A 140,241-nucleotide genomic window follows, 5' to 3' on the forward strand; every position below is an offset into this window, starting at 1 on the left:
TTAGGATTATAAGTGTGTGCCTACCATGCCTGGCCCTCCTACAATGAAAAAAATTTTTATGAAAATTTTAAGACAGAAAATGTAATAGTAAATTAGACAAGAGACTCAAACACATGATCAAAAAGAAATATCCAAATAATCAATAGGTACCTAAAAAGATGTTTAAATCCATTATTTATCAGGAAAATGTAAATTTAACATACATTAGAGGTGTACACCTGTAACTCCAGCACTCAGGAGGCTGAGGCAAGAAGACTGATGTGAATTTAAGGCCAAACTGGGCCTCAGAATGAGATCAGGACCAGCTTGAACTATATAGCAAGACCACGTCTCAAAAACCAAAATCAAGAGCCGTGATGGTTCACATCTGTAATCTCAGTATATGGGAGGCTGAGGCAGGAATTTGAGATGTATGTCTTGAGCCAGAAATTACCCAGATTTGGAGCAGAATGGAACAGAAAGGCATCCAGACTCATGGAGACACAAGAGGCAGAATCCCCAAAGCCCACAGAGAAGGGAGGGGCACCCATCCTCAGCAGTGGAAAACCCCTGCTCCTACCTACCACCCTCAATCTTTGATGGCCAGGATGTCTTTAAATGTAGGAGGGTCCCAGCAGCTTGTTTCTAAGAGTCTGCTACTAGTTTCTTCCAAAAACTTCACCCCCGTACAGAAGAGCCCTGGACCACCCTATAAGAAGCCTGGGCTATTTTGAGGCAGGGAGGCCATGTGGGAGAAGATGGAAGTGCTAGGCATGTGGGTGGAGAATCCATCTGGGATGCCCAGCTTGACTGCATTTCAGATGACTGTAGCCCCAGCTCCCATCAACTGCAACCACCTGTGACCTCAAGAAGAGCCAGTCAGTTGGGACCACACAGCCCACAGGGTAGTGACAGATAATACTACTTTGTGCCAGGTGTGGTGGTACATGCTTGTATTCCCAGCACTGGGGAGGCTGAGGCAGGAGGATCACGAGTTCAAGGCCAGCCTGGGCTACAAAGTGAGTTCAAGGCCAGCCTGAACTGCATAGTGAGACCCTATCTCAAAAAGGAGAAAAAAAAAACTACTTTGTGCTTGTAAGTCACTAAGCTTTTGGTTATTACACAGCAACAGATAATCAAAACATCCAGGAAAGGCTGCGATGGCTTTTAAAGCTTGTGACATTCCCATCTCCATGTCCCCTTAACAAAAGCAACAGAAGCCAGTCACATTTTTCAGTCCCTTTAATTATGTGCCCTGAGGAGTGGGTAGATGGCCTGCAGGGGGTAGGGAGGTGGCTTTCCTTGAGGCCCACCTGGTCAGTCATCGTCTGGCAGCTGGATCTTGCTGGGGTCAAAGCAGTTGGATTCCATGAGGGGGAGGCCGTTGGCCTCTCGGTATTTCACAAGCCTCTCAGCTTCTCGGCAGGCCCAGTCGTGCATCCTGGAGGTAGCAGCGGCAGGGGCAGATGTCCCAAAGTTTCACTGGACACCTATCCCACTCCCCAGTGGTATAGAGACAGGATATCCAGTAGAGACCCCTCCAACCTCTACCCTGCCTCTGCCCCCATCCTTCCCGCTCTCACACACCCCCTGCACCTACCTGTAGTCTGGCAGGTAAGCCACAAAGGTGGTCCCAAAGACGATGACAACGGAGAAGCCAAAGAAGAAGACAGCACGCATGTTCCAGACATCTATGGTAGGGTCCTTGTCAAAACCATGAGAGTCTGGGTTCTGTGGAAAAGGAGACATCAATGAAGGCTCCCTGCTTCTCCATAAAGCCAGATGCTATCCATAAATAACCTGATTTCCACTCAACTCAGTCTCTCCTTCTGCATTAAATTTGTCTTCTTCTATTCTTTAATTTTTTTTTCTTTTTGAGATAAGGTTTCACTATGCAGTTCAGGCTGGACTTGAACTCACATTGTAGGCCAGGCTGGCCTCCAACTTGCTGGGATCCTCCTGCCTCAGCTTTTCAAATGCTGAGATTACAGGCATGAGCCACCACGTCTAGCTTGTTCTATTTTTAAAACATGTTACATTGCTTGCTGAAGTTCGTTGAATAGTAGCTGGTGGAACCAGTATTTGAGCCTCCAGTTACCAGGTACCTATGTTGTATTAATAGCAGAGACTTGGGAGTCAGACGGCCGGGGTTGGTATCCAAACACTAACAGTTACTTGCCTGTGTGACCTTGGGCAAGTAGCTTAACTGCTCAGTACCTCAGTGTCCTCATAAAATGGGAAAATTAATAACGTATTTAAAGAAATAAGATACACCTTCCCACCACAGAGCCTTTGCACTTGCAGTTCCTGCTGCCTAGAAAGCCTTTCCTCCCAGCTCTAATCATGACTGGCTCCATCTCTATCTCGTCATTCAAGATTTTGGCTTCATCAATTCCATTAGGAGGTACATCCTAAGTCACTTTTTCTCTTAAGTTGAACCACAGGAAACTGCTGTTTTTTATGTTTTTTTTTTCCTAACAATTTTATTGGTACACTTTAGATATACATAAAACTGATATTTTAATTGGTCAAAAGTGGTTACATATTGACAATTTCCTATGGTTGAACCTAATAAAAAAGAGGTTACATATTGACAATTTGCTATGGTTGAACTTAATAAAATACTACCAAGTCAACTTTTCATCCACTTATTCTATTGCATCTTATATAGCTAAGCCTCTGAAAGAGAGGCTAAGTATCAGGTTTTTTTTCTTTTTCTTCTTCCTTTTGCAGACCAAACCCAGGGGCACTCTACTACTGGGCTACATCCTCAGCACTTTTGAGACAGGGTCTTGCTAAGTTGCCCAGGCTCGCCTGGAACTTGCAGTCCTTCTGGCTCAGCCTTCCAGGTAGCCGGAACTACAGTTGCGTGCCACTGCACCAGGTACAACGAGGCCCTTTCAAATACACAAACTTCTCAGTGAGGCAGAAAGTGGCAGTAATCCCTTCTAATGCGAGTAGAGTACTTTAAAAGTGTCAGCTGTTGCTATGAGTGTTTGATGCAGTTAATTACAAGAGGCAGGTGTATCTTATTTCTTTAGATCCGTTATTACTTTTCCCATTTTATGAGGACACTGAGGTACTAAGCAGTTAAGCTACTTGCCCAAGGTCACACAGGCAAGTAACTGTTAGTGTTTGGATACCAACCCCGGTCGTCTGACTCCCAAGTCTCTGCTATTAATACAACATAGGTACGCGGTAACCGGAGGCTCAAATACTGGTTCCACCAGCTACTATTCAATGAGCTTGGGCAAGCAATGTAACATATCTGTAGAATAGGAATAGTAACATCTCTACCTTAAAATTGGTTGTTTCACAGATTAGACGAGTTAATGTACACAAAGTGTTTAGAACAAAGGCGCGCAAGTGGCATTGCTACAATAATCAGGGTTTTTGTAGTACCTCGACTACATTGTTTCTAATGCGTTTGATGTCTGTAAAACAAAACCAATCCCAGCTCTCGTCCTGAACGAAGATACCAGGCCACAAAGTTGGAAACCAAAATAGGCAGCATTTCCAAGTCTTGGATTTAGTCAGTTGTCTTAAAACGTCCTCTAGATGCCGCTTCGGACAATCCCCAGCTGACCCCTCCTATGTCCCGGTTCCCCTTCCCTCTCACCTTCTCATACAAGTTTTCTTCCTTGGGTTCTGGGTCCTCCTGCCATTCTGAGGCTGGTTCTGGCGCCCGCTTTCCGGCTATAGTGGATGGAGTGACCACAGCCCTGGAAGCGCTGGATTGCCAGTTAACGCGAGCAGTCAGGAGCCCACGCGTCGCCGCTGCTGCCAAAAGGCGACGAGCGCAGAAGCCTAACAGCCCGGGCGCCATGACAGACAGTGCTGCAGAACCCGCGGGGCGGGAACGGAAATGCGACTATGCGCAGCTGCAGTTGATGCTTGTGCGCTTGTCGCTCCGCCCTCCCCGCACTAAATAGGTCCTGGATCTGAGTTTGTTTTTTATTGAATTGGGACACAAGGAGCCCTCTCTCCTTTCCATATCATGGCCTTATGGGGCCAATCATTCTCTCAATCGGGCTAAGGAATTTCGTCTTGATAGGTGTGCTCATTTCCTTGATAGGAAGAAAGAGATGACATCTGGGTGGCCCTTTGGGGAAAGAGGTGGAGCTTCCGCTTGTCTTTCAACTTCTAAGGAAGCCAAGCTTCTAAAAAGCGGGCCTTGGGGGATCAGCCAATAGCTACGCTTTTTCTGGACCTGTGGGGCGTTCACGCCGAGAGTGGGGAGGTGGCATGCGTTTGCCAATCAGAGGAGGCCAGGGCTGGCCGATGACAGGCGGCGACCAATAGACAAGGCCGGCCAGAGCGCGCTCCCTTAGTAGGTGGATGGTGGTCGGAGCGCCGGCTCCCTTCTCCTCGTCGCCATTTTGTGCTGGTGATTGCGGCCGGCGTTGAGTAGGCTGCAGTGACTTTCCCTGGGAGGGCATCGCTCTTGGCTCCTCTCCCCTCTCCCGCTCCTCCCTTCCGCCTGCAGCCGTGGACTTGATTGTGATGTGCTTGGGCCCCTGCTGAGCTGGGAGAGTTGGAAGAGGTGGCAGCGGGCCGAGGTGATGCCTGGGAGCCCTCTCTTGACAGCCCGGGCCGAGAAGGTGAGCGTCGACGCTGGTCGTGGGGGCGGAGGTAAGGGACCCGGGGCGGGGGCAGGGGCGGAGGCGAGCAGGCGCGATTGCGGACTGTGGGTCTGGGATCGCGGCCGGCTGAGGGAAGGGTGCACGCGCGGGCGGAAGCGGGGGTGGGGGGCTCCCCCCCAGTCTGAAAGCCCTAGCGTGCGCGCGATTTGGACACGGGCTGGGCGCACGCGGGTTGGGGGAAGGGAGAGACGAATGGGAGTGGGTCGCTGAGGAGTCCTGCGGTTTACTCCATCGAACTTTATCCGTGGGAAGCCGCGTGTCTGTGACTTTCGTTTGTGTCCACTGGAGAGCGGGGTGCTTGCTGTTCCGTGTTACTCTGGCACTTTCTGTCCGTGGGGAAAGGTTCTGTAGCTCCAGTCCTTGTTCATGGGGGCGGGGAGAGGGAGGGACGAGACAAAGTGACTCCAATCTTTATCCTTGGGGTGTGTATCTGTGACTCCAGTCCTTCTCCATCAGGGGGCTGTCTTGTTACAGGCCCTAAACCCACTTGGTGAATGCGGAGCCGCGTACGGGGAATTTGTATGTGACTTTTGCCCGTTTTAGGGGACTGTTGGTATCTGCAACACTTTGAAAGGGGGCTCGCTGTGTGATGATGGACCTTATTTGAGGGTTCTGTGTGTGGTTTTGGCTCCTAGTCGTGTGGGGCTTCTTGTCGTAACCTGGCTTCTTGTGGCTACCAGTGTTAGCCTGTCGCCCTTTTGCCACAGTTCTGTGGGGGTTTTGTGTCTCACTCTCAGCCACTAGGGCTCCTGCATGATTCTAACTTCTCCATATGGGAAGTAATTAGCTCTCGCTGTCTGTGACTTGAGGAGGAAGACAAAATTGGTGTTTATATGTGTATGGAAGAAAGGCGTGGTGACGACCTGACGTTGGGCAGGTGCTGCAACTGTCTGGCTTTACCTGATTTCTGTTCAGAGGGCGGGGCCAAAGATTCTGGGATAAGTTCTGCCCCCTGCCTGGGTCACATGCTTCTTGGGACTCCCTTCGTTCTTACAGGCAATCCTAAGAGGTGAATTCACCGCGCCTCCATCTCATCAAAAGGACACAGTGTTTCAGAACAGCCTGGGAAAGGGCTCCCTTTGCCTCTGGAAAACTCAGCCTCAGATCCCTGAGGTTGGAGCCACCTTGGGACCAGGCAGCACATCAGGGTGGGCCACTTGCAGTATGAGGGCCAGGAGCCCAAAGAGGTGGCAGCTGTCCTGTTGCCAAGTTAGCCACTTTACACACACCCAAACAGCTTTTCCCCGGATTCTGTCTGTCTTGTCAGGGGCAGCCAACATCCTGTTAGGAAAATGAAGTGGACAGGTGGAAGGAGCCCTTTGAGGGCCAGGGACTTGAAGTCATTCAGCTCTGTGGGCAGCCCTGCAGCAGCCCAGAGCTTGGACTTGTGTGTCAGTCTCAGGTGGCAAAATCCCGATCCCATAGTGGGTGGTGCTTGCCTCTGCCAAGATGAACCCCCTCACCTCCAATGAAGGCTTTGCTGTTTCCTAGGGCAGTGGGCACTTGCCTCCTGTTTGTGGGAAAAGGAAGATGCAAGCTACATAGGGGCTACCTGCCTGCTCCAACACACAGGAACACTAGGAGGTGGGAAGCAGTGTCCCTGGACAAGGGACAACAAAGAGCCATGACAAGGGGTGGCTCACAAGGAGGCCCTCTCTGCCCCAACTGCCCTGACCTCTTTCTTCCTTCCACTCTCCCCAGAGTCCCTGCAGGAGGCATCACCCAGGCTGGCAGATCATGGTGGCAGCAGCGGGGGTGGCTGGGAAGTGAAACGGAGCCAGCGGCTGAGGAGGGGCCCCAGCAGCCCCCGAAGGGCCTATCAGGACATGGAGTATGAACGTCGGTAAGTTGTGGCTTCCACCCCTCCCAGGTGCCTATGCTTATCTTGCATGAGAGCTGGCCCAAGAAGGTGCTAGAAGAGGATGCTTGGGCAAGGGAAAGAGTACAGCAGATGAGTCGTTTCTTTGTAGCAAATATGTATCCATCACCTGTTGTGAGCTAGGACTTGTGCTAGCCTCTGGGAGTACAGTGATGAATGAGACAGATTGTTGGTGCTCAGTGTCTCATGGGGGAAAGTAGGCAGGTAACACGTGATGACAATTAGCTTGAAGAGTACACGTGGTTTGATGTGAGAGTGGGGAGGCTGAAGCTCAGCCTTCCAACTTGAGTGACCTGGATAGGCATATAGGACCATTAACCAAGGTGAAGGTAACCACTGTAGGAGGAGAAGGAGCAGGAGAAGCAGAGAGATAGCAAGGATGTAGCTTGGAGTTTGAGAGATGGATAGGAGTTGCATGATCAGGTAGGAATTTGCCCAGTAGAAGTGCTATATTGGGCAAGCCAGATCAGAGAGTGGGAGATACTGGGGACTGAGTTGGCTACAGGTGGCATATTTGTCTTGGAAGAGATAGTTACAGGGTTTTCATTTTTTTTGCTTTTTTTTTTTTTTTTTTTTTTTTACCGGTACCAGGGATTGAACTCACGACTGCCTGCTTGCAAGGCAGGCGCTTATGCCACTGAGCTAAATCCTCAGCCCCAGGGTTTTCATTTTTGTTTTGAGATAAGTTCTTTCTATGTTGCCAAGGCTAGTCTCAAACTCCTGGGCTCAGGCAGTCCTCCTGCCTCAGCCTCCCAAGTGCTGGAATTATGGGTGTGTGCCCACTCAGCGTTACCCTTTTTAACATGTAGAATAATATTTTTCCTGGGAGGTGAACCCAAATTTGAGATAGGATACTTATATAGAGTTAGTCTCTCGACCTTCATTTAAAATGTTTTTTGAAAGACATTTGATTTTTGTATGTCTTCACCCAAAGTGCTCTGACCATGTCCCAGTTTGAGAAGGTGACATACTGGCCTCAGGTTTATTACTAAGTAAGGCTACTGGCTTGCTTTTGACTTTTAAAGAACTTGAAGTACAGATGTTTGAGTTAATTACACTTTAGTTCAAGGGAGGTTTTTATCATAGGTCAGTCACTACAAACCTTCCTTCTGCTGTTTCTCATTTTTCTCAATTTCCACTTCTGTGGGCAGCCGCTCTGTGGTACTTGATGTGTACCCTAAACTAGGTAACATTTCAAGTGTGCTTTCAATTTATACAAACAGCATAGTGCTACAGTCTTGTTTTGGATCCTGAACTTCATGGTTTTAATTCTGCCTGTAATGCCATGTGTATATTAGTGCTTTGCCTCTAATTGCTCCCAAGGCCCCGTGGGTATTCTTACTGTAGTTTACTTAATGATTTCCCCAAGGATGGATACCTGTTCTTAATTTGATATGCTAAAGTCGCTACTTTTTTGGCTTATAATTTGTGCTTTTAGAATCTTTTGTTTTGCTAGCCTACATCACATAGATTATTTTATTTTATTGGGTTTTTTGATACAGAGTCTTGCTGTGTAGCCCAGACTGGTCTCAGATTTGCAGTGATCCTCCTGCCTCAGCCTCAGAGTGCTGGGATTACAGGCATATGCCATCACACCTAGCTACATAGATTAGTTTACCCTATCATTTTACCTTTCTCATTCAGGTCTTTAATTCATTTATATAAGGTAGGTTCTGAGTTTTCTTCATGTAGTGGGCAATCTGCCCAGTGCCACCTCCTGAATAGTATGTTGTCTCTATTGATTTGTAGAACCTCATCTGATTTTAGTTGAGTGATCTAATTTGTTCCATTACTCTATTTGCTTATTCTTTTCTTGTATGCCAGAACCTTACTGTTATTATAGTAGTTTTACAGAATGTCTTACTGTTCTAGTTACAGTTGTTTTATGGAATATTTGCTCCTTTTTAAGTTGATTTAACCATTTGTGAAATGTATCCATTATGAACTGCAAACTTAGTAATTAAAGTAAAAATTTTAAAAAGAGTTTATCAAGGAACTAGGGTTGTAGCTCAATGGAAGGAAACCAATTTTGTTTCAAATAGAAAAGCTTGTCTGCTTAGCAACATGAGGCCATAGATTCCATCCCCAGCACCTCAAAAAAAGCTTAAATCAAATCTCTCAAAAATGCTTATCAAGAATTTTGACCAAGGTGGTACTGGATTTCCATATTTAGAGAAAATGCTATCTTTATAAGTAGTCATCCAAGACCTATATGGAATGCTTTAAAATTTGTGGAAAGGGCATAAAATACGAATAAATGAAAATAGATTTTGCCTATTTATTAAATGAACATCTAGGTAGATACTCATTATTTATAAAATACTTTCCATCCTGGTATTTTCTGGGATAGAGAAAAGCTGTTGGCATCTGTATATTATCCCATTTGTACTCTCCTGCTGTTTCTATAAGTTCATTGTTTGCCTGTAATCTCCGCACTCAGGAATCTGAGACAGGAAGATCATTGTGAGTTTGAGACCAGCCTAGGCTACAAAGTGAGCTTAAGGCCGGTCTGAACTACGTAGTGAGACCCTGTCTCAAAAAGACAAAAAAAAAAAAAAAGATTGATTGTTGATTCTGATGGTCTTTTTGAATACTGTAGTTCTAGATATAGTCAAGTGCTTCATTACTTCACTGTAGCAATATCTAGGGCACTTCCTACCTGGTTAAATAAGTATCATTGAGAGAGGCTGGGTGTGTAGCTCAGCTGCAGAGAGCATGCCTAGCATAAGTGAATACATAAATAAAAATAGTATCAATGAGAGCAAGGTCTGATTGTACAAGCCTGTAGTCCCAGCACCACTGAGGAAAAGGGATCTCAAATTTGAAGCCAACCTGGTTAGTTTACTGACATAGCAATACCTTGTCTCAAAATTTAAAAATAAATTAAGAGACTGTGAATGTAGCTCTGTGTTGGCCCTGGGTTCAGTCCATAGTACCACACACACACACACACACACTCACACAAAGTAGCATTAGTGATTTGGGGTATACAAATTAAGATTTGCTTTGACTGGTTTAAACAGAAAATCCAATGACTAACGGCTTAAACAAGATGGTTTAATTTTTCTTTCCCATAAAGGCAATTTGCAGGTTGGCAGCAAGTCTGAGACTGATAGGCAACCCCTTCTATGTAGCCATCCTCAGCATGTAGTACTCAGGAAATATGAAGAGGGAAGGAGAATGAAAGGGCATGCTTTCTTCAAAGAATGCTTCCTGGAATCCTGAAATTTGTATGTAATAAATAGAAATGTGGGGGCTGGGGATTTAGCTCAGTGGCATAAGCAACTGCCTTGCAAGCAGGCAGTCGTGAGTTCGATCACCGATACCGATAAAAACGAAAAAGATAAAAAAAAAAAAAAAAGAAATGTACTTCCTATTTGCTAGAAGTTAGCCACATGGTCTTTATTTTGGATAGCCATGTACTCAACTAAATACTGGGAATTCTATAATTAATACTGCTAAGGTCCAGGGCTGGGAGTATTGCTCAATCTTGGAGCATATGCTCAGTACATGCAAAGTCCTGGGTTTGATCTCCAGCAACTCCTCCACCCCAATTGAGGGATGCCAGGTACAGAAGGCATTTAAATTTTGTCCCTGATCTTACATGAAATCTGCTTAAAGTTTCTCCGTTAAATATGCATTACATTTACAGTAAACATGTACACTAAATTGATATAGTATAGCCTTTAGTAAATCAAAAAAGATCTCTAATCTTAGTTTGCTAATGTTGATCATAGTGTTGGGCTATAGCTCAGTGGTAGGTTCCTTGCCTGCTGAACAGTTTAATAATCATGTGCTTTTTTTCTGTTATCATCCATTAATTTTACAAATTGCATTAAATCACATCCTTGGCATTCTTGAGCTATGCCCTGTCAATTGTGGTTTGTATGTGTTTATAACTTATTATTTCAAAAAATTGTCAAATTTACAGAAAGTTGAAATATGAACTCCCATCTGTCTTCTACCTAGAATCACTAACTGTAAATATTGTGCCACATTTATTACTCTGTACACATGTGCGCACGTGTGCACACATTCACACAAAAATTAGGATTTTTTTTCCTGAATCATTTGAGTTAGTGGTAAATGTGACCTTTTAAGCCTGGCAACATGCATGTCCTTAGAGCAAGGACTTCCTCTCTATAATGAGTATACTTATCAGGGTCAGGAAATTTAACAGTGAAATAATGCTTTTATATACAAAGTCCATATTCTTGTATCATGAGTTATCTCAACAGTGTCCATTATAAGCTGGTTTTCCCCAATTCAGGACATAGTCGAAGATCACAAATTACATTGAGCTACTTCGTATTTTCATTTTCCTTTAACCTGTAGCAATGATTCAGTCAGCTTTCTCTTTTATGACCTTGACATTTTAAGGTCAGGTGTTTCATAGAATGTTTCTCAATTTGGCTTTTCTAGTGGTTGATTATTCAGGAATTTTTGATGGAAAAACTTATTTAAGTGATTTATTGATACTTTAAAACTGCTATACCCCAAAATTACCTTCTTTGTGTCAAATATTCTTTTATTTCAAAAATAGTAATATATATGCTAATTTATTTCATTGGTACAACTAATTTTTCTTCACTGATAAGAAGTTTTGTGCTATTATGTGTTTCTTTGTGAGAATCTTTTTTGTTGATTCTTACTCTGAGTAACTCCTTTGAAGATAGTGATAGTATATTAACTATTGTTATTCTCTTATTATTTTGTCATAAATTTTGTTTTATCACAAAATAAAAATTAAGGCTCCTAGATTCAATTATCTATTGTATTAGTTAGGATATTTACATCTGTGTTACCTAAAGTCAGTCTGTAATTTTCTGTATTTATCTGGCATTGAGATCAAAGTATCTTATGACATAAACTGGGCAGCTTTTACCCTCTGTTTTTTGTTTTAATGAGACAGGGTCTCACTATATAGTCTAGGATGGTCTTGAACTCACTGTGTAGCCCAGGCTAGCCTTAAACTCAGTGATGCCCCTGCCTCAGCCTCTTAAGTGCTGAGATTGCAGTGTGACCACCATCTCTTTATTGGAGAAATTTGTATAATTATTTTTACCTTGACAAATTGGTTGAGTTCCCTTTTTTGTTTTGTTTTGTTTTTTTTGAGATAGGGTCTTGCTGTATAAACCAGGCTGATCTTGAACTGTGTAGCCCAGGCTGACCTTAAACTCAGCCAACCTCTTGCCTCAGCCCCCTGAGTGCTAGAATGACAGGCATGTCTCGCTGTACCCTGTTCTAGAGCTCACTTTTTTTTTTTTTTTGAGATAGGGTTTCATTGTGCAGTTCAGGTTGGCCTTAACACTCACTTTGCAGCCCAAGCTGGCCTCAAACTACCACTGATCCTCCTGCTTCAGCCTCAGCTCTCTCAAGTGTTGGGATTACAGGCATGAGTCACCATACACAGCTAGAGCTCCCCTTAAAAAACATCTGGGTTTTGTTTTTGTTTTTGTTCCTTTGTTCTGTTTTGGGGGTTGTTGTTTCTTTTTAAAAAATGGTGCCAGCCGGAAATTTAGCTTAGTGACATAAGTGCCTACCTGGCAAGTGCAACATTGTGAGTTTAGTCTCTGCTACCAAAAAATAAATAAAAGTTAAAATGGTGCTCATACTCAGAACTCAAGGCTTCCTGCAGGCTGAGCAAGTACTGCATTGCTGAGTTGCACTATATCCTTAGGCCTGGACCTCATTTCTTTTCTGGACCTCAGTTTTTGATGAGTATTTCATCTTTTCCACCAATTTTGACATTTTATGTTTTTCTGTTATAAAAGAAGTCTGCCTTTGGAGGGTGTTTTTCATGTTTATTCAGAGTGCTCTGTGGACAATTAAAAATATTCCTCACTATTCAAATGTTTCCCTCCTTAGTTTAGATAGCAAGAGCTCTGAGTGTACAGATTGTGTTTGGATCTTGGTATCCATTCAGGATTTCATCTAAGAACACAGGGGGCTGAGGATATAGCTCAGTACTTGCATAGAATACTTGCATAGCATGTATGAGGCCCTGGATTTGACTCAGTTATTGAATTCTGATGACTGGAGTTCAAATAGCAAAGTATACCCACAGTAGCCAAACAAAAAGTATCACACCTAAAACCTTTAAAATACTGTCACCGACAGCGGCTTCTTGTCCTTTGCTGTTGTAAAAAAAAGCTGTGGTAAAGAATGTTTCTGTACACGTGAATATCAGCTTTAAAAACAGCTATCATGTTTAATTCCCAGAAGTAGAATTGTGGGTCAGAGTGTCTATAGATTTTTAGTTTTGTCAGCTATTGCCAAATTTGCCTCCCTAAGGATTGTTCCATTTTTATCACTACCAGCAGTATGGGAGCATATTTCGCATACAGCCTTGCTGACAGAGTGTGTTGTCAAACATTTGGACTTTTGCAAATCTGTTAGGTTAAAAATGTTCTGTCACAAATGTTCCTTAAAGAAAAATTCTAAATAATATATGCATATATCTTCCCCTCCAAGAGGCAGAGTTAATTCCTGTCTGAGTGTGGGCTCTTATTAGTGACTTGATTCCAACTTATAGAGTATGGAAAGGGAAAAATAGAAATTTTAACAAAGTAGAAACCTGGCAGACACCACCTTAACTAGATGCCCAAGACAGGATCACCAGAGAGAAGTCATGCTTCTGTGTGTGCCTTGCTGTGATATGGTCAGATAGATCTTACTTCTGTTGTATGCTGTTTGAAAATGAAACTGAGAGGCAGGAGGATCCAATGTTTGAACCTTGTCTGGGCAACTTAACAAGACTGTCTAAAATAAAAAAAGGCTGGGATGCAATTCAGTGCAAATGCCTTGAGTTCCATCCCCAGTACTATTAAAAAAAAAAGCAAAAAGCCATAATAGTCTCAGCTCTAATCCGAACACATCATATAAAACTAAGTTGAGGGGGGCTAGGTATTTAGCTCAGAGGAATAAAATGCCTGCCTGGCAAGCTAAAGGTTGTGAGTTTGATTCCCAGTACCAAAAAAAAAAAAAAAAAAAAAAAAAAAACCTAAGTTGAGGGACAGTCTCTAAAAGATCTGAACAGTGCTTTCTAAAACTGTAATGGTCATTACAACAATACAAAAACAAGAACTGACAACTTCATAGGCTAGAGGAAACTAAGTAGACATGATGATCAAACAATATGAGAAAGTTGATCGAATCCCAGTAAAGTCTATATTTTAATTTCTTAATTTTGACAAATGTGCTATAGTTCTCTGAATATTACAGGAAGCTGGGTGAAGGACATATAAGGACTCTGTTATAATCTTTGAACTTTTTGGTAAATCAGAAAGTATTTCAAAATAAGATTCACTTCATCAAGATTAGAAATGTTTTAGTTATTTTGAGATGGAGTCTCACTCTGTGGTTTAGGCTGGCCTCAGACTTATATCAAGCCTCCTGCCTCAGCCTCCTAAATGCTGGTATTAGAGGCATGTGCCACCATACCCAGCTAAAATTAGAAACTTTTTCTTTTGGAGACATTTATGAAAAATTATAAATTTTTTACTCTTTCTAAAAATAGTGTTCTTTACACTATCAAGAGAATAAAAATCTCACAATATAAAAACATTTGCAAATCATATATACAGTAAATAGATTACTATCCAGGACACACAAAGAACTCTTTTTTTTTGTCTTTTTTCTTTTTATTGGTACTGGGGATTGAACTCACGACTGCCTGCTTGCAAAGCAGGCACTTATGCCATTGGAGCTCTTTTTTATGTTACATGTTTGTAGTATATAATGATCACATTGTAGGGAGTTAGTACATGTAGATTATGCACCTTTTTTTGATGTTTTGAGACAAGTTCTCACTGTAGTTCAGGCTGGCATTTCTCACTGTGTAGCCCAAGCTGGCCTCAAACATTCTTCCTGCCTCAGCCTCCTGCATGCTGGGATTGCAGGTGTGCACCACCATGCCCAGCTAGATTATGCATTTTTACATCTTCTCCCTTCCCTCCCCTCTAAAGAATTCTAAAACAACCCAATTTAGCTCAGTAATGGCATAGCCAGCACTCAGCATGCTTTAGGACCTGTGCTCATTCCTTAGCACCAAAAAAAGAGGGAAAGGTCCTGAATAAACATTTTCCCAAAGCGGAAAGGGGAAAAAATATATATGGTGCCAATAAGCACTGGAAAGGCTACAAAATAGCAAGTGTTAGCTAGTACTTGGAGACATTGGGACCCTTGTGAATTGCTGGTAAGGATGTGAAATGATGTAGCTGCTATGAAAAACATTTTGGCAGTTCCTCAAAACTCTAAACAGAATTACCACATAATCCATTCCAAAGATCTAAAAGCAGGAACTCAGGTACTTATATGCCAGCATTCAGAGCAACATTATCCATAATAGCTAAAGCAACCAAGAGATAGAAACAACCCATGTCCCTGCACAGATGATTAGCTAAACAAAACGTGATATGCACCTGCAGTAGAATATTACTAAAGTATAACAAAGAAGGAGATTCTGATACATGCTATATTATGGATAAATCTTGAAAACATGCTCAGTAAAATAAGCTAGTAACAGGGACAAATGTTACATGAGTCTGTTTGTACAAGGTACCTAAAACAGGCAAGTTCATAGAGACAGAAAGAATAGAGATATTGGAATGAGGTGGATAGGGGACTTACTGTTTATAGTAGAGAGTTTCTGCTTGGGATGATAAAAAGTTGTGGAAATAGATTGTGGTGATGGTTGGGCAACACATGAGTGTACTTAGTGCCACTGAATTATATACTTTTAAGAAGGTACCTGTAGAGCTGGGGATATAGCTCAATGGCATAAGCACCTGCCTGACAAGCACAAGCTCATGAGTTCAATTCCTGGTTTAAAAAAAAGGTACCTGTAATCCCAACACTCTGGGTAGCAGAGGTAGGCTGATCACAAGTTCAATTTTAGCCTAGACAGCTGTATGGATTTAGCAAGACCCTGCCTCAAAATAAAAAAAAAATAATAAATGACTGAGAATGTAGCTTAGTGCAGTAACCCTAGGTTCAATCCCAGTACTGCCCCTAAAAAAATTTAAATGCTAATTTTATGTGTATTTTACAACAATAAAAGGATTTGGAGCCATGATGATGGTGCACTACTATAATCCTAGTACTTGGGAGACTGAGGCAGAAGGATCATGAGTTTGAGGTTAGCCTGGGAAACATTGCAAGTTTAAAGCCAGCCTAGAGTAAGTACATAGTGAGACCCTACCTCAAACATAAAAATAAAAAGATTTAGGAAAATGTATACAAAAATAAAAATTGTATGATGCTTTTAGTATTTTTGAGACAAGGTCTTGCTGTGTAGTTCAGGCTGCCCCTGAACTCACTATGTAGCCCAGGCTAGCCTGGAACTCATGGCAATCCTCCTGCCTCTGCCTCCCCAGTGCTGGGATTACAGGCATGTATCATCACACCTGGCTTTATGTTTTGTTTTTTGTTTTTAAATGGTCTGTCCAGCCAGGTATGGTGGTACACATCTGCAATCCCAGCAGTTGGAAGGCTGAGATAGGGTTGCCACAAGTTCAGGGCCAGCCTGAGCTATTTAGTAAGATCCTGTCTCAAAAAATACATAAAACCAGGTATGGTGGTGCACACCTGTAATCCTAGCTTTTGGGAGGCTGAGGCAGGAGGATCATTGTAAGTTTGAGACCAGCCTGGACTACAAAATGAGTTCAAAGCCAGCATAGAACCACATAGTGCGATCCTGTATCAAAAAAAAAAAAAAAAAAAAAGAAAGAAAGAAAAGGAAAGAAAGAAACAAAAAGAAAGAAAGAAAAAATAAATGGGCCAGGGATTTAGCTCAGCGGTGTAAGCACCCGCCTGGCAAGTGTGAGGTCATGACTGAGTTCGATTCCCAGTACCAAAAATTAATAAATATACAAACAAAAATAAATAAGTAAAATGGCCTGTCCAGTGTAGTTTTAATTTTTATCTTTCATTATGCATGAAACAAGATTTCTTTTCAAACATAAACCATTGTATTGCCTTTTTGTAACTTCTGTTACTTTTATGATTTTCTTTCTCTCTTTTTTTTTTCTATTTGGGACATGGTTTCACTATGCAATTCAGGCTATCCTTGAACTCACTATGTATGCAGCCCAGGCTGGCCTTGAACTCACAATGATATTTCTCCCTCAGCCTCCCAAGTGCTGGAATCAGGCATGTACCACCATGCCAGGCTATGGTTTAATTTCTTCCATATAAGTTCTTGATCTAAAAATAAATTCCTTGATTTATTTAAAATATACCTTGGTATATATAGAAAATATAGTCTGAAGAACTTGCACATGTTTAGGGATTTAACTTTTTTATGTAATTATAGTCAATTTCTTTTATCTGACAACAGCAAAGTATTTATTTCTACATATTGATTTTGTACCCAGCATCGTTACTGATACTATGTTGCAACACAGGATGGAACCTAGCCCCTTATGTATACTAGGCACATGTTCTACCACTGTGCTTTACCCATAGCTCCTGCTTTATTATTCCTAATCATTTGTCAGTTGATTGTGTTAGGCTTTACAGGTTTACCCTTATATCAACTACATGTAGTGGTAGTTTTACCTTTTCCTTTCCAGCTTTTAAGCCCCTTTTTTGCTTTCCTTGTTTAACTGCTTTAGCTAGTACCTTTAGTTGAATGTTATCGATAATGGTCATTCTGTGATGTTCCTGACCAGACTTGGAATCCTATCACATGTTACCTTAGAAAATGCTCATGTCGGGGCTGGGGATTTAGCTCAGCGGCATAAGTGCCTGCCTTGCAAGCAGGCAGTCGTGAGTTCGATCCCTGGTACCGATAAAAACGAAAAAGACAAAAAAAAGAAAAAGAAAGTGCTCATGTCTGGGATTTGGGATGCAAAGAGTGATGTGGTGGGGCAGGGCTGGGCAGAGAAGAGCAAACCAGTCATTGTGCACAGGAAGGAAGTCAGAGAGGTGAGGAGAAGTGGAGGGAGGTACATTGGCTTTGGGAGACATCCGGCCTGCAGCCCATGCCAGGAGGTAAAGTTTTCAGAATCCTTGTCTAGGGCATGGGAGTGGGGACAAGGACGGAGCTGGGGTCACCCTTGCTTCTCACAGTCTTCTGATCCCCATCCTTGTTCCCCTAGAGGTGGTCGTGGTGACAGGACTGGCCGCTATGGAGCCACTGACCGCTCACAGGATGATGGTGGGGAGACTCGAAGCCGGGACCATGACTACCGGGACATGGACTACCGCTCCTACCCCCGCGAGTACGGCAGCCAGGAGGGCAAACATGACTATGACGACTCATCCGAGGAGCAGAGTGCGGAGGTGAGGGGCCAGCCAGACCTGGGGCCAGCACTCTGTTCCTGTGCCCTTGGACTGTGCTCAGTGGCTTTGCCATGCCTGCAGGGTCTATCCCACTCCCCTCTTTCAGGGCTCCACTCCCAAGTTGGTACTCCCTGGCTTCCACATGCTTGCCTCTGTACTTCTGAGGGCCCCTGGCCACCACCTCTTTCCCTTCCTCTCTGTTGTTCGGTTTGGACTTGTGGTTCACTGCAAGCCCTTACTGCTTGCTCCCAGCCAATTAGGACACTTGGAGTTTCTTCCTTGGGACCCGGCGTCTAGGGTTGGGAGAGCAATAGAGGGGCAGGATATCTCCAAGCCAAGCAGCTCTGTGAGGTCAGCCACTGGCACTCCTGGCCTTGACAGAGCCCCTAAAGAGAAGGTTCCTTAGGAAACCATTTCCATATGGGGTAGGTAACCCCATCCTAAGGGGTAAGGCATGACCCTTAGCATCAGGGAGTCCCCTTCTGAGGGGAAGAAACAGCCGTACCTCAAGGTATCCCTGGTTTGAGCAAGAAGACAGCTCACCTGTCCAGTAGAGTAGGAAGGGTACTCTTGTAAGCCCAGCCATGGGGTTGAGGACATGGTATGAGCCACCTTCTGCCCCTGGAAGGTCCAGCACAGAAACCCCCATGGTGTGCTGCAAGCTTTGGTCAGGGAACAGGGGCTGCAGGCAACCAGGCATCCCAGTGGCCATTGTCGAGCTGTGCCTCAATTTCTGCCAGCTATGGGAGTGGAGTGCCTGGGTACCTGGCTCTGGCAATCTGCAGATGGGAAGTATGAGACTATTCCTGGCATAGGTTATGAGGGCATTGACCAAGAATCCAGCAATCACACCCTATTTGCTATTGTTTTTTGTTTTCTTCTTCTTCTTCTTGTTTATGATGGTGGGGACAGAACTCAGGGAGGGACTCATGCACACCACTGAGCTATTATGCCTTAGCCCCCACATCCTATTTTGAAAGAGAGTGGTAGTGACAAAGGCCTGAGGGAGTGTTCATGGCCCTTGTACCTTTGCCATTTTCTATTGGCTACTTCAGGTCTGAAGCTGTTTTATGCCCCCAGCTCAGGTGCTGGGCCCGCACCCAGGTTGGGAACTATAGGGATAAGTGGCCCAGAAAACAATTATGTATGTTCTAGCTGGGCTGGTGAGCGGGGAAGAGGAGGGAGAGATGAAGGGCAGAATCTGGTGTGCCGACTCCAGGCCAGCTTATCCTGGGGAGGTTTAAGCTGCTTGTTACCTGCCTTTGAGAGTTCCTCCTCACAACTAACACTGATGTCCCCTGAAGGTAACTCTCTCGGCAAAAGTATCCTGTGGAGCATTTGCAGCCCTGCAAGGGTTGCAGCCCAAGGCCTGCCCACCCTGCCTGCCTGAACCTTTAGCCGGAGCCCGAGCACCCCTGGCTTTCAGAGCCTGCCTGCCTCAGAGAGCCAGCGGCCAGCCCTTAGGCCCGTCCAGACTGACTGCCCGTCTGGTGTCTCTCGTCTCATTCTGTCGGCCAGGATTCCTACGAGGCCTCCCCGGGCTCCGAGACTCAGCGTAGGCGGCGGCGGCGGCACAGGCACAGTCCCACTGGCCCGCCAGGCTTCCCCCGAGACGGCGACTATCGGGACCAGGACTATCGGACCGAGCAAGGGGAGGAGGAGGAGGAGGAGGAGGATGAGGAGGAGGAGGAGAAGGCCAGTAACATCGTCATGCTGAGGATGCTGCCACAGGCAGCCACTGAGGATGACGTACGTGCCCCCCATGGCCCTGGGCAGGCGGCAGAGCAGGAGGCCAGGCGGGATCTCCTCCAGTGCCCTCAAGTTCTCCCTTCCCCTTCCTCCCCTTAACCTCAGTACCTTCCCTCCCTTCTGCCCCCACCTGGCTCCTGTCTCTCAGCACTGTCCATCCTCTGTGGACAGGCCCCTGTCAGCTCCTGCTCTGGACGGGAGGAGTATCAGATAGGCCAGCTCGGCCCGGGGCCAGTGGCTGTGGGTTTCTGGTGCTGGTGGGTGTGGGAGGGTGAAGAGCATTCCTCCTGCACATTCTGTTGGTTTCCATCCTTTCTGTGTGTGTGGAGCAAGGACCAGACCCTTACCAGGCCCATTGCTGTGTATTACTGGTGGCAGAGATGACGCCGGGGCCCTGCAGCCTGTGGGGGTGGAGATGGGGATTTTCTGAAATACCATTCTCATTCTCACCTACCTCTTTTGTTAGCAGCATCAGCTTTCATCACTAGCTTAGGCACAGTGCCTTGGCTGGCTGCTGGCAGCCTCTACCGTTTGCCTTTGTGACATTCTGTCCCTTTCATCTTTCTCCTGCCTCTTGTTTCCTTCTCATTCATACTTCTCATGATGAACCACATGAAAATCCCAAGAAGGCCGTTTTCTAACTAGTTTCCCTGCTGCTTATCCTCTCAGTTCCCTCCACCCCTTGCGTGTTCTCTAAGCAGTGCTCCTCTGAAGTCGATTAGTCTCCCATTTTATGGCATTAGAAATCTTACCTGGGTGTGTAAAGATTTCCGAAGTCCAGCCCACCTGCAGCATTAAGGGCCAGGCAGTCCTGACTGCTGATATTCCCTAAGGACTTATGGCAAGGCAGACCATGCTCCCAGTCTGATCAAATCCTCACACCTGTCCTAGCAGGCAGGTACTCCTCATAGTCCATCCTACCAAGCACCAGCAGCAAGGTGACTCACCCCATGTCCCACAGTCAGTGCAGGGTAGAGTTGGGGTTCCAACCTGGATCACTAGAGCTTAGATGCTCGATGTTTGCTGAGCCCTCCCTGAGTGTGTAGAACTGGCCGCTGTCCTCTGCATCTTTCTCACTTCATGTGTGCATGCGTGTCTCTGTGTGTATGGTTGATTTTCTGTTTTCTACCTTGATGAGAAAATTGAGGCTTAGAGGCTCAGAGGCAGGAGGCTCCCTGAGAGTGCCTGGCGTAGGCTGTGGTCCTCCACTAGGGGTGCCACCTGCTCCTAAATTGCCCCTGCAGCTTTCCTCTGGCTCCTTCACCCGGGAAGTTCTCCAAACCAGGAACATACACCTTTTTGCCTCCTTCCTAAGTTCTCACTACTCTCATGGTCTAGGCACGTGGCTGGGATCTGCTTGGGCTTTCTGTCCTTGCCACTTTGCTATCTGTGTCCTGAGTGTCTTTTGATGCAAGCTGGGGGCAGAGCAATCCCTTCACAAGGGGCGAGAGTCACATCTCAGCTTTCCTCATTTTGTCGCTGCCACTGAGCCCCTTGTTGGATCACTCTGCCTACCATTCAAGCGGCTGGCTCACTTGCTCTTCTGTTGTCTCTGTGCCCCTGGGGGTCATCTTGCTGCCATTCTTTCTCCTGCACTATGCCCTTGTCTTCATTTGACTCACTTTCTGCATATCCAAGGCTGGAAGCCAGGGCTGGGTTCTAGTGTGGGTCTGGGGTTCTTGTCACTTGTCATTAAAAGAGGTGGAGAGGAGACTGTGTACGTATTGCCAGTGTGCCCTTTGGGGTTCAGAGGCCTCCACCCAGCCTCACATAGCCAACCACCCCTTATGCTGAGCCTGTCCTGTTCTGTATCTCCCTGTGCAGATCCGTGGCCAGCTGCAGTCCCACGGCGTCCAGGCTCGGGAGGTCCGGCTGATGCGGAACAAATCCTCAGGTGAGCTTTCGTTCCCAGTGCCCGTCCCTTCTGCTAGCCAGCCTCAGTCTTGGAGTCTCCCTCCTGCCTCTGCCTCTCCCTCCCTCTCCCTCCCACCTTCCTGCCACAGCTGGGAATGGACAGCTTGGGGGGTGCCCTCTCTTCTCAGCCCCCGTTCCCTGATCTCAGCTCTAGCCAGCAGCCTCTACAGGGGTTTGTTGGGGAGGGGTGCAGCTCTGGGCTGAGCTGAGTGCTCCCAGGGGCAGGGTCAGGGCCAGGCTCCGTGGAACCTCCTCTTTGGCACTCTAAATATCAAATAGTGGCCCTGCCCAGGATACTCCTTTCCTTCTCCTTTCTTCTCCTTCTACTGCCCCTTGCTCTCTACACATTTTCCTGGCAACAGCCTCTCACCAGAAAAGAGGTCTGACATGGACCCACCCTTGTGTCCCAAGAGAGGAGGCAGGGGATGGCTCTCATCTAGGGAGCAGCCAGGACTTTCTGGCCTCACCCATTCCCTCCTTCCCTCTTTCAGGCTGCTCAGAGCTGGCCTGAGCTTAGTGGGGTGGGGTGGGGGTTGTTTCTGCAGGACCTCTGCCCAGGCTCCCCAAGGCAGGCACGGTGGGGCCTCGCTTTGCCTGGGCTTCTCTTGCCATCTCTCAGTCTCTCTCCTCCCCACACCTCCTCCTTCCCCTCCTTTCTTCTTCTCCTTCCCCTCCTCCTGTCCCCCTCCTACCCTTTCCCTTCTCCCTCTCTTCTCTCCCTCCCCCACAATCTCTCTCCATCTGTCCTTCTCACTCTGATTTTACCATTCCATCCTCCCATACACCCAAAGGCTGATTCTTTTGAAGATCAAGCATGCCCTCAAACCCTGCTACATCCAGGATCTCCCTGAGTGCTCACCTCTGAAGGAGATGTTTTCCTGAGGTCTCAAGCCCCCCTCTGCCAGCCATGGCCAGGCCTCAGGTCTCTTGGTGGCATGCAGGTCTTGCTCTGCTTTACCCCAGCCTGTCCACACACTGACCGATTCTGGGGCTATTCCCCAAGGAGGCATCCCAGTGCAGACTCACAACAGCCATGGACACTTCTTCAAGCACCACACTGATCCTTACTTCCAAGATCCTCCTGGCTGATCCTGGCCACCATTCTCCTTCTGTCTAGGAGGATCTCAGCTGTTGGTGGGTCCTAAGGTGGCTCCCTAGTGAGGTCCCCTTTGCCTAGCACTGTGGTAAGGCTGAGATGAGATTGTGTCCCTAACTGCCCAGTTTCCCATGAAAGCCCTCCCAGCTTCACAGGGCAGCCTGGCCTAGCTTCTCTGTTGCTCCTTCAATTAAACACCTGTTCCTGGACCCCTCCCGGGCACCCTTAGCCTTATGCTGAGCCTGCCTGTGGGTGATTTGCTCTGGCCTATGTGGAGCAAGCGGCCTGCCCTCTTTCATCCTTTGGAGATAGATCTCTCCTATCCTTTCCCTCCCCACTGCTTCTCCATCTCTGTCACCCCAGGCAGGTCTGTCTGAACCCCATCTCTCCCTTACTTTGCCCATTTTGGGCGTGTGTCTTTCTCCTACCCCAATCTCCTATTCTGTTTTGCTCTCTCCCCCTTCCCTCTTGGCTATTACCTTGTCTTCTATATCCCTACTCTTTCTCTGATTGCTTCTTTCTCTTCCTTTCTCCTCTTCCCTCTTCCCTCTCTACCCCTGGTCCTCTCCCCTCGGGTCCCACCCCCGGGAACGCCGTTGTCCAAAGCTGTTGACTAACCCACTGCGTCTGTATCTGAATGCTGTCTCCAGGTCAGAGCCGGGGCTTCGCCTTCGTCGAGTTTAGTCACTTGCAGGACGCTACACGATGGATGGAAGCCAATCAGGTTGCTTTGCCGCACTTGAACCCCCCCCCAAACAAATACTACTTTGTAATCGAGCGCTCCCCATCGCCTGATTCTTATGGACACAGTTCCCTGCCCTGTGGCCCTGTGTCCTATCCCCCAGCCCCTCTCTCTGACCCTGACCCTCACTATCTCCTCTTCCCATCTCTGGCTACCCCACTGGGCTTCCCATCCAGAGCCCGCACTCACCTCCAGCCCCTTCCCACCACCAGGCACTGGCGCTGCCCCGCCTCCTCTCCTGGCTGAGCTCTCTGAAAAGGAGCTGCCAGAGTGGGCTCGTTCCCCTAACTTCCCCATGCCCCCATGCGTGTGTGGGGTGGATCCCAGGGGACCACCCTGCTCTGAAGTCAGCCCAAGTTGGGATTTCATCACATTCTCCGGACTATGGTGGGAAGTCCTGCCACTGGGGAACATAGCTGTTGACACACTAGGGAAAACTGTTTTGTCAGCCTGCATGTGAATTTGGCCCTTTAAGTTCCATGCAAAGGGACAGCTCTACTGTGTTGGTCGAAAGTTCGAGTCAAGTGTGATAGTTTTATTGGCACCCTGGAGTCACTTTGCCCAGCCTCTCCTTCCCACCCTACCCACAGGAAGCACCACCCTACCTTCTTAGCAGGGGGCCCTGCAGTCAGCCACAAGGGAGCCTGCTCCCCTAGTGTGGCATGGCATCCCCACCCAGCAGCATTGGGACTGTCCGAGACCCAAGGGCCTGGGCCCTTCAGCTCCAGCTTAGGTCCCTGATGTAGAGCACTGGAGAAAGCTTCCAGGGAGGAAGGGGCAGCTGTGGTGAAGTAGAGGGTCCTGGCAGAAATCACCCTGGGGCCGGCTGTGCAGGTGGATAAGCTAGTTTGGTGGGCCCAGGACCCAGCCAGCCTTGGAAGGTGGCTTCATGGCGGGAAATACCGTCTGTTAAATATGGTTCTTTCTTTTTCCCCTTCTCCAGCACTAGTGTGCGTGCTCTCTCTCTTTCTTTCTCTCCCCTTCCCCTTCCCATCCCCAAGTGTAGCTGGTGTAGTGCTGGCCCTGGCAGTGTCAGGGCCGAGTGGGGGTTTTCGCCACTGTCCGGCAGGCATCGGTCAGCCGAGCACTGTGTGCCTGGTAGTGTGTGTTCACATGTGCGTGTGTGTGCCCGGAAAAGCAGCGAGCAGCTGCGCCCAAGAGCTGTGGCGCTTTCCCTTCTCCCTTCCTTCTTCCCTCCGTCCGTTTTCCGACCTCCCTCCGTTCCCTGTCCCTCATCCATCCAGCTGAAGGGCTCGCTCACTCTCTTCTCCTTTGCTGAAACGGTGCGTGGGGCACTGCTGCCTGAGCCTCACTGGGCTCTGCTTTTTCCCACAGCACTCCCTCAACATTCTGGGCCAGAAGGTGTCCATGCACTACAGCGACCCCAAGCCCAAGATCAATGAGGACTGGCTGTGTAACAAGGTACCAGGGTGGTGGGCAGTAGGTGCCATGGAGAGAAAGAGCCCTGGTGGGGCCTGGGAGGAGGTGTGGATGCCTAGGACTGGCTCTCCAGCTCTCACCAGCCAGGCTTTTAAATGACTAATCAATGACAGGTGTAGGCCTAGTGCTTGCAGTGTTTAGAGTGTAGGCTTCGGAGTGAAGCTGGCTGTGGGCAGACTGTCACAGATCTGCCATGATGGCGGCCAAGGAGCTTATCCTCTCTCTGCCTCAGTTTCCCCCAGCTCAAAGCTTCAAGGAAATAAGGAAGCTGTTGGGAGGATGACACTGTCAATGGGAGGGTAGCACAAGCCCACAGCTCAGTGTAACCATTTGCAGTTATTGTTGAAGAAAAACACAGAGTGCTCTGAGGTGATTCAGCCTTGAAGGCCACCTCACACAATCACATCAAACCTGAGCCTGGAGGGCATAGCATGTAGGTTTTGTGATCACCTCTATTTCCCAATAGGAAAATGAACCTTAGAGAGGTGGGACCATGAAACTTGCTCCTGATCACAGGAACCACAGGTGCCCCAGTGGCCTTGGGTATGCTTTGGGAACTAGCTCTGTAATTTCACAGCCTCCACCCCCCCCATGCCATATGTCAGTCTGAAATCTCATGGAAACACTGAGAGCTAGTGGAAGCCTCAGTCCTTTCCCAGAGAAGTATTTGCTTAGAGGAGTGGCATCTGTCATCAAAACACAAGAAAAATCTCATCAGAGGGCTAGTATTCAGCCTCTCTGCAGAGGTAGGGACAAAATGAGAGTGGCTCTCCATCCCCCTGATATTTTCGGATGTTGTACAAATCCAGGGTTTTTCCCCCTCTTTCCTTTGTGCCACACACTCCTGGTTTACCAGGTTGTGTCTCTTCCATCTCAGAAGTGCCAGCTTCTCTCCTTTGCCATTCCTGCCGCTCATATCCACCCTCATGCCTCCCAGTGTTGCTGCAGAGCCCTCTTTGGCTTGCTAGCCTCTTGCCTTTCACCTACAGCAGAAACCTGGCTCTGAGCATGCCACTCTGCTTAAGACCCTTATGATTCTGAGTTTAAGCATGAGATCCTGTCATCTAGCATTGTCTTTCCTTTCCAGCTTCAGCTTTTGCCTCTCCGCTTGCCCCCCACACCAGCTACAGAAAATCCATTGTTCTCTTTGCTAGGAATCCCTTCCCAGCAAAACCAAACTTCTGGACTTCCCAAATCTAACACCCTGCTTCTTCTGTGCAGCCCTCCTTGACTGTGCCCAGCCCTGTGAGCTGCGTTCCTCTCAACCTGCTTCTCTCCCTTGAGCCTCTGTGTGTATGTGGTCTGCAGAGGCCACATGGTTTGGGGCCTGGCCCAGAAGCAGTGCTTAGCACTGGCCTCTGGAAAAGGACAGAAAATGGTAGAGGATAAGATAAGGGAAGTCTCGGAAGGTTGGAATTTGTGAGAAAACTTTCTCCAAAGTACCATGATTCTAACCCATTCCTAGACATAAAGAAAGTGGGGTTGTAGCAAGAGGTCATGGCTTCTAGGGAGGAAACATTGAAGATTTCTGATTGGAGAAGCAGATCTTGGGACAGACAGCCCACTAAAGGGACCGAGGGGGACAGGCCTTCTGGGAGTCAATAGGCCAAGGAGGCAGCATTTGTAAGCAGTGAGAGCAGTGTCTATTCCTGAGCTAAGGTGGGTGGGCCAGTTTGAGACTGTAAAAGAAGGTTCACAGGACCAAAAATGACAACCAGTGTTCCAAAAAGCCCCTGCCAGCTACAGAAAATCCTATCCTGAGATCTTCCTTCCTGGGGCATTGTGGGGCTTGCTGGGGGCTCTCTGGATCCAGGCTTGGAGGGTGCTGTGGAAAGCCCTGAGCCCTCTGACTACCTGGCCTATGCCTCACAGTGTGGCGTCCAGAACTTCAAACGCCGAGAGAAGTGCTTCAAATGTGGTGTGCCCAAGTCAGGTGAGATCCACCTACCTTCCTCCACTCCCGAGGATGTGGGGTGTGGGAGAAAGGTGGTGGGCTCAGGGCTTGGAGGGGTTGATAAGCCGTGGAGCCTTCCCCTTTGTTACCAGTCTCTCTCCCCAATCCTTGACAGAGGCCGAGCAGAAGCTGCCCCTCGGCGCGAGGCTGGATCCGCAGGCTCTGCCGATGGGTGGGAGAGAACTCAGCCAAGGCCTGCTCCCTCTGCCACAGCCCTACCAGGCCCAGGGAGTGCTGGCTTCTCAAGCCCTGTCACAGGGCTCCGAGCCGAGCTCAGAGAACGCCAATGACAGTGAGTCAGTCATTCCTTCCCCTTTCCTCGGCTGAGGTGCCTGGGCTGAGCCTGCCAAGGCTAGAGAGAAATGGTAGTGGGCAAGACTTGGTCCCTGTGGGTTTCCACCTTGTGAGAACAGGCATGTGATTTGGGGATCAGCCCCTCACTCAGCTCTGGTGCTGTACTGGGGAGGTTCTCAGCAGAGGTGTGACAGAGCTGGCACATGGGCTGATAAGCAGTTTACTCAGGAGGAAGCAGCAGGTGCACAGATGAGGAGACCAGAAGCCAGGAAACAATGGGAAACTGCAATAGGGGCTGGAGCAGATGGTGAGGGTGCTTCCTAATGCTAGCCCCCTTCCTGCAGCCATCATTTTGCGCAATCTGAACCCACACAGCACTATGGACTCCATCCTGGGGGCTCTGGCACCCTATGCGGTGCTGTCCTCCTCCAACGTGCGTGTCATCAAGGACAAGCAGACCCAACTGAACCGAGGCTTTGCCTTCATCCAGCTCTCCACCATCGTGGTGAGGGCGGCACAGGGGGGGGCCGGGCAGCCAGGGTCCCGGCCCCCAGGGTGGGGAGGAGGGACCCTTCCCCTCGCCTGTACCGCGGCCCCAAGCCTGGAAATGGGGCAATGGAGCCGGGGGCCTCCCCGGGCCTGACCCTTCTGTCCCTGCCACTCCTCCACCAACAGGAGGCAGCCCAGCTGCTGCAGATCCTGCAGGCCCTTCACCCACCGCTCACCATCGACGGCAAGACCATCAACGTTGAGTTTGCGAAGGGTTCTAAGAGGTCAGGGCACCCCCTGTGTTCCCTCCCAGCTTGCCCCCCAGCTTGAGGCCTCCCATTTCATTCCTAGTCTCTACATCCTCCTCAGGGACATGGCCTCCAATGAAGGCAGTCGCATCAACGCTGCCTCTGTGGCCAGCACTGCCATTGCTGCGGCCCAGTGGGCCATCTCACAGGTACTTAGCCCCTCTACCCCGACACCTGGCTTTCTCAACTGTGCTGTATCCCTCTGCAAACAGCAGGGCTCGCTTGCTACCCAGGGACACAAAGCCTTACAAGCAGCTGGCATGAACCCTTTATTCTTCCCAGCTCTACCCCCTGGTCTGTTCCCACTCTGTTTTCTGCAGTTCCTTCCCAGTCATCTCCTGGGCTCTCATTGACAGTGCTCTCGGGGCTGGTGCTCTATTCTGTTGGGTGGAATTCTTTTTGTGTTAAATTGCTATGATGTGTTATCTGTTCCTCCTGTGTGTGTGTATACACACACACACACACACACACACACACACACACACACCATACATTTTTGAATTAAAAGGAATTTATATGAAGCAGAAAATAACTGGGAAGAGAGACTAAAGAAGTGGAAAGAAGCTGGGCATAGTGACCCACACCTGTAATCTCAGCATTCTGGGAGGCTAAGGCAGGAGGATTGCAAGTTTTTTCAGCCAAGTCTGCAGAACTTAGCAAGACTTTGTCTCAAAATAAAAAATTTTAAAAAGCCTGGGGGTATAGCTCAGTACAAATGGTCTGGGTTCAATCCTCAGTACCACCAAAAACAAAAGGAGAAAAAGAAATTAAATGGGAGGGTATGACAGTGCATGCCAGCCTGAGCCATTTGACAAAACCCTGTCTCAAAGTATAAAAAGAGCTGGGAACATAGCTCAGGGGTAGAGTGCCCCTAGGTTTTGTCCCCAGTACTACAAAAAAAACAGGATGGGTTATCCTCCTTGATCTGATGCCCAACACATGTATATCACATGTATGTGTGCATGCGCGCGCGCGCGCACACACACACACACACACACACACACACACACAGACCCACACACCACAGCATCAGCCCTGGGACTATATGAGCATAGTCTTGATTTTGCCACTGGCCCTTACTGCCAAGTCGCTCTCACATTAACTTATCTTAAGGCTGCATGCTTATCTGTCAGGCAGAACACTAGCCCTACATGTAGGACAGATGATTCTAGCAGGTTCTTCCTACCTCCTGACCCTTCCTCTTCTAATGAGCCCCTCCCAACTGCCTCACAGGCCTCCCAGGGTGGGGAGGGTGCCTGGGCCACCCCCGAGGAGCCACCGGTCGACTACAGCTACTACCAACAGGATGAGGGTTATGGTAGCAGCCAGGGCACAGACTCCCTCTATGCCCATGGCTACCTCAAGGGCACCAAGGGCCCTGGCATCACTGGAACCAAAGGGGACCCAGCCGGAACAGGTGAGCCCCAGCATCTCTCCCTGAGCTTGTGGTGGGGTCTGCAGGCATAGGGTCCCATGCCCAACCATTCATGGGCATCCTCTCTCTGTCCCGCCAGGTCCTGAGGCCTCCCTGGATCCTGGGGCAGACTCTGTGTCACTGCAGGCTTTCTCTCGTGCCCAGCCTGGTGCTGCCCCCAGCCTCTACCAACAGTCGGCAGCTGAGGCAAGCAGCAGCCAGGGCACTGCTGCCAACAGCCAGGTAAGTGGACTCCAGGGGAATTTGGGAAGGTGGAGTCATCCTGGGTGGGAAGAGTCAGCATTGACAGACACTGATTCCTGATCCTGTTTGAACCATGACCAGCCATATACCATCATGTCACCTGCTGTGCTCAAATCTGAGCTCCAGAGCCCCACTCATCCCAGTTCTGCCCTACCACCGGCCACCAGCCCCACTGCCCAGGAGTCCTACAGCCAATACCGTAAGTAGCCACAGCCTGTAGATAGGGGGCAGGAATTTCTTAAGAAAGTAGGGTGAGTGTGGCCCTCTCACCTCCCTTTCCCCCACTCCAGCTGTTCCTGACGTCTCCACCTACCAGTATGATGAGACATCTGGCTACTACTATGACCCCCAGACTGGCCTGTACTATGATCCTAACTCCCAGGTAATGGGGCAACACAAGGAGAGTTGGGATGGGGCTAGGCAGCAGCTGGCCCAGTGGTTCCCCTCCTCAAAGTCTTCCCTCATGTCCCCCTTTGCTCCCTCCCCCAGTATTACTACAATGCTCAGAGCCAGCAGTACCTGTACTGGGATGGGGAGCGGCGGACCTACGTTCCTGCCCTGGAGCAGTCAGCCGATGGGCATAAAGAGACAGGGGCACCATCAAAGGAGGGCAAAGAGAAGAAGGAGAAGCACAAGACCAAGACAGCCCAACAGGTGAATCCTGGGTCACTACCTGGCTGTTTGGTATCTGTATTCTGTCATCATTTGTCCTTACTCTGTAGGGAGCAGGGCTTGGGCAGTAATTGCTATAGACAGTCCTCTTGAGACAGAGCAGTCTCCTAAGTACACAGCAAGGCTGCTCACCTATGTGAAGTGGCTTTTGTCATGAGAGTGAGCCCTGTTAGCTTTCTTCTGTCCCCTGTGGAGATTCTCACAGAAACCCTGTATATCCCAGAGAACTTCTCACAGGCCCATGAGGAGGCATGCATGGGTTCTGCGGTAGTGGACAGTTAGAAACAGCCTCACCGTCTGTGGAAAAAGAGTCTGTCAGGTTTTAGCTCTTGAAAGAAAGCCCTCGGGGCTGGGGATTTAGCTCAGCGGCATAAGCGCCTGCCTTGCAAGCAGGTAGTCGTGAGTTCAATCCCCGGTACCGATAAAAAGGAAAAAGACAAAAAAAAGAAAGAAAGCCCTCAGCCAGGTGTGCTGTACACCTGTAGTCCCAATACTTTGGAGGCTGAGGCAGAAAGATTGCCAGGAGTTCAAGGCCATGTACTATATATAGCAAGACCCTGCCTCAGTAAATAAATAAATCAACAAACAAACAAAATGATAGGCAATCTTCTGAGTTTTAGAAAAAAATGGGAACACATAGTAAACGTGCCTGTCAGAAGTAGAGCACACAGCTAGTAAAGAATCTGGTGAAGAGCTCTAGTGACTGAAAACAAAGAAATAGCAACTTGCATCGCTGCCTCTCACCTTGTTCTGTCTCCTACCCCAGATGTCTTCCTTCTAGGCAGCCCACCCCTCTGCCTAGAATGTTTCTTTTTTTTTCCGGTACCAGGGATCAAACTCACGACCGCACGCTTGCAATGCAGGCGCTTATGCTGCTGAGCTAAATCCCCAGCCCCGCCTAGAATGTTTCTGCCCTCTTTTTTTCTCACAAACCATTGGAACTGGGGGCACGGAGGGGAGGTACAGGGAGCTTTTGGAGAAGAGGTCAGCAGAAGCCAGGGGCTGAGCACCTTGCAGGCCCTGGTCATGAGTTTGGCTTTGCTGTTGGTATGTGGGACACCAGGGAAGGATTTGGAAGAAGTTGAGCTTGGGATTGGTTTGTGGTTTGTCCAAGGCCAGGTGCAGCCTGCTGTGGCAGTTTGGACCAGACAGGTAACTTTGAGGCTGCAGGGCAGGAAGCAAAGTGGGCTGCTACCAGGACCAGGGGTCAGTGGATAAAGTTGGTGGCCCTGGCATTTTGGGGTTTTCTGGCAGTCTCACCTCAGTGTCTTACCCAGATTGCCAAGGACATGGAACGCTGGGCCCGTAGTCTCAACAAACAAAAAGAAAACTTCAAAAACAGCTTCCAGCCCATCAGCTCTCTGCGAGATGATGAAAGGCGGGAATCGGCCACCGCAGATGCCGGCTATGCCATCCTCGAGAAGAAGGTACGTTGGGGCCGTTCATGTGCACCCTCCCCTACAGTCTCTTCATTCCTCCCAGCCCTCTGTGGAACACTGAGTTTCTGTGTCCCCCAACCTAGGGAGCACTAGCCGAGAGACAACACACCAGCATGGATCTCCCGAAACTGGCCAGTGATGACCGCCCAGTGAGTGCCAAGGGGCGTTTGGGGACAAGAGGGGTGGAGAGCTCTGATCAGGAGCCTGACCTCCTGCCCTCACCCTCTGCAGAGTCCACCTCGGGGGCTGGTGGCAGCCTACAGTGGAGAGAGTGACAGTGAGGAGGAGCAGGAGCGTGGGGGCCCTGAACGGGAGGAGAAGCTGACAGATTGGCAGAAGCTGGCCTGTCTGCTGTGCCGGCGCCAGTTCCCCAGCAAGGAAGCACTCATCCGGCACCAGCAACTCTCAGGGCTCCACAAGGTGACTATGGGTTAGGGTTGTCAGGGCATCCAGCATCCAGCCCACTGCAGCTCAGCTGCTTACTTCATGCCCTGTCCCCCTGCAGCAAAACCTTGAGATTCACCGGCGAGCCCACTTGTCAGAAAACGAGCTAGAAGCACTAGAGAAAAATGACATGGAGGTGAGTGTGACCCATTTCTGAGTTCCACCCATTCAGTCCCTACCTTGCGGGCAGGGAGACTTCAAGGTTTTTAGCCAAGTACACCCTGACAGCCATCAGTCATCCTGTTCCTGATCCAGTCTTCCCAGGTACCCCATTCGGCTGCTTACACCCAGTGTCAGACCTGGGTCCAGTTGGCCACATTGAGCTCCCTGTAGGAAGCCACCCCACCCACGGTTCCTAAAAACAAGAGCCAGCTCCCCAGCATTCTTCTGTATACACATACCCTTTCAGCAAATGAAGTACCGCGATCGTGCAGCTGAACGCAGGGAAAAGTATGGCATCCCTGAGCCACCGGAGCCCAAGAGGAGGAAATATGGGGGAATATCCACAGCCTCCGTGTGAGTGCAAGGGCTGAGGGTGGGGCGGGTGCCAGGAGCATGGCCGTACTCCTCTGCTCACACTCCACATCGCCCCCTGCAGCGACTTTGAGCAACCCACTCGGGATGGGCTGGGCAGTGACAACATCGGCAGTCGCATGCTCCAAGCCATGGGCTGGAAAGAAGGCAGCGGCCTGGGCCGCAAGAAGCAGGGGATTGTCACACCCATTGAGGTGAGTCTGTATGAGTCTTTCCCATCCCCAGCACACCCCTCTACACCCCACAGCAACCTGATGGAGCCTGCCTTCCTCACACAGGCCCAAACTCGGGTGCGGGGCTCTGGCTTGGGTGCCAGGGGAAGCTCCTATGGGGTCACCTCGACTGAGTCCTACAAGGAGACGCTGCACAAGACAATGGTGACCCGCTTCAATGAGGCCCAGTGAGCAACAGCGAGAGCACCCTCCACAGATGTGTTTCTGTCTTGGGCAGAGGAAGAAGTGTTGGGTAGTCTAAAGGAGGCCCCGCTCCCATCAGCCAGCCTGCTTCTTAGGCAGAGAGGCCCTGACCCAATCAAGCTTTGAGTTGATGACTTTTGTTGGAAATTTAGGCTGGAATCGTGATTTTTTGTAATAAAAACTGAAAACCTCCTACATCTTGCATCTCTTCTTTCTCTTGCCCTAGCATAGTTTGTGGCCCACACAGACATAGGAACACAAACATAGATGGATAAGCTGCCTTATCAGGTCAGAGTGAGTGGCCGGGGTGACATTCACAGTTATGGTGGCTACCAGAACATGGGGTTCTGACCAGCACCCCAACCCAAAATATGCGGGTCAAGATCCCCTCTCCTTTGTGAAGGTCCAACAGGTCCTGCCGTACCAGGAAATCTAACACCACCAGGCTTCAAGTCCCCTACCTCCCCAGGTCAGAGCCAAGACTGGAAACTTCTCTTCCCCTGTCCTCATTGACCACTAGCTTCACTTAGCCTGAGCTCCCAAGGCTAAACTCTGCTTTGCCATCGCTAGGGCTAGAGACATCCCTTTGGGCATCTCTGGAGAACACAAGAGGTGCTTAGGGCCTTCGTGATATTGATGATCCCAAGGAAGTGTAGCTGGAGGAAGCTCTGGTTTACAAATCCCATACCCTCACCCCCATCCTCCACAGAAACCCACTCCACTGTCTACAACGGTTCACTAGAACATGAAGCTGGGGCTGCCTTTTTCTAGGCCTTAGAGGGCTGAGCCCAGAAATGGGGTCAAGAGCACATACAGATTCAGCCCAGTCACATGCATACTCACAAGACAGTAGTGCACAAGGCAGTTGGCACTGGAAGAGCAGTTGGTGCATTGTCATACTACCTGTATCCTCTGTGCGAGGCAGAACTAGAAAAAAGGAGGCTGCTGGAGGTGGGGCATTCTCATTTGCAATGTGGGTAGAAAAAAAAGGGAGAAGAAATAGGAACAAAAAAGCCACCTAAGCTTGAGTCCCGGGATGGATGAGTCTTTAAACTGACACCACCACATTTCCTTCCTTTCCTACCCTAGAACCCCAACAAGGAGCCCTTGTACCTTACTAGTGGTAGTATATGCCCAGTCTGGAAAACTGTTTCATTTGAAGTTAAATGTTTATCTTGTGACCCCGCAATTCCATTCTTATTTAACCAACATAAATGAAAACATATCAAAACAAATGCATAGTCATAGCAGCTGTATTCATAATAGCCAGAAATTGAGAACAATCCCAAAAGTTCTAATAGGAGAACTGAATATATGTTCATTCAATGAAATACCACTCAGCAATAAAAAGGAATTCCTGGACCTGGTAGTGCATGCCTGCAATCCTGGTACTCCAGAAGCTGAGGCAGGAGGAATGACATGAATTCAAGCGCAGCCTGGGCTATGTAGTGAATTCAAGCCCAGCCTGAATTACACTGGGAAACACTACCTCAAAAAAGGAACAAAATACTGATACATGTATCAACATGGACCAATCTCACAAACATGCCACTTGAGCATGATGGTACATACCTGTAACACCAGCATCCCAAGAGACTGAGGCAAGAGGGTCACAAATTTGAGCCCAGCATGAACAACTTGGTGACTTAGACCCTGTCTCAAAGTCTGAGAATGTAGCTCAGTGCAAAGGCCCTGGGTTCAATCCCCAGAACCACAAGAACAGATGAAAACACAGGACTCCATTTTTGAGAAGTTGGAAATCAGGCAGAGCTGGTGTGAATGGGAAGGGTTCTGAGATAGCTTTCTGGAATGGTGAAAAAGTTCTGTGTCTTGCCACGGATGCTGGTCACAGCTTGTATACTTTTATGTAAAAATCCAACAAAGGCTATAATTAATACATTTGGGCTGAGGATGATGGCACACACCTGTAATCCCAGCACCTGGAAGGCTGAGGCATGAGGATCTCCACAAGTTCAAAATCAGCCGGGGCTACAAAGTGAGTTCAAAGCCAGCCTGGACTACATAGCGAAACTCTGTCTCAAAAAATAAAACAGCACAAGGCTGAGGATTTAGCTCAGCGGCATAAGTGCCTGCCTTGCAAGCAGGCAGTCCTGAGTTCGATTCCTGGTACCGATAAAAAAGAAAAAGACATAAATAAATCAGCATTTTCCCTATGTAAATTTATAGGACAATGTGATAAAAGACTGTCAAAGCAAACTTCAAGAAGTAAGAAAAACAGAAATACAGTGGTCTCCTGGTATCTGCAGCGTTGGTTCCAGAGCACACACCAATACCAAAATCCCCAATGCTCAAAATGTGTCCAAATGGCAGAGCTCTAGTGTACTTTAAATCCTTGCTAGATTACTTGCAATACTGGATACAATTTGAATTCTGTGTAAACATGAGTTGTTACACTGTATTGTTTGAGGAATAATGACCAGAGGTCTGTAAACTCAGTACAGATACAACCCCCCCACTCCACCCACACACACTCGGGATACTTTTTATCTACAGTTGGTTAAATCCATGGATACAGAATCCACAAATACAAATGAAGAAGAGGAAAAACAGTAACAGTTATCCCAGCACTCTGAAAGTGGAGGTAGGAGGATCCCAAGTGCCAGCACAGCCTGAACAAATTAGTGATTTAGTGGGACCTTGTCTCAAAGCATAAGAAAGTACTAGTCCCTAGTACTAAAAGAAAGAGAGAGAATGTAAGCAAACTAAAATGATGGGCTTGGGGCTGAGTGTGTAGATCAGTGGTAGAACGTTTGCCTATTATGTATGAGGCCCTGGCTCAAACATAATCTCCAGCACCACAAAAAAGTGCATCAATAAATCTAGAATGGGCCAGGTATGGTGGTACATGCCCGTAATCTCAGCACGCAGGAGGATCACTGAGAGTTCAAAGCCAGTCTGGGCTGTAGTAAACTCAAGGCCAGCCTGAACTACACAATGATATGCTCGCCCAAAAGAAAAAAAAAGTCTAGAATCCCTCTTCTCTATTTTCCCTTTCACCACCTTGGGTTGATCATCTGTCAATTCCCGAACTCTTGCAGTCACCTTTCCACTGCTTTCCCTGCTTCCACTTTCTCCCTACAGTTTCTTCATCACAAACAGTGATCAAACTGCTTACCCTAAGCATAAAAGCTGGCACACAACTGTAATCTCAGCGCTCAGGAGGCTGAGGCAGGAGGATCCTTGCAAGTTCAAAGCCAGCCTAGGTTATATAGTGAGTTCAAGGCCAGCCTGAACTACTGACACCTAGCAAGACCCTGTCTGAAAAACAATATATATCTATATTCCCACATAATGTATGTATTATATCTATGACACTTATTAGATACAATGTATTTACATATTGACACTAGCTATCATGTACATATTTTACTATGTATCATATATGTATCATTCTCATGAAACAATGAGAATGTAGGTAGAACACTTGCGTAGCATACCCCAGGTCTTTATTTGATTAGCAGCACTAGAAAACAGAATGAAAGAGAGAAAGAAAGGGGGAAAAAAAAGAAGAAACCAGTGTGTGCTGTGTGCCTGTGGTTCCAGCTACTCTGGAGTTGGAGGCTGAGGTCAGCATACACCAAAAGGTTGAGGTAGATCATGTGACTTTGAGACCAGCCTGCGCTAACCATTTGAGACAGTGTCTCAAAAAACAAAAAACGATTATGTACTATAATCGCAAGGTATCTATTATAGTACATATTTGTATGTGAAACTGAATTTTACTTGTTATGTTTTATGGTCTGGCTCAGGGTAGAATATTAGTTCCAAGAACGCAAGGAAGAATTCCTAGCACCTGACCCAACACCTGAGATCCATAAAGGACCAACGAAAGAACTCCTCTGGTCACGTGAGCCTCAGTCTCTCCATCTGTAAGATGGGTGTGCCTTTTCATCTGGAGGCATCAACATGTTCTGTTCCCTGTTTCCACCTCCATAGAGCACGGCTCCCGGAAATCCTCAGGGCAGGCTTAATTTTTCCATATTCAGGGTGCTGATGCCCACCACGTGCACCAAGCACTGCCCAGACAGAACTACCTCCCCCAGCATGCCTCACGCATTTGGGATGCACCACAACTTGTAGGGGTATCTAGGTATGAAATAGGCGCCAGTGGCTCAGAAGCAAGGGCAAACTCCCCTATAACCAAGCATCTATGGTACGTCCCAGACTGGGGGCCCTCTAAGGCCCCGCGCTTCTGAGCTCCGCGCAAACTCTAGTCCTTCTTGCAAGATCGAGGTGGTTTGCTCTTCCGTTCCCCTGTGGCTTCGGCTCATCTCCAGCAGGAAGGCGAGGCTTCCGCCCGGCACAGGGGGTGAGCTGGAACACCTTGCCCCAATTCTCTGGACAGCATTTGGAGAAGAGCGCTCCCCTTATCCCAACTTTAGGGATCCCCTAATGGGCGTATTTGGAGGCTCTGGGCCCCGGGGTAGTGTTTAGGGTGTGCGTGCTCTTTTGAGCAGACTCTTCATAGGCGGCATTTGGGCACAGGGTAGGATTTGGGAGTCTGTTTTGGGGGTAATCTCTTGAGGTAAGACTTGCGGAAAGGTTGGGGGAGCCTCTTAGAGTCTGTATATGAATACCATGTCCGGTGAGCAGAACCTGGGCTATTGCCCAAGGGGAGAGAAGTTTGGGTTAATAACAGTCAAGGCGGGAGTTGAGGAGGGCTTGTTTCACCGCGGGACCTGGTGACAGTGGGCACATTTGGGACCGACGTGGCATTGTGGCGATTCCGGTGCGATGGCCTTTGTGACCTCGCGTTCTACAAATGAGGTCTCCGCGCATATAACACCCAGGGCTGCGAGACTGGGCACGTCGCGGCCCAGAGCTCCTCCACTCAAGCTGCGAAAGAAACGGTCCGCCGAGCTCTTCCTGAGCGGACATAGAGCCGCCGGGCCTCAGTTGGCCCCGGCGTTATGTGTTATTCATGAGGAGGTGGGGAGCAGATTTTTGCCTCTTTTGCACCTGGCCCCCTGGAGCCATAGGTCTGGGAATTTCTCACGAGACAAATGTGTGCCAAAGAGGCGTGCAGAAGGGGTGTTCCGAGGCCTGCTTCGTAAACAAGAGTTTATTGATTATTCATACCGTAATCAGTCAAGGTGAGTAGCCCCCTGAGTTTTCTGAGGCTTTTCTAGAGGCTCTTGCATAATTTATGAGGGGCGTGACGTTTACCTTTTTCTCTGCTTGGTTCGCGGTAGTCCTTCTCTTACCGGTTCTAGGATTTAAGTCCTGCTTCTAGCAAAGGGATGAGGTCTCCTGCATTGTTCATTCTTTAATAGTCCAGTAGCCCCAGACTATCAGCTGAGGCTCTGGACTCATATCCCTTCTGTCCTTGCCAGTTGTGTGTTCTATGGCAAATCTCTGAACTCGAAGAAGGTACATGCAAATAAGATTAGCTTGCCTTCATCTAGCCACTTTATTAGCCATTTTATCTTCCCAACAATCCTAGGAGGTAGGTTATTATCCCGCTTTATAGATAAGCAAACTGGGACACAGGAAGTGTAAGTAAATTGCCTAAGTTCATACAGTTAGTGAATTGCAAAGCAAGGATTCAAACCCAGTCTAGTTCAGAGTCTTGTAGTCCAAAGCAAATACCACAATGCCCTTTGGCATGATGGTGTGACTGTAGTCCAGACTACTTGGGAAACTGAGGTAGAAGGATCTCCTGAGGCCAGAATACCAAGCTGGGCAATACAAAGACTTGAGGGGAAAAAAAAAAAAGCCAGGCAGAGATCCTGTCTCAAAGTAAAAAATTTAAAAAGGGCTAGGAATGTAGCTCATTGCAAGAGTTCTGGATTCAATCCCCAGTACCAGCGGAGGTGGGGGTAGGGAACCCAGGTGCATCATAACGTGTTACTGTAACTGTTCTGATTTTTAGATGGGGAAACAGTTTCCAAAGTGCAAGGTTTGTTTGGTGACTAGTTACATCCTCACCTATAACTAATTTTATATTAATGTAAACACGACGTTAACATGTTACATACATATTTTAAAAATGTAACAGTGCCTTGTGACAGCACTCTTTTGGGGCACATATCATGATTCATATTCTTTGATTTTTGTAATAACGCATTTTGTCTATGAGGTGGATGAGTTCTATTACTGTTCTCATTTTTACAGTGGTGGAAACTGAGGTTCCTGCAGAAGGGATATAGTGAGTATTTGATTGGACTAAGGGAGCCCTAGTGCGTAAGCACTCAGTGGGGTGGGGGAGGGGCCTACGCCCCCCCTTGGGTTTTCCCTGTGGCTCAATGGATCATACTTTATTACTCAGGGAAGGCAGAACCACGTTGCCCTGACCACAGTGCAGTAATTCCTGTTTGCTGGGTGGAGCTGTCTTGGGTGACTCTGGCTGCTCAACCTCATGAATAATTCATGAGCTGGGTGGGATCTTTCTTGACCTCTTTGAGTTTCCAGGTTGAGCTACTGCAGTGGCATCATTCATTATTCAGAAGCCAGGGGAGTGCGATTTTCCAGCAGTAGCCCCATTTCCTTGCTTGCAGAGTATTAGGTGCAGCAGTAGGCGGGCTTGTCCCTTTTGTTCCACCCCACCAGTCTCATGCATTATTCACAAATGAGATGTAACTTTGGTCTGCTTGGCTTCCGGACTGCTGCAAGATCATTGATTATTCATGAGTAGTGGGGTGTGGTTGCCATGTTTTAACATCTGCTTTCTGGTTGCCTAGTGTTAGTCAACCAACTATCCAGCTTCATTCATAATTCATGATCAGTGAGTTTGGCCTTGAGGTCCTTTTTTAGTTTCCATAACAGCCTGACTGCAACAATTCATTCTTTATTCATATTTCATGGGGTGTGGCCTCGTTTTACCTGTTTTCTTGCGTACCTACAGCCATAGTAGCCACCAGGTGGAGCCGGTCCCCTTCTAGCCAAATAAGTCAAGTAGGAGGTAATTTTTTACGTGTTTGTAGGTGGGCGTGGTCCCTAGCATCCGGGTTCTTGGGGGTGGGACCTAATGTTTTGTTCCGGCCTTGGGCTCGGCCGCCGCCATCTTGTATCGGCGGCTGGAGGGACGGAGGTTGTGGGAAGACCATACCACTACCGCCGGGGGAGGAGAAGGCGGTGTTCCTAGGTGACCCAGGCGGCGGGGAGGAGGAGGAGGAGGGTGGCGGCGACCGGGCTTGGCTTTGGCTCCTTGAGGAGTTGGCGGCGGCGCGACCCGGGGAACCGGCATTGGTAATGAATAGCTTTTAGCTGCACCTGATCCAGGGCAGGGGTTTCGGGAGGCATTGGAAGCATCTGGCCTTGCACTTTATGGGGCTGAGATGTGGGCAATCTGCAGTGATTCTGGCATCAGAGTTCAGCAGAGGGAGGGGGGCTAGATCCTGGGGCGGGGCCGATATTTGCAGTCTGGGATTCTTCCATTCCCTTAGGCTCCGAACTGACCTTGGAGCCAGATCCGTAGATCTGCTATGGAGACAGGCTCAGCATCTTGGATCATCCCGAATCTTGCATCTCAGATCAGACTCGCCCTAGTCTTCCATAAAGGCACTGGAAATAGCATTGCTGGTGAAAGCCCCTTACCATTGTATGCTATTAAAGATCTATGCTACAATCTCCCATGGGATGCCTCCTAGCTCTTCAGTATCTTACCAGTAGAGCCTGACCTCAGAAAGGGTTTATGTTGCCTTCATTTCTTTAGCATTTTGTCCCAACACTGTCTGTCCTCAGAGCTGCCATGGGGATTAGACGCTGTGCAAAGCTATTTGGTACTGCCCTTCTCATCCGAGACCTCTTCCCACTTCAGGTCTCACAGCCCCGCCCTGGACCTAGCATCCTCCATCAGAGACCCTGTCTGCACCTGCCATTAGGGAGGGACTCCTTCAGTTTCTACAATCAGCATTTAATGATGCCCCTTTCTTTTCGGACATTTGCCTTTTTTTATGCTCCCATCTTTTAGGGCATTTTCCCTTTTTCATGCTCCCAGTGTTGTGACAGTACTCCACAGGCCTCAGCATCTTTCTCATCAGACATCTTTAACCTGCAGTATCTTCCCTTAGAACCTCCCAGGGGACCAGACGCCAGGGAGGAGCTGTTTGGACACGTAATCCTCCGCTGACTATCCCCTGCCAGTATCTACTGTGGTGAACCCTGTTGGCTTCTACTCTCCGCTTCCAGATACCTCCCAGCCCCACCTTAAGCCCCACCTCTGCCTTCAGAAATAAGCAGGGTTTTAGGTTGGTTCTCTTTTCACGGGTCTTTTAATTTCACATCATGCCTCAGAATCTGCTCTCAGATCCTTTAATAGTCTCCAGCTTCTGTTATCAGCCTCAGAACCAGAACCCTAGTTTCATTGTCAGCTGTCCTCCTCTCAGCTGGCCCAACTTGTCCTCCATCAAAGTAGAAAACCTCAGCATCTACTCAGAGCTTTTGTGGGGTCAAACATAATTGGTTAGGGAAACCCATCTACTTGGAGACCCAGCCATTGTTTGCTTACTAACCTTTTTAAGCCTTGAACAATCTGGACTCATTTTCCCCTTCCACTCCATTAAAGCAGCTGTGGTACCTAGCATGCCTTGTCAGAAATTCATAGAACTTTATCTTCCATTAGAAATCTGTCCTTAGGGATTTCTCCCAGTCTCAAGCAGCTACCTTTCCCGATTCTTGGACTCCTCCCTAACATCAATGTCACAGATACCTCTCCTCCTGTGAATCCCTGTGACTTTTGGTGAAAGATATTTTTTTCTGCCATCAGCATTTTTCCCCAGAGAAACCCCACCTCCAGGTCCCAGCATCTTCCTGATGGACTGTACTTCTCTCCCTAGACCACAACATCTTCCTGCAGCATCCTGAGGTTCTATGCAGCTTCTCCCAGTAACTGGTCTGTCTCTTCACAACCTCTGAGGGCTTCCCCCACAAAAAATCCTTTTCCAAACATGAAGATTTGAGTCTTTACTGACACCCAGGCCTGGTTCCCTACCCACTGGGGCTGATAATATCCTTCCTGTCTCCCTCAGAGCATCTTGGGTCCCTGCATGAGTCCCCGATATAACATGCCTCAGGACTTCTGAGTTAACCCCTCCCAAGATCCTTACCATGCCCCAACATCCGTTCTGTGTGCTCTGACTTTTCTGTCCTTATCACTTGGCTTTGTGCCTGCCCCCTCTCAAACCTATGCCAGGACTCCTCCCTTATCCATCTCTGGTTTTGCCAGTGGAGCATGCTCAGGCTTCACAGTCATCGGTTTGGAGATCCCAGGTAAGTTTTGGAATATTCTGAGCCCCAATTCAGCTTTGCTAACCATTTCACAGAATCCATGTTCTAATAGAGACCTAATCATGAGTTGAGGAAAAAAGTATAGGTTTTTTTCCTCCTCTTAGGGGTGAGGGGTACTTAGCTCCTGTCCAGGGTTTTTAAGTGTCTGTCCCAGACACCTTTTTACATTTAGACAGAGTTACTTCAAATATTGGCAGTCAAAATCTACTTCTGAGTGGGCATTTCAAGCCTGTGTAGATTCTTGCTGCCATCACTAGGGTCCAATGGTGAAAAGTCTGGATAGTAAAGAGTTCTGTAACCCTGGATTATTTCTGATTTAGGAATGAGAAGAGGATGTATCCCAAAGAAATAACCAATGAAAAGGCAAGGAAATAACTACATAATAGAAGGCTTTGCAAGTACGCAGGGAGGGGCTTACCTCCGTAGGTCCCTGAGTTCCCACCACAAACCTTAACTGCTCTAATCATCCTAGTGATCCCTTAAAGACAGTTCCTTTTGTCCCAGCTTTTGGAGAAAATGGGGCTCAGGAAATATCCCTACACTGGGTAACAAAGCCAGAAAATGGAAAATGGGAATTACATTTGTCTCCCTCCTAGCTCACCAATTACAGGTTGGTTCTTAGCATCTCAGCAGTTTACCTGGCAGCCTGTGGGGCCCCAGCCAGCCTCGTGCTTCCCCTTTCCCGTTAATTCCTTAGCCCTCTTGGCTGAGACCAGAGCTGGTTCCTAACTCTACTCACACAGAAAGATTTGGCAAACTGATGCTGTGTGACTTTGGGTAAGTAAGTGGGGATATCTGGGCCTTTGTTTTTCATTTGATGTCGGCATGGGGTTATGTAGTTCATTGGCATCATTAGGATTGGACAAAGCCCTTTACCCTGTGATTGATAAGGCAGTAAGCTCTGAGTAAATGGCAGGGAGCTCTTGTCACTGTGATTAGTGCTGGAGTGTAACAGGTGCCAACATGGAATCTTATATACACCTGCAATATATATGATGTGACTGAGTATTAGGAAATGCTCAGTATAGGAGGGGTTGTGTAAATAGAAAATTAGGTTGTAAGCCAAAGCTCCTAGCACTGAGCAGCCTTGGAGGTGAGAGGAAGTGCCCTGGACCCGTAGTTCTCCAGCATTTGGATCCAATTCCCACCCTCCCTCGCCAGAGTTCACTGCCTCAGCAAGCTGTATTGTTCTATCTCTGGGACCTAATGTGTGACCCTCAGCAGGTCACTTGACCCTATGAGCTCAGGATTTCTCATTTGTTTAGTGAGGATGCTAAACCTGGCTTGTGGGGTTAGTGCCATAGAAGGGATGAAACTTAACACTGGGACGTAGCTTAGGCCTTAGTCAGTAGTTCTTATCCTGGTCTGGTCCTGATTCAGCCTCTGTCTGTGGAAACCTTTGTCACCAAACATCCCTGAATGAATGTTTCCCCTTCTGTGTGAGCTGGGGGGCATTACATATAGTAGTCCAATCCTCACAGGTATGCCCTGAGGACAGACATGGCTCAACGTGCTCAATTTGGCATCTGGCACAGGCAGGGCTCCCAGGAAGTGTATTGATCCTTCAATCCACTGTTTAAGGGACTCTAGTGCAGATGAGACTTGGAAAGTAGGTTTTCTCTCTCCGAGAAGCCTTTTGTATTTGTCTAGGCTTGAGTTCCTCTTCCAAAGCTAGGGGTGAGAGGGCTGAGCTTTGTAAAATTCCTCCGAGACCCACTGGGACAGGGTTCTCAGCAAAGCATCTTCTGTGATCATGCCACCTCAGGGGATGTCCAAGCCTTATCTCCCTTCTGCCCCGCACTCTACCTGCCCTCTTGTTCCTGGGATTATTAAGTGGGAGGAGAATGAGGAAACTGGCTGCTTGGTGTTACTCTCTTCCTTCCGGCCAGGTCTCTTTCTTGTCTCAGCAACTCTGTAAGGAAGGTAAACTGGACCATCAACCCTATTTCCCAGATGAACAGAGCCCCATAGGGGTTAAGTTATGCCTGTTGAGGAGTGACAGTACAGTTAGTAACAAAGCGTGTCCCGAATCTATGTCCCTTCTCTTACCTCCCCACAGGTACAGTTGTGTCTTGCCTTTCACCCCCGTAAGATTGCAGTCCCTGCCTTACCCTGGGCTGGGGAGAGGCAAATAGCTTAGTAGACAACAGCATGAATTTGCAAGCCATACCACCTGAGTTCAAGTCTTAGCTCTAACAGTGGTGTAACCCTGGGCAAGTCAGTTCTGTCTCTCCGTGCCAGTCTGTCTTATAAAATGTGGTTGTTAATGCTTTAGTCTTCCTTACCCCACAGTCACATTAAGAGGCAGAAAATCATTCTCATATGCCCTAGGCTTAACTTCCAGCCGCTTTTTCTCTAGATGTCCAGCTCGCCGCTGTCCAAGAAACGTCGCGTGTCCGGGCCTGATCCAAAGCCGGGTTCTAACTGCTCCTCTGCCCAGTCCGAATTGTCCGAAGTGCCCTCAGTGCCAACCAACGTGAGTGTCTTGGTCCTAGATTAGCATGTTGGTGGGTGGCAGTGTTTGTTATTGCACCCATGCATTTGTCCATGCCCTGTGTCCTGAACCTATTCTGGCCTTCTATCCCTAGGGAATGGCGAAGAACGGCAGTGAAGCAGACATAGATGAGGGCCTTTACTCCCGGCAGCTGTAAGTGGGGCAGATGCCTGGCTAGGCTGGGAGGGGCCCCTGGGAGGGTAGCATTGGATGAGGTTGGATGGGCCAGATCCAGATCCACAGTGCCTCTTAATTTGGCAGGTATGTGTTGGGCCATGAGGCAATGAAGCGACTCCAGACATCCAGTGTCCTGGTCTCAGGCCTGCGGGGCCTGGGCGTAGAGATTGCTAAGAACATCATCCTTGGTGGGGTCAAGGCTGTCACCCTACATGACCAGGGCACTGCCCAGTGGGCTGACCTTTCCTCCCAGGTACCTCTTCCTTGCCCCTTGTCCCTGCTGAGGCACCCACCCCTCTCTGTGCCACAGCCAATTCACTGCTTTCTTACTGCTTCCCTTCCTTGCAGTTCTACCTACGGGAGGAAGACATTGGTAAAAACAGGGCCGAGGTGACCCAGCCCCGCCTTGCTGAGCTCAACAGCTATGTGCCTGTCACTGCCTACACTGGGCCCCTCATTGAGGACTTTCTTAGTGGCTTCCAGGTACTTGGGGTACCACCCAGCCTCCCACCAGTTCTCTCTGAGCTTTCTCTGTCTGTTCAGTAATGAGCCAGCTGGCTTGGTTACCAGGGATCATTCTGGGGCACCTAGAGGATGCAGGCAGGGTGAGAGCTGGGCCCTGCCTTTGCAGAGAAAGATGTATGCGTACTAGCAGGGCAGCATACGTGAGCTGGTTTGTCCTGCCTTGCTGAGAGCTACCAGCTCTTCTAATGTGACTTCAGGCAGGACACTTAAATCCTGTGCCTTAGTTTTCCAGTTTGCAAACTGGACATAGCAGTAGGACTGACTTCGGTGTGAAGGTTAAATGTATAGAGTAGCAGTTGACACACAGTAAAGGCTCTATGAGTTTTGCTCGTTAAAAATTTTAGCTTAAAAAAAGGGCCATGGGAGCTGAGATTCTGCTCTAAGGATCCCCTAGGGCCAAGGTACCACAACTATATCCTGATGCAGCAATAGGAGCTCACCCTGGTGGACAGAGATGGGCATTCAGGCCAAGAGCAGAATTGCAAAGACCTGCTGAGTAGGCATTGTCTTAACCAGGAGCAGGTGGGTGTGGTAAGAGTGAGCTCAGACTTTGGCTGGAGACAGAGTCCTACTTCCTGAACATGTCTCGCTGGGTATGGTAGGGCTGCGGGCAGGCAGCAGTGGGTGTTTATCCAATAGGTGAGTCAGCTATTCTCTGGAAACTGCATCTGGCTACCTCTTTAGCTTTCCTGACATGGTCTGGAAACTTCATTAACTTCCACCTTTGCCAGGTGGAACCCATTGCAGGTTGCCATAAAAGAGGGCTGGCCCAGAAAGGCCTTTTCTTCAGTGCCTGGCCTGTGACCTGAGCCTCTGCTGCTTTTTTCCACAGGTAGTGGTCCTCACCAACACTCCCCTGGAGGACCAGCTTCGAGTGGGAGAGTTCTGTCACATACATGGCATCAAGCTGGTGGTGGCAGATACTCGAGGCTTATTTGGGTAAGTGCTGCCTCTGTCACTGCCCTTATCTTTTCTCAGTTCACCCCAGTTTTGGATTCTGTGTGCTCATGCTTGTGTGGCTGAGCATAGTGATGTACTAATGTGCTAAGCTGTGTCCACTGCCCCTAGAAGGACACATGAGACCAGCATGTGTGGGCCTTGGGCATCAGTCCTGTTGTCTCCTTCTACAGGCAGCTTTTCTGTGACTTTGGAGAGGAAATGGTTCTCACAGATTCCAATGGGGAGCAGCCACTCAGTGCTATGGTTTCTATGGTCACCAAGGTGAGACCAGCCTCAGGGGTCTAGGCATGCAGATGGGCAGTGGCAATCCTCCCTGTCTCCTTCTGGTTCTCTGAACCTACTTCTGAGGCTCACTTTTCTTTAACCAGGACAACCCCGGCGTGGTTACCTGCTTGGATGAGGCCCGACATGGGTTTGAGAGTGGTGACTTTGTGTCCTTTTCCGAAGTACAGGGCATGAATGAGCTCAACGGAAATCAGCCCATAGAGATCAAAGTGCTAGGTGAGCTCTTGCCATTGGGGCACCAGAAGAGAGTTGGCTAGTGGTTTGAAGGGAGGAGACCTATTGCTGAGTTTAGAGTAGGAGTAGACATATTCTGAGTGTTGGAAGTGAACCAGAGGCAGAATCTCCCGGGGTCCCACCAGAGCAAGTGGGCAGAGGGAAGAGGAGCTGAATTGTGTTGGAGGTTCTCCTGGGAGAATGAGCCCCTGGTAGCCATGCCAAGGGGGAAAATCCCTCTGGGATTTGGGCAGAGAGATCAGAGGAGTGAGCCACTTGTGTCTGAGGTGATTTGGATAAGAGCAAAGGTCTTCCAGTGTAGACTTGGAGCCAGAGACATAGCGTCTCCTGGGGTTTGAGCTAGCTGTGGAGCAGAGAGGAGTTGGTTTCTGATGTCTAGAAGAAGAGGTGGCTCTTAGGGCTGAGCTGGTTCGGGGATATTTTTATCCTTAGATTTTGTAGGTGTTGTGGATTTTAGGGAGGGTGGGTATACTGACAAGCTTCTCATCCACCGTAGGTCCTTATACCTTTAGCATCTGTGACACCTCCAATTTCTCCGACTACATCCGTGGAGGCATCGTCAGTCAGGTCAAAGTACCTAAGAAGATTAGCTTTGTGAGTGTGGGAGTGGGGGTAGTGGGCTGCAGCAGGGGTTGTAGACATTTTGGAGCTCTCCATTTCTTTCTTCTGGTTCTGATGCCTTGCCGCCCCTCAGAAATCCTTGCCAGCCTCACTGGCAGAGCCAGAGTTTGTTATGACAGACTTCGCCAAGTATTCTCGCCCTGCGCAGCTACACATTGGCTTCCAGGCCCTCCACCAGTTTTGTGCTCAGCACAACCGGCCTCCTCGGCCCCGAAATGAGGTAGGTTGGTGGGCAAGCTTAGCAGGGCAGGGTTCCTTGGTACCCACCATGCCTCTGCCTGTCCACCCTCCCTTCCTCCAGAGTAGCCTGATGTTGCCTCTCTATTTCTTCTGACTTACTAGGAAGATGCGACCAAACTGGTGGCCCTCGCACAGGCTGTGAATGCAAAAGCATTGCCAGCAGTGCAGCAGGACAGCCTAGATGAGGACCTCATCCGGAACCTAGCCTATGTGGCTGCTGGGGATCTGGCACCCATAAATGCATTTATTGGGGGCCTGGCTGCTCAGGAAGTCATGAAGGTCAGCTTGGGTAGAGGTGGGCCCAGAGCTTCTCTGACTCTTAACTTGCTGTTTATCTGCCTACATCAGGCCCTGATTAACCACTGACTATCTTGTCGTGTCTACCCTCTCATCAGGCCTGCTCTGGGAAGTTCATGCCTGTCATGCAATGGCTATATTTTGATGCCCTTGAATGTCTTCCAGAGGACAAAGAGGCCCTCACGGAGGAGAAGTGCCTCCCGGTAAGTGAGTGAAGCCTGGGAAGGCAGCCCTGGGGGCAAGTTCTGGGGAAGCCCCTCTCTAACCCTCTTTTCTTCCCATTTCTCAGCGTCAGAACCGTTATGATGGGCAGGTGGCTGTGTTTGGCTCAGATCTGCAAGAGAAGCTGGGCAAGCAGAAGTACTTCCTGGTGAGTGAGCCTATTGGACATCTGCTTTTGTTCACCTCCCCAGCCTCTGACTGCCTCTTCTGCATTGTGAGGGAGTGTTTTTGGACCTATATCACATCCCCTTGGCCATTTTATTATCCAGAAGTAAGGACTAGTGCAGTCCCCTGTGACCCCCCTCTGATGCCTTCTTCAGATGATTGTGGGTCATTCTTTAAAGCCCTAGGACCTGCAGTCATGGCACTAGACCCTTTCCCTTTCCCCCTTTCTTGCTGGCTCCAGGTGTGAGGAGTGGTAGGTGGCTTTGCACCAACCTATGTTACCCTGACCGCTCCCTGATAATGTCTCTCTTGGCTGCTTCTTAGGTGGGTGCAGGGGCCATTGGCTGTGAGCTGCTCAAGAACTTTGCCATGATTGGACTGGGCTGTGGTGAAGGCGGAGAAATTATTGTCACAGACATGGACACCATTGAGAAATCAAATCTGAACCGGCAGTTTCTCTTCAGGCCCTGGGATGTTACGGTGAGTTGGATAAGGATAGGAGATGAATCTTGTCTGCTTACTTTCCCCGTCTTTTTCATATTCCCATTTTTTTCTAATGTTGCTCCTTTGTCTGTCTTTTCTTTGGTCCTTCTCTTCCTTAGTTTCTCTCATTCATGCAACAAACATTTATTGAATACTCTTGCATTGAATCTATGAGTTTTCAACTTTTTTTTTCTTGACCCCTTGTCAGTGCTGCTTGGACAGTGTGTTAGGGGATCTGGAAACCATTCACAAGCTTAGCAATTCATTAGAACTTCCAGAACTGAGCAAATAGTCATATGTGTGGCTTTTTTATTACAGAGAAAGGACACAAAGTACAATTTTTGTGCAAAGGGAAAAGGCTCATGGGGTAAAAGTCAGCTGCAAGTTTCTAATAGTGCTTTCTCAGCAGAAGTGCACAGCACATTCTTAATTTCCCCACTTACATATTATAGCAATATATCATAACAATGCTTGCTATTACATCAGCAGGAGAAGCTGGTTAAGAGACTTGGCTGGTTATCAGTCCAAGTTCTGGCTTCCCAGAAGGAAAGAAAGTATTTAGCATAAACTACAGTGTTGCATGGACAGTTTAGGCGTAGTGAACCTTTGTTACCAGGTAGGGAATGGCAGGAATCTTCCTGAAATCCAAAATCCCAGACTCCAGCCAAAGGTCAGGCTAGGAGTCAGGCCTTTCTAAAGATTGTAGTCTAGTCACCCAGGGTCACTTTACACAGATCAAAACTTATTTATACAGAGTTCTATCTGGGAAGCCTTCTGTAGAGGACAGTGTCACTTTTATTTGGCCCTTTTCCTTGATTCATTTCCTCACCAGATAGTATCTTTAGGGCAGTGAGAAACATTGGAGAATGAAACAAAGATTCTAGTGGGAGAGCAGATGGTAAGCAATTGAGAAAATGTAACAACTGTAAGTGAAACAGTTGATACTAGTGTTGAGCTCTCTGCAAAGGCTACAACAAGCAAGATAAAGGAAGCTGGGTATGCTAGAGAGTTTGGTTTATAGCTTTGATTATGGTGGTTAAGGAAAGCTTCGTTTTCCATGAAGCCCTGGGGGAAAGAGGGTCAAAAGTGCCCTCTTCTAAAGGGGAGGAATGCTCCAGGCCCATGTAGTTCTGTGGTAGAGGTGATTGGTGCCACCTCAGTTTAACCAAAGTGGTCATAGGATCCAGAGGTGGATTCTGGTAAGAGGAGGTGCTGTGACCAAACTTGAAAAGTTCCTTTTTGTCTTATGTGCCAGCATCTGATTGTAGTTGGGGAAATCCAAACCTAGGTGCTATTACCTGAAAAAGCAATAAGTGTTGGATAGGGAAAAAAAACACAAAACAAAATACTAAAATTAAAGCCCACCGTCTCCAGGTGATACTTGTTCTCTATTTCCCTTTTCATTGAACTTCTGCCACAGTCCCAGCCATGTGGCATTGACACAGTCTCCTACAAAATCAAAAAGCCTCCTAAATTTAGAGCCTAGTTCCTCAGCATTAAATAAATCCTCAGGTGGACAGCTCTCTAGATGTTTGTTGGTGAATGCACCAATAACTGAGCTCTCTTTCCCCATCCCTACCCTGGACTGCACTGATCCACCTCCGTAGAAGTTAAAGTCTGACACAGCTACTGCAGCTGTGCGCCAGATGAATCCGCACATCCGGGTGACAAGCCACCAGAACCGTGTGGGTCCTGACACAGAGCGCATCTACGATGATGATTTTTTCCAAAACCTAGATGGCGTGACCAATGCCCTGGACAATGTAGATGCCCGTAAGTTTGGAGGCGGATGAGGAGATCAGGGGCAAAGTTATGTGTATATGAGGGCTGCTGGTCTTCCTGTTGTGTGTATGAGGGCTGCTGGTCTTCCTGTCTTCTGATGTTCCTTTTCTTCTTCTCATGTCACCATCCCCTACTTCAGGCATGTACATGGATCGACGCTGTGTTTACTACCGGAAGCCGCTGCTGGAGTCGGGCACACTGGGCACCAAGGGCAATGTACAGGTGGTGATCCCCTTCCTGACAGAGTCCTACAGCTCCAGCCAGGATCCACCAGAGAAGTCCATCCCCATCTGTACCCTGAAAAACTTTCCCAATGCCATTGAGCACACCCTTCAGGTGAGTGCGGGGGTGGGGAGTGGGGAGCAGTCTGCCAGGCCCTCAGCCTTTAGGTGTTGCAAACCTACTTATGGGACTGCATTTTTCTCTAATCTCCCCTTCCCCCGGTTCCCACCTGGCAGCCTAGTTTTCTGGAGTGACTCATTTTTTTTAACATCTGTTCTAAAGTTTCCAACACACAGACAAGTATTAAGAATACTATAGTGAATACTCAAATACCACTTTTTGACTAGCTTTAACAATTGTTAATGTTTTACCACATTTTCTTCTTAGATTGAGAGATTTTTTTTTTTTTATCGGTACCAGGGATCAAACTCATGACCACACACTTGCAAGGCAGGAGCTTATGCCACTGAGCTAAATCCCCGGCCCTGAGAGTTTTTGTTTTTTGTGCTAGAGTGTGTTGTGGTATGATAACATTTTACCTCCTACTGTTTCTGTCTATCTCTGCAAAGTAATATTAACCTCAACACTGTTGGCATTTGGGGCTGGGTGTTTCTTTGCCCTGAGGATGCTGTCCTGTGCACTGTAGGATGTTTCCCAGCATGGCTGGCTTCTACTCATGGGATGTCAATAATGCCCCCTTGCTACTCTAACAATTTCTTTTTTTTTTTTTTTTTTTTGTCTTTTTCATTTTTATCGGTACCAGGGATCGAACTCACGACCGCCTGCTTGCAAGGCAGGTGCTTATGCCGCTGAGCTAAATCCCCAGCCCCGCTACTCTAACAATTTAAAATGTCTCCAGACATTCCCAGATGTGTGTGTGTGTAGGGAAATCAAGCCCAGTTGAGACCTGATATCTAACCAGAACACCATTTTCATGCTGAACAAAATTAATAGTCACTGCTCACCATCTATCCTGGTTACTTGTTTCTAATACTTAGTAAATACTCATGTTTCCCCAGCTGTTGCTTAAAATCAGTTTTTTTTTTCTTTTCTTTTTTTTTTTTTTTTTTTTGTTTTTTTTTGTTTTTTTTTGTTTTTTTCCTTTTCATCGGTACCAGGGATCGAACTTACGACTACCTGCTTGCAAGACAGGTGCTTATGCCGCTGAGCTAAATCCCCAGCCCCTTAAAATCAGTTTTAACAGCTGGTTTTTCAGGATAATTCTGTATGTCTGGTGCATACACATGTGCAACAGTGCTCGTAGTCATCTACCTGAAATCTTACAAAGTAAACTGGGGAGACCTAAAGAAGATTTTTTTTTTTGGTACCAGGAATCAAATTTATGACCTTGTGCTTGCCAGACAGGCACTATGCCACTGAGCCATTATATCCCTTGCCCAAGCTGTAAAGATAAACATTGTAACCATTTGGAGTAGTTAGTTGGGGGGTATGCTAGCTGGGAGAAGACTAGTTCTGTCACTTTCCATTCCAACGCTATGCTTTCAAAGTGGCTGTGTTTATGTTGGGGCACCCCCTCACAGCCTCACTAGGCCGTGTGTAAGGGGATTGCACCTCATGTCCCTCCTCTGTAAAATGAGGATGGCAATAGCATCCACAGTACTTTACAGGTCTGTTGTAAAATCCATAGCACTTACTACATGGCCAGCACTGTTTGACAAATTATTCTTGTTAATTTTAAGCAACAGATTTTTTTTTCCTTTTGGTACCGGATATTGAAATCACAGCCTAGTTCTTGCCAGGCAGGTGCTGTGCCAGCTGAGCTATATCTCCAGCTCTCCATGGCACCATTTTAAATAACCTTTAAATATATTCTAGGGGGCTAGAATTGCAACTTAGTGGCAGAGTGTGTGCTAGCATGCCTAAGTGCTTGGCTTTGATCTCCAGCAGTGCAAAATGTGCATCTGCACATAGTTTGTTACTTCCTAGCAGGCCCTGTGGGCTAGGCATTGCTGTTAAAGTATCTATTTCAGAGGGAAGGATACAGAAGTAAAGGTTTACTGTGTCTAAAGTCAATAAAACTGGGAAATATGTTGCAGAAGTGGAATTAGAACCTGTTTCTAATGTGGGTTCTCCAAAACACTTTGCTAATGACTGTAGTTACTGTCTGGGAATTCTCAGAGGATAGGGCTTCTGTTTCCTTTTCTGCCAAGTCCCTAGAGCCTAGATAGGTACTGTTTTTGTTTGTTTGTTTTTTGAGACAGGGTTTTGCTATGCAGTTCAGGCTGGCCTTGAATTCACTTTGTAGCCTAGGTTGGTCCCAAACTCAAATATTTCCTCCCACCTCATCCTCCCAAATGTTGGGATTATAGGCATGTGCTACCCTGCTCAGCATGTTTTTGGCTTTACTCTAATATTTTTTGCTTTTTAAATTTGTTTATAAAATACACTTAACTGATAATATTTCAATTTTATCAAGGCATAACATACATAGAGTAAGATACATCTTGCTAAATTTTTTATTCATAATAGTGGTGTAATCACTGCCCAGATCAAGTTCATTGGTTTTTTAAATTTAGGTGCTGGGGAGAATGGGGAAGGCTGGAGGGTTCTACTTTGCCAGAGCAGCTGTGTGCTCTTGCTTGCTTTATTTACACATGGGCTTTGTCATGATGGCAGAAGCCCATTTTGTTGACCATCACTCCATGTAATCTACTTAACTCTGTCTGTAGTGGGCTCGAGATGAGTTTGAAGGTCTCTTCAAACAGCCAGCAGAAAACGTCAACCAGTACCTCACGTGAGTAACTCGCCCTCTCACCCTCATCCTTGTCCACCAGCCATAGTAGTACTGTCTTCCCTCTGACACGGTCACCCTCAACTCCAGGCATGCTTTGCAAAGGAATCGATTGGGATGCTTGGGCCTCATACTTTTGGGGGTCAGGAATAGTATTCTGTGGAAGAGATAGGATTTCCCTGGAGCCTCCTCTTGGTGCCTCTGTATAATCCTGCTGTTCTGTCCACTCCACCTCTTGACAGAGACCCAAAGTTTGTGGAGCGAACTTTGCGGCTGGCAGGTACCCAGCCATTGGAAGTGCTGGAGGCTGTTCAGCGCAGCCTGGTGCTGCAGAGACCACAGACCTGGGCCGACTGCGTGACCTGGGCTTGCCACCATTGGCACACCCAGTACTCCAACAACATCCGGCAGCTGCTGCATAACTTCCCTCCTGACCAGGTACTGCACATTGCTGGGTCCATTTGGCTGCGAGTATTTCCCTGCAACACAGCCCACCAAGGGCTTTCTGTTTGGCTCCTCCCAGTTTCTAGGCCAGGCCTGGCCAGTGCCCTGAGATATGGGAATCTCAGAGGATTATTTAAGCCAGTCATGTACGTTCTAATCCCTAGTCTCTGGCACAAGAGATGGTTTCTGTTCTCCTTATTGTGATGTGGATTGAGTCATATGCATCTCCTCCTCAGGGCTATCGAGTCTTCAGGTGAGAGATTCTAGAGTTAAAAGCACAGGAAAAAAGCACAGGAATGTGTTCAAATCCCAGCTGTCTTTGAATTTGGGCATATCATTTCTCTTTTCACCAGTTTCCTCAGCTGTTAACTAAGAGCAATGGTAATCTCTTTCATGAGGTTTCATGAGAATTAATTGATATTTTTTAAGTTAGTCCATAAGAATCTGTTAAATGACCTTCTGTCTTGTACAGAGCAAGTGCCCTGGAATTGGTAAGTTGTTTCCTTAACCAAGTCTCTGGTTCATCCTGGCTTTGGAACTTCCATCTACAGGACCCTACAGTATAGGTCTTTGGTGATCAACCCCAGTGCCCTTTGGTTGCCTAGCCAGGTATAGTGAGCCAGGGCACATCTAAGGGGCAAGGTAACAAGTCAGGATTGTCAGAGAGTCTTACATTCTCAAAGTTCTCTTTCACTGTCTCTTACTTAGCTCACAAGCTCAGGAGCTCCATTCTGGTCTGGGCCCAAACGGTGTCCACACCCACTCACCTTTGATGTCACCAATGTAAGTCTCTTCCCTGGGGACTCTGGGGGTCATGTGGAGGGTGAGTGGGTGGGGAGGAGGCGGTGGCTCCCCGCTTAAGGGCTGATACTCACCCTGTCCTGCTTTACCCAGCCCTTGCATCTGGACTATGTCATGGCTGCTGCCAACCTGTTTGCCCAGACCTATGGGCTGACAGGCTCTCAGGACCGAGTTGCTGTAGCCACACTCCTGCAGTCTGTGCAGGTCCCCGAGTTCACCCCCAAGTCTGGTGTCAAGATCCATGTTTCTGACCAGGAGCTGCAGAGCGCCAATGCCTCTGTTGGTAAGGGCATTTGGCCAGTTGGCCAGGAGTTACCCCGGCCTCATCCGGCCTCCCCACCGATTCTCTGCCCCTGGCTTTGTGACCCCAGGCCTGAGGTGACCCATGCCTTCCTTTGAACTCCCCTTCCTCTGCAACAGAAAGAGTGTCAGTTGGGACAAATTGTCTTCCTCCTACCTCCTTCCCACTCTGGTCCTCAGGAAAACAAGCTTTTGTTCGTCTTGCGCTGTGTATTTGGCTGGGTTTGGTTTTCTATGTTTCTTCTTGACTTATTTGTCTAGGGGCTGTGATCTCTAGGAGTGGTCTCTTTCCATTGATACCTGCCCATTGTGTCCTTCAAGATCCTCATCTCCCCATTTATACTCCCCTACCCAACTTGTATCTCTGCATCTTCACTCCAGCATTGCCCTCCATACTGGTCCCTTGTCCACACATTTATACACCTGCCTTCCCTTGTGTATATCTGTCCTGTATCTGTAACTCCCTGTCTTCCTTCCAAAATAGCTTCCCCTTCCTGTTCTTTGTGTATTCTTCTAGCCTTCCTTCCACATTTGCCTTAATCTCCTCTATATAGTCCATCTTTTTCTTTTTGTTTTTTTGTCTTTTTGAGAGGGGTCTCTATGCAGTTCAGGCTGGCTTTGAGCTTGCTTTGTAGCCCAGGCTGGTCTTAAACTCACAATGATCCTTCTGCCTCAGCCTTCCAAGTGCTGGGATTATACGAGTGAGGCACCACAACCAGCTCAGTCCATCTTTTTTATACATTCTCTCCCACCTGCCTATGTATGTATATATGTATATGTGTATGTATATATATCTCTGTATGTACATAGAGATACATATAGAACCCCTTTCTCCTATCTTCCCTCCCCCTCCAGGTCTTTCCTCTACTGCCACATCTATGTATTTCCTCTCATCTTCCCTGTCTATCTTTTTTATCCTTTCTCTCATCTAATGTCCTCTCTGCTGTCTCTCTACTGCCCTCTGTACTATTCTCTAGCTATACCTCTTCCATTCTGTCTCCTGCTGTACTTTCTCCTGATCTTTTCCTCTGCTTCTCACTCTTTATCTTTCAGGTTTGCACTTTGCTGTATTGCTTTACTTTTCTGCTCTCCCACAATGTCTCCCCAAATCCTGTGTCCTCCTGATTATTTTTTGCCCCACCTTAGTCTGGATGTAAAGGGCTGATGGTATCCTTTTCTTTGTTCAGATGACAGCCGTCTAGAGGAGCTCAAGGCAACACTCCCTAGCCCTGACAAGCTGCCTGGATTCAAGATGTACCCCATTGACTTTGAGAAGGTTTCTGAGAGGGGCCCTCCCCAGGGGTTGAGCAGTCCATGTAGGAATGGAGAAAATGGGTCTCGGGGATCTGGACCTAGCCCCAGGTGTCTGTGGGAATGAGACTGTGGGCCTTCCACAGTTCCCTGAATGGATAGGTATTCCCAGCTCTCCCTTTGTGATCTGAGAGAGTCCAACAGGTAACCGCAGTAGAGGACACTTATATCTCCAGAGGCCAGGAAGGCTTTTCTCAATCTGATCCCCTCTCCTACTCATAACAGGATGATGACAGCAACTTCCATATGGATTTCATTGTGGCTGCATCCAACCTCCGGGCAGAAAACTATGACATTCCCCCTGCAGACCGGCACAAGGTAAGTAGAATATAGGCCTGAGAGTTGTACCTCCTTCCAGGCTTGAATTCTCCACATTCATTCCTTTTTTTCTGTCTTTTCAAGACAGGGTTTTGCTTTGTAGTTCAGGCTGGCCTTGAACTCACTTTGTAGCCCAGGCTATCCTTGAACTTGCAGTGATCCTCCTGCCTCAGCCTCCCAAGTACTGTGGTTATAGACATTGGCCAACATAACCCAGCCCATCCTCTTCATAGACCCTAAGCCTTTTGCAACTTAACTGACACTTTCCTTGGTTTTTTCTTGTCTCACAGAGCAAGCTGATTGCAGGGAAGATTATTCCAGCCATTGCCACAACTACAGCCGCTGTGGTTGGCCTGGTGTGTCTGGAGCTGTACAAGGTAGTGCAGGGCCACCGAAAACTTGACTCCTACAAGAATGGGTTCCTCAACTTGGCCCTACCATTCTTTGGCTTTTCTGAACCCCTGGCAGCACCACGGCACCAGGTAGGGGCCTACATCAGGAGCTGGGTTTGGAAGTAGGGTGGGTGTCTGTGGAGCCAGCTGTGTCATACACTATCACCAGGTGAGGGTTTCTGTCGTATTTCTTTTCAATACTTGTTCATTTATATATTAATCACATCATTCAAGAGTGTACTGAGCACTGCTGTGTTTCTCTGCTTCTGGCAGTCATCAGAAAAGATGAGTTACTTGAGTTATGTGCTGGGAAGTATTGATTTCTGTGGGTGGGTAGTGCTAGACCCAGAACCTTTACCCTGAGCTACATTCTCAGCCCCACCCCCCACCATTCTTCCCTTATTTGGAAACAGTCTTGCTAGGTTGCTAAGTTGCTCAGGTTCGCCTTAAAGTTGAGATCCTCCTGCCTCAGTCTCCCAAAAGTGCTAGGATTACAGGCACATAGCACCACATCTCCCCTTGGGGGATTATTAATAACTACATGATAATTGCAGCTATTGTGAAATTGTTGCTATGCTGAGTGTTGTACTTGGTTCATCTACTAATTCATTCATTTATTGAGTGTCTTGGTTACTTTTCTCTTGTTGCAGAGACAAAGTACCTGACACCCAAAGTGAAAGAAAGGTTTATTTACCTCACAGTTTGTGGAGGTTTCAGTCCAAAATCTGCTAGCTCCGAGGCAGGATGGCTCATGGCAAAGGGCAATAGTTCATGGCAGTGGAAGACAGCAAAACAATAAGAGCAAAAAAGGAGGAACGTAGAGAGAAGACTTTTTCTGTCCCTTATATTGTATGTAGGCCACCCACCCTAGGATGGGGGTAGCACTCACCCCATAATGTCCATGAATCAATCACAAATTCTAGAAGCCTGCTCCTATGCCTCCATGAGGCTTTGGGGGATACCCAGACACAAACCATAACATTTCACACCTGGTATTCCCAAAGATTCATGCACATCTTTATGCAAAAAACATGTAGTCCATCTCTAAGAGTTTCCAAAGTCTGTTTCAGCATTATTGAAAAGTCTAAAATCTACTCTGATATGTAAAGCAAACTCTTAGCTGTGAGCCCCTGTATAAATGAAAAGAAAGTTAAACACTTCCAACATACAATGGTACAAGGTAAACATTACCATTCTAAAAGGTACAAACAGGGATACAATGAATGCGGACCAAAGCAAGCCTAAAATCCAGCAGGGCAAATATTAAGTCCTGTAGTTCCATGTGGAATATCCAAAGCAAGCTATGGCAAGTTGTCAGCTCCAAAGGGCTTGCATGGCCCCGCCCTTACGGCACTTCTAGTGGTTGTAGCTCCTATGGCTTCTCTCTTGGGCCCACTTTGCTTACTGCTTGCAGGTATTCTCAGATGATGCACTTTCCTGGCTTCTCTAAACCTTGGGTCTCCACTGTACATTTGACTTCACCCTCACAGCTTCCCACACTGCCCTTTAAGGGACACACTGCCTGGGCTCCCAGGCCTCCTCCTGTAATCTGGGTGGAAGCCTTTTTAACCTCAGAACTCTTGTAATCTGCATGCACCTAAAACCAGCAAGAACTCTGTTCTTTATGTTGTATGTAGGCCCCTCACCCTAGGGTGGGTGTAGCATACACACATATAATGCCAGTGTTGGACCAGGAATCAATCACAAATTCTAGAAGCCTACCCCCATGCCTTTGTGAGGCTTTGAGGGGACACACAGACACAGACCATAACATTGAGCACCTACTGGGTGCAGGTAGTTTTCTAGGTGCTAAAGTTGTATTTGTCAAACAGGTTACATAAATGATAAATAATTTTGGAATCTTTCAGAAAGTAGTTTTAAGGAGGAATTGAGATTAGAAGGGGTTGAGGGGATGGTTTTAGGATTTGATTTGGTGCCAGGGCCGGCATAGAAGCCAGCAGCTTGAGCATAGTAGGCACATCTTCTTCAACTGAACTACATTCCCAGCCAAGGCCTTAGGACTCTATAGGTTGACCAGGAAAGCCTTGCTGAAAAACAGATGTGTGAACTCATATGTGGAGGGGTGAGGGGGTGAGCTGTGTAGGTCTTGGTACAGGCTTTGGGGCCAGTCCTTGCAGGAGTACTGAGGTAGAAATATGCCTGGCTGTTGGAGCAATAAAAGGCCAGTAAAGCAGAGTGGGTGAGAGGATGTGGAGTAGGAGTTGTAACTAAGGTTTTAGTGTTGTAGAGTCTTGTGAGACATCAGAGGGCTTGTGTGCTTACTCAGGGTGATACAGGGGCATGAGAGGGTTTTGGATAAAACTTACTATGTTTGCATGACTGGGGTTGGCTCCTCCTACCACAGTACTATGACCAAGAATGGACGTTGTGGGATCGATTTGAGGTGCAGGGGCTGCAGCCTAACGGGGAGGAGATGACCCTCAAACAGTTCATTGACTATTTTAAGGTAAAGCCCTTTACTCACTTTAATCCTACCGGGGGAATGGTAGGTCTTGTCTACCTTGTAACCCTGTTGTTCTCCTTCCCTCCTCTGTAGACAGAGCACAAACTAGAGATCACCATGCTGTCCCAGGGTGTGTCCATGCTGTACTCCTTTTTCATGCCAGCTGCTAAGCTCAAGGAACGGTTGGATCAGCCGTGAGTTGTTGCAGGGCATGGGGAAAGAGGTCCTGTGTAAATAAGGGAGAGGGTGGGGTTCACATTGCAGCTTTCCCACTCCTGTCACTGTCCTTCACCTTTTTTGTCCCTGCTACCTCCCTTTCTTGCTTTTTACATCTTTCAGCCTCTGCCCTACCCTCTATCTCCAGGATGACAGAGATTGTAAGCCGTGTGTCTAAACGAAAGCTGGGCCGCCATGTGCGGGCATTGGTGCTTGAGCTATGCTGCAACGATGAAAGCGGTGAGGACGTCGAAGTCCCCTATGTTCGATATACTATCCGCTAACCCCTGTACTCCCAGAGGCTGGCCCCAGTCCCCTTCCTCAGACTCCTTCCTGTCTTGGGTTCCCATTTGGCCTCTGGCAGTGGTCCAGCCAGCCAAGCTTGGTGTTACCGTACCAACTCCCTACCGAAAGAAGCCCCTCTTGCCACTGCTTTCTCCCTTATTTGGAACCCAAATCCTAATAAAAAAAGGTATTAACCCAGAAAAAGCCTGCTCTGTTTGTTCCAGGGAAGAAAGGGGCTTCCTGGAGATGTCTGATTCAGATGATAACCCCAAGGGCTTACATCCACCCTAGCTGCCACATTCTTGGGAAGAAAAAAATAGGGGAATTGCCACCTCTTACTCTCCTCTCTGCTTACCATGACATGGAGCCACTGGTAAAACCATGGAGAATAGGTGCTTGGGTCTATGTGCCTTTAGTATTGATTTTTTTTTGTGTGTGTTTTTCCTTTTTATCGGTACCAGGAATCGAACTCACAACTGTCTCCTTGCAAGGCAGGTGCTTATGCCGCTGAGCTAAATCCCAGCTCTTTAGTATTGATTTTAACTGGGTTTGAATCCAGCCTTCCCTGTGTTGGCGTTTGTCCCTCCCCTCTGTTGAAGAGGAAAGTTTGTAGCAAGCACACTGCCAGGGCTTGGTCAGCATGTCTTATGCCTTTCAGGCAGATCCCTTCCCATCTGGCTCAGCAATGAAACAGATCTTTACAGTGATGATTCCCAGTGGTGCTGGGAATGCGTATGGCATCCTTAGTTTATCTCCCCTGCTGCAGGGGCCTGAAGAATGCCAGTGACTTCAGGCATACTCTGCAGCTCCCCCACTTCGGCTTGAACCCAGGGCCTTTACACTGAGCTACATCCCTTTTTAAATTGCAAGATAAGGTCTCCATAAATTGTCTAGGCTGGGCTTAAATTTGTGATCCTCCTGCCTCAGCTTCCCAAAGTGTTGGGGTTACAGGCACGTGCCATTACACCTGACAGTTTTTATGGAAGTATTTGGCTGAGAATCTGAAGAGAACCATTTTCCTAACCCACCTCCTCTTGTCAGCCACTGACCTTCCTGTCCTTCCCTTGAAAGGTGCTCAGGCCTCCTGCCTTCCAGAGGAGAGCTGACAGGGGGGCAGAGAGGTAATCATTGGTTAACACAGGCAGCAAGAGGCTCACTGTCAGCCTCACTGGGCTGTGGAGTACACTATCCTCACTCTTGGCTGAATGTTCCAAATATTGAAATCACCAGCCTGGTTACCCACTCCTGCAGTGTTACCTTCCTCCATTGGTACTGGCTCCTGGTGCCTGAAGATATTATCTGGTCATACTTCTGTTCTTCACCCAGCTAAAAACCAAACACCAGCTAAAATCCCCTCACTCCACTTGAACCTGAGAGTAAGCAATACCTGTCCGCTAACCTGGCCAATTCCCTGGCCAAGTCTGTCCCCACATCTACTGGACTAACTGCTGGCCCCAAACCGTGAATAACCTTATCTCCTCATGAGTTTTACTGACTTGCTTTGTTTGAGTGATCTCATTCTCTCATAATTACTATTTTTTGAGACAGGGTCCTGCTTTGTAATACAGGTTGTCTTTAAACTTACTGCAGTCTTGCCTCAGCCTCCCAAGTGTTGGGAGCCTATCATGAGGCCTCCCTCCTCAGCCTTTTCCAGTATTAGGAATTGAACCCAGGGTCTTGAGCTTGCAAGCACTGTTCTACTGAGCTGTGGAAATCCCTGGACTGTTTTGTTTTGCTAACTCACACAAGCTCTTCTGAAACTAGCAATCCTCCTGTTTCAGCCTCCTATGTAGCAGGGATTATAGGCAGTAAGCCACTAAGCATGGCTAAAACTAAGTTCTGAGTCACCCAATACTCCTGGCTACATCTTAATCCCTCCCCACATACCATATTGTCTGTCATATTTGTTTCCTCTTATAACACTAGCTGGATTGGGCTCGGCCAGCAAGCAGGCTAGTGTCAGTTCACTGAGCCCCTTGAACCTAGCTAACACAAAGGACAGGGTGGGACAAGCATGTCTCCTTTAGTTTTTACCTAGAACTATTTGCTTTTTGAAGCAGTCAACAAACAGTGCTGTGTGCTGCGAATGGTTGTAAGCATTTGGAACACTGCAGTGGCTTAAAAAATGATCTATGTTACTGGATTTTTTTTTTGTACTGGGGCTCGAACTCAACAACTCGCCCCTGCTTAGCAGGTGCTTATGCCACTGAGCTAAATCCCTGGGACCCTTGCTGGATCTTATGTTCTGCTAAGATGAGGCCTAGGGTAGATAGACGTAAGTAAATTATTAGAAGCTGATGAAAGCCATGGATGTAACTCAGCAGTTAGTTACATACTTTGCTAGCATGTGCTAGGCTCTGGATTCCATTTGTAGCACAGGGAATGGGGGTTGATTAGTGCCTTCAAAAGGTGAAAAATTGTGCCAGGTCTGGGGATATGGAATCATGGGATTACAGACAGGAATTTGTAAGTGGGATAATCAAGGAAGTCGTCTTGGAGAAGGTGACTTTAGCAAGGACTTGGAAGTCAAGGTAATATGGCACACTCCAAGGAAAGGGAACATTGGGTACAAAGTTCCAGAGGTTAGATTATGCCTGTGGAAAGTAAACTAGTATGGCTAGAGTGAGAGGAAGGAAGTTTAGGAGGTGAGGTTGAGGCTATGGGGCAGACATTTGTCTTTGTTAGTATATCCACTCCCATAATTGTAGGAAGCCCTTACTAACGTGAACCTTATTGAAAACTAATAGTTTGAACAAAGCTATCCTAACAGTAAGCCCAGAATAGGCCAGAAAGCTGTGTTTGAATTGCGGTGCAGTGTAAGGAAGTCCCAGAAGGCCTGCTTGAAGGCTGTTGCCATTTGAGCTGGATTTGGGGACACCAGTTTTGCAGGCAGAGGATTAGGCATGACTGGGAGTGACTGGCACACAGAAGCCAACAAATACAAAGAAAAATACAAGAGCAAGGGAGGGCCACGGAGGGAACTGAGGCGGGCATGACATAGGTAGGTGACAGGCAGACTAATTCAGGGCACGTTCGCTAATCTCGCAGGAGACAGGAAGAAATCCCCACCCCACCCAAAATCTCAAGCCTGCGCAGTAGCGGGGCCCGTCCTTCTGAATGTCCTCCTAAGAGGCATGCTGGAGCAGATGCGAAGGGTTAAGGGTGGGAGGGAGACTGAACGTTCTTTAGGCCAATCACTTTGCGGAGTATTCAGTTTGTAAGTGACAGGAGCTCCGAACAAAAAGGAGGACCCCCACCCACACTCTCTGATGGTGAAAACCAATAAAAGTCGGGAAGAGGAAGGAGCGGGGGGGGGAGGGGGGAACCAAGGGGGAAAAGTGAAATCCTCCTCCAACTCAGCCACGCCCTTCATTCTTGCACTGCCTCACCACAGAGAGCAAATCCGATTGGCTCCGCGACAACCTTAAAGGGTGGGGCCCACCGCACGCGTTCACAGTGGGAATGAGCTAGCGGTGGAAGGGTCAGCAGGGCGGGGCTAGACTGTCCCAGCTAAGGTAGTAAAGGCCAATGATTATCCAGGCCACATCTCTAAGAAAAGTCAGTTCTCGATCCTGTATAATTCCTGCCTATCAAGGCACTTCTAGAGACTAAAACTGATTGCCTCATCGGTCTTTTTCCTCCTTTCAAAAGTCCGTTTGCCACCATGGGGATGTACCAAGTGAAATCGAGCAGGGGGAGCGAGTGGTGACTGGCACGCCTAGTTACTGACTGCTGCTCACCTAGGCGCTAGCAAACTTATGGTGAGATCGAATCTGAATACTAAACAACCTCTTCATTTCTCCCTGGCGCCGTTTCAGGGCCAGCGACATATTCCTCTGCGGGCGCGCAATGGCCGCACCCCCTCCCACTGCGGACGGGTTCTTTGGTACATGCAGTCCGAGGTGAGTCCCCTCCTTTTCCACTTCACCTATTCCAGCGCGTGCGTGCGCATGCGCGGAGCGCGGCGCGCGCGGCGGTTGGGCCGTTGGCTGTTCTGTCCTGGGATCCGCGGCGTCTCCGCGAGCAGTTGGCACTGATCCGCAAGCCGCCGTGAGCGCTCAGTTGCGAGCGGACACCAACGAGCCTGGGGGCATCGCCCGTAGCGGCCAAGCTCATGGCCGGCTGAGCGGGACGCCGCCTCCGCCTCAGCCACCGCCGCCGCCGCCGCCTCCTCCTCCTCAGCCGGCGGCGGCCCGGGCCCAGCAGCCATGGCCGAAGATTACTGGGATGGGCGCCTGCGGCGAACCGGAGGAGAAGGAGGTCGCGCGGCCTCATCCCGGGCCGCCGCCCCAGGCGCCGCCGCGCCGGCCCCGCGGCTCTGAGGTTGCACGCGCGCCCCCGCCGGTGAGCTCTTCTCCCAGACCTGGGGGGAGGGGCTGCCGCTTCTCCAGGGGAACCAGCCCCCACCCCAGAGGGTACCGGAGTCTGGGCTGTTCGCTTGGCAGGTGCCCCTGCCCCAGGCGAATTTCCCAGAACGCATCGGGACAGGGGGGTCATTTGAGGCCTCCCTGACCTTGGCCCCGCCCTGGGCCAGTCCTGGAAGCTGGCGATGGGGAACTGCTCTGGGTGCTAAGGAACAGAGTGTTCAAAGGGCCGAAGATAGTGGGAATGTGTGATAGAGTGGTGAAAGACTCAAGGTTTGCTAAATGGCCTGAGGTTTGTAGGAGTCGCACCATGTGGACTTATGGCTGTGTAAATTTTGAGGCCCAGTGTGTACTAATGGAAGGGAATGGTAGGGTGGAGAGGAACCTGAGGGTCTGCGGTAGGAGCTAGTGTGCCGTGATAGTTCCAAGACGAACTAGTGAAGGGTAGGTCTGTGGAGAGGCCCAGTGTGTATTAACAGGGAACAGGATAGTAAAGGTGCCAGAAGGTGCATTAATGGGGTCAGGTTTCTCAGGCCCTGTATGTGGTGATGAGAGTCAGGATGATGTTAATACTGTGTGAGGAGATAGAGTGTGCTCATAGAGGAACAAGTTTTGAAGGACTCAGGTGTGGGTTTGTGCTCTTGAGACTCATGACTGTAAGGGTGTGTGCATATAGTAATAAAGATCTGCTTTGTGAGGCCCAGTGTACCAGTGGGGCTAACACAGTGGAAGGACCCAAGATGTGTAATAGGGACAGGATGGTGTAGACAGACCTGAGTCTGCATATATTAGAATTGTGTATGTGAGTGTGGGACTGTGTGACTTGAAGGAATTGTCTTAGCACTATAAGAATGCTCAGTATGCTAAGGGTCAAAGTGAGGTGTGAGTTTTCCCTATGAAAGGGAATATGAGACTCTGAAATGTTCAGGATGATAGTGTATTTGAAACTCTAATGGCTGCTGTTGTGTGTTTTGAGCCATAGGGGCACTTTGCCATTGCGGGAAGTCAGAGAAGCCCGAGGTCTGCAATATGCTAGTAAGCGCAGAACATAGTGAAGACAGTATTCACATCTGTAGGACACCGGAGTGTACTGAGGTTCATGAAGTGCTGATGGGAGAGGGTAGAGCTGTGGAAGGGATCCGATGTGTAATAGGGGGATCAGAGGCATGTATGAAGGGATACAAGTGAACCAACAGGGGTTATGGCTGTGGAGGGGTTGCAGCAAAGAGTAGTAGAGGACAGGAATATGTGATAATGTGGAGGTGCTAAAGCCATGGAAGACTTGTGTGTACTAATGGGGGGGTCAGGGCTGAATGGAGAACTATGCACACTAATGAGGGTTAGGCCATTATAAAACAGTGTATTTGTGTGTCCCTGAGAGATATGGCCAAGTAGGAGTTCAGGGTGTGCAAAGGGGGAGGCAGAACTATGTAAGGACAGTGCATTAATAAATAATAAGGGTTCACTGAAGGTCCAGTTTGTGAAGGGTCCTGAGTGTAAATGAAACTGCTCAGCTACCTGCAAGTTTCACTTTGTGCTAATGGGATTCAGAGCTGTATGAAAGTCTGATAGCACTAATTCAGGTCAGCTGTGGAGCATCCCAAGCATATGTTTGGGCCTAAATTGTTTTGGGGGGACAGTAGGTTAATGAGAGAGAATCGGTGCTATGAAGAAGCTAACAGGCAGCTGGGCTAGGAAGGAGTTCAAGAGTGTGATGGAAGCTGGGCATTTGTGCATGCCTGTAATCTGAGTACTGGTGGCAGAGGCAGGCAGATTGCCTTGAGTTCAAGGCCAGCCTGAACTATGTAGTGAAACCCTGTCTCAAAGCAAAAAGAATACAATGTTAAGAGTTAGTGGGACCTGAGTGTGTGTCAACAGAATTCAGTGTGATTGGTTAGAGCTTGAGTGTAATGATGGGGGTTAGGAATAAAAGGAGAAATTATGGGTGCTAATGGGAATTAAGGGGCAGTGAGGCCACTTGAGAGCTGATGTGTACCCATGATCTTCTAGAAAAATGAAGAGGTGTGTGCCTGTGAGAGTAGTAGAGTATGATGACTGCCCTCAGTGTTCTGTGTGGTCTGAGGTTGTGAGTATGCTTAGGTATGAGAGTAGTCTGAGAATGGGTGTGTGTCCTTAGGAGTCAAGGACATATGATCTTTTGAGGTGGAGTTATACGGCCAGTTCCTTGCTACTTCCTCATTGTGAAATCTATATGCTCAGAAAACTGAAATGATAATTAAAAATTTTGCTGCATATAAATGTCCAGGTGCCTATTTACAGGAATCTGTCCAGCCCTCCCCCACTGAAAGTATGGTGTCATAGATTTTGTGCCCTACCTTCCTCAATACCCTGAAAATTGAATTCCAACATGTCCAACCTTTGAGAGTTCCATTTAGAGGTCATGAACCCATGGTTCCTCCTGCATCCTCTTCTAACCTACATTGAGTTCTACTTATGGTTTCTCTTAGCCCCTCCCCCTATTCTTTGTCACCACATGCAAAGCAACAGGGTATCTATGCCATATGGGACACACAAGGTAGTCTGGGAGTTGGCCATGCTTCACCTTCCCCAGCTTTAGGTGCACTGTTTATTATCCAGCATCAGGATTTTGTCGTCATTATCCTTGGGATCTCATCCTCTGAGGTCAGTCTTTCTGCTAGGCTAACCCCTTATACCCTCTTTGGGGCAGTGAGTCCTGCCAGGCTGAAGAGGAGGTGGAAACTGCTAGGGTAAGCACTTGATCTCAAGCTAACAGATGACCCATTTCTCTCTGAATCCAGCCCCAGCCTCATCCTCAACCTCCTATCTAGCTCTACTTCCCTTAGGCCCAGGGCCATCTTAGGCCCTGCTGTGAGTCCAGATGGTTCCCCGGCCAGGTCTTTCACTCCTTGCTTGTGTTAAGCCCAGAAGGAAGCAGAAGAAGGCAGCCTAAAGCTTTTGATGGGCCTATTGCCTCTAAGCAGGCCATATAGATCATCTTTCTGTTGATGCCAGTACTCCTCAGCTACCTGGCTTGGGGCTGTTCATAATAATAGGGACTCACTACCTCAGCAGAGTTTGATTCTAGGCCCTCAGCCCCCCGATTCATTTATTTCTGCTACATGCGCTTTCTAAATATCTACTCTGTCAGTCACTATTCTAGGCCCTTAGGATATAGCTGTGACAGAAATCTACTCTGGTGGAGCTGATCTATTGGCCATGAGGCAACACAGTAAAGAGCAAAGAAGCTAATAAGTAGATGGTGTCATTTCTGAGGAGGTTATGAGCGCTGAGTGATTGTTGGCAAGGTGGAGGAGCTCAGAATGGTGCAGATCTTACAGTTATTCATGGAGGCCTTATGAAAACGGTGACATTTGAGCAAAAGTCTGAAGAGGGTGGGAAAAGGATGTTGCGGGTGCTGGGAATATCCAATGTGAAGGCCTCAAATGGGACTAGGCTGGGTGTGGTTGCAGAAGAGCAGCCAGGAATGATCAAGGGGGAAGTTGAGGCCAGAGTGATAACCAGGAAAAATAGGATAAGAACTGTAGGCCACACTGAGGACTGGGGCATTGATTTGGAGTTATATGGGAGATGTGGCCATATAGTCTCAGTTTGAGGAAAATTGTCATTTGTCTTATAAAAATACAGGGTGGGTCCTGTGATTTCCTACTTGATCAGACTTTCCCAGCACCCCTGAGGACAACTGTTCTGCACTGAAACACCCCCACAACTCCATCCAGTGGTTGGGGCTGGGTAGGACCTCTTTCCCCCTACCTGGATAGAACAGTGGTGTGGTCCTCCATGACAATGGTTGCTGTGGGGAGGCAGGAAGGTCCCTGAGGCCTCAGAGAGCATTCTGCCTTGGTAGTTGGGGGTTAGGTGGGCTGGTACCAGCAAAAGATGCCATTCTATAGGCTCAGCCAGGGGTCTTTCAATGACCTCAGTGTTCTTGGGCAGCCCTTTGTTCCACCTGTGGCTGGGTCAGTCACTGATGCTGCACCTGAAGATGAGTGCTGTGGAGTTCTCTGCTCCCGCAGTGAGGCTACCACCAGAGAGACCAGCAATCCCCTGGGTGGGCCTTTACCCTCAGCCAGCTATACAAGTCTGAGGATCCAGGTGGGCTACTCAGGAGTAGACTCCCAAGGGACTGGCTATGGGTAGGCTGACAATGACAAAGGTCTCTATCTTTGCCAAGTTTCTAGAAATCCTGAGTATTTCAGGGGTCTGTACTGTTTGGATGGGCTTTAACACATGTTCATGTCAGTGCTCACCACTAGATTGTCAGAGGCTTTAGGAGACCCATAGTGTTCAAGATAACATGGGCCCCACTTCTGTTTATCCATGCCTCTGCTCAGGTCGCCATGGATCGGATGAAGAAGATCAAACGGCAGCTGTCAATGACACTCCGAGGGGGCCGAGGCCTAGACAAGACCAATGGTGCCCCTGAGCAGATAGGCCTGGATGAAAGTGGCGGAGGTGGTGGCAGTGACCTTGGAGAGGCTCCCACACACATACCTCCTGGTGAACCTCGCTGTGGACGTGGCCCACTCAGCTCTGCACCAGGTGGGTCTGCTGATTTTTCCCTATCTCCACCTTTGTTCCCAGGTGCTGCATTCCTGCCACATTCCACTAGAATTTTGTTGTTTTCATTTTCCTTTCTCCATTTTTCCCCCTTCTATATTTTCTTTTTCAATCCTCTGTCTGTCCATTTGTGCCCCTTTCCTTGGCTTTGTGTCCAGGCCTTAGGGGGAGGAAGGGTTCCTTGCCTGTTGCAGCTGCCCCAAGGCTCCCTCTACCCTTCTCCTGCACTGCACGGTGACCCTCCCAGGCCTCCTGGTGCCTGCCTGCCCTGGGCCTGCCTTCCCAGGGCTCTTGGCTACCTCTGCCACCACCTGCCTTCTGGCCCTGGGCCAGCCACAATCTCAGCTCACCCCTGGAATGGGGTGCTCCACCAGGTGACTATTGCTCCCACTCTGTATAACCTGTCCTGAGGTCTGTCTGGGCTTTCCTGGGCCCCACCACCCTCTCCCTGAAGGACTCCAAGCTTCTCCAGGGGCCATGTGCACACATGGGTGTGCTAAGGGAATGCACTGTGGAGGAGGGGGTTTTCTTGACCCCCACCTGGCCTGCCCTCCTCTTCTCCTCACTACCAGAGATTGTACATGAGGACTTGAAGATGGGGTCTGATGGGGAGAGTGACCAGGCTTCAGCTACATCCTCGGATGAGGTGCAGTCTCCAGTGAGAGTGCGCATGCGCAACCACCCCCCACGCAAGATCTCCACTGAGGTGCTTAACTCCTATCCTGGTGATAGAGGAGCTGGAAAAGGGGGTTAGGTTTGAAGAGATGGAGCTCATGGTCCCATTTCTTGCCTACTAGGACATCAACAAGCGCCTATCACTACCAGCCGACATTCGGCTGCCTGAGGGCTATCTTGAGAAGCTGACCCTCAATAGCCCCATCTTTGATAAGCCCCTTAGCCGCCGCCTCCGCCGTGTCAGCTTGGTGAGCACCTTCTGATCCTGTCCTGTCCTCCTCTCCCACCACTTTCTCCTGAGTCTGCTTTAACCTGCTTCCTTCACCCCACAGTCCGAGATTGGCTTTGGGAAACTGGAGACATATATCAAGCTGGACAAGCTGGGTGAGGTGAGAGACAGGAGGCCCCTGGTAGGGTAGGAGTCAGTGGGAACTCTGCAGCCTCATAGTGCCACTTCTATCACTTGCTCACATCCCAGGGTACCTATGCCACCGTATACAAAGGCAAAAGCAAGCTCACAGACAACCTTGTGGCACTCAAGGAGATCAGACTGGAACATGAAGAGGGGGCACCCTGCACGGCCATACGGGAAGGTACAGACCTCATTTCATCTGCCTTAGGCTTTTCTGACTCACATATACACACTGCATGGTGAGGATAGAGAGGCTAGTGGTTTCGGAGCATCTGCCCCCAAAGCTCTGGACTTTGTGAGAATGCCTATCACCCACTTATAATCCACGTAATGATCAGGGTAACCAAGAATCTGTGACTGAAACAAGGAAGGTGAGCAAATTGCAAACCACAGTGCTCTTTTTGGTGCTGAAAACACACCTTCAAAGGCTCACAGTATTACATGGAATGGATTTGAATTGCATAGGAAGTGAGTGTTGCAAACTCCCCTTTACACTGTGCTGCTGGCCTGTGTACTGAGGTTTGGAGCAAGGCATCTTACGAAGAAAAAGTTGTGAAAATATAGTGTCACATAAACCTTTGGCTGCATTTCTGGGTTTTTGCATGGTACTCTTCTCTCGGCCTTATTTTCTGCATCTGGAACATGGAGACACTTCTTTCTATAGGGTGGGTTAGAGATGCTTGCTATGAGGCATTACCATAAACAGTATGGGGAAAGAAGGAAACCCGGGCTCATCTCTGTTTGATCCTTATCCTCACCTTTGTCCTGAGGGTAAGGCCCTGGCTCTTGCTGCATCCATTCCCATGTTTCCTGCAGTGTCCCTGCTCAAGGACCTCAAACATGCCAACATCGTCACACTACATGATATCATCCATACAGAGAAGTCCCTCACCCTTGTCTTTGAGTACCTGGTAAGGTTGGATGGCAGTGGGCCCTGGCAGGAGGTTGGCAGGTGGCCAGTACCCACACAACATGACTTTCATTCCTGTGCTGTCTCTTTTCTCCTCAGGACAAGGACCTGAAGCAGTACCTGGATGACTGTGGGAACGTCATCAACATGCACAATGTGAAAGTGGGTGTGGGGCAGAAGGGGGCCCCCATTCACCCATTCCACCTTGCCCTACAGATCCCCAGAAGCAACCTTTTAACATTTGGCTTTTTTGCTGGGAGCCCTCGGAGGGTATTGGGAGCCGGCCCTTTTTTGTGTGACAAAACTCAGGGCTCAGTGCCTGCTTTCTGGGGGTTGGACTGCTGGATACTCTTTGACCTCTGCCTGCCATTCCTGGGTCCCCAGCTGTTCCTGTTCCAGCTGCTTCGTGGCCTGGCCTACTGCCACCGGCAGAAGGTGCTACACCGAGACCTCAAGCCCCAGAACCTGCTCATCAATGAGAGGGGAGAACTCAAGCTGGCTGACTTTGGTACCACCAGTCTCCCCTTTCCTGTTGATTCCTCATCCTTACTGTCCCCAGTGCTGCTGCTTGTTCAGCCTCTCCAGACTGCCCATGGTCTCCTTTTTCCTTCATTTCCTAGGCCTGGCCCGGGCCAAGTCAATCCCAACGAAGACCTACTCCAATGAGGTGGTTACACTGTGGTACCGACCCCCTGACATCTTGCTTGGGTCCACGGACTACTCTACCCAAATTGACATGTGGTGAGGAGAGGTGAAAGTGTAGCAGGGCCAGGCAGCGAAGGGGATGGCTTTATCATGACAGTCACCTAGTCAGTTGCCTCCTTACTTACTTTGCCTTCCCTGCCCAGGGGTGTGGGCTGCATCTTCTACGAGATGGCCACAGGTCGGCCCCTCTTCCCAGGCTCCACAGTGGAGGAACAGCTGCACTTCATCTTTCGCATCTTGGGTGAGAAGGCTTGTGCCCTAGGAGCTGTGAGAACATGCAGGGAGGACCTGAGATGTTTGGAGTAACTCTTCTTCCCTTCCAGGAACCCCAACTGAGGAGACATGGCCAGGCATCTTGTCTAATGAAGAGTTCAAAACATACAACTACCCCAAGTATCGAGCCGAGGCCCTTCTGAGCCATGCACCCCGGTGAGGCTGGTGGGTGAGTGGGTTTTAGGGGTCAGAGTACCCAAACTCAATGTAAAGCAGGTCCCCTTGTCCTTGTGGTAGACTTGATAACGACGGGACTGACCTCCTTACCAAGCTGCTGCAGGTGAGAATATATTTCTGGACCAGCCTGGGTGGATGGGGAAAGGGATCCCCAGGGTAGGTTCTGAGGGCAGGCAGAAAAAAAGATCCGTTTGTTGAAAATACCCATATACCTTCTTCTCCCAACTTAGTTTGAGGGCCGAAATCGGATCTCTGCAGAGGATGCCATGAAACATCCATTCTTTCTCAGCCTGGGGGAACGGATCCACAAACTTCCTGACAGTGAGTGGAATAGGGGAATGGTTGGGGTGAGGAAGGGACTGAAACACAGACTGCTGGGGACAGCTGAGCAGGTTGTATAGGGTTCTGGCTATGCTATCTCTTAAAGAAGGAACATTTTATTGACATGTGTGATGTATTACATTTATTGTAAAAATTATTTTTCAGTTCCTTTTCCTTTCTTTATTTTTTTATTTTTTATTTTTTTTTGTCTTTTTCGTTTTTATCGGTACCAGGGATCGAACTCACGACTGCCTGCTTGCAAGGCAGGCACTTATGCCACTGAGCTAAATCCCCAGCCCCAGTTCCTTTTCCTTTCATGAAAATTTTCAAATATATGATACATAAAAATAAATGCCATCTCGGGAATTTAGCTCAGTAGCATAAGTGCCTGCCTCAGAAGCGCGCAGTCGTGAGTTTGATCCCCTGTACCAAAAAAAGTAAAAAAGAAAAAATAAATGCCACCAGGTATGGTGGTGCATGTCTGTAATCCCAGCACTTGAGAGGCGGAGACAGGAGGATCACTGAGAGTTCAAAGACAACCTGGTCTGCATAGTGAGAACCTGTCTCAAAACATGCAATATAACTTTACCTTTTTAAAAAACAGATACTTCCTTTAATATATATGGTATAAAATACACAGATCACAAGTGTACAACATGATGAATTTTCACAAACTAAGCACACTCATGGAACTGTCATGAAGGTCTTAAGTAGATGCTCCTGCAGAGCTCCTCACCTTCTTGGGTTATTTTAGGCCTTTTCCCCAACAGGAACCACTGTTTTGAATTTTTTTTCCTAGTATTGGAGATGCAACCTAGGGCCTTGTGTGTGCTAGGCAAGCACACTAAAGCATTGAGCTGCACCTCCAATCCTGCTGTTTTTTTAGTCCTACTGTTGTGATTCCTAACACCATAAGTCTCCCTTGCTCTTGTGCTTTATAGAAATGGAATCATATGGGATGTTCTTTTTGTTTCTGGCTTTAAAAATTTTTAATATGGACAATTCCAAATTATATATACTTATATATTAGACAAAAAAATGAGTCTGCATATACTCTCAACAATGTATCAACTGGTGGCCAACTGGTTTTATTTCCCTCTGATTATTTGGAATCAAACTCAATCCCAGACATCATATTCATCCTTAATTTCAATGTATATCCATAAAGGATTTTTTAAAATAACTATTATCACACCTAAAGAAATGGCTCACCAGTCTTTATTTTTGATTAATATTTAAATAAAATCCTCAAACACTATCTGTAGACCTAACAGGTGGTAATTGTAGTACCATTACCACACCTGACACATCAAGTTAATAATAATTTCTTTGTTTCATGCAGTAGTCCATAGCCCATCTTCCATTGTTGTAGGTTTATATGTGGAATTATTTGACAGATGAAAGTCAAACTTCTTAAGGAAGGGACAACTTGTTCTGATAATCATAATGAAGGCAATTGGGGGCTGGCCCTAGGTAGCCCCTAAATCATCTCCCACATCTGTCTCTTCCCCCACAGCTACTTCCATATTTGCACTAAAAGAGATCCAGCTACAAAAAGAGGCCAGCCTTCGGTCCTCATCAATGCCTGACTCAGGTAGGTATGCTCCCACCCCCTCCCCATCTTACCCACCAACCTGCTTGCTTACCAACAGCCATCCGCTCTGCTTTCCCTGCAGGCAGGCCAGCTTTCCATGTGGTGGACACCGAGTTCTAAGCCAAGTTCTAAGCCTCACAGACCAAGGGCCCAGCAAGCAGCAGCTGGAGGGATGCCACTCCCCTCACAGGGCAGTCCCAACTGCATTCTCCCTGCTTGCTGCCTGTCTACCTGCCTGAGCCACGCTCACCTGCCCACTTGTTCCTTGCCATCTGCCTGAACATCCTACCATTGGCCTGTCAACTCACCCATTGGCCTGTCTGCTGGGTGCTAACAAAGCTCTCTCATCACCCCTCTGCTTGGTCTGTTTCTGTCTCGGTAGTTGCCGGCGGACAGCATGGCCGTGCCAGCCTCCCACACTGAGGCCAGGCCTACCCTTCCTCATCATACCCTCCCAGGACCACTACCCTGCGGCCAGTCAGGGGTCTGGAGCTAGCCCAGGCTGGGGCTCTCGACTCAGACAAGAAGGTAGAGGTGCCTTGGGTCTTAGGCATCCTCTGCCTGCTTTCCTGCCTGTCCCACCTGCCTTGTTGAGTGGGCCTTTTTTGTTTGTTTCATTCATTGTTTTTTTTAATTATTTTAAATGAGGTTTTCATTCTTTTAAATGCAATATCTCTGTATACAGACTGGCTGGGCCCCACTTCCCTGAGTGTGGCCCTCCCACAGTATTTTGTGCAATGAAACCCTACTCCCAGCCTTTCAGAGGCAGGGCCATACACAGCCCCTATTTGAAACCCCGACCATACAAGACCCTGGGATCAGCTATGGGAAAGCATGCCTCGAACACTTGCCTTCCTCCCCCAACCTGCTATCCCCAGCCACGGGGATCTGGGAACTATTGGGGACTCTAGGAGATGGACAAGGTGGGGGCCCCACTTTTTTCTTCCTGCAGTCCTGTAGCCAGGGCCTCCTTCTCAGGGTCTCCCCAGCCCAGCCCTCCTGCCCTTTCCCACTCGGTGCTGTTGAGTAGGGGCCCTGCCAGGAACTGACCAACTCAGTGAGGAGCCATAGTGTGTATATGTGCACACCCAGGGACAGAGGGGCACATGGGGGATTGTGCCCAGGTGTTGCCCCCTAACCCCTGGGAGGGTGAGGCAGGGCTGGGACAGTCTCCAGGGTCAGTCCCTGGATGGGTGGTTACCTCCCCTTCCACCCTAAGCTCTGGGGCCCTTATATGGGGTGGGAGGCTGGGGTGGGAGCCCTCCTAGTGGGATTTGGGGGGTTGGGTTCCTGAATGCACCATAATCGCTGTATGAAATATTAAAAAGCCTAAAGTGAAAAGCCTGATTGCAAATCCCTGTAAGGGGGTGGGACTCAAGCTGGGGTGATTGCTAGGACCTTGAGTTCAAATCTTGTCCCAGTCTGGGAGAACACTGGGAATGGGCCAGGGACACAGCGTAACAATGAAAAAGGCCTCTAAGGGATTACACACGTAATGGTAGAAAATCAAGTTGAAGTTGGTAAGGCAGGCTATAATAGGTTGGTGGGCTGAGAATCAAGCAGAACAAGTTAAACTTAACCAGCAGTATGAGGAATCCTGACAGTGGATGCAAGGGTGACTGAAGGACAATGGGGGGGGGGGCAATAGAACCAGAGTGGGTAGAAGAGACATAAAAGGCCCAGTATGCCCACCATGTATCCAACTGGGAAACTGAAGAAGGCCCATTGGAGAAGGAATGAGAAGAGGATAAATATTGAACAGTTAGGTAATCTTAATTACATGGATTAAGTTCACGAGTAGGGTCATGATGGAGCTGGAATTTTGGATTACTAGTGTCTAATGAAAACCATGGGCATGTAGGAGGCAACTCTTGGAAGGATGCAATGGTTTATTGACAGGCCAAAGGTCAAATGGTGTGAGACTAGTTGTGGCTTTCATTTCCTCAGTATTGTGAATTCTAGTTCCTGTTCCACCATCTTGGGCAAAGCTAAAAATATACTTACATGCAGAAGAGGTGAGGTGGGCAAGGCCAGGCAAATGCTGTGAGTACTGTAATAGCAAGCCCAATTAAGTGGCTATTCACTGAAGCCCAGTGGTGGTGGCCAGTGCTTATCATACAGCCTCGTGGTGTCACAATGGCTGCCACATCTACAGAGATGGGAAGGCAAGCTGTAAAAAGAAGCACTCAATGTATTGTAATAGGATTACAACTTCCACAAACTGCTCAGTAGACTTCCTGTGCCATCCCCTTGGCTAGAATCAGATGAGATGAATACCTTTGGCAGCAAAGGAATTTGGTAAAAAGCATCTTGCAAAAGAGGACAAGAGTGCCAGGCCAGACTTCAAGGATTAGAATTTATTGAGTGCCCTAGATTTGGTGGGGTTATTAGGGTTGGAGAGGGAAGCCTATTGGATTTACCTTGTTGCTCAGGTAAATGGGGACAGGCATCCTGCAGGGGGCCAATGGGAGTGAATTTGGTGAATATGACAAGGCAGCTGGCCATGTGCCAGACCCAACCCAGATACTGTCTTTGGGGACTTCTCCCCTTTCTACCACCACAGAGTTTACACAATTTAAGTGTGAAACCTCTCCTCTGTGTCAGGTCTTGGCTGGGGCAGAAATGATAGTAATAAAGACACAATCCCTGCTCCACAGATCTTAACTGAAAAATGAGATAAATTATTAAGTTATGTTGGGGTCAGGACTGACAATTGTACAAAGAGATAGATCTGTATACACATGGGCCTAGGGATATGAAGCAAAATCTGTACTCGACCTCGGGGACTGAGTGGTAATAGTGAAGAAAGTCCCCTTAAATAGCCCTTGAATCATGAGCCTGTTTCTAGGGAGTTTGTGGGATGGCTAGGTGGGACAGCCAATATGCAGGTAGATGCAAGGAGCCAGAGAAATACTAAAGTTACCACCAATCAGTAGGGCTGGGAACTCTATCAGAGAAAAGGGGTCAGTGCAGTGGATCTCAGAGACGTCTCTCACCCCAGGGACATGTGTCTAGAGGGAGACACAGGTACTGTTGGTTGCACCAAGGGGTATACCAGTGTCTAATGATAATGCCACAAACATAGCTGAACAGCCTGAGGTACTCCCCAAAACAAAGACATGACAATGGTGCTGAGGTTAAACCCTGGGGCCAAAACAGATACAGTGTTACACACCTTAATAGCCTGGGCTACAAGGCCAGCCTGAACTACGTAGCAAGACCCTGTCTCCAAAAGAAACTGGGGCCTAATGCAATGGTTCTCAAATTTTTGTTTTCGTGATCCCTTAATAAATATTAAGGATACTCCTTAAGCGCTTTTGCTTATGTCAAATTCCTCTCTAAACTCAAGAGTGAAAAAACAGTTTTGATTTGTAGTCCCCTGAGAGGGTTTCCTAGGCGGATAGCTTGGGAGTAGTTTGAGAATCTCTGGCTTGATGTTTAACAGCTCTGCAAGCAGTTTCCTGAGTTGTACCACAGCTCCAGCATTGAACTAGATAGGTCAAGTGAGTTAATTCTGGCGCTCAGCTACCCACATTGTTGCCCATGGGGACAAAGATAGTACCTGTTGCCTGGGGGCTACTATTTTAGTCTTACAAGCACTTAGACTGAGCAGACTACTTGTTATTGCTGTGAGGCCAACGAACAAGACTGACTTGTAGGCATAGGTGGCTCTCTGGAGGAAGAAACCTCCAATGAGAAGAGTAGTGAAAAAGAGGGCATGGTGAGGCTGTGCCCCAGCAAAAATGCGGCGCCCAGAGTAGGGATCTGCAGTCCTCAGCAGAACATAAAGGCAAAGACGACTAAGTGCCTCTGTGAGTTCCCTTAGGACTCCCCAACTCAGGAATCTCGGCCTCCACCTCCCATGCAACCTTTTGCCCTAACTCTACATGGCGTCGGAATCCCACTATTAGGTTTTACCTCGTGTGCTGGTCCCAGAGATTAAAGCGTACGGCCTTAGAGCTCTACCTAGCCCTTTGATGCGGCCAAGCGTCGGGCCCCTTTCCAAGATGGCAGTAGACCCCTATCTGTCTGGGGGGCTCTGCTTCCGTTTCCGGGATCAGAATCCGGAAGTGGCCATTGAGGGTCTTCCTATCTTCAGTTACACTGGCAGTAGAGAACAGACGGTCATGGCGGAGGTCACAGAAGACCCTGTCACAGCTGCCATCGCGGCAGCCGCCGAGGACAGGGAACCGCAGCGCGAGGAGATGCCTGGTCTGGACGACCAGTGGAACCAAATCGAGAATGGCGAGAGTGGGCGAGAGCGTCCACTGCGGGCCGGCGAAAGCTGGTGAGGAGACTAGGCTGCAGCGAACCCTTGGCTAAAGGGACTGTGGGGGCGTTGGCGACAGCGGGGGATTTGGAAGCCGAGGTCTGAGGAAGAACTACGGCGGGTTGGGGCCGAGGGACAGCGGGCGAGAGCTGCGGGGAAGCGCTTGTGAATGAATCGAGGTCTCTGGAAAAGAGGCGGCATCTGTGTGGCGTGGTCTGAAGGCTGAGAATAAAGTGCGGCTTCTGTGGTGGGGGCGGGGCCCGAGAGGAAAGCACTGTGCCAAGGAGGCCTGTGAAGTAAAGCTCGTTGCATGTGAAGGAGGCGGGCCCTGTAACGTAGTGGGGAGTGTGTGCTCAGCGTTACGTAATGTAGGATCGGAGTGAGAAGCGGCGAGCTGCCCGCCATTGCTCGCGGGCAAGCCTGTGACGTTCGCTGAAGAGCAGAATCCGAGCCAATGGCTGTGGGCCGAGGGCTGGAGCGAAGGTTTGGGGGGTGGGGAGCTTGGTTCCTTGGAAAGAGGGGCGTTTGGCGCAAAGAGGCGTGGCCTGAGGCCTAGGAAAGGACGTAGGGGCTGTGAGTGAGGCAGAAAATGGCGCCTTTGATAAGTAAAGTTGCTAGTAAGACGAGGTTTTTAAATCCGGCTAGTAAGACGAGGTTTTTAAATCCGGCGGAGATTTATTTTTCTAGGACGAGAGAAAAGCAAGTGCTTAGCATGGGAGAGACCTTCGATGTTAATTTTTTTTCGGTTTTAGTACTTTTCCTAATAATCAGGAGAAAATCCTTATTTAAAAAGACAATCCACATCTTGATAAATCAGCTTGTTTAATCATTTCCTTGCTGATTAGTGTTTCTTGAAATTCACTGCTTTTGGATTTTTATTTCTCCTGAATTGCATCGTTTTTTAAATTGTGAAGTACGGAAGACCTACAAAGATTGTAGTATAAACGTTTCCTGCGCCCAGATTAACGAACATCCTATTAAACGGTCTGTACTCTTCAAAAATGTGAAAGTCGTGAAAGACATAGGTTGAAGAACAGTTCCACATTGAAGGAATTAATGCAGTTTAACAAGTCATGACAACTAAATGCAACATGTGATCCTCAGTTCTATCCTAGATCAGAGGAATACATTATATGATTCAAAAAGTTTCCTCTCCGCATAATTCGTTTCTCTTTTACTGTAAAATTAAATGGAAAAATCTGTGACAACTAAGACAGGTAGACTAGGTGATACCATTAGTTCCTTGATTGTGATGACTGTATTGTGGTTATGAACTTGAATATCTTTGTTTTTACAAAACATACTGAAAATTTTAGGAACAAGGAACTACCGTGTAAGCAGCTTATTCTTAAATGATTGAAAAAATAGCATATGTAAAAATGCATGTACGGGGGAGATGTTGACTTTTGTGTGAAAGATTTCTTCTAGAAAAAAACAAATTCAAGAGACTTATTGTACAATATGGTGATCATAGTTAATCTATTGTGTATGTTAAAGTTGCTAAGAGTAGATTTTAAATGTACTCACCACAAAAAGGAGAGTATGTGATGTAATGGATGTCAATTAGCTTGATTGTTTTGCATAATGTATACATGTCAAGCATCATGCTGTACACCATAAATGCACAGTTTTTGTCATTTTTAAAATAAAATACCCAAAATGCATATAAAGAAATAGTGGTTCAGCAAATGAGTAAAGTGTTAGATTTGGAGAGCCTGGATGAAAGGCACATGGAGAAGTCTGTATTATTTTTGCCATTTTTACCATTTATTTCAGAGAAAAAGAATAATAAAAATGTGAACACACAGTTTAATATTTAGAACATTACCTTCAGAAATCTTTTTGTGTCCTTTTCAGGTGGAAATTTCTCTCCCTGTTCTATGAGAAACTGTTTTAATGATCTTTAAGAGTTTTACTACCCCTGTATGCATTCCTAAATAGTATCTTTTATCTTTATATGAAGTCATATTTTATGTATGAAAATTATACTGGATGCGTATGGTGAGCCTTTAAGTTATTACGTGATATTCATGCAACATCTTTTGTGATGATAACTTTAATCACTTAAGGTAGTGTCTGCTAGGTTTCTTAACTGTAGGAACCATTTTCCTCTTTCCATAAGTGGTAATTCTTTTAGAATCATATATCATGTTCGTCTAAAATCTTTAAAATGACCTGCAGTGCTTTTTGAGGCTGGTCCCCTGCTTCCATTTCTGATACTTTGTGGACTCTCTGGTCTCCTTCACTCCCCATCTAGGGCTGACCATATTTTATTGAACTGTTGTTCTTTAAACATATCAAACACTAGTATCTTTTCCAGTGAGGTTTACCCACTTTACAGACTTCTTTAATAACAGTAACAGTGAAATTTGTATCCCTGTTACTAGGAAGAGTCCCCAAATTGGGACTGCAAAACCAAGCAGTGTTTTTCTATCATTGCATCATAGTTCTCCAGCAAGCAGGAAAAAAACTCCATGTACTGTAAAACTAAATAACAGTATCCAGCATGTTTTGTAGCCCATTTGAGGATATCCCAAAGGGCCTTCAAGCTTTGATTCTTACCCTTTCCTTCCAGCCTTGTCATGATTGTGTCACTGGTGATAGGACACAAAAATCTGTGAAATCCTTGCCAGTACCCTTTAAAATTGTCCCACCAGTAAGTGGGTTTCCTTTTGGGGTTTTGAAAAATCAGAATCAGTTAGAGGTCATGCTTGCATTATACTGTGAATGTATTAAATGTCACTGAACTGTTCATTTTAAAATGGTTTAATTTTGTTATGTGAATTTCACCTCATTAAAAAAATTACCACACCAATGTTGGTTCAGTATTGAAGCCATTTTGTCTCTGCTCTGGTGGGTATTACCATGAAGTATTTTTGCTAACCTCTTATTTTTTATGCTTTTTTATTTAAGAGTGAAGCATTCTGAGGTTCTTTAATTCACCTTCTATTTTATGTGGGTTTGCAGCACTGGTCAGGCAGTATGTGTTTATTATGCATTTTGAAGCTATAGCCTAACCTCACACTATACACCTTATGTCTGTATTAATAGTTGCCCATTTATAGTTTGTCATTTGGCAGAACTGAACAAGGGTGATTAGTTAATGGGATAATTTGAGCTGATTGAATTTACAGGAGAAGCTTATATTTTAAGAGTAAATTCAAATCTATAGTAGTATAGCTTCCTTAGGAATGTTTAGTTTTTGTTTTTGAAAATGAACATCTAGAAACACAAATTAGAGATAGCCAAGGAAGACTGGCAGATCTGAGCAGAAGTAAACAAGCTTTCTAACAGGCAAACAGTTCTGGTGTTTTCTTTATTCAGGTAAAAGAAGGAGGGTGGCTGGGTTCAGAGCATTGTAGCAATGGATGGTGACTTGGGAAGGGAAAGTTAAGTTTCATGGGGGCTATTTTGAAGAAGATACTTACAGGGTTTGTGTGTATACATGTGCACTAGGGGCTTGTGTTTTTCTAGGCAAGCACTGCACCACTGAGCTACACTCCTGCCCTAAACCAGTTTGCTCCTTCCCTTTTCTTTTCCTTCCCACTCTCCTGTTTCCTCTCTCCCCTCATGTCTCTTGTCTTTCCTCCCTGTGTATGTGTATGTATGTGTATACATCTGTGTATGCATGTGCTCACATGTGCTGGGAATTGAACTCACCGCCTTAGCACTTATATTTCCAGCCCCTTCCATGTTGCAACAGGTTCTTGCCAGATTGCTAAGTTGCTTAGGCTTGGGTTGAACTTTTGATTCTCCTACCTCAGCCTCCCAGTGTTGGGCTTACAGGCATGTGCCACCAGGCCCAATTTAAACTTTCCTCTTCTTTTTTCTTCTGGGAATTGAACTCACAACCTTGTGCTTGCCAGACAGGCACTGTGCTGCTGAGAAGACTGGCCCTGAGACTTTCTGCTTGATAGACCTTTTTGTTTTTTATGTTTTGAACTGGTCTCACTATGTGGTGCAGGCTATCCTTGAACTCAGTATGTCACCCAGGCTGACTTCAACTTGCAGTGATCCTCCTGCCTCAGCTTCCAGAGGGCAGGTTGTGCTACCATGCCTGGCAAGATTTAAATTCTAAGACCAGATATACAGTCAATTTTTTAGAAAAACACAGTGATAGACAACAAAAGTTATTAGAAGCTTAATATTTTAAACCAAAGTATTTCTTCAAAGGTGAGTCACAGTATTTAAAAAAAAACAAGTTAAATATATTATGTTATTTTAGTTACTTTTCTCATTGCTGAGACAAAATACTGACACCCAAAGTTAAAGGAGGAAAGGTTTATTTGGCTCACAGTTTGTAGAGGTTTCAGTCTGTAACCAAGGAAGGGTGGTATGGCAGAGAGGCATCACAGAGTATAAACATTTCATAGCAGGCAGAAAACAGCAAAACTAACCACATAAGCAGTGACTTTCTTTCTGTCCTTTATATTCTATCCAGGCTACATGCCCTCAGGGAGGGTAGCACTTACACTCCGGATGGGCCTTCCTATTATCCATATTCAGAACTATGCCAGATCTATCAGTGGACTAATTTAGTAATCACACACCTTTGCAGCATCACACACTAGATCCAGCCACCTCTGAAACTGCCCTGCCTATGACTGCATGAGGCTTTGGGGAGACTTCTAGACACAAACCATAACATGTACCTGAAGCATCAAGAATTAACAGTAATTTGGTGATAAAAGAATTTCTAATTGGGGCACAAGTTAATTTATTTCACAAAAAATTCTAAGTTTACTCCTTTGGTATCTTATCCATGGGACACCTTTATATGTATGTATATAGGCTTATGTGAATGTATAAATAATAAATTTAATATAACAGTGTATGTTATATTGCATTTATTTTCTGAACAAACTATCCTGGGCAAATTAGACCATGTCTCAAAAATTTATATATATAAAATTATATATATTAGACTAGGGATGTAGCTCAGTGCTGAGGCCCTGGGTTTAATCCCTAGTACCAAAAAAAGAAAAAAGTCAAGCATTGTCCCTCTTTGCATTGAAGGTACTCTTATTTACTGAATAAATTAACTGCTTTGACAGTGGAAGCAGGGAGGGAGTTGGGAGAAGTGTGGAACCAGGTAGGGTTGCGATGGTGATTTTGGCATGAGCCACCAAGTGGCAGGAGGAGGTGTTTCCTTTCAGATGGGGATGAATGATGGTGGGGGGTCAGTGCACCCCCCCAAAAAAAATAAGCCAACACAACTGATGAAAGTCTCACTGAAATGTTTGCCTACTCAGATGATTTGTCACTATTCCAAGATTTTTCTATCCATCTGTTGCCTCGCCTCTTTGCTGCTTTTATGAACTAGGAAAATTGATATGTTAAAAAATGTGAGCTGGGGTGTAGCTTGATGATAGAGAACCTACTCAGCATGTTTAAGGCCCTGGGCTTAAAGCCCAGCACCACAAAAAGAACTATGTTAAATTTCTTAAAAAGCAACCAACACAATGCTATGTATATTTTGTCAGACTTTTCTTTTTGGTACTGGTGATCAAACTTATGAGCTCACACTTGCCAGGCAGGTGCTTATGCCACTGAGGCTATATCTCTGGCCCTTGATTTTTTTCAAAAAAGTGTTTATTGAAGCTGTGAAATATTTGGAACACCTTTTATGTGTCAAAAATTCATAATAGGAGATAGATATGGTGACACCTCTCTGTAGACCCAACACTTGGGAGGCCAAGGCAGGAGAATTGCCACAAGTTTGAAGCCAGCCTGGGTTAACATAGTGAGTTCAAGACTGGTCTAAACTCTAGTGAGACCCTCTCTCAAAAAACAAACAGAAAATTGATAGTAGGGCAGTTGTGTGTTGGTGAGTATGATCTTTTATGTCCAGATTCTGGTATTAGAGCAGTAATACTATCTATCTATTTATTTATGAGACAAGCTCTTTCTGTGTAGTGTAGGCTGACCTTGACCTCACTTTGTTTCCCAGGCTAGCCTCCAATTTGTGGCAATCCTTAGCCTCCCAACTGCTGGGATTATAGGCATGTTTCACCACACCTGGCCACAAGCACTGTCTATTTAACACTTACACTGAGTATTTCCCAGAATCACTGACTTTCTCAACATTTTACAAAGGCAGATTTCAATAGAGCCCTAAGTGTCCTTGGAGTGCGTATAAATTTCTTTTTTAAAGAGAACTAGTTGAACTGTATGTAGAAAAAAAGTTACTTTTTTTTTTTTTTGGTCTTTTTGAGACAGGGTCTCGCTGTGCAGTTCAGGCTGGCCTTGAGCTCACTTTGTAGCCTAGGATGGTCTCGAACTCGCAACGAACCTCCTGCCTCAGCCTCCTGAGTGCTGGGATTACAGGCGTGAGCCACCACCCTCAGCTTCTAATGTTATGTATTTTTTAAAATCATAATTTCAAAAAGAAGCAATTGGTCATAAGCTCAGAAATTTACTATAAAACAAAAATAATCATTGTATATTGTATATATCAGGTTGTTACAATGTAGCCCATAAAGATGGACAAGTACTACATTTTAATTTTAAAAAGTAGGGGCTGGGGATTTAGCTCAGTGGCATAAGCGCCTGCCTTGCAAGCACACTGTTGTGAATTTGATCCCTGGTACCGATAAAAATTAAAATTAAAATTAAAAAAAAGTTGGACAATTGCTGGGGTTTTTTGGCTATAAATGTGTATTATTCAATAAAACAAGTCATTTTTTTATCAGTACCGGGGATGGAACTCATGACCGCCTGCTTACAAGGCAGGGGCTTATGCCACTGAGCTAAATCCCCAGTCCCAAAACAAGTCATTTTGCCTCTAGTAAAGAAAGGACCAAAGTCTAAATGCAAAAATGATGAAAATTGGCAATATGCAGGGGTTTTTGTTTGTTTGTTTTTGCTGTACTAGGTATCAAACCCATAAGTACTCTAACTCTGAGGGATCTTGTTTTGTTAAGTAAGTTGCCCAGACTGACCTTGAATTTGCAATCCTTTTGTCTCAGCCTTCTGATTAGCTGGGATTATAGGTGTGCTACCACACTTGGCTAAACTCTTTTTTTCATTTTAAATGTTAATTTTTTAGAAGAGTTTTAAAATTTGTCAAATCCATTTTTTAGCTGAAGAATTTTTGCCTCCATTGATCTAACCATTTAAAAAATGATGTATGCTCAGGGTGTGCTGGTGCACACTTGTAACACAACACTAGAAGCTGAGACAAGAGGATTGCTGAGGCCAGCATGGGCTACATAGTGAGTTCAAGACCAGTCTGAACTACATAGTGAGACCTTGTCTCAAAAAAAGATGCGTGCTCAAGAAAATGTACAAAGCAGTGATCGTGAACCTTTTAGAGCTATCAGTGATACAGCCCACTGTGGCTTGTGTACTATAGATTCACCACCACTGGTCTAAAGTCTTATAACATTAGCTATAAATGGCTCATATTTTGAGCCTAAATTACCTGTATCCCACTGACTAATATAAATGCATTAACTTTTATTCTGTAATAAAACCTCTTTTCCCATCCCCTGGATGTGGGTTTTTATTTACCAATACAGAGCACATCTTTTTGTCTTTAATCACATCCCTTTCATTATTCTTAGATGGATAATCTAATGTCCAAATCTGAGTTTCACTGAATAAATTTTGCTATTTATTTTTCAATACTGGGTATTCAACCCAGCCACTGAGTTACGTCTTCAGCCCTTTTTAATTTTCTTTTGGGACAGGGTCTTGCTAAGTCATTAAGTTGCCCAGGCTGGGCTCAAACGTGCATCCTCCAAGAGTGTTAGGATTACAGGTGTGTGCCATCACACCAGATTTTTTTTGAGACAGAGACTCAACTATGTAGTACAGACTGGCCTTGAACTTGCTGTGTAGCCCAGGCTGAGCTCATACTCCTGATTTTCCTACTTCAGCCTCTTGAGTACTAAGATTATAGAATGTGCCATCATGCCTGTTTTTTTTTTTTTTTTTTTTACTTTTATATGCTACTGAAACTCTTCATCTTATTACAGTAGGTTGCTAGTGTCTGTCTGCTAGCCATGTGGAGTGGTGCAGCTTACCCCCAGATAACTGTGTGACACCCTTATTGCCTGTCTGGGCCCCAGGTTCCTTGTGGAGCAGCGCTGGTATAAACAGTGGGAGGTGTACGTTCAGGGAGGGGACCAAGACGCCAGCACCTTTCCTGGCTGCATCAACAATGCTGAGCTCTTTGAAGGTACCAGGCTTCTGCTTTTCCCCATCAACCTAGCCCTGGCATTCCTGTCCCCTCTGGCCCTTCAGATGATCATAAGCCCATTGTTTGTGCTCAGTCATTGGTAGGATGACCAAACTTAATCACAGTTTGCTTCCTTGATTTGCTTTGTGTCCTCTCTTCCTCACTGCCCCACAGATCAGATAAACTGGTGCCTCAAAGAAGGACTGATGGAAGGTGAGGATTATGTGTTGCTCCCATCAGCTGCTTGGCATTACCTGGTCAGCTGGTATGGCCTAGAGCCTGGTCAGCCACCCATTGAGCGCAAGGTATAGTGGGAGGGGAGGGTGCTGTGGGGGGAGATTACCTGAGAGATCAGGTGGGAGGAAGGCCTCAAAAGCCTGGGATGGTTCCAGACTCGGGTGTCCGCACAACTCCAGGGGGATATAACTGTGTCTGCGCCCTCCTCCTTGCAGGTCATCGAGCTGTACAGCATCCCAAAGGTGGAGGTATACCCTGTCAAACTGCTGCTTGTCCAGCACGGTGATACCGACTTAGTGCTCACTGCTCAGTTCAGCCTCACTGATTCTGTAGGTGAGTCTGAGTATCCCAGAATGAGTCCGTAGTCCCAGCCATGAGTTGTAGCTCAGCAACCTGAGGATGTCTGGGATTGGTCAGTGACTGACTGAGAAGGCACCGCCAGGCTGTAGAGGTCCAAGAGGGAAGGCTGGCAGAAGCACTGTGCAGGGTGTCTGGTGGACAATGTTGGTGGAGTCTCACCTCTTCAGTGTGGGTCAGCCTTTTGGAGACTGGATGGGAATAAGGGATATTGACCAAGTATTGGAGATCTATGGATAGTGATCAAGTGTTGGAGTCAAGGTTGTCAAAATGAGTTGATCATCCTGGGTCCCAGAGGATCATGAATGTGTTCTGTCACTCACAACAGATCAAGTCTTGCGCACAGCACGGGAGCAATTTCTGGTGGATGCCCAGGAGGACACACGCCTTTGGGTCAAGAAGTCAGAAGGCTATTTGGATCGTTTGTTCAACACACATGTCACACTGCTTGATGCTGCTCTTGAGAGTGGGCAGGTAAGAGGAGGAGGGCTTTTCTGTGCTGGTAGCCTGGCAGATGGACTCACCTGGTGGTGCTCAGGTTGAAGGAGGTGAGGGCTGGGTGCCCATAAGGCCCTCCATTAATGCTTTGCCTTCTTCTCCTCCTCCAACCCAGCTGATCATCATGGAAATCCGAAACAAAGATGGCAGTTGGCCCAGCACACAGCTGCGTGTCGTGTGAGCCATTGGGGTATCTGGTGCAGACTGGTGGCATCCCACAGTAGGCAGACTGACAGAGCCCAGAAATACCACATGTCCACATGGCACAGCCCTTCAGCTGATGAGTTTCTCATCCAACCCCAGGAGCAGAATGTCAGAAGAGGATGAGGACTTCCAGGGCCAACCAGGCATCTGTGGCCTCACCAATCTGGGCAACACATGCTTCATGAACTCCGCCCTGCAGGTTGGGCCATTATAGCTGTGTCTGGCACAGCCACAGGGGTGGGCTTTAAGAGGTGGGGTTAGGGACAGTTGGAAGGGCAGGGAGACTGCAGGCAAGAGATCAGGTTGGAAGCTCAGGTCCCACAAGTCTGAATTGACATGCCCATGGTCACTTCTGAAGTATCAATACTTTTTGCCTCTGTTTGTTCCCTGCTTTCCTTTACTTCCCATGCTGCCAATTTCTTCCTTTTCTGGAAGTACTAACATGTCTTCCCAATTCTCCTGCCCCCTTTGTGTTCCCTCTTCCATTCTGCTCCTTTTCTCTGTCCTTGCATCTGTCTTGTTCCCTGGCTGTATGACCACAGTGCCTCAGCAATGTGCCGCAGCTCACTGAGTATTTCCTTGACAACCGCTACCTGGAGGAGCTCAACTTCCGCAACCCACTAGGCATGCGGGGTGAGCTGGCCGAGGCCTATGCAGACCTGGTGAAGCAGACGTGGTCTGGCTGCCACCGCTCCATTGTACCCAATGTGTTCAAGGTGTGACGTGACTCCCTGGGTGCCCCCAGCCCCAGCTGTTTGCCTCTCTTAGCCCCCTCTCACCTAGATGGCCTTACCCATCTTCTCAGAACAAGGTCGGCCGTTTTGCGTCTCAGTTTCTGGGCTACCAGCAGCATGACTCTCAGGAATTGCTGTCATTCCTCCTGGATGGGCTTCATGAGGACCTCAATAGGGTGAAGAAGAAGGAATATGTGGAGCTGTGTGATGCTGCTGGGCGACCAGATCAGGTGGGCTGCTCCTGATAGTCCCTTATCTCGAAAGTCCCATAAAAGCCACCGAGGCTGCTACAGCAGACATCCTCTGGCCCTGTTGGGCTCTCACATCCCACTGATTTCTGCTAAGTTTCCTAACCTTGACCTCACCTCCAGCCTCAGTCCTAACAGCACATCTGTCTCCACACTCAGCCAGACTTCTGCCCCCATAAATCCCAGTCTTGAAGGTAGAAATGGTTTCCAAAGAGCCCTAGCTGGAACTCAGCCACTGGACTCTACAGTGTCTTTACCCTTACCCTGGATGAAGCCATCTCCCATCCATGGTTTCCCTGTCCTGGGCAAGCTGTACAATCCACCATGACACTGTCAACAGGAGGTGGCCCAGGAGGCCTGGCAGAACCACAAACGCCGCAACGATTCTGTGATTGTGGACACTTTCCATGGCCTCTTCAAATCCACGCTGGTGTGCCCCGATTGTGGCAATGTGTCTGTGACCTTCGACCCCTTCTGCTACCTCAGCGTCCCACTGCCTGTCTGCCACAAAAGGGTCTTAGAGGTCTTCTTCGTCCCCATGGATCCCCGCCGCAAACCAGAGCAGGTAGTAGAAGACAGGGACAGACTGAGGGATACATATGTAGTTACTTTGCTACACCTCAGGGTCTCCTGCATTAACTCACCACAAGCCTTTTTGATCTTTTGTTGATGTTTTCTCCCTCAGCACCGGGTCGTGGTCCCCAAGAAAGGCAACATTTCAGATTTGTGTATGGCTCTGTCCAAACACACTGGTATTGCGGCAGACAAGGTGAGATTATGCAGAGGGAGGCCAGGCTAGGGAGATTCTGGGACAAGGAGGCAGGAGGATGTGGGGAGACCTTGCCGACTGACAAACCCACTGATTCCATTCCCAGATGATAGTGACCGACGTCTTCAGTCACCGCTTCTATAAGCTGTACCAACTAGAAGATCCTTTGAGTGGCATCTTGGATCGTGATGATATCTTTGTGTGAGTGAGGAGACCAAGGAGAATAGTAGTTCCTCGGAAACATTGTTCCCTTGCTTCCCCACCCCCACTTATATTTTTGGTAATAGGTGTGAAACAAAGAGCCTTGTGCATACTAGGCAAGTGCTCTAAAGTCCTAGAAAAATTTGTAAATCTTTGAGCAACTAAAAACTAAATATAAAGCACTTTGTGAGTAGAAACATTCTTAGTAATCCAAGTAGTTTTCCAAAAACAAACTGATTTTTAAATACCTTTGTCACTGAAAAATTTTATCAACCTCCCCTAGTACTCTTGATAGCACTCTTGATACTACCAAAGTACTTTCTAAAACAGCTCCTAAAGTGCTGTACAAATCATCTAAGAATTTTAAAGAACAAAACGTTTGGTGATTTTTAGACCCTTTAAAAAGTGACCCAGGCAGAATCAGGGCATCTTTTGGGGATGCCCTGATCGGTCATGACATGATGTCTGCCCCCTTCATACAGATATGAAGTCTCAGGTCGGATTGAGCCCATCGAAGGCTCAAAAGATGACATTGTGGTCCCTGTCTACCTTCGGGAACGGACTCCAGCCCAAGACTACAACAACTCCTACTATGGTCTGATACTTTTTGGACACCCGCTTCTGGTGTCAGTACCCCAGGACCGGCTCTCCTGGGAGGGCCTCTATAACATACTGATGTACCGGCTTTCGTAAGTGTCCTCTTCCCAGGGTGGGGGTAGGGTCTGAACTCAGACCTGAGTGTTGAGCTGCTTACTTGACACCTTCCATCCAGCATCCGAAAGATAGGTCACACTTAGCGTGGCTGTAGAAGGACTTTCTCTAGACCTCTGGCTTTGCTACTGCCTCTCTTTGGATGCTGGGGATTCAGAGGTGAACCAGGCAAAATAATTGCCTTGTACTTGATTGTGTTTTTACTGGTAGATTTTCATTGTACCTAAAATCCACAGTCCTTACCATGACAGACAGACAGCAATGTGTTACCTAGATAAATCTTTCCTTCATTTAATACTCAAGAGTCAGCCCTTCAGAAGCTTCTCTGAGGGGACTTCACAGCTGGCTGTGTGTTCACCAGTGGCTTATTAGGCTTAACACCCATACATTTGGCAGGTGCATGCGCACCCACATTCTCAGGCCACTGCTGGCCTCTTCAGCCTCTCTGTGCATTTATATCATCATCTTGCCCCTTCCACACCCATGATTAGGAACTAGTTTTGTGTGGGTTCACCAATGGATTTCCCCCAATCCTCATCGAAGTCCAATCCTGGGCTCTGCCTCCACTGTCCTTGTGCCCTGCCTTGGGAGTTTCCTCTGCTCTGTCGCAGACGCTACGTGACCAAACCCACCTCAGATGAGGAGGACGATGGGGAAGAGAAAGGTGAGGGAGAGGAGGGAGAGAGGGACAACAAGGACAAAGGTCTGCACATGTGTCCCATGGCCTGAGTGGGGTTGAGGGGCTGAGGGTGAGTGGGTAGGGGGTCAGGGATAGGTGTGATCTACACAGGGTTTCCTGGATGCAAATGACACCTCAGTCCTCTGGGGTTCACACCTTCCTGTCCCTGATAATCATTCCTGTCCTAGGAGAAGATGACAGCAGTGATGAGGATGAGAAAGACCAAACACCAGGTCCCTCCACTAGGGGCAACCTCCGAGACTCTGAGCTGGAGCAGGCTGGACCCAGCTCTGGGGCCACTAGGACATGCTCCTTTCTCTTGGACAACGGCTTTCACACATCTCACTGGCCCCCAAAGCGACGTCGCAAGCAACTATTTACCCTGCAGACTGTGAATTCCAGTGGGATCAGCGACCGCATAACCTCTCCTGAAGAAGTGGACAGTATGTCCTCTGGCAGTGAGCCAAGGTTGGGACGGCGGGAGGTGGCATTTCCCAGCAGCAGGAGCCATGACCACTTCCCCTTGGCCCCCAGCCCAGCCATACATTGCCATGGACTGGGAACCGGAGATGAAGAGACGTTACTATGATGAGGCAGAGGCAGAGGTAAGAGGGACCCCAGGGCTGGGGACACTTGTAGCTTGCACTCCTCCCCTTCATGTGCCCTTACCTCCTTCACCTGGGCACAGAGCCAAGAATCCAGGCCCACAACCTGCCATAGTACCTGGACACCCACTGAGACCTCTGAGGCCTCAGGTTCCCAACTTCAAAGTCTGACCCTCTTCGCATGTGGCTTCCACCCCACCCCCGACCCCTCCAACCCTTCTGACATGGGCTATGCGGTTGGCACCCCTGCAGGGCTATGTGAAACATGAATGTGTGGGTTATGTGTTGAAGAAGGCTCCAGTACAGCTTCAGGAGTGCATCGAGCTCTTCACTACTGTGGAGACCCTGGAGAAGGAAAATCCTTGGTAAGGGCCTAGAACATGGCCAGGATGGGTTTTGTTGGATGGCACTACTTGCCCTTACCCATTACCTCTCTGAGTGTACCTGCTTTCATTCTGCCCTGGGTTCACATCCCTGCCACTCCAGCCACTATCACACTGCACATGCCCCCTTCAGAGCCATTGGCTAGCAAAAGTACCCAACAAGTGAATGAAAGAATCTTAATAAGAAGAGAACAGACAGGAGTACCAGGCAGACTTACATGTCCATATCATTAAAAGATGAAAACAGCAGGGTGTGGTGACACCTGCCTGTAATCGCAGCACTTGGGAAGCTGAGGCAGAAGGATCATGAGTTCAGGGCCAACCTGCACTACATAGCAAGTCCATATTGAAAAAGAAAGTAAAAGAGCATCTTTGTGGGCCTGATGGGACACAAGAGGGCTGACAGTGATGGGGTCTACAGTGGGTACGTGAATGTTGCCTCTTACCTGACTTGAGCTCCATCTGTAGGTACTGTTCCTCCTGCAAGCAGCACCAGCTGGCCACCAAGAAGCTAGACCTGTGGATGCTGCCTGAGATTCTCATCATCCACTTAAAGCGCTTCTCCTTTTCCAAGTTTTCCCATGAGAAGCTGGACACCCTCGTACACTTCCCCATCCGGTCGGGGGCTGGGGGGAAATGGCTGTAGGAAGGTTGGGAAGAGATAGGTGGGGTACACCAGTACTAATGGTCTCCCTACCCACAGGGACCTGGACTTCTCTGAGTTTGTCATCAAACCACAAAATGAGTCAGCTCCAGAGTTGTACAAATATGACCTCATCGCGGTCTCCAACCACTATGGGGGCATTCGTGATGGCCACTGTACGTGCTAGGCTATGGGCAGGGACATTCCCAGGTTGGGTTCTGCATGGGGGGGGGTCAGGATGTCTCCAGTGGGTGACAAGGTATGTGGCCCTAGGACAAAGTTATGGGGGAGCATGGGAGTGGATCTGGAGAGAGGGGTATGGGTAAGGATGGCTCCCCCTCCTTTTCAGATACAACATTTGCCTGCAACAAGGACAGTGGCCAGTGGCACTACTTTGATGACAACAGCGTGTCACCTGTGAATGAGAATCAGATTGAGGTGTGACTTCTGCCCACCCTTCTCCCCTTCTCCTTCCTGACTCCCCCTCCTTCTACCCTGACTCATCTTCTCTCTGCAGTCCAAGGCAGCCTATGTCCTCTTCTATCAACGCCAGGACATTGTGCACCGCCAGTCCCAGCCCAGGTCATCCAGTGACCTGCCCTCCCCTGCCTGTGGCTCCATACCCAACACTGAATTCATGGATATTAACTGAAGGATCCTGGAATCTGCCACAGGAAGAAAGGAAGCCCTCTCTGCCGCTCTGCTTCTTGTAACCACTGGCCCCTTTATCCAAGTTCAGTCCCCCCACCAGGTGTTGCAGGCTTAGTTGTGGCTATTCTCCTGTGTCACTGCATTGCTCTTTCCCAGGAAAAAGAGCCCTGTGCCCCATAGAGCAGTGACCTTCCTTCCTAGTCTTATTTATGGTGTCCCCTGCCCTCTTTCCTCACTCCACAGTGTCCTTAGTGGCTGGCGATAGGGGTTCACCAAACAGAGTGTATTTTCTTACTGAGACCTTGTATTTTCTGCTGCCATGCGTGTTATATATATAAAGTGCGGGTTTCATCCTCGTGCTGCAGCATGCTTTTTTTTCCCCATGTGCTTGCTGAACACCAGTTTGAGGCGCGGGTCATTTGTGCTTAGTGACTGCCAGGGGTGGTATGTGGTGCTGCTGCTCTGAGTGCTTATGGAACACCAGCTGTGTGTTGAGCATTGCTCTCCAAGTGGCACTGTCTGCATGCCAGGTGTGGTTCTGGCACTGATTGTATGCCCAGGTTTTCTGAAGCCTTTTATAAATACTGAGCCAGTTTCCTGTGCGAGTTGTCATTTCCAGTTTCCGATGGGGGAAACTGAGGTACAAAGGGGCAGAAATGACTCAGGTTTTGTCAGGTTGGTACTATATATCCCCTCAGTCACACTAGAGTTGGTCCCTGGTGGGTGTGTGGCTGCAGGTCTTTCCGTGTGTCCCATAGCTTCCATGCTAAGGGCATATCTGGACAGACATGGCATTTCACAGGTAAAGACGCTTCCAGACCTTAGACCCCTAATGGTGTCCCTTGAGAATCTCTGTGGAGATTGTACACATGCCAGGCCAGATTGGCCAGCCTGACAAGACAAACATGTCTGTGCCTTTATTGCCCCTGTATGGACCCTTTGCCCCCAAGACCCTGTCCTCGTGCCAGGTTGGCCTCCTCTCCGCTCATCAGAAAAGAAGGGGGGTGGGAATGCTTCGGAGTATGGCACTGAGCACACAAAGCCCATCACCATGCAACCACTCAACCTCTCCCCCAGACCCCTGCCAGAGGGGAACTGTTAGCACCGAGAACCTCAGCTCCTGTGGGAACACCCGTAGGGTGGCGGAGAGAGGACGTTTGTGTGGCATCTGGGAGGAGGGAGTGCTGCTCAGTGGCTGCTGAGGGGCCATTCCCACACATTTCTTGTCTGCTTGCTGGCTTTTCCGTCACTCTGGAACGACCTATGGGGAGGGGTCGCTTCACTCAGCCCCAGCTTTGCCCCTCACAAGGTTGCCACACAGTGCATTGACACAGGCTGGAATCAAGGCAGTCACTGAGGAACCCGGCTACAGCTGATTTAGGTGAAGACAAGAACAGAAGCAGGATCCAAGGGCTCAGTGGCTGTCATTGAATCTTTAAGAAGATCACATGATCTAATCACTATCATCACCCATGAATGGAACTCTGACCACAACTAAGGCTGAGACAGGAGGATCACCTAAGTTTGAACTCTATTTAGTGAGACTTTGTAAAAAAAAAAAAAAGGGCTGAAATGTTGCTAAGTGGTAAAACATCCCTGAGTCCCATCTCTTGTACTGCAAAACAATAACAAAAATAATAAAATAGTGCTTACCTAGCATGTGCAAGACCCTAGCACTGAAAAAAAGACAAACTAGGGGCTGGGGATTTAGCTCAGCGGCATAAGCACCTGCCTTGCAAGCAGGTAGTCGTGAGTTCGATCCCTGGTACCGATAAAAACGAAAAAGACAAAAAGCAAAACAAAAAAAAAGACAAACTGGCCCAGAATGGGCTGTATGGACAGGAATACTTCATTACACACAGATAGATAATCAGTTCCTGACAGAGCCCACCTAAAAGTGAATCTATTTGAAATAACCTCTAACCAGACAGGCTGGAGAGGTAGCTAGCTCAGTACAAAAGCCCTGAGTTCAATCCCCCTGTACTGCCAAAACCAAAACAAAATGAAACAATAAAACAATTTGAAAAAGAGCCCAGTAGAAATGATAGACCTAAAACAAAATTGAAAAGTCCTTGCATGAGTTTTATAACATACTGAACAGCTAGAGAGGTAATTTGTGTGAATTGGAATATAGGTTAAAATGTTTTAAGGCATACATCTTGAAAAAGTTCATTAGGCTAATTTTGATAAATTTAGGGTATTCATCTAAAGAACAGAACAAGTACAAATTTCAAACATGGCAAACAGGCTAGAATGATGAATAATCCAAAGAAGGCAAGAAAAAAGACCAAGTGGACAAAGCACACGTACAGTAATTTGTGAGTAATGTCTGCCCCCTCTGATTTGAGGGACCTGGGCTGACGCTTCAAGACCCACCGTGACTCACACAGTACAAGGGAGGAGGTTATGTGAAAAACCCCTCAAATCACTCTCACCTTCTTGAAAATGGCTTTTCTTCCTGTAGTGATGGGGATGGAACCCAGGTCCCTGTGCTAAGAAAGCCCTCTTCTAGCGGTATGTACTGCAGCTCCTTAGGTAGCTTTTTCTTGATTACACATCCACTTGGTTGCTGGAAACCTTTGACTGTTTTCCACAACTCTGATGCAGCTGATTTAGACAATTCTGCTCGTTTTTCTCATGTTAGCTATTTCTTTGTGTATTCTGTTTGAAGAGTGTTTCTTGTAGGTAGCATGGTGTCTTTTTACATACTTTTACAGCATCTGTTTCAATTGAGATGCTTAAGTCATTTACTTTTTTCTGGTACTGAGGATCAAATTCACAACCTTGCACTGAGCTAAATCCTTGGCCCATCATGTACATTTAATGTGGTTATTGATACATTTGCATCATCTCCTTGTTTTCTATTTGTCCTTCCTTTTTTTCTGCTTTTTTGAGTAATCAAACATTTTTGTGATTCCATTTTTCTCCTTTATTGGCTTATTAGCTTTAACTCTTGGTTTTATTTCCTAATTCCTTTAAGGTTTATAGTATACAGTGTATAGTTGTCCCCCCTTATCCATGGCGGCGGAAATAAATCCCAAAGCACAGACAGTACCAGACCATATATATGTGTGTATATATATATGTTTTTTATACATTTATACATAAAAGTTTAATTTATAAATTAGTCATAGTATGGGATTAACAACAATAATAAAATAAAACAATTTCTATATTAAGTAAAGTAAGTAGTGTTTGAACACAAACACTCCAGCAGTGGGTCAGATAACTGAGAAGGCTACTAGTGACTAGTGGAAGGTGGCATACAGTGTGGACACATGGAACAGAGGCTGATTCATGTCCTAGGAGGGAAGGTAGGGTAGCACAAGTTTGCTCCGAATAGCGCACAACTTAAAATTTGGGAGTTGTTGTGAAATATAGTCTCAAAAACTTATGAATTGCTTATTCCTGGAATTTTCCATTCAGTATTTTCAGACCGTGGTTGACTGAATAATTCTGAAAGGAGAAACTACAGATGGGGGAGGAGCTACTGTTCATGTTTACCTTACCAAACCACACCTTTGAGCCATGTAACCTACTTCACACATAGTTTAAGAAATTCACAATAGTGTTTCCATTTCCCCATCCTCAGCCTGTATGCTACTGTTATCATGTATTTTACTTTTATGTGATATAAACCCATATATATATAAATATTTAATTTAAACGTCGATTGACTTTCTTTTTGTGGCACTAGGTACTAGGGTTGAACTCAGGGTCTTTGCACTAAGGTTTTTAATTTTTTTTTTTAATTTATTTTGAGACAAGTTCTTGTTAAGTTGCCAAGTTGCCCAATTTGGGCTTGAACTTGCAATCCTCCTGCCTCAGCTTTCCAGGATCTGGGGATTTATAGGCATTTGTCATCACTCCTAACTTAATTAATTTACTGGGCTCAACTAACTTTTAAAAAGATTTAAATATAATAATAATAAAAGACATCTTTTACTCATGTAGTTGCCATATACAATGTTCTTAATTCCTTTGGTTAGATCTTGATTTCCATGAATATTTTTTGTTTTTTGTTTTTTGAGACAGGGTCTCATCATGTAGTCCAGGTAACCATCAATGTAGTCCAGGCTGGCCTGGAACTCACAGTGATCCTGCTTCAGCCTCCTGAGTGCTGGGATTACAGGCCCTGTACCGGCATTGTTGGCATCTGGTATCATTTTCTTTTGGCCTCAAGGTTATCCTCCAATATTTCTTGTACTTCAGGTCTGTAGGTAATCAGTTCTTACAGTTTTATTGTGTATGAAGTCTATTTCACCTTACTTTTTGAAAGATAATTTTCATGTATATGGAACTGTAGGCCAACAGTTTTTATTGTTTGCAGTATTTTACAAATGGTGGCCCGGCCTTCTTTCTTGCATTACTTCCAGTGAGAAGTTTCATGTCCTCCATCTTTGTTACTATGTACATGCCCCCTCCCACTGCTCTGTGTTTCTCTTTAGCACTGGTTTGAGTACAGTAATTTGGTTATGATATGCTATGGTATAGTTTCCCTCTTGTTTTTCATGTCTGGCATTTGTTGAACTTCTTCAATCTGTAAATTTCTGGTGGTCCTTAAATTTGAAAAAAATTGGCTGGTATTTATTTCTTCACAGTGTTTTCTGAAGCTTTCCCTCTCTCCTCCTTCCTTCATTGACTGCAATTACTCATATATTAGGCTGCTTGAATTTGTTCTGCAGATCATTGAGGCTTGCCTCCCTCCTTTCTTTCTTGTTTCCTTCCTTTCTTTGTTGGGATTCTTTTTTTATTTTAAAGAGGGTGAAACCAAGGAAAGTAAAACATTAAAACCAATCAAAACAAACCAGTGTAACGACACAGGACTTCAAAACAATACAAAATCAACAATGGTTACCATAACGCCACTTGTCTTCAAAATAGCTGCAGATACCATCAGACATAGTAAAAATCAAACAAAACAAAATAGAATAGAATGAATAAAAACAAAACAATGAATGCAATACAGGACTTCAAAATGACATGAGTAAATCCAAAATGGCTACCATAATATGTCTTACTATCTTTGAAATAGCTGCCCATGCCATCAGATATAACAGAATCAAACAAAACAAAAGAGAATAAAACCCAACCCAACAAAACAATGAAAATGATACAGGACTTCAAAAAAGGATAATAGGGAATTAACAATGGCTACCACCTTCAGGAGATCCTTCATAGATGCCACACTGCATACCCGCTGTCCTCTGCATAGATGATCAAATCACTGGCCCTAGACCTGTAAGGTGAGTAAAATACCAAACACTACAAGCATCAAATTGCATTTCACCTCAATAGCTATCATTGGAGCCTGTGTTTCTCTGGACCAGCTGATCACTTACCAGGACAGGGGGAGGGGATTGGTTCTTCTTGTTTGCCAGCCCTCTTGCTGGAAGGGGCTGGGGTCTGGCAGTCCCCCTGCTGACGGTAGCCCACGCATGGTGCTGCTTCACAGGGAGGGCTTGCTTCTTGGTGAATCTTGTTCTCTCCTGCTGCAGCCTGTGAATCTTCTTTGGAATTCTTTTTCTCTGTGTTTCATTTTTGTTTTGTGTTGCTAGAGATTGAACCCAGGGTCTTCACACAGTCTCTAGCCTTTGTTTTCGTTTTCAGATAGGATCTTGCCAAGTCACCAAATTTCCCAGTATGACCTTGAACTTGTGAACTTTGTGCCTTGGCCTCCAAGAGTGTAGGTATTACAGGTGTGCACCACTATGCCTGAGTTCTCTGAGATTCATTTTCAGTAGTTTCTCTTGCTGTGCTTCAAGTTGACTAGCATTTTCCTTCAACAGTGTAGACACTTTTCAACAGTGTAGACACTAGAGTGTGCTATTCATTCCACCCAATGAATTTTCAACCAGAACTATGTATTTTTGATGTCTTCAACATTTCTAACATTTTGAACATATGTCATCTTCTCAACTGTTTTTAGTCACAATCCTTTCGACACCACATGTGCAGGCTTTTTCCTATACCAACAACCAGATTTCCAAGTCCCCAAACATCAACTTGGTGCCCAACATTTCAGTTCAACTCACATTGTTACCTAGAATTGGTGTCAGACTCCACAAGTCGTGGCTGTCCCACTTGAGATGAAAATTGAAAATCCCAGGCTTTTCTCTACTATATGTTGAAAATCATTTGGCTATAAAGATGTGGGATGTGGATTTATTTCTGGGCTGTCTATACTGTTCCATTGTAGTGTGTTTATTGTTGTTTTGTTTTGTCTTTGTTTTCAGTACAGACTATTAAGCCCAGGAACTGCTGAACTATACCCCTAGCCTTGTTTATATTACTTTCTTTTGAGGCAAGATCTCTTTCAGTCACCCAGGCTGGCCTTGAACTTGTGATTCTCCTGCCTTAGCTTCCGAGTAGTTAGCATTACAAGCATGGACCACTATGTCCACTGAGATATTTTTTTTTCAAATTAAAATTTTTGTTTTTTTTTGTTTTTTGAGATAGGGTCTCACTATAGCCTGGGAACCTTGAACTCACTATGTAGCCTAGGCTGGCCTTGAACTTGCAGAGATCCTTCTGCTTTAGCCTCCTGAGTGATGGGATTACAAGAGTGTGCCACCATGCCTGGCCTTCAGATTTTAATTTTTATTGGTATATGTTTGTACTACATAATGATTACATTCGTTATGAGGAGTTGGTACATAATAATTTTAAATCTTTTGAGATATGATTATTTTTATGCCAGTACCATGCTGTTTGAGTGACTATTCCTTTGTAGTATATTTGGGATCAAGTAGTGTGATGCCTCCCTTGACATATTTATTATCTAGACACTAAAAAGAAGAAACATGGGTTGTAGCCTAGGGATGTAGCTGAGTGGTAGAGCTGTGCTTAGAGTGCATGAATCCCTGTGTTCCAACCCTAGTACAACAACAACCAAAAACAACAACAAGAAAAAGAAAAGGAAATATGGCTTGTGAAAACTTCATCTACATAATTTATTACTTTTAACAGTATTATATTTTTAAAATTCAAAAAAGATAATAACCATTTGTGAAATGCTTGCAATTTTTGTGATATCATAGCTCTTAGTTTAAAAAAGATTTCTCACATCCAGGAGTGGTGATGTGTGCCTGTAATTCCAGCATTCAGGAGACAGAGACAGAGGCAGACAGAGAGAGAAAGCTGTTGTGAAGGCAACAGACCGAATGTCCCTTGGTGACACTGCTGCCTCTCCCCAAGCTTTTGCCTCGTCTCCAGTTCTATTTATTTATTTGGGACTGGAGATCAAAGTCACAACCTTGTGCTTGCCAGGCAGGTATTTGTGCTGTTGAGCTAAATCCCCGGTCCCTGTCTCCAGTTTTAGAATGACTTTTTTTGTGTGTGTGTGATATATGGCTAAGATTATGAGTTGCAATAAAGGTAAAATATGTGTTTTTTAAAAATTGTTTTTATCATTTTGAAGGTAGTAAAATACAATAGAACAAGACAGAACAAAGCCAATTGAGACAGTGAAATTGGTACGGAACTTCACAGCAGTTTACCGGGATAACAGTAATAGGTGTCATAGTATATTTTGTTATCTTCACAATAGTTATTCTTTCAATCAGGTATAGCAAAATCAACATGCACTACAGAACATTATAGAACTTATCAAAACAGAATATTGAATAGAGCAATGCAATTCATCAGAACAAAGCAAAACAGTGGTAAAAATATTTGCCTTCAAAGAGATGGTAGAATGAAATCTCCCCTATTTGCTATATTGCATATGGTCAACCTCCGAAGAGAGGCTCAGATCTCTGGCTCCCAGTTGCTAACTGCCGGGGGGAAGGAAGCTGGGATGGGATGTTTGATTCTCATCCCGCATGCTAGTAGGCTCAGGACTGCTTTCCAAGGAGGCGGGCTGCTTGCTTGGTTTCCCAGTGCCCTAAGTTCCAACATGGCACAGATCTTGGGAGACACTGGCTGGTTCTCAAAATGTGTGTTTTGAAATGAAATCTGTCTTCACATCTAACCAAAATACTTTAATAATTATTGAAAAACACACACTGCTCTCAAGTCATAAAAACGATGCATGCTGGACTTCAGAATTTGCAAAAGGCTTTTAGGGCCCACTCTTCACTGTCCTCTGTGATAGCACTGTGGAATGTGGCAGTATCATTCCCATGTCATAAGTGATACAGCTGCTGCTCGGCCCGAGGGTGTTTTGCTAGTTAGTGGTATCTTTAGCCAGATGTTTCTGAAGCCACATTCTTTCTATAGTTCTATTCTAAATAGAGCTAGTTCTATTCTAAATTTATTTTCAGTGTGTCATTCCTTAGCTTTCCTTTCCACCCGCCCTGGTGGAATGGACACTGTCCTGGTCCAGCAGCTCACCAGTGCCCATGTCACAGTGGTATTGGTTTTGCTGCTTTATGATTCTAGCAAGAGCTTGGAAAGTAAGCAGTTTGACAAAGTTACCTTTCTTTCAGATTTTTTTCTTCAAATTTCAGCTATTTGTGATTGCTTTTCTTTGGTCTTTTTTTTCCAATCAGATTTTATTAGTACATTTTAGATATAAATAATGATCACATTGAACATAGAGAATTTGTATCTATAAATAATGCAATTTGTTTTTCTCCATTCCTCTACCCTCCCTTCAACCCCTCCTCCCCTCCCTATTTACAAAAGCTTTGTTTCCATTTCTCATTTTTGTTACTTTTCTCTTTCTTTCCGCCTCTTCCTTGTTCTCCTCCCCATTTGATCAGTTTCTTTCCATTTCACAGCATCTGTTGTACATTGTGATCTTATTTACTCTTTCAGCTTCTCACACTAGTGAGACAATACAATGTTTACACACACCAGTTTGATTTATTTCACTTATGAGCATGTTTTATAGTTGCATCTATTTCCCTATAAAAGCCTTGAGTTATCATTCTTTATGGCTGAGAAGTACTCCACTGTATAAAAATTCCACATCTTTTTTTATCCATTCCTTGGTTAACGGGCATTTCGATTGTTTTCAAGACCTATAAATTGTGCTGTTATAAACACAGGTACACATATATTGCTGTGATATGGTGTTTTTAATTCTTCTGGGAAAATATCCAGAAGGGGAATAGCTGGGTCAAATGGGACCTCCAATCCTAGTTTTTGAGGAATCTCCACACTGATTTCCACATTGTTTGTACTAGCCTGCACTCCCACCAACAGTGAGGAAGGTGTTTTTTCTTTTTTGGTACCAGGATGCAAATTTGGGGCTTTGTACTCACCAGGCAGGTGCAGTGCAACTGAGCTATACCTCTGGCCTTATTTGTAGCAGCTTTTTGTTTCAAGTCAAAATTTGAAAAATGGGGAGATTCTTCTGGGGGCAGTGTCCTATTGCCCAGGAAACCACTGAGCATCATGGTGATTTGACTCACCCCTGTTGCAGGCCTGTTATGGACCTACTCATAATGGAAGAAAGGGCACAGGGTCACCTCCTCTCCCAATTTGTTGTAATGCTGAAGCACAGGGCCTCCTGCAGGTAAAGTGTACACTTGACAACTGAGCTATGCTCCAACCCTTGCCTACCCTTTTCCTTGGTGCTTATTTCTAGTACTGAAGATTGAATCCAGAGCATTCACATTGAGCTACATGCTCAGCCCTCTTTACTTTTTATTTTGAGACAAACTCATACTAAATTGCCAAGTAAGTCTAGGTCTTGAATTTGTGATCCTCCTGCCTTCGACTTTCAAAGTGGTGGGATTACAGGTATGTGCCACCAAGTCTGGCATGCCTCCCCACTTTTTTAGGAGTACTGAGGTTTGAAATCCAGGTTTTTCACATGCTAGGCAAGTGTTCTAACAAGTCCTTTTGAAACATTGTATTTTGCCAAGTGTGGTGGTACATGCCTGTAATCCCAGCACTCTGAAAAGATGAAGCAGAAGGGTCACAAATTCGAGTCTAGCCTGGGAAATGTAGCAATTTAGTGAGCCTTCATCTCAAAATTAAAAGACAGAAAGAAGAAAGAAAAAGAAAAAAGAAAGAAGGGATGGGGACATACCTTGATGAGAAGGCACTGGGTTCAATATTCTGGCCTCAAATTTGCAATCCTCCTGCCTCAGCCTCCTGAGTTATTGAGATTACAGATGTGTGCCATTACACCAGGAACCTCTCCATTTTTATAAGCACAGAAACACTGAAAGCTTCAGATTGCACCATTGTGGAATTAGCCAGTGTTCATGTGAAATCATTTTATTTAAAACATCCTAAAAAAGATTTGGAGAATGAAGAGAGTTCACAATAGTTATATATCTAAACTCCAACAGAAACTGGTTTGTTGGAGGTAAGTCAGAAACCCACCCAGCAGGGTCTGACACTATCAAAATAGACTACTTTTATTGTATTTCCTAAATGGAATAATGATGAGGAAATGCATTCAGTGTATGAATTACTTGCTGTTCACAGCATCTGAAGCCCTAATCTTTGTAAAGAAGTTGGAACCTGCAAAGATGCTGTGCACAGGATCCACAGCTGGTCTCTGCTCTCCTGGGAGCTTTTTAACAGAAGGGCAGACAGCTTGAATTTCTTAGTGCAATGCTGTGTCATTTCATGTTTTTCCCATATTATCATTCTAACACCCTCAGTTTCTTCTTCATTCCACTTTATCTCCAACACTCTTCAGAGTAGAATTTGGGGAAAACTTTTGTTATTGGTGTTTTGAGGTGCTGGGGATTGAACACAGGGCCTTGCACATGATAAGCAAGTGCTCTACCAATCATATTCCCACCCTACCCCAGAAGTATAATTTTGAAAAACCTCAGCAGTTGCTTATTAGTTTCACTAAAAATATAGTTTCTCAAAGTAATATATGAGCTTGAAAGCATTATTTTATTCTGACATTACAGATAAAAGAGCAATTAATTCATGCTCAATGCCCAGTAATGTGCTTTCAATAATGCTTTATGTGTAACACACATCACTTGCAAATGTTGGTAGTGCTGCTTCCCTCCGAGGCTAGCACTTCCCAGGTGCCTCTTTCACGTAATCTCGCTCTTGGGTGTGTCTTAGCACATCCCTGCTCTTGCCTCACTTCCGTTTCTAGCCTTTACCTCTTTCTCTGCAGCTGTGGAAAAAATGCATTGAACAGTGTTCTCAACATACAACTTTTACCTTTGTGAGTCTTCATGGCTTCAAGAGCACAGATGAAACAGCAGAGCAACCCAAATTTTATAGAAAGGAGTCACTTGCTTGTGGTTAGCTCTGTGTGTGTGTGTGTGTGTGTGTGTGTGTGTGTGTGTGTGTGTGTGTGTAAGTATTCTAGGAAGACCACGACAGTCAGTGCATTCCTATGCAGGGAGAAACAATAGAACTGGGCACAGTATGGCCCGCTGTCTCTATGGTAACTGCTCTTGATTGCACACAGTTATTTTTACTCATTTTGCTACATCATATTTGGAAATATAAATGATGTTGTGCTTATAATCATGCATTTGTAATCATCAGTTATTTGTGTCCATGGTGACTCTGCTATTATTTCTGCTCTGGATTCTTGTAAAAGCTGGGCAGGATGTGTGTGGAGGAGACAGGAGACAGATGACTCACTGAAACCTTTTCTGGAACAAACAGGTTGATTACTTCAGAGAAAAATGACTCTAAAGTCTGTGTTCTCCCTCTGCCCACAGGCATTTCTCAGTGATTGATAAGTGTCTGCACTGACCTTGCCCTTCTGTTCCCAGCGTCAGCCTGGGGCTGTTTTTAAAGTGCTGGGAAGACTTAAGAGCACCTTGCATTGAAATGGGTCTCCAAGAATTTGGGAGTATGGGGGTGACAGTTGTCTACTGCTTGTCGAGGACAATTCTTTGAGGACCCGTCATTTGTTAATATCTTATCTGGATTACCATTTGAACTGTCATGAAGCAACCTTTAGCTTCTTGGGGTTACAACTAAGATTCTGGCCACATCTGCAAGGCATGTACAGGGCTCAGTCTTATCTCTCTGTCACCTTCCACTGGTTTTCCTTGGGATGTTATAAATCAATTTTCCCGGATGAACCTGCCAGAGTCACCATCATGTCTGCCGTGAGCTATGAGAAAGGCACGTTATAGATAAGAAGGATCCACAAATGGCAGGATATCCTCTGCAACCAACGGGCTATGCTAAGGATGTCTCCTTGGCAGGGAAACATGATTTTATTTTGTTCTGTGTTGCTGAAGATCCAGGGTTGAATGAATGACCCAGACTGTTGCTATTTGCTTATAATATATGAATAGCGACATAGAAGTGCTGATTAGTCCATCTTCAAAATTACTTTGAAAGTAGTGGTGTTTTGGGCCTTTTCATGTTGTCTTTGGTTTTTGACACAGGGACTTTGTTGTGTTGCCCAGGATAACCTGCAACTCTTGGGCTTGAGTGATCTTCCTGCCTCAGCCTCCTGAGTTGCTGGGACTGCAAGTGCCCACCACTTTGCTTGGCTGATGCTTTGGCATTGAATGTCCCATCATCAGAGCTCTCTTCTCATCAAAAAACCTTGGGCTTTTCCATTTAAACTCTCCTAAAAAGTGCTTAAATTTTTTTTGTGTGTGTGACAAGGTCTTGTTATGTAGCCCAGGCTGCCCTCGAACTCAGTGATCCTCCTGCTTCAGCCTCCTGAGTGCTGGATTATAGTTGTGTGCTGCCACACCCAGCTCCAAAAGGTTTTTCAAACCAAGTCTTCATCACTCTCAAAGGCCAGAAGAGTTTGTTTTCTCAATGACAGCTATGGCACTAAGCATTCAAAAGCAATAATAAAATATATAAGACTCTTCCTTATGGCTTGAAGGCTCCGGCAAATGTCACTGTTACCTGTCTACCTGTTTTTTCTGTCACTCCTGAAATTCTGATACAATGCCCACAGTGAAAGGAACTAATTCTCTTTTTTTGATACCATGAATCAAACTCAGGGCCTCACACTTGCCAAGCAGGTGCTGTACCACTGAGCTATATCCCCAGCGAGTGTCTTGGTTACTTTCACTTGTTGCTGAGAAAAAATACCTGATGCCCAAAATTAAGGAAAGAAATTTATTTAGCTCACAGTTTGTGGAGGTTTCAGTCTATGATTTTCTGGGTCCAAGACAGAGTGGTGTGGCAGAGGGCAACAGTTCATGGCAGTGGGAAAAGGCAGAAGTGACAAGAGCAAAAAGGGAGATGCATGGAAAGAAGATTCTCTCCGTCTGTTTTATTATATGTAGGCCACCCGCACCCTAGGGTGGGTGTAGCACTAACACTCACAATTCCAGCATTGGACCGTGAATTAATCACAAAATCTAGAAGCCTGCCCCCATGACTCCTTGAGGCTTTGGGGGGACATCTGGACTCAAATCATAACACAAAGTAACTAATTCTCATGGTTGTCGAATTTACTTCCTAGCTGAGTGTGGTGGTATGCACCCCCACTCTGGGAGGATGAATCAGGATGATCATCAGTTCAAACCTAGTCTGGGCTGTTTAGCTAGATCTTATCTCTTTTTTTTTTTTTTTTTTTTTTGCAGTACTGGAGATCAAACTCACAACCTTGTGCTTGCAAGGCAGGTGCTTATGTCACTGAGCTAAATCCCCAGCCCTAGATCTTACCTCAAATAAAAGTTTTTTAAAGAGTTGAGTGTGTGGTTCAGTGCAAAGTCCCTGGGTTTAATCCTCAATGAAAAAAGAAAAAGTTGAAAAATGAGTCTGGGAAGATTCTATGGCCATCTTCTTATTTTTCAATGCCCATTTTGCTTGAGAGAGAGATTGAGTGACCTACTTTCTGTAGAAAGTGGAGTACTGCTCCTCTGAGAAGTGGTAGGAGCCCACTAAGGACAGTCGGGTGGAGGGGCTCCCAGCGGCCTGCAGCCCTCATTTGCTGGGCTTTGAGCAACTGTGCTGAGTATTAAAGTGCAGTTGTAACATTTTTTAAGTGTTCAAGCTGTTCTTCGGAACATTTGAATTTTATTGAACAATGCAGTTGTCCTCGGCATAAATGGAGGGCTAGGTCTAAGGGCCCTGAAGGTACCAAACTCCCAGAGTGTGTAAGTCTCTTCTAGAAGATGAGGGAGCACTTGCATAGAACCCGCACACATTTCTGTTGTCTCTAGAGGACTAAATGCGTCTGATACAATGTAAATGCTACGTAAGTAGTTTTTCACAGTGTATTATTTAGGGAATAATGACAAGAAAAAGTATGTAAATGCTCAGTACAGATGCAAATTTTTAAAAGAATCTTTTATATTTTAAGTACTAGAGATTGAAGCCAAGAACTTTGCATTGTTATGTTCCCTGCTCTTTTTTATGTTTTATTTTGAGACAGAGTCATTAAGTTGCCTAGCTGGGTTCAAACTTGAGATCCTTCTGCCTCAGCTTCCTAAAGTGCTGGGATGATAGATGTGAGCCACCACATCCAGTTTAAAGAATATCTTCAATCTACAGTTGGTTGTATCCACAAATGTGGCCCATGTGTTTCAGAGGACAAACTGCGTATTAAGATACTTTCATTTACATGATTGATTCATTTAAAACTCTATAAAGTAAACATCTTCCCCATTGCTTTTTTGGTACTTTTTGAGACAAGGTCTCACCATGCAGTTCAGGCTGGCCTTGAACTCACTTTGTAGCCCAGGCTGGACTTGAACTCACAGCAATCCTCCTGCCTCAGCCTCCCAAGTGCGGGGATTATAGGCATGTGTTACCACTCGTGGCTTCCCCCACTGAGTTTTGACACTGCATAGTAATATTACTTTCTGAAATATTTCATAATGATCCTTTTACTTATGTCCAAGCACTAAGTTCCATTTGCATAGTTTTATATACCAGTGAAAATATGTTCAGAGTGAGTCTTGTCTTTGACATTTTATATTGTATAAATGCTATGGAATGAATGCATTTCTGTTGTCATCACCATATGTTTTTCTCATCATTTGTGATGTTCTGTTTGTGTACTGCAGAGTGTAAACCATGCAAGGTAAGACAACTGGCCCAATCCCAGCTTGCTGACCACGTGATGCTTAAACACGCAGCAGCAGGGGCTGGGCCTCAGCTCCATGGTGAAGCACTTGCCCAGCTTTCAGAGTGCTACAAAAACAAAACAAAACAAGCAACACAGCACTAAGCAAACAGCCACAAAAGCACACTCTTTGAAGGTGGGGAAAGTGGTGCGCGATGTGTAAAATTCATAGCCTAATTGTCCTTTTGACATCTTCTTCATACACTGTGTCATAAACAATCTATCTGCAGCTCAGGACGGTGTTGCTCAGCTATATTCTCAGCATTCTGGGAGGCTGGGGCAAGAGAATTGCAAGTTTGAGCTTAGCCTGTGCAACTTAACAATGTAGATTCCAAATAAAAAACATTAAAAGGATTGGAGATGTAACCAAGGCCCTGGGTCCAATCTCCAATATTACAAAAAGTAAAAAAGAAGAAATCCAGAAATGATGACACTTTTTTCACAATTTCCAGAGTTTTACTATGGAATGCATATATAAAAATGAATTTTTACCTCAAATTATGTATAATTACATTGATATATATATGACATGAATAAAACATGCATACTATAAGACAGTACAGGCTGTAGTACTGAATGTACAAATATCACTTTTGCCATATTCACATAGCAAATGAACATTATTTACATAGCATGTTTCTTTTTTTCTTTTTTCTCTTGAGCTTTTTGACACAAGATCTTACTATGTAATTCAGGCTGGCCTTGAACTCACTAAGTAGCCCAGAGTGGCCTCAAATTGGTGACGATCCTCTTGCCTCAGCCTCCTGAGTGCTAGGATTACAGGTGTGTGCCACCATGCTTAGCTATTTTAAAATTTAGTTAGGGTCTTTCTTTTTTGAGACAGGATCTTGGTATGTAGTCCATATTAGCTTCCATGTTGATATCCTCCTGCCTCAGTCTACTGAGTAGCTGTTTAGAGGTATGTGCTATGGCATCCAGCTTTTCTATGCACATTTTAAACCTTAAATCAACTGATGCTCAGTCTAAAGTGTGGGCTGTGTTTACTGGTGATAATGCTGATGGTCATAGCAGCAAACACCAGAGAATCACAAAGCAGAAGAGATGGCTTCTTCCGCATTCTTTTAGCTCTGTGGGTGTTACAGGGTGAACTTCTTAGTTTGAAAATAGGACATTGTGTGTGTGTGTGTGTGTGTGTGTGTGTGTGTGTGTGATGCTGGAACCCAGGGCCTCATACAGGCTAGACCAGTGCTCTACCATTGAGCTACACCTTTAAAATTTTTGATACAAGATTTCACTAAGTTGCTCAGGGTGGCCTCAGATTTGTGATATTCCTGCCTCAGCCTCCTGAATAACCAGAATTATAAGTATGCACTGCCATGCCTGGCTGGTAGGACATCCTCTGATAACAAAAATGCAGAACTCAGGCCAGGGTCCATAATAGTAGTACTTAGCTAAAATTCATAGACATTTCATTTTCATTGTCCTGATATTAGTATATAAAGGGGAATAAAGCACTAACTTAGATGATTTTGGGGATCATATAATTATTATCTTTTCAGTACATAAATTATAAAATAGAATTAATTTTATTTAAAAAGACATAAGAGAGCACATTAGAATTTAACATGTTGCTTCTACTTTAATCAAAGGAATTCACAGTTATTGAAGAAATTTTTTCAAATGGTTCCACTGAAACTCAGGGAAGACATACGAATGCCAGGTCAAGAAGGCAGATCTTTCTAGAACTTTTCTTCTTACTCAAATATTGAGACTATGTTAATTATGTAACAAAGTAAAATTGTTGTAAAACTATGGGACAATTATAACTTTGGTTAATGTGTACGATGGAAAACTGCAAATAAAATAAGCTTTTGGTCCTCTTATGAATCTTCTTCCACAAGCCTGAATAGATTTCTTTTTTTAAAGCATATATTAGTTCTTTTATTTTACACAGTTCAGGCAGCAGTTTTAATAGTGTAGATATTCCTGGCTTCTTATCATTGTAAACTCAAAAGACTTGTTTTTAGTAATGTGTGGTTTTTTTGTTTTTTGTTTTTTTGTAGTGAGTATCAAACTCACAACCATGCACTTACCAGGCAGGTGCTTGAACCACTGAACTAAATCCCCATCTGGTAATCTGTTTTGTATCTAATCTTTGCTTCAGATAAGATAGAGATTGTAGTCTATATTTAACAGATTATAATAGTAATAACATATTTATACTATTTTCAGACAATATTACTTTGCAAATTAAGATTTGTTCAATGAAATAATTGACAAACCATGTAGTTTGGTGCAATCAACTCTAGCTGCATATTTAAATCCAGTTTTTCAAATGTCGAAATTAAATTTGTACAGCAAGTAACTTGAATTCTGTTTATCTTTTCCATTATAATTTTTAAATTGAGTAAGTAAAAGATAAATTTCAGATTCAAAATTTTTACTAGAAATTATGTCTGGGGTGGATTCTTTTTTTTAATTTTAAAAGAAAAATAACAAACAATGAAACTCAGTTTCGAAACAGGTTAGTAGGACAGTTACAATAGTTGATACATTGCATATTGTTGTCTTCCTAGTAGTTATTCAGAGTACAGGATATAAGCATGATATCTTTTCTAGAAAATATTAGCACAAAACATTCTTTTCAAGGAGCAAATTGCTGTATAAGTACCTTAATTAGTGTGTGTGTGTATGTGTGTAGATATATACACACTTTTACTTCTGAAAAGGCAACTGGCCTCAGAATATCAGGACAGACAGCGGGAGCCAGAGGGTGGCCTGGTGCAGAGGAACAGCCATGATGAACTCTACTGCTTTGGGCAAACAGTACCCTGCATGTGTGTGGACCTAGGTAAGTGCTGTCTGCACACGGTTAGTCACACTTGCACACTGCCAGTACAGTAGGGGCGTATTGGTCACACTAGCAGCGCACTACTTAAACTTACATTTTTAGGACATACGTGTTCCTGTCTAATCCTACCTACTGGAGAGGCTGAGGAGGAGGATCACAAGTTGGAGAGAAGCCTAGGTAATTTAGCAAGACCCTGGGGATGTGGCTCAGTGATAGGGCGCTTGTCTAGCATGCATGAGGCATCTGTTGGCCTGCTTTCAGATTTTGTTTAATGGAATGATATGCTTTAACTGAGGAAAAGGGAAAATAATTGCAAACTGGAGATTAAGTGCCTATTCTTTGCCATAGGAGGAGATCTTAGCTCACAGTTCCATACATAGACTGTGATGTAAGGTGTCTATCTTTTGGTAGAAGTAATAAAATTGTCAGTCTCAACCCCACGACTGAGATGGTGGACAAGTCACCATGTGGTTTGGTGTCTCCATTTCCTGGTCCATAAAACTGAACATGGTTATGTACACATTTAAGATGTTGTTAGCCTTAGTAAGATCCAAATGGCCTTTTCACTGTAAAATGTCTGGGATCTAGGACTGGAGTGTAGCTCAGTGGTAGAGCACTTGCCTGGCGTGTGGAAAGCCATCCCCAGCATGAACCCTACCTGTTACAAAAGTGTATGTGATCTGCATCCTTGTATTGTTCACCCCAACTTCTTTGTCATGGGAGTGTCTTCTCAATCCATTTTAAAAGACAGTTTTACGGGATACATCAATCACTAACTTCTTTTTATTGCAATTTCTAGAAAACTTAGGGCTGTGGTTTGTTGACTTTCCTCTTAGAATATCTTAAACAACGTGCCATATTTGAGCTCCTAGTCCGTTCCTGACTGCTAACATGATAGAGTTCCACCCCTCATGGGTATTGATGTATGATGACAATGTGACACAGAAGTCTGATGTGGGAAACTGTAAGATGGGATGACACTGGAAAGATGGTTTCATCGAAATGCCAAAGTGTATGAAAGCGTATTCACCCTCACATTTATGCAGATTGGTGTCAAGTGGTCAGGCAGTTCCTAAGCAACTGTACAGAGTTGACTGCTAGGCTGGCTTGTCACATGTCCACATATTCCTCTGGAAAAGAGACCATGAGCACAAATGCATTCAGCTGGTTTATTGCTTAAAGAGACAGTAACAGTAAGACCATCGTGGTGTCAGATTCATGCGCAGCCTCCTAGAATGAAATTGAACCAGATAGTCTAGGCTACCTGCTCCACAAATAGTCTGTCTCTGTCAGTGAAAGACTGACTCTAAACTCCAGCCAACCAGCTTTATACTAGCTACACAGAAGCCTACTGTTGGAACCAAGCCATGGTCACACTAGAAAGGTCCATGTCTCTCCAGAGCCAGAGAGGCTGACGAGAAAGTGCCTGATGACCACTTCTTACCAGGCTACTTGTCATGTTCTGGAAAAAGAGGCACAGGATGCTCTTCTGCCCAGACTCAAGTGAGATTTCAGTCAAGTTGTCCCCATTTGGACTATGTGGAGATGTGCATGCCACCATGGGGTGATGGCAAAGTGATTCTCATAGAGATATGCTGCCTAACCTTTCATGTGTGCCGCTAAGAATTATTTTTAGAAACACAGGCCACCTGTTTGGTGCCCTGACTAGCTATACAGACAGGTGCATGGATGAAATTCTTTCAATTTGTCTTGGTGAAATTAGATGGCAGTAACTGTGGCTATGCCTGTGAAGAAAATGATCAGATCTACTTGGAGGGTAGACCACAGCCAGGCCCCTTGTCCAGAGCCAAGTCAGCTCTGTGTGACCTTAATGCAAGTAGGGCAAGGTGTGTTGGTAGTGACTGGTATGTGGCCCACCCCACTGGCCAGTAGGAAGTGCAGAGTGAAGTGATTGGCAGTTGCCATTCACGCCAGGCAGTTTAGACTAGTGTAGTGCCTACATATCTATGTACTGGTGGGTGAACCATTTATTACAACAGAAATAAACCAATCTGGGATTCCCTAGGGCAGCTAAACTTTTTGAGTGGAGTTAAGTATGTGTAGTTCCTGCAAAGCAGGTTGGAGAAGTGTTTCTGAGCCCAGCATGGTGCTGCACACCAGCAATTGGGAGGCTGAGCCAGGGGGATTGAGAATCTGAGCCCAGTTACCTGGTGAGACCCTGATTCAAACAACAGCAGCCAAAAACAAACAAACAAACAAACAAACAAAAAGATTTCTGAAGGGAACAATTTCATAGTTGTTATGGCCTGAATATTTGCATCCCCTAGAATTCAGACGTTGATATTCTAACCCTGAAGGCAATGGAATTGGGAGATGACACATTTTACGAAGTGACCAGGGACTAGTGTTCTTATAAAATAGGCCAAAGGAGCTTGCTGGCCCGTTCCACCACGTGAGGACACAGGGAGCAGGGATGCAGCCCCTCCTCAGGCATCAAATCTGTAAGGATCTTGATCTTGGATTTCCTAGGCTTCAAAACTGTGAAAAGTAAATGTTTGTTTTAAAGCACTCAGTTTATGGCAGGTAGTCTGTTGTGGCAGCCAGCACAAACTAATATCTGTCAGGGCCAGGACAGCTCCCCTGCTGTGGCCCGTACTGCTCCAGGATCCACTTAGCCCTTAGCACTCGTTACCTCACACCTGTGAGCACCATCGTCAGTGTGCAAGAACCACCCAGACAGGTGGCAGAGCTCTCAGAAGGAGGAACACTGGCTCAGACTCTCCTTCCTCCAGGCTCTTCTCTGCTACTCGCAGAGCCTGGTAACTGTTTTCTGTGAGGTACATATGAAAGAGACAAAGGTATTGTGAATAGATTCATGTGTCTGTCATCCCAGCTATTTAGAAGCTGAGGTGGGAGGCTCACAAGTTTGAGGCCAACCTAGATGACACAGCAAGACCCTCAAGAAACAAAATACCAAGTAAAATGAAACACTTTTGTCACATTCAAAACCATTACTGCCCACATTTAAATATTCACTACATTTAGAGTCCATACAAACTCTTTTTGAAATGTGTGCTTCCCTGGAAGCCAAACTTGGTGACCAGTTACTACTACTACTACTATTGTGATGAGGTCTTGCTATGTTGCCTAGGCTGTCCTTGAACTCTCTATCCCTCTGTCTTAGCCTACAGTATAGCTGGGATCACACTACCATGCTCAGATATTTTTTAAAGTTTTTCTCTTATGAATCTATTTTAGATGGCATTTTCACTTGTGGATGAAAAGGGCATGAAATGTTCAGTAAAAAGTCCACAGCAGGGTCAGTTTTTGCTAAATACTGTACCATTTTGGTTCTGACTGATTGTGTTTTGGAAATCCAAAACTAGAGTGTCATCCATTGGTACATCCTTGAATAGCGAGTCCCCATGTACTGTGCAGACACAGGTGGCAGCACCACATCCCAATGGGGTGTCCAGAAAACATTAAGAAGTGGGGTATAGGGCTGGGGGTTTAGCTCAGTGGCACAAATGCCTGCTTGACAAGCATGAGGTTGTGAATTCAATGCCCAGTACCAAACAACAGATAAACAAAAAAAAAAGAAGAAAGAAGAAGAAGAAGAAGAAGAAGAAGAAGAAGAAGAAGAAGAAGAAGAAGAAGAAGAAGAAGAAGAAGAGGAAGAGGAAGAGGAAGAAGAAGGAGTATAAAGTATTCGTGGTCTTGTAGCTCTGGAGCCCAGAATGGGACACAGTCTCTGAACTTGTCTTTGCCATCTGACTATGTACCTGGGAGTCTCAGGAGTCCTTTGCTTCATATGCTGGCACTAGCCCTGTTCTGGGACCTACTCCTGAATGGAAAATGGGTCACCACATAGCATGCAGGGGACTTACCTGCCAGAGCACTTTCTTGATGCTCATCCTGAAAGGGTCCTGTGCCAAGCATACCCACACCAGTGACAAACAGGGGTGTAGGGCTGGTACAATCTGCTAATATATTTGTTCCTGTGTGTCATTGGCTAGCACAGGTCCCTGCTAGTGATAATGAGAATTAAAACTAAATGAGTTCGTAGGCAAAGGTTTTAAGTAGAAAGTAAGAGAAATGGCCTCCATCTTGAGTAGTTCACAAAAAAATCAGAGAGGAATTTCATAAGCCCTGTACTTCTCTCAGGGTCTGATTGATGGTTTTCTCAGGTTTTGTAGTTGCAGAGGACTCCTGACCTGCATAGTCTCTGGCATGTGAGATTCTTCCAGAGTTCAAGGCAACCAAGGTTTAGGACAGTGGAGCCTTTAGAGTGTAGGTGTGCTCAGTGTTAAAGGATGATGAGACAGGCCAGGTAAACTTGAGGCCAATAAACCATGTTTTACCAACTTTCAGAGAGACACTCCCTAAATGACTAACATGACTATATGCAGAACTGAGAAGGATTTGATCCAGAGTTTTACAAAATGAATGTCTTGCAGTTACCTTTTGGGTACCTGTAGGTCCAAGTGAAGACTCATGGTTTTAGAAAAATCAAAACATTTAAAAAATTTTTTTTTGCTTCCTTTGAGACAGGATCTTACTAGGTAGTCTAGGCTGGTCTTGAGCTCACTATGTAGCCCAAGCTGGCCTCACACTTGGGGCAATTCTCCTGTCTCAGCCTCCCAAATGGCGTGTGCCACCATACCTGGCTCTTAAATTCTTATTTGTTCAGACAGGGTCTCACTATACAGTTCAGGATGGCCATGACATCATTATGTATCCTAGGCTAGCCCCAAACTCAGTGATCCTTCTGCCTCAGCCTCCCAGGTGCTGGGGATTACAGGGGTGTGCCGCCATACCCAGCAATCCCTATTTTAGAAAAAAAATACAAATTGTGCTTTTATTTCAGTACTAGTGACTAAACCCAAAGCCTTTGTACTGAGCTACATTTCCAACCCTTTTTATTTTTTATTTTTGTAATTTTGGGACAGGTCTTGTTAAGTTGCCCAGGCTGGGTTTGAACTTATGATCCTTCTGCCTCAGCTTCCCAGAATACTGAAATTACTGGCATGAGATGCTATGCCAGAGTACAAGGCACACTTTTACTGAGTGAGTTTGTTTGTCCTCTGTCTCTGTGGTGATCTCTATGTCATGACTATGTTACATGGAGGCTGAGAGTGGGTCATCCAGTGAGCACGCTGCCAGGCTTGTACCTGTGCCCACCAAGCATACTGAGTGAAGCTTCTCTGCCAGGTGAAGTGTTTGTTTACACTTTTTTTGTGGTGAGGATTGAACCCAGAGCCTTCAAACTGAGCTATGCCACCAGCCATTTTTAAATTTTTATTTTGAGACAACTTGCTAATTCACCAAGTTGCCCAGGCTGGGCTTGAACTTCCAATCCTCTTGCTTTAGCCTTTCAGAGCGCTAGGATTACAGGGTTACACCACCCTGCCCAGCTTTTTTTTAAACTTTTAATTTTGAAATAATAATAAATTGTCATGAAACTTACACACACATACAACCCTACAAGGTTGAGGATGTAGCTCAGTGGTAGAGCACTTGTCTAGTATACCTGAGGCTCTGAGTTCCATTCCAAGCACTGAAAAAAAAAGTACAAAGATGTTTCATGCATCACGTTTTTCATACTGTAGTGACATATACAATATCAAAAAGAGGAAATTGCAGTGGTACAATCCACCAATTTTATTCCAGTTTTGCCATGCCCTCATCTGTGCTGCTACATGATTTTGTTACATAACAATCACAACAATCAAGATTCATTCAGAACTGTTAGCACAAAGAGTTGGGCACTGACTCTTTATGGTCCCCTTCTCCCATCCCTAAGCCCTTGGTAACCATTAATCCTTTCACGATAATTGTGCTATTTCAAGAATGTTATTTATAAATGGAATCACATAGTGTGAAACCTTTTGAGGTTGGCGTTTTGCACTCAGCGTAATTCCTCTGAGATCTATTGAAACTGCCGTGTTTATCAATAGTTAATTCCTTTATCTTGCAGAAGATGTTTAAAGACAGGGATGCACTAGTACCTGTTTAAGTGCTTAGCCACCATGAGACATCTGGACTAGTTCCAGTTTTAGTCTGTTATGAATAAAACTGCCAAGAGCATTTGGGTACAACTTTCTGTAAGTTTTCATTTCTCTGAGATAAATGCCCAGAAATGCAATGCTGATGGTAGTTACATGTTTAGTTTTATAAGAAATTGCTAAAGTATTCTCTCCTAGTCTCTAGTTTGTCTTTTCATTCTTTTCTAAAACTTTCTCTCACAGCAAACACTTCAAGTTCATTTGTTTGTTTGAGGCAGGGTTTATGTCAGTTGCCCAGGCTGGTCTTGAAGCTGTGATCCTCTTGTCTCTTGCCAATTGAATGCTGGGTTTAGAGTGCTGGGATTGCAGCATAGCAAAACACTTTTTTAAAAAATATCATGTTTTATATTTAATTCTGCGGTTCATTTTGGTTAGTTTTTATTTAAAAATTTTTTTGCGGCGGGGGGGGGGGGGATTTAGTCCAGCAGTGAAAGTGCCTGCCTGGCAAGCACAAGGTTGTGCGCTCGATCCTAGCACCACACACACACACACACACACACACACACACACACACACAATGTTTTAGGAAATGGCAGTCTTTTCCCATGAGTCAGTGCCATTCGTGAACTGTGAGGGAAGAGAACAAGAAGTTATCCAGAAGCAAGCCCTTCCTGTGAATCAGTATCCATGTGTGGGGAGAGCCAGATGCCAGTCCCTTCCTGCATGCAGGCTGGGAAACAAGAACCACCACTCACCCCCAACTCCTGCTGTAAGCAATCCACTGATCCAAAGGAACACAGTCTGCGATAATAAGTATTGAGGTGAAATGCAATTTGATGATTGTGATGTTTGGTGTTTCCTGGACTTTGCAGGTCTAGGGCCAGTGGTCTGATCATTTAGTCACAGGATCACAATACACAGTATGGCATCTATGGGGGATCCCCTTCTGAAGGTGGTGGCCATTGTTAATTCCCTATCATCCTGTTTTGAAGTCCTGTATCATTTTCATTGTTTTGTTGGGTTGCATTTTATTCCATTTTGTTTTGTTTGATTTTTGTTATATCTGATGGCATGGGCAGCTATTTCAAAGAAAGCAAGGCATATTACGGTAGCTATTTTGGATTTACTATTATTGTGAACTCCTTTACTGCATTCATTATTTTGTTTTTATTGGCTCTATTCTGTTCTGTTTGATTTTTACTATGTATGAAAAATCTGCAGCTATTTTAAAACAACAAGAGGTATAACGGTAACCATTGTTGATTGTTTTGAAGTCCTGTGCACTTACACTGGTTTGTTTTGATTGGCTTTATTTTGTTTTGTTTTGCTTGGTTTTATTCTCTTTAAAATAAAAATTAAAAAGTTTTTAAAAATAAAATATTGTTTTTGGTATTTTGGGACAGAATCTTGCTATGTAGTTCAGACTGGCCTTGAACACACTATGTAGCCCTGGATGGCCTCAAACTCACGATAATCCTCCTGCCTCAGCCTCTCAAGTGCAGGGATTACAGGTGTGTGCTACTTACTGTGTCTCACCCATTTTGGTTAATTTTTGAAACAAAGTATGAGATTTGGTTCGTGGTTAATTTGAGGGTGGTACCTAAAGAGCACCATCTATTGAAAAGCCCCTCCTTTCTGTTTGAATTGCTTTTGCTCCTTTGTTAAACAATCATTTAGTGAATTTGAATGTAGTGACACATAACTGTAACTCCAGAACCCTAGGGGATGAGACAGGAGGATTACAAATTCTAGCCCAGCCTGGACAACCTAATGACTTAGCAAGACTTTGTTTTGGAAAAAAATTAAAAAGCCTAGGAAGGGCTGAGGACTCACCTCAGTGGTGTAGCATCTGCCTGGCAAGCATGAGGTCCTGGGTTCGATTCCCAGTATCCCAAATTCCACTCTCCTCCCAAACCCTGGGAATGCAGCTCAGTTGCAAAGATTTCAGGTTCAATTCCTAGTACTAAACAAAGAAGAAGGAGTAAGAGGGAGCAGAAGAAGACAAGGAGGAGGAGGAGGAGAAGGAGAACAAAATCCAGAAGGAACCAGGAGGCTGTGATCACTTGAACCTCGTAGTTTGAGGGCAGATTCTCCCTTGATTTATGGGGACCTGTCTCTGTTGTCTCACTCTAATTACTGGATTTATATACTAAACCTTAACATTAAAAAGTATGATTCTTCTTTTGTTCCACTTATAAAATTATTTTAGCTATTTTAAGTTTTCAATTTCCCATACAAGTTTTAGAAAAAGCTTGTTTCTATATATGAAAATTTGGCTTTTCTTGTAATACTGGGCATTGAACCAGGACCTTTGCACTGAGCTACATTCCCGGTACTTTTTACATTTTATTTTGAGATAGGGTCTTGCAACGTTGCTCAGACTGGGCTAAAACTTCCTATCTTTATGCTTCAGCCTCCCAGAGTGCTTGGATTATATCTATCCACCACCATTCCCAGCTAGGCTGATATTTTATAGTAATTGAGTTAACCTCATAAATCAGAGGATGATTACCTCTTTCCCCCTAGGTTGAGTATGCCAATGCATGAGCTCATTGTCTTCTCATTTGTTTAGATATTATATGATTTCTTTCATCAATATTTTATAATTTGTAGTGTACAGACCTTGTACATGTGTACTATCCTGTGTACCAACATTGTATACCTAAGTATTTTATCTTCTTGATAGCAATTGTATGTGGTATTGTGTTTTAAATTTTGGTCATCAACATTTAGAAATGCAATTGGATTTTTCTGTGCTACAATTACATGTTATTTATAAAAATAAACAGAGGTTTATATTTGGCTACAGTTCACAGCTGTTGGACATTGTTCAAAGAGAACATAGAACCTTTTTTCCCTCTTTTTTTGGTACCGCTCTTCCTACTGAGCTACATCCCCAGCCCTCCCGCTTTTTATTTTGAGACAGAGTCTTGTTAAGTCACTAAGTTGTCCAGGCTGAGCTTGAACTTGCAATACTCCTGTCTCAGCCTCCCAGAGGTCTGGGATTACAGGCGTGTGTGCCATCATGCTCTGTGGGACATGAACTCTTAAAGCAGATATACTCATAGTTTCTTCTTAAAGACAGATTCCACTATTACTAAATGACAAAAAGAGACAGCTGACTTTTCCATTTTGAAAAAATGTCTACTGCATGATTTTCACTAATAACTTTATGGTTCCTTGTAGGCCAGGGGCACATGGGCTAGCACATGCTCCACAGCTAAGCTGTATCAATGCTGATACTTTTTTTTTTTAAATAAGAAGTTTGTATTTATTCAGAAGCATTCAGAATGCCAACAAAACAGCTGAAACATTTTGTTTGCAATTACAGAGTAATAGTCAGTTAACAGAATAACAATTATTTCATATACGCTACACCAGAGATAACTGAAGATGAAAAACTAACGTTATCATATAAAACTAATTTGTGCTGTGCATCAACAAGAACCTACTTTAAATTTCCATGCCAATTTACAAGCCCTATTACTGTTAAGGCAAGGTTACTGGCTATTGAAACTACCACCAGGAGAGGGCTATCTAAAGACAGATTCAATAGTGTGTTAACTGTACAAAAAAGGCACTGTACAGTTAAAAAATAAATCTTACACAGCCTTACATTTCAGTTTTTTTCTTCAAAAGAAGTATGTTGTATATAGGAGGGTTAAATGCTTTATAGACAAGAAAACAACTGCATTAGAACCAACTTATTCATCATCATCATCTTCCTCCTCTTCTTCTTCCTCCTCTTCTTCCTTTTTGTTTTCCTCCTCTTCCTTCTTTTTCCTGCTGTTTTCAGCCTTGACAATTCCCTGTTTTGCTGCATGAGGTTTTCCTTTAGTTTGGTAGGCAGTGAAGTCCTTCTCATTCATTTCCTTCAGCTTGGAGCCTTCTTCTCATAAGGCAACTTGTCATCTGCTGCAGTATTATTCTACATTTCTTCCAGTTTTTTTGCAACATCACCAATGGAGAGGTCAGGATGTTCTCCTTTGATTTTTGGAAGAGACTCAGAACAGAATAAGAAGGCCGAAGGAGGCCTGTTGGGTGCATCAGGAACCTTGAACTTCTGTTTGTCTCTCCCTAAGGAGGAATATAAATTTTCATTTCTCTTTTGTAATGAACCTTGTCTGCCTTTGCCATGTCTTCAGATTTTCCTTTCTCTTTAGCAGACATGGACTTCCACTCTCTGAGCACTTCTCAGAAAACTCTGAGAAGTTAATGGGAGCACATACATGTTTCTTCTTGTGCTCCTCTTGGCAAGATTGCACAAAGAATGTATGTGATGACATTTTGCCTCTTGGCTTCTTAGGATCTCCTTTGCCCATGTTTCATTGCTTTGCTCAGCAAGACACAGAGTCACCCAGTACTGCTCCAGCTCCTACTTGCCCCAGCGCTGCCTCAATGGAGCTCAATGTACTGCAATGGCTGCCTCAATGCCAACTCTTGTTTATTTGACATGGAGTTTCAATATATTGCCCAAGCTGGGTTCAAGCAATCTTTTTGCCTCAACCTCCAGAGTAGTTGGGCTGATAGGCATGTTGCACCATGCCTGGCTCCAATTCTGAATCCTTTTATGTACTTCCTAATAAAAATGGAAACCATGTGAAACCACAATTACTCATCATGTTTCACAGGCTGGATTTGAGTGCTTGGGCTCAATCAATACTTCTCCCTCAGCTTCCTGGCTTCAGATAGTTTGAAACTATTTTGTTTAGCATTTGCACAGTTAGGGTCTTCTTAGTGGGTTGAATGTTATTTGCTCTGAAACATAGTTTTTAAAATTTAGGCATGCACTGTGTATATTCCCATCCCTTTTCCAGCCTATACTATTATATTTGAAGTGAAATGTGTGTGTGTGTGTGCATGCACACTCACACTCAGGATCAAATGCAAGACCTTGCAAATGCTAGATAAGGACACTACTACTGGCCTACACCTATAACTAAAGTGAATTTCTTGTAGATAGAATATAGTTGGATTGTCCTTTTTATCCACTACACAAATAATCTGTCTCTCTGTCTCTGTCTCTGTCTCTGTCTCTCTCTCTTGTATGGTGCTGGAGAGCAAAGCATGCCAGGCAAGCACTGTGCTGAGATAAACCTCTCAACCAATTTAATTGGTTTACAAGGGTCATTTATATTTAAAGTGATTAGTAATATGTTTAGGTTTGTGCCTGAAATTTTATATTTTGTGCCATAACACCTGTAATTCTAGCTATCTGGAAAGCTGATGTGAGAGGATTGCAATTTTAAGATTCTCTTTCAAAGTAAAATTAAAATTAAAGTGAAAGACAGGTGTGGTGGCTGTAATCCTAGGTGCTCTGGAGGCTGAAATAGGAGGATAGAAAGTTTGAGCCCAGCCTAGGCAAGTTAGTGATTTAACAAAAACATTTCAAGATAAGAAATACTTTTAAAAGACTGGACCATAGCTAGGTGCATGAAAAGTTCATGCCTCTTCCTTTTAGTTTTCATGGTTTCAGATGAAAACTGAAGACAGATGAAAACTGTCATTTAAACAGTGTCCCCTAGATATTTTGCCTCTGACTGCTTTCACAAGTTTTTCTTGCGTTCATTTATTGTGTGATTTTTATTTTATTGTTGTATTTTAGTATACAAAATTGTAACATTCATCATAGATAATCTATGCCTGTACATGATTATCTTGCTTTTTCTTTTTTTCCATTCCCCTCCCCTCCCTAAACTCCTCCCCCCTGCTTATTTATAAAAAGCTTTGTTTCCATTTTCTCTTCTTTTTTCTTGCTCCTTCTTTCCTTTCACTTTCTGCTCTCCCTTATTTCCCTCCTCATTTGAACATTTTCTTCCTATTTCTCAATATCTACTATACATTTGGGTCCTTATTTACACTTTTGATTTCTCACACTAGAGAAACAATCCAGTATTTACATGTGTGTCCAATTTATTTCACTTAAGAATATGGTTTCACACTAAGCCACCTTATCTTCGATAAAGATGCCAAACACATTCACTGGAAGAAAGATAGCTTCTTTAATAAATGGTGCTGGAAAACTGGCTCTACATACGCCGAAGATTAAAACAACCCATATCTTTCACCATGCACTAAGCTAAAATCAGAATGGATCAAAGATCTTAATATTAAAAGATAGAGTAGGTAAAACTCTTGAAGACATTGGTGTAGGCAAACACTTTATGAACAAAACCCAGATTGCATAGGAACTATCACAAAGAATCAACAAATGGGATCTCACCCTACTGAAAAGCTTTTGCACAGCAAGAGAAACCACCAACAGATTGAAGAGACAACATACAATGTGGGAAAAATGTTTGCAAGCTGTACCTGAAAGGATTACTATTGAGAACATATAAAGGACTAAAAAAATCAGTCCTCCAACATTTAAATACCCCATCCAAAAATGGGCATCTGAGATGAATACACACTTCTTAGATGAAGAAATACAAATGGTAAATAAACACATGAAAAAATGTTCAACATCACTAGTCATTTAAGGGAGGCAAATTAAAACAATGCTGAGATACCACTCCAACCCAGAATGAATGGCTAGTATTAAGAAATCAAGGAATAACAAATGTTGAAGGGGCTATGGGGAATGCAGGGAATTGTTGCAGGGAATGCAGCCTGGGGAAGTCATTGAGGAAATCAGTGTGGAGAGCCTCAAAAAACTGTCTAGAGGTCCCATTTGACTCAGCTGTTCCCCTTCAGGATATCTTCTCAGAAGAGTTAAAAATACCATACCACAGCAATATATGTGCACCCATGTTTATAGCAGCACAATTTGTAACAGCCAGATCTTAGAAACAACCTAAATGCCCATTGACTAAGGAATGGATAAAAAAGATATGGTATTTTTATACAATGGAGTACTACTCGGTTATAAAGAATGACCACATTGAGATATTTATAAATAAATGGACGCAAGTCTTTCATTAACTGATTCTTTGTATTGTTTTCTTAGTCTCCATTGCATTAATTTCTGCTCTGATCTTTATAATTTCCTTTCTTGCATGAACTTTGGCCTTGACTTGCTCTTTTTTCCTAGAAGCTTGAGGTTCAACATAGATTGTTTATTTGAAGTAGCTCTATTTTTCTTTTCTTTTCTGGCTTAGAGATGAGGTCTTGCTATGTAGTGCAGGTTGACCTTGAACTCATGTTGCCCAGGCTGGCCTTGAATTTAGGGCAATTCTCTTTCCTCAGCCTCCGAGTGCTGGGATTATTGGCATGAGCCATCACACCTGGCTCTACCTCTTTCTGATGTGGGAACTTATTGTTCTAAATTTTCCTCATAAGACTGCTTTCATTGTGTCCCATAAGTTTTGGAATGTTTTATTGGCATCATCATTTAATTGTAGAAACTAACTAGTTTCTTCTTTAATTTCATCTGTGATCCATTGGTTGTTCAGTAAAGTGTTATTTAATTTCGATGTGTTTATAAAGTTCTTGTGGTTTATTTTGCAATTTATTTCCAATTTCATTGCACTATGGTCTGATAATATGCATGGGATAATTTCAATTCCTTTGTATTTACTTAATCATGTTCTATTAGGTGGTATGTGGTCTATTTTGGAGAACATTTTCCAGCTAAGAATAATATGAATTCTGATGTTCTTGGGTGGAACACTCTGTAGAGATGTACTAAATCCACTTGTACAAAGGTTTGGTTCAATTTTGACATTTTTTGTTAATTTTTTTCCTGCTTTGTCTGTCTATTTTTGACAATGGGTTACTAAAATCCCCCATTACAACTGTGTAAGTGTTTACTTGATTTTCCATGTCCACTAATATTTGTTTTATATAGTTGTGTGTGCTGGTATTTGTTGCATATATATTTGTGATTGTTATTACTTCCTCTTGGACTATTCCCATTACAAAGATGTAGTGACATTTATTGTCTCTGTTTATCAGTCTTGGCTTAAAATCCAATTTTTCTGTTAATAGAATAGCTACTCTTGCTTTTTGAGGTTCCTGTAATAGGAAGTATTGTTTTCCATCCTTTGATATTCAGTCTATGAATTTCTTTTTGAATTAAATGTATTTCTTATATGCAGCATATGACTGAATCTTCCTTCTTGATCCATTATGCCACCATTTCTTTTAATTGGTGATTTGAGACCATTAACATTGATTGCTATAACTGATATGTATTGACTTATCCTTGTCATATTATTTTCCTATTTTTGGTTCCTTTCCTTCCCTCCCTATTTAATTTCTTGTCTTGCCTGGTGCATTCATTCTGTTGGGGGGAGTTGTAGTACTTGTTATCTCTTTCTAGAATGTACTTTAGAATATTTTGTAGTGCTACTTTGGTGTCCATGAATTTCCTCAGGTATTCTTTGTCATGGGTGTTTATTTCTCCATTAATTTTGAAAGATAGTTTTGTAGGGTACATCAATTTGGGTTGGAGGTTGTTTTCTTTTAGAATTGAAGTACTTCACTCCAAGCTCTCCTTGGCTTGAGAGTTTGTGTTGAGAAGTCAACTGTGATTCTGGTGGGCTTTCCTTTATAGGTTTCTTTTATCTAATAGCTTTTAATACTCTACTCTTGTATTAAATTTGTGGAATCTTAACTGTTCTGTGCCTTGGTATAGACTTTTTTGATCATGGCTAATTGGAGTGCTATATGCCTTACTTATCTGCATATCAACTTCTTTTTCTATGCTTGGAAAGTTGTCTGTCATTACTTCTATGAACAGTTTTTGTTGTTTGCAGTATCTCCTGCTTTTTTTGACTCTGATCAAGATTATGTTATTTTTCTTCACATCATCTAGCACCTATTGAATTGATTTTTCATGGGCTCTTGTTTTTAAGAAATATTTCTTTTCATGATTGCTAACCACACTTCTGTTCTGTAGATCTGATATTCTGTCCGCATACTGGTTCATTCTGCTGTGTATACTTTTAAGGGAAATGTAACCTCCTGGGTATATGTTTGAATCTGTTTCATGCATTCCGTTACTTTCCTATGTTGGACATTCCTGGTTTGCATCATTTACCTGAGCTACTTTATTTTTTTAAATCTGTATTTGCTCTAGAGTCACTAACCATGTCTTTCATTATGGTCATCAACTCTCTGTTTTCTGAGAAATTACTTCTGATTTGAGTTTTTCTAGAGTATTATTCATCTGCTTTGTTACTTCTACTGTTCTCACTTCTGAGAGTCCAGATGGGTGGCTTTCAAATTGTTCTACTTCATTGGCCTCTGGGTTTGCCTTGAGTGAGCTGGAAATTTCAGGTTCCATCTTGTTTAAGTGTCTTCTAATTTTATGTTTTTAAAATTTATTTTTGCTTGTTTAGTTTTTAGATTGATGATTGTAAATTACTATGGCAAGTAGCTTTATTTTTACACAGACTCCACAGGAAATGATTGCTTCTCAGCAATGTCTTTTGGGTTTTGAGTCTGTTGCAAGATCCTAGCTCTTCAAGTTATTAGGGATGAAAAGTTGTTGCCTATTTTTGCCTAGCTCCTAGTGCTTTGGCACTGCTTACAGTATTTTTTATGACCCTTTGGCAATCTGAGCCTTGCTTGGCATACGAGGAAGAAAAATTGATTGGAACAATATGTCACCTTGGCTAAAATAGTATAGCCCACCATAACAATAGCATCAAACACAGCCTAGAAAATGACAAACTGAGGTAACTATTAATTTGCCACCTTCAAGCATATGAAGTATATTTGTGGTAGTATAACAAAGTCTAAAACAAAACAGAAAAATGGATATAGTAAATATGCCCTTGGTAGGCTAATTTAATCTCAGGGGAGAAAATTTTAAAGCAGTTGGGGGAAAAACAGAAATAGAAGAGGAAGAGATTAGAAGCAAGGCTGGAGGACAAAGGAAGATTATGGAAGCTTTGGGAAACTGGTGAATAAAACAGGAGGGAAAAAGAGTAGGAAAAATAAAAACAACAGAGCAAAACAACAAAACTAGAAGCAATGTTCACTCTCATATCAAAACAAGAATAATCAAGAAAAAACAAAACAAAAATAAAAATGATAAAAGATTAATAAAAAGAAAATAAAAAATGACAACTTAAAGGCACGTCTATACTGTCACTGGCAGACAAAGTGGGCAGACACAGTCCAGATCTGTGTTATTTAACCCAGCAAGCCAGCCATAGAATTATGACAGGATAGTGGAAAATCCTAGCAAGCCTGCACTTTCATTTGCATTGAAGTTCAGGCTGTGAAGCTGAAACCTGATTTATTCAGCCTGCAAAATAGTCCATGTACCTCTTGTCAGTTTAAACTCTGCTCCTGGCTGGTTTGACCTAGGCTCCTTGAACCAACTTGAATTTAGTTCTGCCTCACACTGACACTGGGAACTGCTAGATGGAGCCAGCCTAGCTAGAGCTGCTTTAAGTTCTGAGCTTAGTTCACCCCTTTTCAAGATGGCTACTTGTCAACTGCCCTCTTCTGGTAGACATCTGAACCTGAATAATTCATCAAGCACTGTAGTCCACTATATCCACTACTCCATTCCACTGATGTGCTTCTCCATCATGGTATTTGGGGCCACCAGTAGCCACCATGTGTCTGCTAGTTCAAACTGCCTCTCCCATGCAGTGAGTCAGGGCTCACAGAGAAAGTTGGCTTGCTACCACCTTCTTTACTGAGCGCTCTTCACTCTCCTCCTGGGCTTCACAACCTTGCTGGATCTGGGGTATACAGTTTCTTTCTCCTTCTCTTCATTCTGTTTCTTTTCCAAGTGTCTGGACAATAAATATCAGAGGGGATGTGTCTCTGGTGTTCACTCCACCACCTTCCTGGAAGTCCTCTTGCTTTTAATTTTAGAAGTTTAAATAAACTGACATAGGTTTCTTTCTTTTTCATTTCTCTCTCTCTCCCGCCCTGTCTCTCCCTCACCTTCCCTCCTTCCTTATGCTAGAAATGAAGCCCAGAACGTTACTCATGCCAACCATGTACTCTTTTATTTCTTTTGATTTATCCTTCTGAAGTAATTCAGCTTCATGAGTCTTCTGGACTTCTAGGTTTATGTCTTTCTCTAAATTTTGGAAGCTGTTAGGTATCATCATCTTCATCATCATCATCATGATCATTACAGACAGGGTCTTATTACAGTTCAGCCTGACTTTGAGTTCACCATGTAGCCAAGACTAACCTTGAACTCATGGTGACCTTTTGCCTCAGCCTCCAAAGTGCTGCATTTAGAGGTGTGCACTACCATGCCTGGTGTAGCAAGTATTTGGTTTTTATGTTTTCAAGACCCGGGCTTAAAAGGGATTCCAGACTGACTACAAAATCAAGATCCTCCAGCATCAGCATCCTGAGTTACGGGACTTCAGGTGCGACCTACCTTGCCCATCTGATCATGATACTTAAAATACTTCCCAGATCATTCCAGCACCTACTTCATCTTGCTATTGGATTCTGCTTGTCTTTTTAAAGTCACGGTGTGTTTTTTCTGGGTTTGGGTATGGCCTGTGATTTCTTTTTATCCTGAACATTTTGTCTATAATAGTAGGACACTCAGGATCCTATTTAAAGCTTCTGCTCAAGCTGACAGTCACGTTATCTGGGTTTTTAGGTTTAGCGGGCAGGTCCTGACCTTCTGGGGCTATGATTACAAAGGCAATGTGGGTTTCAGAGACCACACAGCGTGCTTCTGTGCTGCTTGCTTTGCCAGGTGCCACTCAGCTTTGTTGGTGCCAAGGGTGCACATTATTTCCCTGGTCCCCTCCGGTACTCCTGCGGGGGTTGTGGATGTGGGGCTGGGATCCACCATGTTTTTCATTGCCCAGGGCCTGGGAGCCTCCTGCTCCCCCTTCGCTGGAGCCACCATTGGGGTATAAACTGTTTCTAGGGCCTGTAAGGGACGTGCAGGGTGTGTGTGTGTGTGTGTGTGTTACTGGCAATCAAACTCATGGCCTCACACGTGACAGCCAAGTTCCTACATCCTCATTTGATTTCATTTTACTTTATTTTTAGACCCCCTCTTGCTAAATTACCTGTGCTGGCCTCAAACATGTGACTCTCCTGCCTCAGCCTTCTGAGTAACTGGGATTACAGGCATTCACCACCACACCAGCTTTATTTTAATCACTCCTTGAGCTTGGGGTATAGCTCAGTGGTAGAGGACTTGCACAGTGTGCACAAAAGCCCTGGGTTCAATTTCTGGCACAATAAAAATAACATACTTCCACCTTTCTTAGGTTTCTGCTTCATGCAATGAGCTTGTCCCCTTCCTCGCACCCCTTGATGGCCTTCTCATTGTGCGCTGTTCTACAATGTTTGCTCTTGCTGCCCTGGGGATTGCACCCAGCACTTCCTGCCTGCTAGGCAAGTACTGCACCACTGAGCTACATTCCCACCAACTTTATTATTTATGGTGGGAACAGCTAAATTAGCTACATTGCCTGCTGGCCTCGAACGTGCAAACGTGCCTTCCTCCTTCAGAGTGGCTGGCATTACGGCCATGTTGTATGGCACCACACCTAGCTCCCACAGATTCTGTTCAATTGTGACATTTCTCCTCTGGGGCCATTGCATATATCCAGAGAAGTATTATGTATGCCTGAAACCTCTCTCCTCAGAGTGCTTGTAGCAGCCTCAGTTCAGGTCACTGGGGTGCATGAATCTGTCCAGTAAAACATGACAGAGTTTGAACGGGGACCAGCCATGGAGAGGCCCTATTGACAGCCTCCAAAGATGTCCTATGCAGACAATGCATTTGTCAGGACCAGGCAGGGCCAGCATCCTGTGCAACAGTCTTTAATCATGAGAGCAATGGGCCAATTCTTTTCCCCCTTCTGTCTTAGTCACTTTTCTCGTTGCTGAGACAAAATGCCTGGTGCATGAGATTAAAGGAAGAAAGGTTTATTGCAGCTCACAGTTTGTAGAGGCTTCAGTCCATAGCCAGTCGGTTCCAAAGCAGGGCAGCAGGGCAGCAGGGCAGCAGGGCAGCAGGCAGAGGAGAAACAGCTCATGTCGTGGCAGGCACAGAGGCAGCAAGCAGCCGCGACAGCCAAAGCAGCCAAAGCAGCCAAAGCAGGAGCAGCAGTGGAGCCCCAGCCTGCCTTCTTTCTGTGCTCTCATGTCCAGGTTACCAGTTTATTAGTAGGGGCCACCCACTCCCAGGGCGGGGCTTCTGTTATACACACCCTTGATCCCACTGTCACGCCCTTAATCCTCATCCATGCACCCTCGATCCAGCAACCTGCCAGAGGCCCCATCTATGAGAGCATGAGGCTCTTGGGGACATCCAGACCCAAGCCATAGCACCTCTGTCCTTAGGATCGAGCCAGGGGTATCCCCACTGAGTTAACTCCCAGCCCTTTATATTCTGAGACACAGCCTCATGAAGTTACTCAGATAGCTCTCGGTCTTGGGAGCCTCCTGTATTAGCCTCCAGAGTGCTGGGCTGAGAGGTGGGTGCCATCTCGCCCAGCCTGGTGGGCGGACTCTTGACAGCAGGCACAGGTGTGACATGCAGTAGTGGCTCTGCACAGAAGCACAAAATTCGGCTTTGCAAGAGACATCAGGTGTTTTCCTTCTTCCCGTTGGCTTTCAGAGGAACTGAGCCTCCAGAAGCCAGTCATACAGTTACAAGAGACAGCCCCTTGGCAAACGGGACTCTGGGTCTTGTTGGCGTTGACCAGCGACCCCTGCTGGCGGAGCCGAGAAAACACCAGAGCCCACGCTGAGACCACACAGACGTCTTTCACGTCACGGAAAGTTTGGGTGTTGCAGGGCATAATGGCGCACTCCTGTGACTCCGGTTACTTACTGCAGAGGCTGAGGCAGGACGACCACAGCTGGAGGCCAGCGTGAGTAACCTAGAAACTTCCTGAGACATGGTAAAACAAATAAATAAATAGACCTGGAGTTGCAGCTCAGTGCAAACGACTTGGTTCCTGGGTTCCATCCTCAGTACAGGCAAAAACGAAAACAAAAACCAACAAACAACCGTTGGGTGCCACAGCACAGCGGTGCTCGCTCTGCTTTGACTCAGCCACTGATGCCAAGTGGCTGCCGAGTTTTCCCCGTGAGTGCTTTTCACACGGAGCAGCGACCCAAGAGACAAAGAGGAGGAGCTATGCATCTTGAAGGTCTCCCCTAACCTCAGACGTGCTCTAGGGGGCCCCTGTATCCTCTCGCCCAAAGGCCCTGTGGCTTGCGAGACCCAACTTGGGTGGCAGACAGGCTGTCAAGATGTCCAGCAGTCGCTGAGCCAGCGGCAGCCCGGGTCCACAGGCGTGTCAGATTTATGGAGATTTAGCTGCAGAGCAGACCATGAATCCATGAGGATATATTACGTGCAGAGGCAGCAAAGGCAACACCAGAGTCGGCAAGAGAGGGAGACTGAAGCAGGAGGGTCACAAGCTGGAGCCCAGCCTGTGCAATTCAGTGACTTAGTGAGACCTCATCTCAAACTCCAGAAAGGACTGGGGTGGAGTGCCCCAGTACCACACACACACACACACACACACACACACACACACACACACTCACACACTCACACTCACAAGCAACACCCATATTGTGGCACTCCTCTGGTCCTTTATCACTGAGCCTGACACGGAAGCACAGGGGAGGGATGACAGAGCACATGCACGGTAGCTTCCTCTGTCACGGGACAGCCTCTCCTAAACCACAGCCGTTCCATCTGATAGACTTACACGGAAGTCGCCGGCTGTCCCCTGAGGGAGGAGAGGAGGAACAAGGAAGAATGTTCTCTGTGTCTCCAGAGCCAGAGAGGCAGATGGGAAACAGCCCTATGCCAAGTCCTCACAAAACTGCCCAGTTCCAGGCAGGGTGACAGCACGCGGCCGACTCCAATTGGCTGGGAGGGTGCAGCCTATGGGGACAGAAGTCTGGCTGCCAGCCCACCTCACCACAGCCCCTCACCTCCCAGTTCCAGGCCTGGCAGCTCACACACTTACCAGGAGGTGGCAGTGTAGGCGCAAGTTCTGGTTCCATTAGCTGTCAGGTTCTTGCCTTCCTGAATCTTGGGTTAACAGTTCAGCCTGGAAAGGCTTCATTCAAAGTACTGCAATGGGAGCTGGGTGAGGTGGCATGCGTCTGTAGCCGCAGGTTCTTGGGAAACTGAGGCAAGAGGATCACTTGAGCCCAAGTGTCCCAGGCCAGACTGGGCAGCAAAGCAAGATCCCGTCTCAAAAAAAAAAAAAAAGAATATTAGAATGTAAAAACATGCTTCCTTACTATTCACGTGCCATTGTTAGAACTTTAGAATTCTGCTCATAAAAGTGCAAAAACAAATAGACAAAGTCAGATTTAAAGCCTTGCTTGGGGCTTGGGGCATGGCTCAGTGGGAGAGGCCTTGCTTACTGTGCATGAGGCCCTGAGGTTGATCCTCAGCTGACGTCTTAATAGGTAATACTGATTTAGTATCATCTTGTTTTGAAGTCTCATCAAGCTTTTGTTCTTCTGTCTCCATTGGTCTAAACAGGTTGTATCTTATTGGATTTTATTATGTATGACAGTATAAGCAAAAACTTTTAAAGACAGGGAGATTATACAGAAACCATTGTTCATTTTCTGTTAGTTGATTCTTTTTTTTTTTTTTTTTTGTCTTTTTCATTTTTATCGGTATCAGGGATCAAACTCATGACCGCACACTTGCAAGGCAGGCACTTATGCTGCTGAGCTAAACCCCCAGTCCCCTGTTAGTTGATTCTAAATACCCTGTAATACTGACATTCTCTTAAATGTTTTTACATTGTTTTGATATATTTGATGCTACAATATACGAAGTTATACTCAAAGATTTCAAGGAAAGAGACAATATGGTAACTACTTTTATGTTGGGATTATCTTGTGGTGAAACACTATTTTGCTTAAATGGTTATGTTTTGATCTGCGCTGTTTTGCTGTTATTCCCTCTTTTGTCTCAATCTCCATTTTATTATTTACTTTTTTATTTTTATCCTTTTAATTAAGGGAAAAATAAATAAAAAAATAGCAGGATATATTATAGTAACCCACTTTGACTTTCAATTATCTTGATTTAAAGCCCTGTATTGCTCTCACCATCTTGCTTTGACTGATGTTCCTCTATTCTGTTTTGCTTGATAGCACCAGGTTCGAAAGTTTAGGCAACAGCTGTGAAGACAGTGGGATTCATTATGACGTCCATTCTGGTTTACTACTATCTACTTTTGAAGACCTGTAATGTCTCCAATGTTTTGGTTTTGCCGGTTTTGTTCTTTACTGTTTTGTTCAATTTTATTATAACTGATGATATAGGCAATTCTATTAGAGATAGCAGGAGGCATTATGGTAACCATTGTTGATCACCTTGTATTATGATTTTACATTATCTATTATGTCCACCCTTTTGATTTGACTGACTTTGTTCTGTTATGTCACATTTGGTTCTACTCTCTTCCAAAAAGTAATAAGAAATGTGGGAGCAACAAAACCCAAAATGTGTAATTGTCATTGTACAAAAGAGAGGAAAAGAAAGTGCTCTAAACGATATAACTGCATGTATATTTAAGTGTATAAGATAGATAATGATATTACTGAGTTTTGTTGGATCATTGAACAGAACCGTTTGCAGTCTCACTGTTGGAATGTCCACTTTATAAGCTTTAATTTTGTAACTTGAACAACTATTTCTAAGATGACAATATGTAATCCATTAACTAGTGATTTCCACTGTTTATTTTTTTCTGTAAATCTGTATAACTTGTACCCTTTCTCTGCTTTTTTTTCTTTTTCTCCTTAAATAAAATTAAAAAGAAAAAAGTATACCCTTGGGGCTGGGGATTTAGCTCAGTGGCATAAGCGTGTGGTCATGAGTTCAATCCCTGGTACGGGGGTGGAGGGGCACAGTATACCCACTAAATAAATTAAATAAGGTAAAACCTCAAAAAAAAAGAATATAACTGCATATATATTTAAGTGGATAGGATAGATAACCATATTACTGAGGTTTGTTGGATCATTAAACAAAACTGTTTCCAGTCTCACTGTTTGAAAGTCCACTTTATATGCTTTAATTTTGTAACTTGAACAACTATTTCTAAGATGACAATATGTAATCTATTAACTAGTGATTTCCTACTGTTTATGTTTTCTGCAATTCTGTATAACATGTACCCTTTTTCTATTTTTTCTTTTTCTCCTTAAATAAAAAAAAGGAATCAACAAATGGGATCATATCAAATTAAAAAGCTTTTGCACAGCAAAAGCAACAACCAGCAGAGTAAAGAGCCAACTTACAGAATTAAGGATAATTTTTGCCAGCTACTCCTCAGACAAAAGAGTGATATCTGGAATATATAAAGAACTCAAAAACATTAGACCCCTGAAATAAATGACCCAGTCAAAAACTGAGCATCTAAAAAGGATACTTCTAAGATGAAGTATAGATGGCCAATAACTACATAAAAAACCCTCAACATCACTGGCCTTTACAGAAATGCAAATTAAAGCAATACTGAGATTCCACTTTAACACAGAAAGAAAGGCTACAATCAAATTAAACAATAACAAAGGCTGGTGAGAGTACAGGGGGAAAAAGAAACTCGTCTACAATGCTGGTGGGAATGTAAAAATGCAACAACTATAGAAACAAGTGAGGGGTCATTAGCCAGAGGTATGTATGAGATGGGTGTGAGAGGTGAGGAACCTTTGGAACCACAGGACCAAACCCTCCAGGAATTCACTGCATGGTTAGAGATTTGAAGATAGCCTATAGGGTCACAAGCTGGATCAACACACTGCCTTAAAGAATAAATGCTCTGGGCCTCATACTCCCCATACTGATTTGAATTGGACAGTGATTCTGAGTTATCTTTCATGCTTTGGGCCACACTATGGTCATGGACTGCAACGTATGGGAATTCCTCAGTAAACTAAAACTAGAAAATTTCATTTGACCTAGCTAACTCCCTTCTACTTATCTTCCCAACAGCATTCCAGACATCATTACTACAATGATACATGCATACCCATGTTTAGAGTAGCACAATTCATAATAGCTAAATCTTGAAAGAAGCTTATACGTCCATCAAGAAATGAAAAGATATAGAAAATATGATATTAATACACAATGGAACCAGGTGTGATAGCCAATAATTATAATCCCAGCACTCGGGAGGCTGAGGCAAGAGTCATATTTTATTTTATTTTTTGAGACAGGGCCTCCCTAAAATGCCCACTAGATTCGAACTTTCAAGCCTCCAACCTCAGCCTCCCAGAGTGCTGTGATTATGGGTGTGTGCCGCCACACCCAGGTTCTCTTACCTTTCCTCATTGCTCTCCTCTCCCCATTTACTTGACTGCTGCTTCTTTTCCTTTGCGATTTCAAATGTATCCTTATGAGAATATCTCAATTACAGAAATATTACCAGCAGTACAAAGCTCATTTGGTGCCTCTCTGTGTGTGTGTGTGTGTGTGTGTGTGTGTGTGTGTGTGTGTGTGTCTGTGTGTTTTATAGTGCTGAGGATCAACCTCAGGACCTCATGCACAGTAAGCAAGGCCTCTCCCACTGAGCCATGCCCCAAGCCCCAAGCAAGGCTTTAAATCTGACTTTGTCTATTTGTTTTTGCACTTTTATGAGCAGAATTCTAAAGTTCTAACAATGGCACGTGAATAGTAAGGAAGCATGTTTTTACATTCTAATATTCTTTTTTTTTTTTTTTTTGAGACGGGATCTTGCTTTGCTGCCCAGTCTGGCCTGGGACACTTGGGCTCAAGTGATCCTCTTGCCTCAGTTTCCCAAGAACCTGCGGCTACAGACGCATGCCACCTCACCCAGCTCCCATTGCAGTACTTTGAATGAAGCCTTTCCAGGCTGAACTGTTAACCCAAGATTCAGGAAGGCAAGAACCTGACAGCTAATGGAACCAGAACTTGCGCCTACACTGCCACCTCCTGGTAAGTGTGTGAGCTGCCAGGCCTGGAACTGGGAGGTGAGGGGCTGTGGTGAGGTGGGCTGGCAGCCAGACTTCTGTCCCCATAGGCTGCACCCTCCCAGCCAATTGGAGTCGGCCGCGTGCTGTCACCCTGCCTGGAACTGGGCAGTTTTGTGAGGACTTGGCATAGGGCTGTTTCCCATCTGCCTCTCTGGCTCTGGAGACACAGAGAACATTCTTCCTTGTTCCTCCTCTCCTCCCTCAGGGGACAGCCGGCGACTTCCGTGTAAGTCTATCAGATGGAACGGCTGTGGTTTAGGAGAGGCTGTCCCGTGACAGAGGAAGCTACCGTGCATGTGCTCTGTCATCCCTCCCCTGTGCTTCCGTGTCAGGCTCAGTGATAAAGGACCAGAGGAGTGCCACAATATGGGTGTTGCTTGTGAGTGTGAGTGTGTGAGTGTGTGTGTGTGTGTGTGTGTGTGTGTGTGTGTGTGTGTGTGGTACTGGGGCACTCCACCCCAGTCCTTTCTGGAGTTTGAGATGAGGTCTCACTAAGTCACTGAATTGCACAGGCTGGGCTCCAGCTTGTGACCCTCCTGCTTCAGTCTCCCTCTCTTGCCGACTCTGGTGTTGCCTTTGCTGCCTCTGCACGTAATATATCCTCATGGATTCATGGTCTGCTCTGCAGCTAAATCTCCATAAATCTGACACGCCTGTGGACCCGGGCTGCCGCTGGCTCAGCGACTGCTGGACATCTTGACAGCCTGTCTGCCACCCAAGTTGGGTCTCGCAAGCCACAGGGCCTTTGGGCGAGAGGATACAGGGGCCCCCTAGAGCACGTCTGAGGTTAGGGGAGACCTTCAAGATGCATAGCTCCTCCTCTTTGTCTCTTGGGTCGCTGCTCCGTGTGAAAAGCACTCACGGGGAAAACTCGGCAGCCACTTGGCATCAGTGGCTGAGTCAAAGCAGAGCGAGCACCGCTGTGCTGTGGCACCCAACGGTTGTTTGTTGGTTTTTGTTTTCGTTTTTGCCTGTACTGAGGATGGAACCCAGGAACCAAGTCGTTTGCACTGAGCTGCAACTCCAGGTCTATTTATTTATTTGTTTTACCATGTCTCAGGAAGTTTCTAGGTTACTCACGCTGGCCTCCAGCTGTGGTCGTCCTGCCTCAGCCTCTGCAGTAAGTAACCGGAGTCACAGGAGTGCGCCATTATGCCCTGCAACACCCAAACTTTCCGTGACGTGAAAGACGTCTGTGTGGTCTCAGCGTGGGCTCTGGTGTTTTCTCGGCTCCGCCAGCAGGGGTCGCTGGTCAACGCCAACAAGACCCAGAGTCCCGTTTGCCAAGGGGCTGTCTCTTGTAACTGTATGACTGGCTTCTGGAGGCTCAGTTCCTCTGAAAGCCAACGGGAAGAAGGAAAACACCTGATGTCTCTTGCAAAGCCGAATTTTGTGCTTCTGTGCAGAGCCACTACTGCATGTCACACCTGTGCCTGCTGTCAAGAGTCCGCCCACCAGGCTGGGCGAGATGGCACCCACCTCTCAGCCCAGCACTCTGGAGGCTAATACAGGAGGCTCCCAAGACCGAGAGCTATCTGAGTAACTTCATGAGGCTGTGTCTCAGAATATAAAGGGCTGGGAGTTAACTCAGTGGGGATACCCCTGGCTCGATCCTAAGGACAGAGGTGCTATGGCTTGGGTCTGGATGTCCCCAAGAGCCTCATGCTCTCATAGATGGGGCCTCTGGCAGGTTGCTGGATCGAGGGTGCATGGATGAGGATTAAGGGCGTGACAGTGGGATCAAGGGTGTGTATAACAGAAGCCCCGCCCTGGGAGTGGGTGGCCCCTACTAATAAACTGGTAACCTGGACATGAGAGCACAGAAAGAAGGCAGGCTGGGGCTCCACTGCTGCTCCTGCTTTGGCTGCTTTGGCTGCTTTGGCTGTCGCGGCTGCTTGCTGCCTCTGTGCCTGCCACGACATGAGCTGTTTCTCCTCTGCCTGCTGCCCTGCTGCCCTGCTGCCCTGCTGCCCTGCTTTGGAACCGACTGGCTATGGACTGAAGCCTCTACAAACTGTGAGCTGCAATAAACCTTTCTTCCTTTAATCTCATGCACCAGGCATTTTGTCTCAGCAACGAGAAAAGTGACTAAGACAGAAGGGGGAAAAGAATTGGCCCATTGCTCTCATGATTAAAGACTGTTGCACAGGATGCTGGCCCTGCCTGGTCCTGACAAATGCATTGTCTGCATAGGACATCTTTGGAGGCTGTCAATAGGGCCTCTCCATGGCTGGTCCCCGTTCAAACTCTGTCATGTTTTACTGGACAGATTCATGCACCCCAGTGACCTGAACTGAGGCTGCTACAAGCACTCTGAGGAGAGAGGTTTCAGGCATACATAATACTTCTCTGGATATATGCAATGGCCCCAGAGGAGAAATGTCACAATTGAACAGAATCTGTGGGAGCTAGGTGTGGTGCCATACAACATGGCCGTAATGCCAGCCACTCTGAAGGAGGAAGGCACGTTTGCACGTTCGAGGCCAGCAGGCAATGTAGCTAATTTAGCTGTTCCCACCATAAATAATAAAGTTGGTGGGAATGTAGCTCAGTGGTGCAGTACTTGCCTAGCAGGCAGGAAGTGCTGGGTGCAATCCCCAGGGCAGCAAGAGCAAACATTGTAGAACAGCGCACAATGAGAAGGCCATCAAGGGGTGCGAGGAAGGGGACAAGCTCATTGCATGAAGCAGAAACCTAAGAAAGGTGGAAGTATGTTATTTTTATTGTGCCAGAAATTGAACCCAGGGCTTTTGTGCACACTGTGCAAGTCCTCTACCACTGAGCTATACCCCAAGCTCAAGGAGTGATTAAAATAAAGCTGGTGTGGTGGTGAATGCCTGTAATCCCAGTTACTCAGAAGGCTGAGGCAGGAGAGTCACATGTTTGAGGCCAGCACAGGTAATTTAGCAAGAGGGGGTCTAAAAATAAAGTAAAATGAAATCAAATGAGGATGTAGGTACTTGGCTGTCACGTGTGAGGCCATGAGTTTGATTGCCAGTAACACACACACACACACACACACACACACACACACACACACACCCTGCACGTCCCTTACAGGCCCTAGAAACACTTTATACCCCAATGGTGGCTCCAGCGAAGGGGGAGCAGGAGGCTCCCAGGCCCTGGGCAATGAAAAACATGGTGGATCCCAGCCCCACATCCACAACCCCCGCAGGAGTACCGGAGGGGACCAGGGAAATAATGTGCACCCTTGGCACCAACAAAGCTGAGTGGCACCTGGCAAAGCAAGCAGCACAGAAGCACGCTGTGTGGTCTCTGAAACCCACATTGCCTTTGTAATCATAGCCCCAGAAGGTCAGGACCTGCCCGCTAAACCTAAAAACCCAGATAACGTGACTGTCAGCTTGAGCAGAAGCTTTAAATAGGATCCTGAGTGTCCTACTATTATAGACAAAATGTTCAGGATAAAAAGAAATCACAGGCCATACCCAAACCCAGAAAAAACACACCGTGACTTTAAAAAGACAAGCAGAATCCAATAGCAAGATGAAGTAGGTGCTGGAATGATCTGGGAAGTATTTTAAGTATCATGATCAGATGGGCAAGGTAGGTCGCACCTGAAGTCCCGTAACTCAGGATGCTGATGCTGGAGGATTGCCATGAGTTTGAAAGCAATAGTGATTTCAAGATCAGCCTGAAATATATATGTATACTATGTAGTGAGTTCAAGACCACCCTGATATATATAGCAATATCCTTTCTCAAAATAGTATAATTAATGTGGTTTAATGAAGAGATACAAATGAACTGAAAAAATGAAGAAAGAAGAAATCTCACCCTTCTGAAGATATAAGAAACAAATCAAGTTGAAATAGTGCAGATAGAAATGAAATTTAAATCCCATAAGAAAAGCTCAAGGCAGAACGTCTATGTCCGAAAAGAAGTGCCCTGGAAGATAGAAAATAGGCTTATAGGGTAATAAGGAAAATCAAAAGTTTGTCACTGGACTCCCAGATGTCTGTGTGGAAAGAATATACACATGAAAAAGTATTTGAAGAAATACTGGCTGAGCCTGTGTGTGGCACTGCATGGACATAATGCATGCGCTTGAAAGA

At 45.8% G+C, this 140,241-nt stretch overlaps 5 protein-coding genes, 1 long non-coding RNA gene and 1 pseudogene across 22 annotated transcripts; 4 read left to right on the forward strand and 3 right to left on the reverse strand.

Moving 5' to 3' along the window:
• Positions 1-1,206: 1,206 nt before the first annotated feature.
• Ndufb11 (NADH:ubiquinone oxidoreductase subunit B11) lies at positions 1,207-4,080 on the reverse strand. 2 transcript variants are annotated; one of them, XM_063245544.1, is made up of 3 exons: positions 3,599-4,080; positions 1,580-1,710; positions 1,207-1,469 (listed from the first exon to the last, which is right to left on the reverse strand). In XM_063245544.1, the coding sequence occupies exons 1-3, from the start codon at positions 3,803-3,805 to the stop codon at positions 1,391-1,393; spliced, it is 417 nt and encodes a 138-aa protein (XP_063101614.1). In that variant the 5' UTR covers positions 3,806-4,080; the 3' UTR covers positions 1,207-1,390.
• A 218-nt stretch (positions 4,081-4,298) lies between these two features.
• On the forward strand, positions 4,299-33,151 carry Rbm10 (RNA binding motif protein 10). 5 transcript variants are annotated; one of them, XM_005000229.4, is made up of 24 exons: positions 4,299-4,611; positions 6,324-6,465; positions 17,604-17,787; positions 19,306-19,536; positions 21,361-21,430; positions 23,197-23,270; positions 24,624-24,710; positions 26,601-26,661; positions 26,798-26,974; positions 27,321-27,481; positions 27,652-27,749; positions 27,835-27,922; positions 29,007-29,190; positions 29,288-29,430; positions 29,533-29,650; positions 29,742-29,833; positions 29,941-30,105; positions 31,401-31,550; positions 31,646-31,711; positions 31,794-31,982; positions 32,068-32,142; positions 32,416-32,522; positions 32,605-32,734; positions 32,819-33,151. In XM_005000229.4, the coding sequence occupies exons 1-24, from the start codon at positions 4,542-4,544 to the stop codon at positions 32,942-32,944; spliced, it is 2,988 nt and encodes a 995-aa protein (XP_005000286.1). In that variant the 5' UTR covers positions 4,299-4,541; the 3' UTR covers positions 32,945-33,151. The 5 variants fall into 5 exon arrangements, with proteins under 5 accessions (XP_005000286.1, XP_005000287.2, XP_012999747.1 ...); XM_005000230.4 differs by having other exon boundaries at positions 27,321-27,478; XM_003462544.5 differs by having other exon boundaries at positions 4,302-4,580.
• A 3,945-nt stretch (positions 33,152-37,096) lies between these two features.
• Positions 37,097-60,399, forward strand: Uba1 (ubiquitin like modifier activating enzyme 1). Of its 6 annotated transcripts, none has more exons than XM_005000234.3 (27): positions 40,003-40,165; positions 42,903-42,982; positions 44,565-44,681; positions 44,794-44,852; positions 44,961-45,129; positions 45,225-45,359; positions 46,234-46,340; positions 46,532-46,622; positions 46,730-46,862; positions 47,377-47,474; positions 47,575-47,721; positions 47,844-48,020; positions 48,137-48,241; positions 48,328-48,408; positions 48,750-48,905; positions 50,516-50,681; positions 50,830-51,026; positions 53,603-53,667; positions 53,907-54,102; positions 54,817-54,891; positions 55,003-55,192; positions 56,397-56,485; positions 56,746-56,838; positions 57,129-57,320; positions 59,596-59,697; positions 59,788-59,888; positions 60,059-60,399. In XM_005000234.3, the coding sequence occupies exons 3-27, from the start codon at positions 44,565-44,567 to the stop codon at positions 60,192-60,194; spliced, it is 3,177 nt and encodes a 1,058-aa protein (XP_005000291.1). In that variant the 5' UTR covers positions 40,003-40,165; positions 42,903-42,982; the 3' UTR covers positions 60,195-60,399. The 6 variants fall into 6 exon arrangements, with proteins under 6 accessions (XP_003462593.1, XP_005000292.1, XP_005000290.1 ...); XM_013144290.3 differs by having other exon boundaries at positions 40,004-40,061; XM_063245779.1 differs by having other exon boundaries at positions 40,140-40,165; positions 42,949-42,982.
• A 3,315-nt stretch (positions 60,400-63,714) lies between these two features.
• Positions 63,715-75,527, forward strand: Cdk16 (cyclin dependent kinase 16). 5 transcript variants are annotated; one of them, XM_013144305.3, is made up of 16 exons: positions 63,715-64,097; positions 68,894-69,101; positions 69,692-69,825; positions 69,917-70,042; positions 70,127-70,183; positions 70,273-70,387; positions 71,023-71,117; positions 71,216-71,278; positions 71,501-71,624; positions 71,737-71,857; positions 71,965-72,062; positions 72,145-72,250; positions 72,311-72,374; positions 72,502-72,592; positions 74,109-74,186; positions 74,569-75,527. In XM_013144305.3, the coding sequence occupies exons 1-16, from the start codon at positions 63,954-63,956 to the stop codon at positions 74,607-74,609; spliced, it is 1,665 nt and encodes a 554-aa protein (XP_012999759.1). In that variant the 5' UTR covers positions 63,715-63,953; the 3' UTR covers positions 74,610-75,527. The 5 variants fall into 5 exon arrangements, with proteins under 5 accessions (XP_012999759.1, XP_012999760.1, XP_012999761.1 ...); XM_013144306.3 differs by lacking the exon at positions 74,569-75,527 and adding an exon at positions 74,269-74,542 and having other exon boundaries at positions 63,721-64,097; XM_013144307.3 differs by having other exon boundaries at positions 63,722-64,097; positions 72,332-72,374.
• On the reverse strand, positions 71,979-78,200 carry LOC134475421 (uncharacterized). Its single transcript, XR_010046524.1, has 3 exons — positions 78,105-78,200; positions 76,191-76,356; positions 71,979-72,086 (listed from the first exon to the last, which is right to left on the reverse strand). It is a non-coding gene; the product is annotated as an uncharacterized LOC134475421 (long non-coding RNA).
• Positions 78,164-93,914, forward strand: Usp11 (ubiquitin specific peptidase 11). 3 transcript variants are annotated; one of them, XM_005000238.4, is made up of 21 exons: positions 78,164-78,474; positions 86,529-86,638; positions 86,813-86,943; positions 87,091-87,208; positions 87,561-87,706; positions 87,846-87,907; positions 88,034-88,133; positions 88,477-88,650; positions 88,740-88,898; positions 89,257-89,481; positions 89,602-89,685; positions 89,792-89,886; positions 90,369-90,575; positions 91,209-91,261; positions 91,465-91,719; positions 91,811-91,881; positions 92,134-92,246; positions 92,733-92,882; positions 92,968-93,083; positions 93,257-93,345; positions 93,425-93,914. In XM_005000238.4, exons 1-21 carry the CDS (start codon positions 78,164-78,166, stop codon positions 93,557-93,559), a joined length of 2,904 nt encoding a protein of 967 aa, XP_005000295.2. In that variant the 3' UTR covers positions 93,560-93,914. The 3 variants fall into 3 exon arrangements, 2 of the variants coding, with proteins under 2 accessions (XP_005000295.2, XP_063101850.1); XR_010046522.1 differs by lacking the exon at positions 93,425-93,914 and having other exon boundaries at positions 92,733-92,865; XM_063245780.1 differs by lacking the exons at positions 88,477-88,650; positions 88,740-88,898; positions 89,257-89,481.
• Positions 93,915-120,647: 26,733 nt separating this feature from the next.
• LOC100713795 (high mobility group protein B1-like) lies at positions 120,648-121,636 on the reverse strand (annotated as a pseudogene).
• Positions 121,637-140,241: the final 18,605 nt, after the last annotated feature.

This window comes from Cavia porcellus, unplaced genomic scaffold (assembly GCF_034190915.1).
Source record: "Cavia porcellus strain 051 isolate PalLab524CR breed Dunkin Hartley unplaced genomic scaffold, mCavPor4.1 scaffold_3, whole genome shotgun sequence".
Classification (NCBI taxonomy): domain Eukaryota; kingdom Metazoa; phylum Chordata; class Mammalia; order Rodentia; family Caviidae; genus Cavia; species Cavia porcellus.

Bases quoted from the DNA above. Each gene is read 5' to 3' on its own strand.
- Ndufb11 (XM_063245544.1), bottom strand. From the start codon at position 3,805: ATGGCGCCCGGGCTGTTAGGCTTCTGCGCTCGTCGCCTTTTGGCAGCA. The intron at 1,711-3,598 runs GTGAGAGGGAAG...CCTTTTCCACAG, and splicing joins AAGAAAACTTGTATGAGAAG to AACCCAGACTCTCATGGTTT. The intron at 1,470-1,579 runs GTAGGTGCAGGG...GGAGTGGGATAG, and splicing joins GCTTACCTGCCAGACTACAG to GTGTCCAGTGAAACTTTGGG.
- Rbm10 (XM_005000229.4), top strand. From the start codon at position 4,542: ATGCCTGGGAGCCCTCTCTTGACAGCCCGGGCCGAGAAGGTGAGCGTC. The intron at 27,923-29,006 runs GTACTTAGCCCC...ACTGCCTCACAG, and splicing joins CCCAGTGGGCCATCTCACAG to GCCTCCCAGGGTGGGGAGGG. The intron at 32,523-32,604 runs GTGAGTGCAAGG...CGCCCCCTGCAG, and splicing joins GGAATATCCACAGCCTCCGT to CGACTTTGAGCAACCCACTC.
- Uba1 (XM_003462545.5), top strand. From the start codon at position 44,565: ATGTCCAGCTCGCCGCTGTCCAAGAAACGTCGCGTGTCCGGGCCTGAT. The intron at 46,341-46,531 runs GTAAGTGCTGCC...CTCCTTCTACAG, and splicing joins GATACTCGAGGCTTATTTGG to GCAGCTTTTCTGTGACTTTG. The intron at 53,668-53,906 runs GTGAGTAACTCG...ACCTCTTGACAG, and splicing joins AACGTCAACCAGTACCTCAC to AGACCCAAAGTTTGTGGAGC.
- Cdk16 (XM_013144305.3), top strand. From the start codon at position 63,954: ATGGTGAGATCGAATCTGAATACTAAACAACCTCTTCATTTCTCCCTG. The intron at 70,043-70,126 runs GTGAGCACCTTC...TTCACCCCACAG, and splicing joins GCCTCCGCCGTGTCAGCTTG to TCCGAGATTGGCTTTGGGAA. The intron at 71,118-71,215 runs GTAAGGTTGGAT...TTTTCTCCTCAG, and splicing joins CCCTTGTCTTTGAGTACCTG to GACAAGGACCTGAAGCAGTA.
- Usp11 (XM_005000238.4), top strand. From the start codon at position 78,164: ATGCGGCCAAGCGTCGGGCCCCTTTCCAAGATGGCAGTAGACCCCTAT. The intron at 89,686-89,791 runs GTGAGATTATGC...TTCCATTCCCAG, and splicing joins CTGGTATTGCGGCAGACAAG to ATGATAGTGACCGACGTCTT. The intron at 93,084-93,256 runs GTACGTGCTAGG...CCTCCTTTTCAG, and splicing joins GGGCATTCGTGATGGCCACT to ATACAACATTTGCCTGCAAC.